This window comes from Hyaena hyaena, unplaced genomic scaffold (genome assembly GCF_003009895.1).
Source record: "Hyaena hyaena isolate Hyena2069 unplaced genomic scaffold, ASM300989v1 scaffold_84, whole genome shotgun sequence".
Classification (NCBI taxonomy): Eukaryota; Metazoa; Chordata; class Mammalia; order Carnivora; family Hyaenidae; genus Hyaena; species Hyaena hyaena.
Window position 1 is genome coordinate 3820604 of NW_024080716.1, and position 144179 is coordinate 3964782.

General features: G+C 38.9%; 1 protein-coding gene across 2 annotated transcripts; it reads left to right on the plus strand.

Moving 5' to 3' along the window:
* Positions 1-20414: 20414 nt before the first annotated feature.
* CCDC50 (coiled-coil domain containing 50) lies at positions 20415-81026 on the plus strand. Of its 2 annotated transcripts, XM_039234217.1 has the most exons (12): positions 20415-20559; positions 47603-47665; positions 48447-48573; positions 52824-52914; positions 59003-59120; positions 63662-64189; positions 70962-71077; positions 71476-71520; positions 71629-71733; positions 73592-73671; positions 79134-79240; positions 80603-81026. In XM_039234217.1, exons 1-12 carry the CDS (start codon positions 20511-20513, stop codon positions 80620-80622), a joined length of 1449 nt encoding a protein of 482 aa, XP_039090148.1. In that variant the 5' UTR covers positions 20415-20510; the 3' UTR covers positions 80623-81026. The 2 variants fall into 2 exon arrangements, with proteins under 2 accessions (XP_039090148.1, XP_039090149.1); XM_039234218.1 differs by lacking the exon at positions 63662-64189.
* Positions 81027-144179: the final 63153 nt, after the last annotated feature.

Genomic DNA, 144179 nt, shown 5'->3' on the forward strand with positions numbered 1-144179 from the left:
TTTTTTGTTCATTTGCACACCCAACATAGTATATAGCACAACAGTAGATCTCACAAAAAATTCATTGATGAATTATGGAAAAGTCACTCCTTTAGCTCAGAATGACTATTCTTTTTCCTCAGTAAATCTATTTTTTGTGTGCATTCGAGTTTATCATTTCCTTTCCTTTCATTTATGGTAGTGACTTCCTGCTGTCCAACAATATACAACCTTTCTCTCTTTGATTGAGCCATCTCTCTTTTTTTTCTTAGGTGAATTCCAGCAAGTCATTTTGGGTTGCCAAACATATTTATGAATTTACATAAGCCTTAGTCAAACCTTAGCAGGAGAATTTGTCTCATTCTAGCTGATGGCCTAAACATTTGAATGGAAAACAACAAAGTAATTCAAACATCCTTAGCTTTACATAATCCATGTTGCTCAGTCTTAGATGATTCACAATGCTACCTTACCATCCACAAATTTCTTTCATTTCTCACCACAATATATTTCAAGATATTACTCTGAGAAAACTTCTATGTTACTAATACATTAAATAATGAATGAAGATAGATATTGAGCAATTCAGTTTTATTAACTAAATTCTTGGTGATATTAATACATTTATAGAACTTCAGTCCAAAGTGCAGTGCTTTAGGGAGAAGATGCCATTATCATAATGAGCTTTCTGCCTCTGACACAAACCATTAGGTGGAGTCAATATTTATGAAGCTTTTATCCTGACTTGTGTAATTTGTAACTCTTGCCTGGGTATGATTTTCAGCTCAGTTGTTCTTAAGTCCATTAACTACTATAACAGGATGAACTCAGATTTATTGCCACTACTAGGAGCTTTGCGAAGAGGTGTGGGTTGAGAGGAACAAAAGAGTCCTTGGAAATCAGAGGACACAGAAACAATCAATTTTGTTGGCTGCTAAGATTCAGCTCCATAGATAGTTTTAGTATAAGATACCTCCATTAGGCATGACTTACATCCCTTGAACAGGTATCCATTCCCTGGAATTTAAGAGGGAAGAATTTAAGACAAGATTTGGATAGTAGTATCTAGGAACATATTCCCTTAAAGAAAAAAAAAACCTCACAGTTAATAACCAAGTACCTATTTATCCCAAACATTATTACCATCAGTGAGCTAAGTGATATAAGGGATACAGTCATTCAAGAAGCTGTGTTCCATAATGGAAAGGGCCTATCAATAAGATTCATGATGCCTAAATCCAGTCTATGATGCACTATTCATGAATGTCATGACAATTGATGAGGCCCAATTTCTTTTTCTTTTTCCACATCCAGCATCTTCTTAGTACTTCAGGCTGATGGTGCAGTGAGAAGTTCCCTATGGAATATTATATACATGATCTTGACCCACACCCAAGCCATTTATAGTTCTAATTTTCACTGTATCAAGACATAGACTAGGATGCACACACTTGTTTACATGCAGGTTGGTACCAGATCCTTCACTGGAAAAGGATGTATTGAAGAAGAAAGACATAGTTGATGGCTTTAAAAGTAAATCTAGGAGAGCTACCTGAAACAGCCTTCATCCAGAGAAAGACAAGGATTTGAGAAATAAATATGCTGGCCAACTTGAACTTGAATGGGACAACTCTGAAGTATGTTATGGTGGATTATACTCTAGTTGCCCACAGTGGTAACTTGTTTGATAACATATTCTTTTGATTTCCTTTCTTTCCCAGCCTCACTTCTCCTCTCCCCATCAGATCTCTTCTGATATTTCCTACCCAATAAACTACTTGCATTTGAAAACTTATCTCAGGGCTCCTGGGTGGCTCAGTTGGTTAAGTGTCCAACTTCAGCTCAGGTCATGATCTCACAGTCTGTAGGTTTGAGCCCCACATCGGGCTGTGTGCTGACAGCTAGCTCAGAGCCTGGAGCCTGCTTCAGATTCTGTGTCTCCCTCTCTCTCTGACCCTCCCCGACTCACTCTCTGTCTCTCTCTCAAAATAAAATAAAGACAAAAAAATTAAAAAAAAAAAAAAAAGAAACCTTGTCTCAAGATATACTTCTGCAGAAATTAAATTAAGAAAACCACTCATACAATGTGAATATAATATTTCACATTTTATTTTAACCTCAATTTAGGAATTCCCCAAACATAAGATACGTTTATATTGTTTATCTTTTCCATCACTTACCTTATAAGAAAAAGAAAGACTACATTGCTTTACAAACGTAAAGAGTACAAGTTAACTTCAGAGATAAAATCACTGATTTCATTGTCTGTAAATAAGACGTAATGATGATGAAACCTCAGCACATTTTACATTTTGCAAACCATCTATTTGTCACATGTTTTGTTAGTTTATATATATTCTTGATTTACCCCCAAAAAACTTAAGTCAAAAGTATCAATAGCAACCAGTTTCCATATTAGCTTCAGAAATTGCCCAAAGCATCATAGAGACACTGATCATAGTACAGAAGTCGTGCCTGGGAGTTCTTCAGTGGCTTGAGCACTAAATAGTCTCTGGTAAGGAGGGGACATTTTCATGCTTGAGGCTGCTGCAGATTTCCTATTAACTAATTCCCTAAAGAAGCTCCAGTTCACCTCTGGCAGACCTTTCCTCCTCAGCACATGAGGGATGGGCTGCTGACAGGAAGCAGAGTGCACCCCACATAATTAAACCAAGGAGAGATTCCTAGGAATTACGTGACTGGAAAGAATCAGCAAGCTCTGCTCCCCAGTTTAATCAGCTAATGAATGCCTGGACAGGCACTAAGTCACTTTACTGATGCAGAATTCTGTTCCTATCACTCTGTGTGAATACAGAATTAAATTCTTGGAAACTGAGCTTCCTTTGGATCCTTCGCTTGACTTTGAAGGTGCTCCATGGACTGGTCTCAACCTGCCTCTACAGTCCCCTCACTGACCACAGTTCTATATTCCCTCTATATTTCTTTTTTTTTTTTTTAAGTTTATTTCTTTATTTTGAGAGAGAGCATCAGCAGTGAAGGGGCAGAGAGAGAGGGAGAAAGAGAATCACAAGCAGGCTTCATGCTCAGCATGGAGCTTGATTTGGGCCCACTCTCATGAACTGTAAGATCATGACCTGAGCTGAGATCAAGGGTGGAACGCTCAACCAACGGGGCCACCCAGGCATCACATTCCCTCCATATTTCTAATACATGGTGTTATTGCTCAAGTTTTTTCAAGAAGAAACCTTGAGACAAAATTAGACGCTGATGCTCTACTGGAGGTCTAAAGGGTGGCAGTATATGCCACATCACAATATGAAGCTTTCACATAAGGATTATTTAGAGCTAAAGACACTTGAAAAACAACAGGTGCAAGAGGGATGCTGTGACTCCTCTTCCTACCTGAAAGCAGGAGATAAAACCTGAATGGAAGCTATCCTTTGGCTATCAGGAGAAAACCAACATTCTTTTCACTGAGAGAAATCTATAAAAATAAACCTTGTTAAACTAACAATTATCTTTCTAGTCACTTCTCTACCCAATTAACTACCCTAGCCCAAGCCCATCTGTGTTGTCACATTTTCACAATGTACTACTCTTTGTCCAATTCAGTGTAGAGAAGCATTAAAATCTAACTGCTTCTTTGGGTCTTCATTTACTTATGAGGTCTGTCTGTCATGAAAAACGTGTCAAATACATTTTTTGCTTTCCTCCTCTTAATCAGTCGATGCTGAATAAATCTCAGTCACAGTCAAAGACCGTGAGAAAGTTAGAGGTACCATTTTGCCTCCCCTACAGTACAAAGAAACACAAGATGAAAAAAAAAAGCAAGGCTTGGAAAGAAGGAAACCAAACACAGGGTGATGTGTCTCACCTGAAAACATCGCTGAATCCTGCTGGATAAATCTGGTCTGACATCAGGGAATCACTGCACCTTAAAATGATCCATAGTGAATTGGAAGGGCAAGGAGATTCTCTGCTGCCTCCATCTCATCTCTTGTATTGTTGGTCTATCCCACGGAGTGTTAACACCCCTGCACTTATTCTCAGGCTCTATTATTCCCCTATCTACCCCTCCCCCTCCCAAGGCATCTAGTTGGGAAGCTAGAACCTCCTCAACTTCATTTTACCAATAGCCATTGCAGTTGTGTCTCCTTATCCATCAGTACCTTTTGTAGGTCCTTATGTTATTTGTCTATGGTTGGATGAGCAGAAAGAGTTGGGCCCCCATCACCATGGTAATATCACGAAATGTCTATGGCTTAGAAGGAAACCAAGGGCCCTAGTCCAGGGATAAAAGTAGAGCTGAGCCACATGAGTACATTCCAAGGGGAAAGACAGCTTGCAAAACAATACGGACCTAACTGGAGAACCCCATCTTGTACAGGGCTACACTAAAAATGTACCGCCTCTAAGTCACTTAATTAAAGGATCTCAGTGTGTACCAGTTGCTGTAAACATTATCTCTAGAATTCAGGGGGACCGACATGTACAATATTGTTTTCTCTTATGTAGAAATTGCAAAGGGCAACATAATATTTAGTACTTTAAAGCAGAGTTTCTCAATCTTGGCATTACTGAAATTTGGGGTTAGAGAATTCCTTAATTGTGACGAGACTTTCCTGTGCTTTGTAGGATGTTTAATTGCTTCTTTGGCCTCTCCCCACATCTGTTGTCACCCTGGCTTCAACCCTCGTTTACAGCCCTTTTGATGCCACCCTCTCTCACCGATTTTTGAATGCCAAAAATGTCTCCAGACATTGCCGAATGTCTTTTGAAGGCAAAATCATTCCCAGTTAATATTCATCCTTTTAGGCATGATTCAGTATGCCCCAGATCACCAGACTCCAAGAACATTCCTTAATTTTTTGTGATTTTTCTTTCCATTCTCTGACACATATGTCTTACTAGAGTATTGAGGACACTCGTCACCTCTTGCTTATCAAACCAATAGAATATTGCCATCTATAGAACTGACCACTGAGATATTCTGCAGAATGTGAGAATGATCACCACGGTCAGGATACCTGAGGATTGAGGTACAGCCCTGAGGGCGATATTGCAAAATATGGCCATGAAAAGGCAAGCTGTATTTGGTCCTCTGTGGTAAATGTATCCCTAATTTGTAATAGCACACCAAATGTCAGAATCTGGTTAATATGCTTCAATAAGGATAATGTATCTGCTATTGGGAGTCAATTCTCGGTGGGCATACCAAATTTTTGCATACTGTGGGAGCAGAGGCACTGACTTCTTTTGTTCTAGACTATCTTTCAAAGTATGTTTTATAGCAAACAGCTTTGGAGGAGGAAAACAGATAAAGCATCTCCTTTCAGAGCAACTGGTAGGTTCTAGTGTAAGAAAAATAGTATTTTCCATCAAGACAAATAAAGGATAAGCAAGCTTACCTCTCATTATAAAAGATTAAGGATCACAAAGTTTGAGATTCCTCTCTTGTAACACACCCCACCGAGTGTGGAAAAAAAAAAAAAAACCCCAGCCGGCGCTCTTTGCATCATCCTATGTGAGTTAGGGCCTAAGGAACTGGTGTTAAGTGTTAATGTTCTGCCTACTGCTATTTCTGTGAGTAATAAACTTCACTTGTCTCCAACTCAGGAACCTCATGTTTTCTGCCAGCATCCATGAAACTGTGGCAGGCTAACTTATTAGCTTGCTTGTGGAGTAAAATCTTAGACTTTTTCACAGTTCTTGACATCCAGCAAAAAGCAGTGATTGGAGTTATAATTTGGTTAAGGCTGCAGTAGTCTCCATCATCCGCTATGATCCAGGTGGGTTTTACAGAGGTCAGAGAGAAATCGATGAGGAACATGCTCATGACTAACTTTGCTGCTTACGTCTTGATGGAAGCTCCAATCTCTTCAATCACTTTTGACTGTCCTATTGCTGCTTATTTTCCATTTTGAGGTAGGGGGAGGGCAGTTGCAAAAGCTTCCAGTTGAGACCTCCAGTTGGCTTTTATTCCAAAAATCAGAGAATCAGCATAAGGGTTCTGTCACCTATTAAGTATATCCATCCTTAGAATACATTTGTTGACTCTGGAAATAACCATAGGGTTAGTCTACAGACCCAGCTGGCCCGCTGAGAGACGGACTTGTGTCAGAACTGCACTTTAAATATGTATGAGTAAAGTTAAAAAAAAAAATAAAAGCTGCACTAACACCTGTCCTCTAGAAGATCTCTCTTTCATTAGGGGTCTAATATCAGATTTCAGGCTTCCTAGCAGTCAGTTCAAATTGCATATATGTCTTTTAAAAATCACCCAGGATGAGGTGGGTCAGTCAGTTAAGCATCCGACTCTTTTTTTTTTTTAATTATTTTTATTTATTTCTAGGAGAGAGAGAGAGAGAGACAGCGTGAGCAGGGGAGGGTCAGAGAGAGAGGGAGACACAGTCTCTGAAATGGGCTCCAGGCTCCGAGCTGGCAGTCAGCACAGAGCCCGACGTGGGGCTCGAACCCACAAACCGCGAGATCATGACCTAAGCGAAAGTCGGACCCTTAACCGACTAAGCCACCCAGGCACCCCAAGCATCCGACTCTTGATTTCCACTCAGGTCATGATCTCACAGTTTGTAAGATAAAGCTGTGAGTCCGACTCTGTGCTGACAGTGTAGAGACTGCTTGGGATTCTCTCTCGCACTCTCTCTGCCTCTCTCTCCTTCTAAAAATAAATAAACATTAAAAAATCACCCTGGACAAGTTATCTTGTCAAATAGCTGCAGGTTCGTCTGGAGAAGGTTGGGGGACATTTACCACATATGGTTAGAGGGATCCAGTCTCTCATTCAGTAGGACCTAGCTCTGTGAGTAGATTTAGATATGGAAACTGAGAGACTGTGACTTTCCAATGGGGCATTGGATGTCAGACCTCCCCCACCCACTTTCTATCTCTCTGTTATCAAAAAGAACAGTCCAACTTTGTTACCCCTAGGAAATCCATAATCAAGAACTGTCATCACCATTTTTCTTTGATGGTCAAGTTCCTCTGACTGCCGTTCCAGAATTATTAACTTTGTATTCAGCCATTCCAGAATTCCATTTTCTTCATGGGTATTTAATTAGACTAATTTCATAGTATTCTCTCCCACTGACAAAGGAAGTTACCACTGAGCTTTTTAAAGATGTCAGTGCCTTTGCACCTTTCTCAACTGTGCCTTTGTTATTACCTTAGCAAAGGCAGTCTTCTTCGGGCTTTAGGTGGTAATTTTCAAGTGTTGTCATTCCAACATTTCCACTTTTTGAGCTACTGAAAAATTCCTCAGTAATAAAGCATGGATGTTTTAGTATCTTCATTCACCATAGGCAGTATCATTGCCAGGCTTCAAGAGACCACACATACAAACTCCTACACTTGTACTACAACTAGTACTAGTTGTACTAGTTCAACTTCAGGTTGAACTAAAACCTGATTCTGGGTTTCAGCCCTGGAAACCATGAGGAATGATAAGCATGAATCCTGACGACACCAGTGGTCTTATTAAAGGTCATTGTTTTGTGTAGTTTATTACATGGTCTTTAGGTAATGCTGTTTTCTTCTGGCAAGTAGGAAGGAGTGATTCTGCTGGCCCTGAGAGATCAGAGAATTTAGGAGTTCAGATTTCCAAATATCCTAATTTCTGGTCTCAGAGGCCACCATTTCTTACACTTGTCTTAAGAGACCTATCAAGTCTGCATTTACTTCTTTTTTTGCAGCTCTTGCAACTTTATAATTACAAATGCCTCTGTACCAATGAAGTGTAATAGCCACTTGACCTCTTAATGCCTTTACTCATACCTACACTTCATTCCACTTAACCAAAGGTGAAAGCTTGAGTAACTCTAATTCCATTCTATGGCAGAATGTTCTGCCACCCCACTTAACAATAGCAACAAGAGTGAGTTGCTTTGGCCCTGGAACTTGAGTGATCTAACCCCAAAATCTCATCTTTAGGAACGGCTTTTCTTTTTCTTTCTTTTCTTTTCTTTCTTTCTTTCTTTCTTTCTTTCTTTCTTTCTTTCTTTCTTTCTTTCTTTCTTTCTTCCTTCCTTCCTTCCTTCCTTCCTTCCTTCCTTCCTTCCTTCCTTCCTTCCTTCCTTCCTTCCTTCCTTCCTTCCTTCCTTCCTTCCTCCCTCCCTTCCTCCCTCCCTCCCTTCCTCCCTCCCTCCCTTCCTTCCTTCCTTCCTCTCTCTCCCTCCCTTTCTTCCTTCCTCCCTCTCTCTCTGTCTCTTTCTCTTTCTTTCTTTCTCTCTCTCTTTCTTTTGAGAGAAAGACAGAGGCAGAAAGAAAGGGAGAGAGAGAGTATCCCAGGCAGGCTCTGCCTATCAGTATAGAGCCTGATGCAGGGCTTGATCTCACAAACAGTGAGATCATGACCTGAGCCGAAATCAAGAATCCGATGCTCAACTGACTGAGCCACCCAGGTATCCCAGTGGATTGGCTTTTGAAGTCCATTTTTTGTATCAGTTATGTTTACTTGGGACCATTAGGAAACATAACTTTGACAAAACTTACTATACAACACTTTTTTCAGGAAGTGTGAGGGCATCAAGAGTAAAGGGAAAAGGAAAATGAAGCAGAAATAAGATAAAACAAATACCAGCTGTTTTCTCTGCAGGTCACACATTAACAGAAAGTGAAGGGGCATAGATTACCTGTGCATTTAACATTAAAAACTGTCAGTATTCGAAAATGCTTGTAAAATTTCATACTCACACAGCTAATGTATGAGTTCCAGTTTCTTCAGTTGTTGAGAAGACTGAATTATTTTTTATGGAAAAATCAATTAAATGCCTATACAGTATATATAGGTTTCTTCCTGGATTCTCTACTCCACTGAATTATTTCCTGATGTCAATACTATACTGTCTTGGTTCCTGTGATTTTATACTAAGAGTTTAAAAGTGTAAGTCCATGAATGTTGCTCAGTTTCAAAACTGTTTTGACGATTGTAATCATTTGCATTTCTATATTAGATTTAGAAACAGCTTGTCAATTTCTACCAAAAAAGTTGGGATGTTAGATAGAATTCCATTACATCTATACATCAATTTTGAGAAAAATGGCCTCTTAAAAATATGAATTCTTCTAATCCATGAACACAGACTGATTCTCTACTCTAGATTATCCTCAATCTCTATGAGCAATAGTTTGTAGTGTTCAGACTGGAAGTCTCGCATATATTTGTCAAACTCATTTCTAAGAATTTTATATGTCTTGATGTTATAGTAAATGGATTTTAAAAATTTGTATTCTCTGATTGTTGCTAGTATATAGAGATGTAATTGATTTTTATGTATTGACCTTGTACTCTGTACCTTTGCTAATTTTATAATTTCAAACAGTGGCTTTGCAGATTTCTTAGGGTTTTCTATTTAGAAAATCATATAATGTATAAAATTACTTCTTTTCCAATCTAAGTGCACTTTATTTCCTTTCCTTTTTATTGCCTGTGGAATATTACACAGTAAGATGTTAAATAAAAGTAAAGAGATGATATCCTATCATTGTTTCCAATCTTAGAAGGAAACAGTGCAGTATTTCACCAACCTATGATTTTTATAGAAAGCTTTTATGATATTGAGGAAGATTCCTTCAAGTTCTGGTCTTCTGAGAGTTTTTTTTTTATTATAAATCAATGTTTCATTTTGTCAGAATTGTTTTTGATAATATCTATTGAGATGATTAAGATGTTGAATCTACTGACTGTTGAATGCTAAATTGATTTTGCATTCACAGTCCTAAGAGTAACTTCAATTGGTTTTCATCTGTTGTTCTTTTTGTATATTTCTGAATTTGATTTACTAATATCTTGTGGGGGAATTTTGCATTCATCTTCATAAGGGATATTGGTCTATACTGTTCTTTCCTTTTTTCTTTTTTAATGTTTTATTTCTAGGAGAGAGAGAGAGAGAGAGAGAGAGAGCATGAGCAGGGGAGGGTCAGAGAGAGAGGGAGTGACAGACTCTGAAACAGGCTCCAGGCTCTGAGCTGGCAGTCAGCACAGAGCCCGACGCAGGGCTCGAACCCACGAACCGCGAGATCATGACCCAAGAAAGTCGGACGCTTAACCGACTAAGCCACCCAGGCGCGCCTATACTGTTCTTTTCATATCTCTGCCAGGTTTTATATTCGGTCCTGCATTGTACACATAAATAAATTGGGTCATGTTCTCTCTTAATTTATCTGTGTCTTTCACTCCTCAATTTCACAGCAATTTAATTTCATTTATGCACACATTACTTTGTATTTTTGTTGTCATGAATTTTACTTCTGCTACTTTATAAACACTAACTTACAATAATTTTATTTATTTATTTATTTATTTTTAATGTTTATTTTTGAGAGAGAGACAGAGTATGAGTGGGGGAGGGACAGAGAAAGGGAGATGCAGAATCCAAAGCAGTCTCCTGATGCAGGGCTTGAACTCACAAACTGTGAGATCATGACTTGAGCTGAAGTTGGATGCTCAACCGACTGAGCCACCCAGGCGCCCCTATTTTATTTCATTTCTGCTTTAAACAAATTATCTTTTAGGAAAATAAAGTGAAGAGATAAAAAGAAGCTAGACATTTGAAAACTAATCCTTATATTTAGACCTTTCTGTCTTTAAATCTGAAATTCCTTTTGCTATCCTTTCCTTCAGCCTCTTGAACTTCTTTTCCTATTTCTCATAATTCAGGTATGGTGGTTACAAATTTTCTGAGTGTTCGTTTATTAGAAAATTATTTTATTCTTATTTTTGAAGGACTACTTGGTTACATATTGAATACTGATTTGATTGATTACTTTCTCAAGTATTTCTGCCTCGTTGCTTCTCTTCTCCTGTATCTCTAAGTACATGTATAATAAACAAAATGATATTATACCCAAGATCTTTTTTTTTTTATGTTTTTGTTTATTATTGAGACAGAAGGAAACAGAGCATGAGCGGGGGCGGGTCAGACAGAGAGAGACACACAGAATCCCAAGACAGGCTCCAGGCTCTGAGCTGTCAGCATAGAGCCCGACGCTGGGCTCAAACCCAAGAACGCGAGATCGTGACCTGAGCCCCGAAGTCGGACGCTTAACCAACTGAGCCACCCAGGCACCCTGGATCTTCTTTTAAAAATCTGTTTTCTGGGGTGCCTGAGTGGCTCAGTTGGTTCAGCATCTGACTATGGCTCAGGTCATGGTCTCACCTTTCATGGTTTACGAGTCCGCTTGCCCCCAGGAAATCTCTGTGCTGACAGCTCAGAGCCTGGAGCCTGTTTGGGATTCTGTGTCTCCCTCTCTCTCTTCCCATTTCCGGCTTGTACTCTGTCTCTATCTCTCTCAGAAATAAATATTTAAAAACTTTTTAAAAATAAATAAAAACCTATTTTCTGGGGCAATTAAGCATCATTAAAATTAAGCTCAATTAAGCATCTGATTCTTGATCTCAGCTCAGGTCATGATCTCACAAACTGTGAGATGGAGCCCTGAGTGGGGCTCTGTGCTGACAGCATGGACCCTGCTTGAAATTCTCTTTTCCCCTCTCTCTCTCTCTCTCTGCCCCTCCCCATTTCGTGCTCTCTCTGGCTCTCAAGATAAATTATTAAACTTAAAAAAAAATCTATTTTGTTTTTTTCCCAGATTAAATCATTTCTATCGATCGGTCCTCAAGTTCAGAATCTTTATTCTACCATCCCCATTCTATTAGTAAGTCTATCCAGTATTTTCTTTTTCATTTCAGATATTATATATTTTACTTTTAGAATTTCCACTTATTTTCAGGTCTTATCTGCTAAATTTCTACATTTGTTCACTGATTTTTGTATAGTTTCTATTATCTACTGAGATTCCTCAGCTATTCATTCCTTATGACCATACATTATGCTTTAAGTCCTTGAAAATGCTTATAATAATTGATAATAAGAGCTTCATTGTATCTTTGCCTATTCCAATATCTGGGCCTGGTGCCTGTGACCACTGATGGCTTTTGTTCTTAATTATTCACCATATGTTCCTACACCCTGTGGGTCTAGTAATTTTTGGCAGATAATTTTTTTTTCTGGACATTTTTAAGGACACATTTTAAATCTAATTTGGTTTAGATGGCTTTTGGTTTTTTTAAATCGATTGTAGTCTTTTGTCCTGGCAGACAGTTATTTACTACAAGTTCTCTTTTCTTCTGTTGAGGCTTGGTTTTAGACTTTGTTAGGTAAGCCTAAAAGTAGCCTTTGTCGGGGCGCCTGGGTGACTTCAGCTCAGGTCTTGATCTCACGGTTTGTGAATTTGAGCTCGGCGTTGGGCTCTGTGTTGACAGCCTGGAACCTGCTTTGGATTCTGTCTCCCCCTCTCTCTGCCCCTCCCCAGCTCATGCGCTGTCTCTCCCTGTTTCTCAATAATAAATAACTGTTAAAAACTTTTTTTTAAAGAGTAGCCTTTGCAAGTAGGCTATCCATGTAAATTATGGCCTTTTCAGTATCTGAACACCAGATGTGTTAATGAGACCTCACTCTAAGTGGGTCTTTAATTAGACTTTTCCAGGATCTAGTGACCTCTTGAATTGCCACTCCATTCTCTATTCTATGGATGCTGCTGTTAGGTCTCATAGAGTTTGATCTTGCATATGCGTGGGCTCTGGCCAAGCACGTGGGGACTCCTATGTCTCATATGTGCAGCAATCTTTTCAGTGCCCTACCTCACAAATTCTAAATGTGTTAGCAGCCCTGCACTCAGTTCTGTGCCTTCCCAGAGAGTCTCTGCTTGGATTATACCTCCTTTATACATGTTAGAGAATTGTACCGAAATACAGAGTTGGCTAGAGTTGGCCTCACTTCATGTGTCCATCTTTCCTGAGGAATCATGCTGCCTATTGCCCAGTACTTGACAAGTTGCTACATGTTTTCTTCAGCTGTACAGTTGTTTATGGAAGGAGGTGTGTTTAGAACTATTTACTCTTTCCTAACCAGAAATGCAAGCCCAAATAGGTTTTATATTTTGAGTTATAAAATACATAATATTTCCTATGTAAAGAAAAAAGGGAAAATAATAATACTGTCACCACTGTACCATACCCAGATCCAAGGTTAAAATTGTTCCATATTTGTCTCAGATATGTGGCCTTTTCTCAAAAAATTGAATCTTCACAGATATAGTTGAAGCATATTCTTTTGGCTATCTTTGAATACATAATATACTACTCTATAGCTTATTAGCTTTAAAGAGTAACTTTCATTTGTTTAATATTCTTTTTTTTATGTTTATTTATTTTGAGGAAGAGAGGCAGACTGTGAACGGGAGAGGGGCAGAGAGAGAGGGACACAGAATCCAAAGCAGGCTCCAGGCTCCAGGCTCTGAGCTGTCAGCGCTGAGCCTGCCACAAGCTCAAACTCACGAACTGCAAGATCATGACCTGAGCCGAAGTTGGACACTAAACTGACTGAGCCACCCAGCTGCTCCACATTTAATATCCTAAAAACTGGGCAAGATCAGTAAGGACATAGTCCCACGTAGCTTTAACTGAAATGTCTCCACCGGGTTTTGAAGAAAACTCTTGGCTATCATCTTGTTGTTAGCTGTCCATTGGGCACTCCACTAGAGATGTTGGCTGAAAGTTCCTGCTCCCTTTCACATAGCCTCTCCATGTCGAGCAGTCTGAACATGAGTTGAGTATTTCACAACATAGAGATATTAACATAGTCAGATTTCTTACAAGTCCGCTGGCCTCTTTCAGAGCATTAGAGCAGAAGTTGCCTCATCTATAGTGCCTGGACCTACAAGTCTCACAATGTTACTCCTGTTGCATTTTTATTGATCAGTCTCATCACAAGTTCAGCCCAGATTCAATAGGAGGAGAATTAGACTCCACACTTTGACGGCAGGTTACAGTGTCATTTTGCAGGAGGGTATATTTGGTAGGAAAGGATGTTGTGGTCAGTCTTGCAGATATAACCTGTGGCACATTTTCCTCACATCCCCTGCTTCTTTCCTTCAGAGGTAGCCATTGTAATTGATATGTATTCTTCTCATTCATATTTTTTTAAATTTTTTTTTACACTTATTTATTTCTTGAGAGACAGAGAGAGACAGAGCATGAGTGGGGAAAGGGCAGAGAGAGGGAGACACAGAATCCAAACAGGCTCCAGGCTCTGAGCTGTCAGCTCAGAGCCCGACACGGGGCTCGAACCCACAACTGTGAGATCATGACCTGAGCCGAAGTGAGACACTCAACTCACTAAGCCACCCAGGCGCCCCTCTCATTCATATTTTTACTGTTCTTACAGCTCTCTAGCACTGAATGCCCTTCATACATCTCCACATACAGCCAAGAAAAATATTGAGTAACTTTCACAAATGTGTTAGAGGACAGGGATTCCCTAGATGTGTTTACCTAAGAATCCACTAAGGCCATCATGTTGCTGACAACTTGAGCTGGACAGATTCAGATTTTTCTTCTCCTCCCAATTAGAATTTATAGCCTTGCCCTTCTAGTTACAGGTATCATTGGAAAAATCACATGTAGAAAAAGTTTCCTAAATTGTGGGTCTCCTACAGAAAAACTGATGTATGGTTCATCCTATCGAGGTAGATTCCAGGTCATTCCAGGTTATAGCTCTCCTTTTAAGTAAGACCTTTCTCTATACATAATTTTTGTTGTTGTTGTTAACCTTTGGTTGAAAACAAAATATCCAGTCAAAAAAAGATGACATTGGTGATAACTTCGTTAACTTTAAAAATAAAATAGCCAGTTATGTTATCAGGAAAATGGGTTTACTCAGGAATTGCAGAGAATTTCATTTTGGGACATGCAAGCTACGGTAAAAGTTTTGTGGCAAATCCCACAAACAAAAGTGGGATGTTATTTTGTGGAGAAGGAAGAATTGGGAGGGGTTGTTTCAAGTGAAAGTCTATTCGAGAAAAGCAGGAGTTCAGGGTGATGATGGTTTCTCGTTGACCAAGTTGCAAAGGTAGTTAATTTCTTGTAGGAGATGCAAAGCACATCTTTCTCTGTCAGGGCCTATAACTGATGATTCTTTCTTGTTGACTACGCTTCTGTTGGGGTCTGTAGATGACAGTTCTTCCTATAATTGACATTTGAATGATGGGGCTTCCCTTTTTGTGCTCCCCCTTTGGACCTTCCTATGGCATTTTAGTGAGATGTCTCTTTATTAATTTTCACAACTTGTAAATACATTGGTTAATCACAACTGTACTTGTGTTCATTTAAAAAATAGAAGTATGCTTTATGAGGGTTATAATTTATGCAGTTTGTACTTAATTCATGATGTATATGAATTTGTGCCACTTAGCATAAAACCTTCAACATACTAAGCCCAGAGGTTAGATACATTTTACCATAGCTCCTACTAACAAATTTTGCTTTCTTGCTGTTAGCCCAGGCTTCTCCTTATGTTATGTTCCTTGAGTTAATCAGTTCTTGGGCCAGGATGCTTAATATCCCTGCACATGAAAATTGCTGACATCCTAGTCCCTGCCAAGTCTCCTGGGTGAGATTCTCTTGCCCTGGATCCATATAGACTCACCGTCATCATTGTTGCTTGCCTGCACTCTCAAGGAAGCCGTGGAAACATCTCCTGAATGACAGTCACGTTTTCTTTTTCACATTAGAAATATATTTATCTGTAATAAATGAATGACCTTTAAACAAAAAATAGGCTTTGGAACATGATGGTATAAGCTAAAGCTTCCTCTTGGCAAAGTAAGATTTCTGTCTTTTAAACCCGGTTGTTTCTCTAAAAAGATTTTAATTATGTGTACGATGTATTAAGGTCTAGGATTTTTCTTAAAATTTATTTCTGAAAAACATGTTTTTCTTAAAAAATTTACTTTTTTAAAGATTTTGTTTGATCAGCATAGCCATGATTTGCTTTAATAATTCTTTACCCATTGCTTTATCCAACAATTTATTCAACACACATTTTATGAGGAGACACTGTGTGCCAACACTATTCTATGTACTAAGGATGCAGTAATGATTCATATAGACAAAGTTCCGATTCTCTTGGTAGATTGGACAGACACAATAAGCAAACATTTAAACATGTAATATCTGCAGAAAGTACTGACTTGGCGAGAGGAAAAGAAGAAAAGAGTGGGCAACATATGGAATGGCAGGCATTAGATGACTATTTTAGATAAAGTCGGGGGGGGTTCTCTCTGAGAAAATGGCATTTGAGCAGATACCTGAATAAAAATGGAGCAGCACAACATGCAATTATTTGTCAGGGGGTGGGGCAAGGGTAGGGGGCTTTCCAGGAAAAGAGATCGGTTAAGTGAGAAGGCCCTTGGGAGATAATGAAATAAGCAAAAAACAAAAATGAAAATAAAACAAATCAGGGGCGCCTGGGTGGCTTAGTCAGTTTAGCGTCCGACTTTCGCTTAGGTCATGATCTCGCGGTTTGTGGGTTCGAGCCCCGCGTCGGGCTCTGTGCTGGCTGCCAGCTCAGAGCCTGGAGCCTGTTTCAGAGTCTGTGTCTCCCTCTCTCTCTGACTCTCCCCTGCTCACGCTGTCTCTCTCTCTCTCTCTCTCTCCTAGAAATAAATAAAAATATTAAAAAAATAAAACAAAACAAAAAACAAAACAAAACAAAACAAAAAAAACCTCCCAAAACAAAACAGAACAAAAACATTTCAAGAAGCAGGGTATGATCATATCCATTAAATAGTAATGATTGGTTAATTAGAGAAGCGCTGAAAACTGAGTTCAGGATTTGGCAACATAAAGGTCACTGTTAATGTGATAAAAAAATTTGTTTTTGGAGTGATAGGCCTAAAATGTATGATTGGAATGGGTTCAAGAAAGTATGGGAAGTAGCAAGAGGAGATCATTGGAATAGATAAGTATTTCAGAGGTTAGCTGTAAACAGGTAAGGGAAAACCGTATGTCATAGATGAGGGGGAATTTTAGGTCAAAGTGTATGGGGTTGTTCTGATAATGTCCATCGTTTGATAAATTCCATCTTTTTAAAAAATTGTTATTTTTTTTGAGAGAGAGAGAGAATCTCCACTGACAGTGCAGAGCCAGACATGGGGCTTGAACCCAGGAACCCTGAGATCAAGATCTGAGCCAAAACCAAGAGTTGGACACTTAACCGACTGAGCCACCCAGGCACCCTTCCTTTAGCCTTCCTTTGAGATCCTTGTTCATAATACAATTGGATAACTATATTCATTATTTGTTTAATAAATATTTATGGAGTGCCTCTTATGTGCCAGGCACTACTCTAAGTATTAGGGAAAGTAGTGAATAAAACAGATGAAAAATCCCTGCCCTCATAAAGCTCATCATCTAGTACCGCTTAAGTTGTCTTTTGAATGTTTGAGTTTTCCAACTTGACTTCATAGGACCAAACTCTCCCCAGTCCAATCTACCTGTTTTGCTATTCCCAGGTTAATCCTCTTCACATAGAAAACATATCACATGACTCTCCATTTACAATAATCTACTCAATTTGTGGTTTGAAATTATCTTATAAATAAATCCTTATTTCTCCCTGTGGCATTTGAGTTGCAATTTAGCCCTAAATTGCTTGTTTGAGATCTGCTTACAATTAAGGATTTGCTGGGGCACCTGGGTGGCTCAGTTGGTTAAACATCAGACTTCGGGTCAGGTCATGATCTCACAGTCTGTGAGTTCAAGCTCTGTGTCAGGCTCTGTGCTGACAGTTCAGAGGCTAGAGCCTGCTTCGGATTCAGTGTTTCCCTCTCTGCTCTTCCCCTGCTCACACTGTGTCTCTCTGCCTCTCAAAAATAAACAAACACTAAAAAATTTTTTAAAATACATCATAAAAAAATTAGGGATTTGTACCTGCTCTGGGAAGCCAATCTTTTGATTCTTTTTTACTGCAAAATTGACATTTCGGGACATTAAAATACATGAACTAGTTACACAAATTCACTATACATTCCATTCCTTTTAAATAGTCAAAAGATATTTAGACATTTCAGTCCTGTGTTGGAAGGGGCTTATCCTGTAACCCTGAGCTCTAATTGCTCAGGATGGGGGTAGACACAGAATAATGGTGGAGATGGGAAAGGATAGCCCAACTTTTAGGGGATATGCAGGTCATCTGGTCCAGCACCTAAAAGGGATTTCTGGTCACTTTTTTTTTTTGCTGAAAAATCAGGCAGCTGATTTCCTAAACAATAGGCATGACTTTGTGTATATGTATAAGTTTTTTCTCTAGGGCAGAAACATGGATATTTTCAAGGAAAACAAAGCAGTGACCCTTTGGCATATCTTACCGTATTATATGGAGTCTACGCAGAAAACAGAAGCCCCACTCAAAATGGTTTAACTGAAAAGAATATAATGAAGGGACTATGATAGAGGTGTGGGTATGGTTAAAGGAACTAGTAATGCGGGAAGCCTTTACAACCCTAGGCACTTGAAGAAAATGGTATTATTAGAGACCCAGGAGAGCTGGAGCCATGGAAAAGAGGCTTTGAGAATGGGCATTGTAGTCAGAAGGTTAGGGTATGGCCAAAACTTTGGCCTAGTACAAGGGGGAGGAGAGTGTAATTCATAGGCTGAATTACCCATAGGCTGGTATTTCTCTCTTCCCTTCTTTTGATCTTCTGCCAGTGCTTCCCATTGGTCCGGCTCAACAGGAAGCACAAGCACAGGGAGGTCCTGGTGATGTTTCCATAAATGTCAGCTCCCAAGGCAGAGCATGAAAGAGAAGTAGAGACAATGGATTTGGAGACGGAAACCAAAAATATCTCCTATAAATATTATCTATGACCACAAGAACTAAAAAAAAAAAAAAAAGTAAAAGGCAGGGAACTTAAAAATCACCATAGAACTACCTAATATGACCTCTTTCCTATTCAAACATTTAACTTACTAAGTGTTCTTTCTGCCTAGTACCCAGTTAGCAAAACTTTTCTGGAAAGGATCCAATAATAGTAAATATTTTAGACTTTGAGACCTAAGGGGCAAAATTTAAAGTATTATATTGTTTTTATGTACCCACTTAAAATATAATTATTTAAGGATCTAAAATGCAGTCATTAAAATCCAGTGGGCTGGATTTGGCTTGTGAGGCATAGTTCCCCACCCTCTGGCCTAAAAAGTCTTCTAAATTTTTGCTAGCCTAAATCTGCCTATTTTCCAAATGTTGAGTCCAAATAAAACCTCCATATGGCTTGTCATACTGGGACTCTTTGAATTATGAATGACAGGAGATCAATTTTTATGAGCTTCAGGGAGTAAAATTACTAGCTTAAATTTGGGAGAATGCTGGAGGTGGATCCCAGAATCCAGGAGCTGCCTGAACCCCAGCTACTCCAGGGACCTGGTTTGCTATTGTGGTTATCAGAACATGCCCTCTTTATCTCTTTTATCTTTGCTCTGCCTACAGTTTGGTTTCATTGTTTATTAGGGCAAAGCTTCCCCAGAGGAAACAGAAAGTACCTGTCCCTCTTCCGGCAATAATCCCAGGGAAGTATTCTGCTTGGCCTGTCCTGGTCACACACCCATCCCTAGAAGAACGTGTGTGGGTGGGTGGGGCGGGAAGGGTGGGGGTGGCAGAGATTGCACAGGCTTGGGAGAGGAGCCCACTGCAGAGGAGGGTTTCCCAAAGGGAGGGAGAATTCTGTTCCCTAGAGATACAGATGTCTATTTGGGGGAAATAAGAAAGTCACAATTATAGTCCAATATGTGACATTCCCTAAGAAACATCATGTGTGAAATACACTTCATCACACCCAGTACCTAACATTACATTTGGTAGACATTCATGCGTTTTTGATGAATGAATGACTCAGTACCCCCAGCTGGTTGTGAACGCCCTCTTCTCTAAACTGGCCCAGATATCAGCTGTCTAGTTAGCTGTAGGTTGTATTAGAGGGTTTCCGGCTCCATATGTTATTTTCCCTCTAATCCTGAGAGGCAAAGCATGCCTGCCACAGAGCCAGGCAACAGGAAATCTCAGCCCAGGAACCGGAGCACAGAATGCTGTAGACGCCGGTGACAATACCGATTACGTTCTGGGTGACCCGGGGGGCCCTTTGGTTGAGGCCTTCAGGACACAAAGGCCCCACCGACAGACGCGACCCTCCCGTGGGGAGGGAGGCAAGGCCCGGGGGCGGGGGCACAGCGGGGGCCCCAGCCTCGGGGGCGTCACAAGGCACAAAGGAGACGGCAGGGAGGCGGCCGCGGGCGCCTATCTACGCTCACCAGCCACTAGCAGTTGCGGTTACAGACCTGCAGCTCCCCCTCCCCCTCCCCCTCCCCACCCAGGCCCGTCCGCCCGCCCGCCTTTCTGTCTCCTCCCTCCCTCCGTACTGGACCGCCCGGGTCCGTTTCCGGGCTCCGGAGCCTCGGTGTCGGGCTGGGCCGGGGGCGCGGGAGCAGGTGGCTGCGGCGGGGCGGCTGGGACGCCAGCCTGGGACGCCGGGACCGGCCTCCCGCCGCCTTTGTCGCCGGCCCTTCCGCGGCGGCCGCTCCTCCCCCAGGTCGGCGCGCGCTGCCGGCCGGACTTTGCGCCGCGTCGGGCGCTGCTGCTGCGCGCGGGGCCGCGCTCGGGGCCGGCGGCGGCGGCGGCGGGGACGCGGGCGGCGAGGGGCTGCCGGGACCCCGGCCCAACATGGCTGAGGTCGGCATCGATCAGTCGAAGCTGCCGGGAGTCAAGGAAGGTAGGGGCCGGGGCGCGAGGCGCGTGGGGCCCCTCCGCTCTCCCAGCCCCGCTCTCTCCGGGTGGGGACGTCGTCCTTTGGGTCTCCGCGGCTCTCGCGCGGGCGCCCCCGGGTGCCCCGGCCCTGGTGCCCTGGCCGGGGCCAGAACTGGATTGAGGCTCTACTACGGCACCTGGGGCGAGTCGTGACGTCCTGAGCCCGGCTTCTCCTCTGCGAGGAGATGGGGGCAAAGGGGACAGCACCCCCCTCAGCAAGTGGTTGTGCGAATTGGTGAACGCTCGAGAGCTGGGTCAGTCGGACTTATTTGTGTCCTTAAAAAAACCAAGGCCCAGCCTCGCTGGCGTGAAGGGTAGGAAGTGGGGAGGGGTTGACATTCAGTTCCTTGCGGAGCCTTTGTTTTGAAACTTGACTCTTTCCCTCCTTCTCTCCACTTTTCCTAGGCCGGCGTCTGGCTGGCTGACTTTCCCACCTCCCTCAAGGTTTAAAAGTTTAGTCTGGGCGCTGCCCCGCGCGGGCGGACGGGTGGGAAGGCCCTGTAAGCGTTCTCCTACAAAAAGCAGGGGAAGAGCAGGCATAGGGGACCGACTGGAGACCTTGATTTTTAAAGACCCTTTATACTGATGCCCTGGAAAATTATGGCTGATGGTGGCTGGCCTGGTTTGGCTACCAATAGGTAGCCTTTTGACTTCCCTCCCCTCCTCCTGATCATCCCCTCCTCCAAGACCTAGAATTTCTTGTTGACATTTTGGGTGCTGGATCACCTTAATCTTTCTTTAGTTATCTGTAGCTATTCTTTTGCCCTAGGAAGCATGGAAATCCCAGAGTGTTATCCGGGCTTGCAAAGGTTATCTTTGTTGTGAATGTCATCTCAGCTGAGCCTTGTGGCTTGGGGTGACTTGGGAATGTGGAATTGAAAATAAGAATTTTTGCTTTCTTGGAACTTCGTGTTTCATTGACAACTTGATTCGACTCTGATGGTCTTGTGATTGTCCAGGCCCACCCCCAAAATACTCAGGAAGCTTGGCTGCATTCTTCCCTGGAGTTCCAAACACTGGGAGGTAGTCACTGGTTTTATAAAGAATTTTTAATGAGGCCTAGCCTGTCCTTTTGTTCCTGAAGGGTATTAGAGTTTAGGCCTGGGATCTTTCAACCTTTCAGTGTTCTGCAAGGCTTTGGTGAAGATTCAGGCATTCACATGTAAATGTCACTTTCACTGCACTGTCCACACTGGGGCCTGAGTGATAGGGAAGGCAGACCTATAGTTTGAAAGTCTTAGTCTCTGAGATTGTCTGGTTATCTAGAGTCTTTTGAGGATGAGTTTTGTGGGTGTGTATGTGTATATATGTCTGTGTTGGACGTTTCTTAAGAAAAAGTGACCCTGTGTAGTGTGCAGTGCTTCCTTGGGGATGGGTGATAAGTAGAGTAAGCACTGGAGTTCAAACCCAACTCCACGTAAAGTATTAATCGTACTGTGCTGTGACTTTACCCAGCCCCTTGTATATGTTGGTGACCTGGAACAAAGTTGAAACTCACTTTCTGTATATGCATTTATATGACTCTTAGGTTTTCCAGTTTCTAACCAAGACATGAATGATTTAATACATTCTTTCTCAGGGGGGTTCAACAAACACTTTCCATTTAAAAATGCAAGATGTTTCCATTCTTAACCCCTGGAATTTTAACACATTCGAACTGGCTTTCATTTTGCATAATGTGATGTTTGGCAGTCCAGTTTCATGTGACCCGGTAAAGTGGTAAGGATATTTGGTGTGGCTCCTTGACTAAGTTAGGATTAAATATTGATTGATTTTGAAAGTGGTCAGAAAATGTTGAGAAGATCGTTGACTTTGTAAGCATGTGACTTTTCTGGTTCCAAGATCCTCAAAGGAAATGATGTATTAGGCTAGGAACGTCCTAATGGTGCTGTAGTTTTTTTTCTGGGAAGTGTTAAAGTCTAATGAAATATATTTTTCTCTAATATAACTCTTCATTATGACCCAATAACTCCCTAACAATGTCTTTGAACCCTAATTTAAAGAGAATAAAGCTGGTGCCCATGTTTTGGTAAAACATACATTGAGATGTTCTTAGTACTGAAACTCGCAACTCAGTTTGAAAAAGAAGTTTAGTGGTAAATTGCTTAATGTTCTGGCATAGATTTTTAACCTTTTTTTTTTTTAAACCTGTCTCTTCTGCTTCGTTTCTCAGCCCAAATTCTGGTAGGTTTATGTGCAATTACAATTTGAGGTCATGGGGTAGATTCCAATAATGCAGTGGGTGTCTGTCGCTTCCCACTGCCTTTTCTTTTGGAGGGGTTTGTGACCCTTGTTGTGAACATCTCAGCATGGGTAACAACTGACATCAGGGAACATTTTAGTATTTAACAATTTTCTTTTCTAGATTAAAATCCAATGCTTGCTAAGGTGGTCAGAGATAATCCATCATTTGGACAGACCTTTACAAAATAAAAAAACAAGGCTACAGAAGTCTTTCACCTGGGGATTCTCTTAAATGGGGACAAAGGGACACATTTGAGTTCATATGTGGGAGAAAAGAATTAAGTCTAGCTAAATGTCAACACACATCATTATTTCTGGTTTAAAAGCATATTTGGAACATACACACACTCTTTGTAGTGGAAATACTGTTGCCAGTGTTTAGGAATAGTCCCTTCTTTCTTCTGAAACATTCGAACTTCTGCTTAACAATATTTGAAATAATTCCCAGCCATTGTTTTTTAAATCAGATGTGTGACTCAAATTCATCATGCAATTTGTGGATGTTAGATATAAGTTTGGTCAGGTTCCAACAGTATTCTGTAAGTCTCTTAGGTTAGATCAGAACTGGGGATTTTTTTTTTTTTCTAAAAATAAAAGTTCATCAGTTGACAAACTTTGATTTTTGGTCAATTTTTGGGTCAGTTTTCACTTTGTCGAATTTTCTTTCTGAAACAGCACTTTCTTCTTTGCTCTCTCCACTTTCTTTTTCGCTGTCTCCAGTTAGATTCCCATATCACTACTTAATTGGAGTTACTCACATATCATCATAGTCTTGCCCTTTCTCCCATCTAACAAACTTTTGACACTTAAAATGTTAATCTGAGAGCTAATATTCAAAGCCATTTCTAGGCCCTTTTAAACTTTTACCAACTCCTTTGTAATTTTATAGGCATCAGAGTTTTCCCATTTTTAGCCATTAGCACTCGTACACCAACCTCCCATCAATTCCCAGTGCCAACCTTCTTTTTTCTTCTCTTACAGCAGTAAGAAACGTATGATGTGTTAGGTGTTTGTACTGGTCTTCAGATGGAAATGGAAAGTCCTGCCATCTCCAGAGTGGGTTAACTCTGCGTGTGTGCGCGCACATCTGAAATCAGAGCACCTAGTGACTTACTTCTTGAACTAAAGGTAGCCGCCTATTCTGAGAGAAAATCTCCTTTTGTGAAAGATAAAATTTAATACATTTTCAGAAATATGTCTGGAAAGCACTGATTCATTTTTCATTTTAGGCCCAGGACACCCCAGTAGCATAATGAGGTGAATTAAATTAATGGCACAAATCCAGAGTATTTAAGGAGAAAAACACAAACTTAGGCCTGGGGCATTAAGTTAACCAGGTTTTCCCAGGGACCTAAAGCATATCACATGCACACTAGGCAGTAATATGAAGGCCATGTCTGTGAGATGTTCAGCATATGGCTCCAGGGCAAACTGGTTTTCACTTTTCTTCAAAGTTCTACAGCACATTTTTTTGTTACTGTTTTTTAATGAGACAGTGGCTGGATCTCCTTGAGTTGGGAGGTTTATGTTGTATTTATCTTTCTTTTTCCTCTTCTGGCTTCTGGTCTTTGACATAGCCAGCAAATATTCAGCACATATTAGCAGATGTGAGTGAATGAGTGCATGTATTCTTAAATGCTCCCTGTTGGTTCAGGAATCATATCTCTGGCATAGTAATTCTTTAATATTCCTCCTCAGAGTACTTACAGGGCAGGTACCACGCCTTTTAACCATGAGAATCACAGATTACAGTGTCAGAATTAAATTTATAAAAATGTTTAATCTTTTTATTTAAAAAATTTTTTTAATGTTTATTCATTTTTGAGAGACAGAGACAGTGTGTGAGTGGGGGAGGGGCAGAGAGCAAGGGAGACACAAAACCCAGAGCAGGCTCTAGGCTCTGAGCTGTCAGCAGAGAGCCCATTGTGGGGCTTGAACTCATGGACTGTGAGATCATGACCTGAGCCAAGGTCAGGTGCTTAACTGACTGAGCCACCCAGGTGCCCCTCTTTGTTTCTAACAAACTTTCTTTTTTAAGTTTATTTATTTTGAGAGAGAGAGAGAGATGATGCATACACACAAGCGGGGGAGGTGCAGAGAGGGGGGAGACTGAGAACCCCAAGCAGACTCTTTGGTGTCATCACAGAGCTCAGTGAGGGGCCTGAACTCACCAACTGTGATACTGTGACCTAAGGTGAAATCAGGAGTTGGACCCTTAACCGACTGAGCCACCCAGGCGCCCCTAATCTTTATTTTTCTAATGTTTATTTTCTCATAGGTGCATCTTAAAAACAGAAGTCATCCCAAACAGATAAGTATAACCTAAAAAGTTAAAAAAAAAGAAAAAAAGGAATTCTATGTTCTTTTTTTTATCCTTGGAGATAATCATTATGAAGAATAAAATTTTAGTGAAAACCCCTAACGAACGCTCTTTTGTGGGTTTGATTTTTATTTGAGTAATGGGTTTATTTTTTCCTTAAGCGCAAAGCAACGTCGCACGATTTGGAAGCTGGAAAGAATCTTTGACACGTATTTAAAAAAAATGATTATCTGCTATGTACTACCTATTGTGCAAGGGCATTTTCACAATAAAACATGCCCTGTAGTGCTGGACATGGTTTTCACTGTGGTGAAGAGGCAGTTGTATAGAGTTCAGGGCATTGTGTAACGAACCCTCTAAATGCATACTGCACCCAAAATGCATCTTACATGAAGGGAAAAACATTTTTTTCAAGTTTATTGCCATACGCAAAAATGCAAACCTTTCTTAAGAGAATGGCTTTTAAAAAATGGATACAGCTGTGTCATTTGTAAAATAAAGATTTTTTTTAGTTAAGCTGTTTTTAAATCACTAACTGTTTTTTAAGTATTGGGTACTGAAAGGATGGCTTCTTCCATGTGTGACACTGTAAAGTTAATTGATATTTAATCAGAGGATCTCAGAGAAGAAAGCATTAGAAACCACTGATCTAAGCCACCCTCCTCATTTTCCAGATGAAAATCTGAGGGCCAGGATGGGGAAGTGAATTGTACCAAACTGCTGAGGTTAAGTAGGAATTGGCACACTGGAGACTAGAATTGAAACATTTCATGCTGCGAATATTTTCTCCTTCCCCACCCTCTCCTTCTCCCGTTTTCTCCTTTCTCTCCCACCTTCTCCCTGACTTTCTCTTCGTTTGCCCTTCCCCACTGTCACCTCTTTCTTTTATTCTGTAGATACATACAGTTATTTTCTAATGGGTTTCTTTAATGCTAGCTTACGTTTAAAACAGTAAAAAGAAAACAATGATCAGAGATGTTTCGAAATTATTTTAGGGATAATGTTTGATATGGATGTTGTTGGGTTAACATAGGCTTTATTTTTTAATTAAAACCTTTTTTTTTTTCTTTTAAGTTTTATCTTTTACTCATCAAATGAATTACTGAGGGAACTATTGGAGGCCACAGTCCTGCCTCAGTATTCTATCTAAAAAAATGCATGTCTTCTCTGCTATATTCAGCCTCACAGGGCTAACATTTAGAGGCTTGGATACCTTAAACATATTAGGGAAATAAACTCAAAGAAAGCCCTAGGCCACGGTTTTTCTGCAGTTCTTGTCATGGGTACAGGAGTTTTTATTGAGATAAATGAATTTCCCTCAGTGACAAAAAGCTATGTGATATTCTGTTCATAAAGAAAACATTTATACATACCACAAAACCTTGTTAAGCTCTGTTTGAAATCCCAGTGTTCTCCGTACAGGAGCATATTCGTAAAGCAAACCACTCTGACCTATGAGGGGAAAAACAAACTTGTCATAGCTGTATTTGCAGTTCCAGAAGTAGCTAGGGGACGGGCCACTGAATTAATATTTTTAACTGATGACCCATTTAAAGGTGTCCTGTGCTTCAAAATGTGAAATTAGGATACCCTAGATCTTGCATAAGACCTACACAGGATAATTGGTTTTTATATTCGGAAGGACCTTGGAGGGTTATTTACACCATTTATTCCTAGATGTTTGAATTTAGAAACCAGTGCGAAAGGGTTCCCAGATATTACCTTTAGAAGACATGACAGGGGTGCCTGGGTGACTCAGTCGGTTAAGCGTCTGACACTTGATTTCGGCTCAGGTCATGGTCTCATGGTTCCTAAGTTTGAGCCCCGCATCAGACTCTGCACTAATGGCATGGAGCCTGCTTGGAGTTTTCTCTCTTCCTCTTTGTCTGCCCCCTGCTTGCACTGTCTCTCTCAAAATAAATCAGTAAACTTAAGAAAAAGAAAAAGGATAAACACACAAAAAACCCCAAACATTTTGCCATCATTTCATTTCCAAAAAACCCGCACATATGTTAATGTATGTATACAGATGATAGCTGGGAGCCATACACCGTCGAAGTTTCTTCTAGACCCGACCGGGTGTAATCGTTGCTTGTATATCAGTATTTTTTTCTTTTTAGTCAAATCCATTGAGGTATAGTTTATATACAGTAAAAATTCATCCTTAATTTATGGTTCTGAATTTTGACCAATATGGTCTTATATTACTGCAACAATTAAGATCAGAACAGTTACATAACCCCCCAACTTCTCTACCCGTTTTCCTGGAGTAAACTAGCCATCAATTTATTTTCTGCCGCTGTAGTTTTGCCTTTGCAAAAATATCATATAATTTAGATCATACAGTAAGTAGTCTTTTGAGTTTGCCTTCTTTCACTTGGCATCATATATCTGATACTATATAGTATGTATTAGTAATTCCGTTTCTTTTTATTGCTGAGTTCCAGTGTTTGTTTACCCATTCACTTGTTGCACATTTGGGTTGTTTCCACTTTTGGTGGTTATAAATAAAGGCACTCTAAATATTTGCATATAGGATTTCTTTGGGAAAGCACCTACGATGGGATTGCTGGGTCATGTGATGAGTGTGTGTTTAGTTTTATAAGAAATCACCAACGTCTTCTTCGAAGTGGCTGTACCATTTTGTGTTGCCACCAGCAGTGTACGTGGCCTCCAGTAATTCTTCACCCTTCCCCACAATTTCTATTGTCAGGGTCTTCTTTTGTTATTTTTGATTTATTTTTACTTTTAGCTATTTTGATAAGTGTATCATACCGCATAAGTGTTTGCTTTTCTCTAATGACTAATAACGTTACACCTCTTTTATTATGCTTATTTGCTATTCTTATATGTTTGTGGAAGTATGTGTTCTAAGCTTTTGCTCCTTTAAACAAAAACCAGTTTTCTTTTAATTGAATTTTGAGAATTCTTTATAAATTGTAGAGTTGTGTCTTATGTCAGATAGATATTTTGCAAATGTTGATGGTTTTTAAATGTTGCCGCAACATTAGATGTTCTTGTTGGGAGCTTTCCTATAAACACATTCCTGATCCTCCTAGATATCAACTGAATTTCTTGGTGATGGTTCCAGGAATTTGTAGTTTTTATGCCCAGATTATGTTATACACATGGACTTATATAATGGACATTTGTACTTACACACATGGATATATATAATGGACGTTTGTAATATACTGACTGAGAATACTCTGGCCACCCTACTGAAAGAATCCTCCCTACTCTAACTTCTCACATTTTTATAGTGGCAGCTCATTTTTCTGTCAGTGTTCAAGAATGAGCATCATCTTTACCCCCTTCTAGTAATTGAAATTTGTACCTGTAAGGCAGGAGTCTGCACACTGTGGCCCATGGGCCCAATCCACCCTACTCGCCACTTGATTTCATACAGCAGGTGAATTGAGAATGGGTGTTAAATTTTTTAATGATTGAAAAAAAAAGAGGAAGAAAGATTGGTGAAATATGAAAATGATACGAAATTCCTATTTCAGTTTCTATAGGTAAAGTTTTGTTGGAACAAAACCGTGTTCATTGTTTACGTATTGTCTGTGGCTGCTTTCACACAATAAAGGTGAGATGAGTAATTGTGGCAGAGACCATATGACCAGCAAAGCTTTACTATCAGGTACTTTATAGGAAAAAATAGTGGTTTCTTTTGGACCATTTTTGATTAAACTTTAGAAAACTTCCTTATTTAACCTTTTCTTGGTATTCCACTTATCACCATGAGCATCAGTGATAACTTACTATGTTAGTGCTGTTGGAGACTATGGCTGATGGAACTTTCATGATAGTGTATCTTAGATTTGTAGTGACTTTTAAAAACTTAGACTTCTATCCTGATGTTTTGGTTTTTTTCTTTTAGGAAGAAAAACATTTACACTCTATATATACTTCTATGTATTTCAAAATTGATTGTATAGATAGAAGCCTTGTGTAAAATAAGAGTATGTGATATCCCAGCTCTGAGGAAGGGTCTGTGGGCTTTCATGAGCAGAGGGCACGAGTAAACAGATTGAACTTTTTTAAAAAGTTGGCTTATGATTTTTAGCTTACTACTGGCTCTCTTCAAAGTATGTTAGCTGACATTTGCATGAAGGAAGTATTACTTTGTCTTCTTAGAAACCGGTATCAGAAGTACCAGGGTTCATGTACCACTAAACTTTGAAGGCTTAGTGTGTGATGAGCATTTCTAGTCTCGATACTGATTCTCAGTTACCAAATAGTAGGGGAGTCTCCACCGGACTTTTTTGGCTTTCATTTTTCTAATGAGTCATAAAGGCTGAGTCACTTTCCATTAACTTTACTCTAGAGCTTTTAACTGTATATAGTAAAAGTGCGAGTGGTTTATAAGGGTGTCTGTCTTACCCTCTTCACTGCCTCCCCATCAACATTTATTTTTTAATTGGACTATATTGAGAAGTCCATGATTTACTTTATTACATTTGCTAACATTTGAGTAGCACCTTTCCATCAAATGCTTTAAAACGTTAGTTGTGGGGTGCCTATGTGGCTCCATCAGTGAAGCGTCTGACTTTGGCTCAGGTCATGATCTCACGTCTGTGGGTTTGAGCCCCGCATGGGGCTCTGTGCTGACAGCTAGCTCGGAGCCTGGAGCCTGCTTCAGGTTCTGTGTTTCCCTCTCTCTCTGACCCTCCCCTGCTCACGCTGTCTCTCTCTCTGTCAGAAATAAAAAAAAACAAAAACAAAAACACCCCATTAAAATGTTAGTTGTTTCTCTTTAGGGCTTTGCAATATAGAATGTTAGGGTTGGCATATACTGTTAAAAAGTCCTTATTGTCTGGATGGGAAACCTGAGGTAGACAGAGAAAGAGACTCGATTAAGATCTTTCCCCCCCATCTTCACTTGTTGAGTTTGCTCTAACATTTGGGCCAACAGCTATTTGGAAAGAACTGTTCATTCTCAATGTTTGTATTTACAGATCACCTCCTGGCTTTGCCTACAAAAGTTCCCTTGTCCTATCATTCATTGATTGGTGAATTCTAACTTGACATGTTTGCCTCTATTGTTTTGCCGGGTTTCCATGGTCAGACCTTATTATTTCAAATTGGGCTTTAGCGTACCCACGAAGCATTTCTTCTTTTCTAAGATTTTTATAGTTACCCGATTAAAGCCCCACAGAGCTTATCTTTGAAAGATCATTTTGGCTATGTGTATGTTGGAGGGGAGAGACTGGAGGTTTAGAAAATAGTTAGGGAGCTATAGATAGATGGGAGTTTACCGTACTTTTAACATCCCTGAAGCCCAGGAAGTTGGTTTCAGTAGTTTCTCAAGCTCCCCAAACTAGGATAATTACTAAACTTAAAGACAGGATTCACAAATAATTTATAGGCCTAACCCAAATGCTTTGTGAGTAAAAAGGGCAAGTCTAATAATTTTACTGGAATAGATCTATACTAGAGATCACATAACTAAAGGAGACATTGCTGAAATGCCCTGAGCAGTTGGATGTGATTCCTGAGTGAGGTCCTTGTCACAAAATGTCTTCTGAGTATGTAAAGTTTTCATTGGCACTTAAAACCTGAAGGGTACCTTTCTGTCCTAGATTGCCTTATTCTTAATTTGTTTTGTGTTTTCTAATTGATTACTAAGTAAAACATGAAATCAGCTCTATAGATTATAGAATAGAAATCAGGAGGCTGTCATTTAGCTATTCATATTTGGGTTTATTGAAATTTTATTTTTATTTATTTATTTTTCTTTGTGTTCCCTGTTTATTATGGTTTCTTTCCATATATTCCTCCCAAAATATGGAACAGATGTTGAAAAGATTTGTGCCAGTTGAAAGGAGGTAAGAAATACAGACATTTCTGACTCCTTTTTTATTTGGCAATATGTAATATACCTATCATTTTCTTTTTTATTTTAAGTGGAGTGAAGGAGGCTACATTTTTTATTCTATACACTTCTGCTATGCATCTTTTTAGTAGTTGAGCTCCTCCTAGAATTATTTTGCAGTATTTGCTCTAGTTTACTGATACATTAATTCATCCCAATTGAAATCAGACTTGTAGTATAAAATTTAATTTTAACGTCAGTAGACTGACTTCTTTCTAAAGGGAAATACCTTGAACCTAGACTTGTAAGACCTGATTTCACATCTCCTCTTTACCACCTATTAGGTATAAGGACTCAGAGATAACATTGTGACTCCAAGCTTTAGTTGCCTTATCTGTTTATTGGAGGTAATATTTACTGTCCTGGGCTTGTGATGACAGTTAACTGAAGAAATGAATATGAAAACATTCTGTAAAATGCAGTGGTATACATTCAAGTTCTTGATAATATTACCGTTCAAGTTGCCGTTGAACTTTTACTTTTAACCTTTGTCCAGACCATTGTTCTTGTGAGTCTTACCCTTTGCCTGGAGTTTCCTTCTACGCTCTCCAAATGCAGTCTCTTCTTACACCCCCCATCCCCATCAGGCCTAGGTCAAGTGCTCGTGTTCTCTTGAGTCTACCCTACTTCTTGTCTGTGATTTCTTCAACCCACTTTGAACTACTTATTTCCTTAAGCAACGTGTTTCATTCTCTGTATTAATTTACTCATGTTCTCTCAGCAAAAGACTGGCAGCTGACTGATCTCAGTATTTTTGGGGGATCCTTACACACAGATATTCCAGAAAACTTGCTGGACTGTCTTGACAGGGGGCGAACTGACCTGAGCTAGCTGGACTAATGACACTCGAGTAAGAGCTATGATCATTTTCATGAATTCACTGAGGTAAGATTCGAGGGCTAGGAATAATAAGTCACTTTTACTTTTTGTTGTGTGATTTCCCCGCCCCCCCCCCCCCCATTTCTCAAATTTCTGTAGGTTGATTGGTGTTGAGGTTAAATCAAGGCCTGAAAGTACAATAGTCTCCTTCGGAGGCAGTTATCTTACCTGTTTATGGATTAATTTTAGTTATGTAAGACTATGCTAATATGTGCACATTTTCCAGAAATGTTATTTTGTGTCATTTTGTCACTGTTACTAGAAATATTGGGTTCTGTTCAGAATTTTTATGGTTACTATTTTCTCCCTAGATTTATTTTCACATAAAGGGAACAAGGTTCTTGCGAAACTTTAAACAGATCAAACGTAGCATGTATTTTTAAAGTTCTTGATTGTAAGGGGAGGTAATCGCGAAGAATCTGCACGTTTTGAGTTGGAGACTAAGAGATGGATGTACAGATTGCAGACTTGAAATGCTTTATGGTCAAAAGAGGGTGGAAAAGGATGAGAAGAGTCAACTCAAGAATTTCTGCTTTGGGCATGGATATACTGGATTGTACTTATTTTTGGAATGTTTTTCTAACTTAGGGCACACTGTTTAGTCTCTTTCAGCTTCATATGGTTCCTTAGGAGTTAACGCTGCTTTAAAAATAGGCAGTGGCGCGAAAAATAAATTTATACTTGAGGCAGCTATTATTTCAAATTAAAAAAAAATCGCCCAAATAATTTTGACTTCCTAAAAAACCAGTGAGGCAAGTCAATCCTCCAGAACAGAAAGGACTTGGATAACTTGTCTTCCTGTTCACAGATGCAGGCTGTCCCTGATTTTCTTTCAGTTCTTCTGCAGGGGAATTGCATGCAGAACATACTGAAGCTAGTTTCAGTAGCATTGCCAAGAGGAATCCAAGGCATTTAAGAACACATTCTAGTTGAACCTAAAACATTTGGTGATCTTTAAGAAGCCTTCTGAATATGGAAGGGTGCTCACTTTTCCAGGCTGTACTGTGATCATCTGGTCTTACTTAAGCCTTTTAGTAAATGACACAGTTCACATTTGTATTCATTGGACAGTTAGTGACTGATAACATGGTCTCATTTTACCCCCTGATACTGAAGGCTCTGTGAGAACTACTAGTTGAAACAGGAAAAGACTACTTTTTTTTTTTTTATAAGGCACTAGATAGAATGAAAGGTTATTTTAAGATTTATTGGTGGTTGAAGCTACTATACAGATGAACAGAAGTAGATGTTTGCCATTTTGTATGGTAGAAATAGTTAAAGCATCAGCGCCATTGAAGAAAGCAGTATCTGGTGCAGGCGAGAGCACAGGAGTCATCCTATATGGTAGTGTTTTCTACAGGCTGTGATTTTTCACATATTAGATGATGTGCTCACGTCCCAGATACAAATGTGTATCACTTACCCTGAATCAACTACATTTCATGCAGCCCTATGTCTTAAGTTGGATGAATTCTTAAAGATAATTTGTACTGTTTCCTTACAGGTCAGGACAGTGAGGTTCTGATTTGGAAAGTGACTTGTCAGAGGTCACTTGGTGAGCTGGTGACAGATCAGAACTAAAATTCTGACAGGCATCTGGAATTAAGAACAAGGCTCTTTGTACTTTAACTTGCATGTTTCTTATACGCTGCAGTAAAGCCCTATTTCTATAAATTGGACAACAAATATCCACATTTCTTATAGGGAAGACACCAAAATGGCATGTGGATTTGACAGAAAACTTTCACTAGAGCAACTCAAAGAATAGAAATGAGGAAAATCCATCTAGTTTTAGGCATGCACTGTTTTTAATCTACATGTGAAGGTGTTTATATTTTGACTGGCTATACTTCTACTCATCGGTCTACCCTCCTTTCATTCTTGATGTTGGTTAAACTATAATCATGACTTTCTCATAGAAAGTCTGCTTTCTACTTTGCTTTCTAACTCTGGACATTCAGTTGAGAAAAAAAGTTTGAAGTGATAGAGCTTATTAAACATTTTACACATACTGATTTTCTTTTAACTTAGGCCCTCAATATGTATAGGAAACATATTCTCCCTCAGTTAGACATAAGAGGTTAGAAAGAGCTATAGATGTGTAGTAACTGTTGATTACATTTTAATTCTTTGGTAGGAGAATTAGAAATGAGGAAGTAGTGATTGCATATTCTGTTATAGATTCTATACTAGCCAAGTGACTAGGTAAGTGTTAATCACTGATGTAGTTAAGAGACCTGACTAGAAGAAATACTTAGAACATAACTAATTGCAAGAATTCGTTAATTCTGATGATGCCAGTAATAATAGGTTCCACTTCTTGAATTGCCTTTTACTGAGTGACAGATGTGTCCTTGGCCCTTCACTTACCTAATTTACTTCTCAAGAGATTTATTCTCATTTTATGGAGGAGGAGCCTGAGCCTCAGAGATGAAATAACTTGCCCAAAGTCTTGTAGCTGTTAAGTAAGCAATATTTGAATCCTGATGTATACATAGGTCCAAAGTTCCCCCTCCCCCCATCCCCGAAACACTTTTTAAATAGTAGGAAAAATCCAAAACCAGATAATGTTGTCACTTCGTATATTCTGTTTATTTTTGTATTATTGAAGAAACCACCACTTCCTCCTTATTGGAATTTACCTGCAAGCTTTGGTTTGTGCTTCTTTCGTCCCACACCACTAGCTGAGTTTCCAGCTTTCTTTGGGAATAGAAAACCATCAAAAGTTCACATCTAACTTAACTACCACTAAGAATACAAATTTTTCTCAAAAATAAAAAAAAAAAAATAGGGGTGCCCTAGTGGCTCAGTTAAGCACCAGACTTCGGCTCAGGTCATGATCTCACAGTTGTGGGTTCGAACCCTGCACCAGGCCTGGTGCTGACATCTCAGAGGCTGGAGCCTGCTTTGGTTTCTGTGTCTCCCTCTCTCTTTGCTTCCCCTGCTCACGCTCTGTCTGTCTGTCTGTCTGTCTCTCAAATATAAACGTTAAATTTTTTTTTAAATAATAAAAATAAATAAATAAATAAATAACCAACCCCTCTGATGAACTTCATAGAGAGCCAAGTTGTTGACAGCATCACTTCTTAAACTCCCTGCTGTCAGCTTAGGAATTCTCCGCGTGTGCTTTGAAATATAGGCTAGCTGCTTCTAGTTTACTGGTAGATTGCTTCCTTCTTCTCTATAGACTGTATTCTAGGAAATCTGATTTTAATGTAAGCCTACTTACATTATAATTAGGAAGATAAATCTCTTGAATAAATCTCCCCTTCTGGGGAGGCATTCCCCTAGATTCTAAGAATGTACCCATGATCTCAAGATCTCTTGTAGAAAAACACATTTTAGACAGTAAACGACCAATTATTGAGCATATGGCAGCATATCAGAGTAGCATTCCAAAAATCTCAAGATTTACCCATTTGTGTTTCGTTCATACTTTTAGATTTATATAATCCAAGATTACTGGAAGTTTTGTAGAGTTCTGGCAGATGGTTACTGGAGTGGAGGTGTGAGTAGCAGTTTGCTTTAATGGTGCAAGATTCTAAGAGAATGTATTTACCACATCTACTTACCCCATGACCACTACTTTAAATAAAGTTTTGGGGAGCCGTTTTGAGTATTGCTCTTTATTTCTTGAAATTGAAACATATTTACCAATCCTAATAGGAAAAAAATGCTCAAGTATCTACTTGCAGAAGAGAAGTTGAAAGTGGAAATATCTGACTCAAGGGTAAATAGAATGCGCAGCAGCTAGTACTTAAGGAAACTCTCTTGTCATATGAAGCCAATAAACCAAAATGGTTTTCTTTCCTTGCTGTAAACTTGTACTTAAGCTGGGTTGGATGTGATCTTTTGGGTTTTAATGGGCATGACTGGGTTTATCCTACAGGGGTTTAAGGAGATGGGTGGCTTTTCTTTCTAGGCTAAGGCAAACAGAGAAACCCACACCATTTGAGGGCTGCCAAACCATCTGAGGTCTTGTTTAAGTGCCAGGAAAAGTGCCATTCAAATAGTGGAACAACAGAAGGTCGGAGTTTCTTTAAGGATACATGCAGTCAAAATAAAAGCAATAAATTCTTACCGTCAGGATATTCTTACTGGAAAATAGCTTTGAAAAAAATCCTGTCTGCTACTGTTTATCTAAGGGTATTTAAGTTTTTGGGGTATTTTGAGGACTGTTTGTAGTTATCAAGGGTTTATTGTTTTCTACATAGAAAGTCTATCTCCATCAGAATAATTTGCGAATTTTTTTAAATATATACATTTCCTGCAGTGCTCACGTCCTTAACAGTGGTCATTATCACTCTCATATTTGAGGTGAGCAAACATTGATTGGTTCAGGATTATTCATCTAGTGAGTGTTAGAGCCAGGACTGTAATCAAAGTGAGAGTACTCTTGGTTACACCATACAGTATCCTTGTGCAGTGAGTATTCACTGAATACCAGTGCTCTGTGTAACGTATTACAGAAAACACTGTATAAAGAGTTTCATCATTTTCTGAGTGTAATTTTGATAGTCATTTTGTGTTCAAATATGAAATTTTATAAATCCATTTAAAAAGTAAATAATCATTTTAAAGCAGGAGTGATTTAAATCATTTTTATGATATTACAAGTAATTACTTACATAGCTGCTGTGTAGATTCGCACATTCCTGAATTGTTCTGAAGTGGAGTGCCCATGTAAAATGTAATTGTTCTTTAAGGAGTGCACCAAAGACCGTAAACGTAGGAGAATCTTATCCACTTTGGATCAGTTTAATTTTCAAAGTCATTCGAGATTCACAGGTGCACATTTGCTAATCAGAATGCAGAGTTTTTCAGTAAGTGCTTGGCAAGTAAGTATTCGCGATCTGGTGGGTTTACTTAGTAGCAGGTGTGTTTCCCAGAATTGAATTGGTTTAACTGTATTGAAAATCAGTTCACTTCCCTTTCCGAGTGGAGATTTGCTCACTTTGTTTCTGTGACTATATCTGCACAGTTGTTGTTTGGTAAATGTAGAACAACTTAAAGTTCTTCCACTCCGGTGAAGTTAGCAAAACTACCATCGCTTTAGGGCTAGAGAAAAAGAAACAGGTGAAATACTATATAAGAATTCTGAAGATAATTCAGTGGCTAAAACAAAACCAATGATATATATATTCAAAACCATTGGTTGTCCATACCGGTAAAGTGAGTTACATCTGTTGGTTAAAATATTATGTGTGTGTGTGTGTGTGTGTGTAAACACACACACACATATACACAAATAATTAAAATGGTTTCAAATGTTACTGAGTGGTCTAGTTGTCAAAATTAGCAGTAACCTGTCTATCACTCTGTGATTATTGTTTAGGGCAGTGCTTGTCTAATAGAACTTTTCTGATGGTGGAAATGTTCTATATTCCACACTGTCCAAAATGGTAGGCATCAGCCCCATATGGCTATTTAGCTCTGAAAATGTGGCTAGTGAGATTGAGGAGCTGAATTTTCAAAATTTAATTTTGGTTACTTTGAAGAAGTAGCTACATGTGAGTAGTGGCTGCCATTTGCATGGGGGTTGGGGGGGACAACTTGTGACCCTAGTGGATAGAATAATAATGATGGATCAATAGAACATACGGATTTGGTTTAGTTTAAAGCAATCTTTTCTAACATCTGTTCCAACATTGAATGATGTAGATGGATATCATAGGGTTTTGAAGAGAGTCTTATTCATGGTCACCTGGTAGGATTGCAAGGACAGAAGGAACCCAAGCACCAATTTGTTGGGAGCTCAGACTAAGTGACCTCTAGGTTGAGCTCATTTTGAGATTATTAAGGGATGCTTCTTGAGAAGAAAGGAAGCACAATTTCAGGAATTTGCATTAGTATATAGATCTGCATTTTCTGAAAATAGACAAGGTCTGAGTTGTTACTTTTCTTGAGTAGCTTTTTTTTTTTTTTTTTTTTTTTGTTACTGCCAACACAAAAAAGTTTGGTTTCAGAGTACCAATCCATAAAGTTGATGCCTGCAAACATAGGAAGCTTGTGAGGTTGTTTGTGTTTGTGGGGCTTTTATCCTTTATGGTAACTTGAGTCATCACATACTTCCTTATGGAAAGCTTTATCTGACAGTTCTACCAGGATGAGTAAATACTGCTGTTTCCATCCTGCTCAACCTTCCCTCCCCCTCCACATTTTCACTGTTCCTCTCACCCTCAATCTTTTGCTCTGTCAAATGGAAATTCCTGACTCAGCCATTTTCACTTTTCCAATAAGTTACCCAGTTACTTTGTGGTCTCTGATAATGATGTAGATGGTTTGTGATATTAAAGTAGTACTTCTGATTTGGGGACTTACATTATCTCAGCATTTTCAGAACCCACTTGCCTGCAATCTAGTGTGTCTGTGGTTCGCTATAATATATCTACTTGCCAAACTAGTGGTTTGGGTTACTGGGGTTTTCATTTAACTTTGAATTTGGGGGATTAGGGAAAAAACCCAACAACTCAGGAACCTATTTTAATAAATTGCATCAGAGTGAAATGTTGGGATTAAATCAATTGGGTTTTTTTTTTTTTTTAACGTCTCCTTTCTGTGCTCAGTCTTACGCTTTTGTTGGAGATGTGTGTGCGTGTAGGCACACATTGCAAACTCACGCTTGAACTGTTGATGATGTCCATTATGTAATTTAGTGCTTCCTATTTCAGTTCCAGCATGATAACAGCTTAGTTGCGTATTTGCTGCTAGTAAAACATTTCTATCTAGTGAAGAACGAGTGTTATTTCTTTTTTAGGTCATGAAAACTGAGCAACATTTCATATTTCCCTGCTTGCTTCGATACAAATTTGGGGCCTCATGTAGACTTTATATTTGCTAGCATACTTTTTCCCTTAATAAAAACAACAAAACTTTTATTCCATTACCTTGAGGAAACAGTATAATTAAACTGAATCAGTAAAACATTGCTAGTGCAACTAATTTTTTCTGAGTAAATATTTGTTTCATTGTTTAGGTGTGAAAATTAGAATAAAAATATTTTATTCTAAACTATTAAAAGGATTATAAATAATAAGATCCCCCTTCATGGTAGAGACATTGGAAAATACAGAAATGCTTAAAAAGGAAAATAAATGTCATTGTAATCCTATAGTCCATAATTATTATTAGGATTTTGATGTTTATCCTTTCTAATATTTTATGAAGTTGAAAAGTCAGGTATGTCGACAGCCTGTAGTCAGAGTATGCTATAGAAAGGATCATAAGATGAGCCCACATAATGGAGAGTACCTTTACTCTATTATCCTTACTTGAGCCTAGCTCATATGATAAGCCACATGGATAGTTATCTGTAGGGTGTATAAAGCAACAGTTTTCAGAGTGCCATTGTTTATACAAAACACCCCCCACCTACCCAAGGCTGGAGGTAGGATCAGTGGATAATCTCTATAGATTGGAAGGTTTGGGCCTTCTGAAGACATTTTACCTATAGTTGTTTACAAGGGGGCTGTGTTGAAAGGAAGTGAGCTTTCTGGGGCTGGAATATTTTAAAAGCATGGTTATTTTGACAGGATAAGGCTTGACTTGACAACTCCTAAAAACTCTTTGTGAAAATCAGTTTTTATAATTTTAAGAAAGTGATGAATCAGCACCTTTTTATGAACAGTGGTTGAAGTTTAGAAATATTTGAAGAAACGAGGGTATGTATCATCCAGGGCCTTTATTTTAGAGATAGTTCTTTGGGATTAAGGATTCTCAATACTCTACAACAGTTTGGTGCTCACACCAAAGTGGTGACTTTAGCAGAACAGATATTTGGTAGAACTTTGCTGAAGATCCTCAGTTATACTCTTCTGGTCCTTGTAGAGCTTTTTATGAAAGGGTAGCTTTGTATCTTTCAGTAATGTTTATGGCAGAATAATTAGCCCAGAAAATGTTTTCCTGTTACAAAATCCCTCAAGAGTCTTTCCCCAGTTACCCCTCCTGCCACTGGTTTTATTTTTTATTTTTTATTTTTTTTCATTCTTCCAACCTTGACCTGTTCTTCATTCACTTAATTTACTAACATTTTCTAATTTTCAGTATTGTTTGGCAGCCTGCTACTATAGATGATTTTCCAAGATATGAGAAAATTTTCTTGGATGACTCCGGACCCTAGCTCCAAGATTCTGAAAATTCCCGTCGGTAACTTAGCACACACTACATTCTCTGCTTCAGAATGCCACATGCATCTCATGCATTCTGTCGGGTTATTCAGCTTAACACACATAACCTCATGTATGTATACATTTTTCATAGCCTTGGAGTCTCATCTTGGAAATATCACTTCTTTGACTATGTGATTCTTAGCATTGTTATTCCAACTCTCTGAGCCATTGTGTCATCAGAAATTGAGTGATATGTTTAATTGTGGTCTAAAGGGACCAACAGTTGACCACCTGCCTGAATGACCTTTATAGATATTCTAGGATTCTGTCAGCTTCTATCCATTATAATGCATGTTATAATATATCCAAAATTTGGGTGATGGAAGCAGAAACCCTTTACTGTCATTTTAGATAATGTAGGTAGACATGTAACTCCTTAGCCTTTTCTTCAGGTGAGCTGGAAGGTAAGAATGGCTCACACCTGCAAAAAAAATGCAGTATTTCATGGTACATCATCTGTATTAATCAACATTTTTCTTAGGAACCCTCATTTCCACATTTATTTGAAAATCATTATCTCAGGCACTGGGATAAATGTTGAAAGCAAAATGATCCATAATATTTTTCCTGCCTTTCAGGATCTTGAATGTATGCTGGGGAAAGGGGTAAGTTAAGTATAATACGATTAGTGCTACTGTACTCTATTTACTATATGCTGTGAAATCCCTGGGGGAAATAAAGCATAGGTAAATCAGCTGGGTGTGTGAGAGTCCATTGTGACGGGTTTGGTTTTATTCTGTAAGATTGGATTAGCAGAGAAATGACATTAGAATGAAGGTTTTGAAGGTTGATTATGATTTTTTAGACAGTGGAGAGGTGCCTCAGGCAGGCGCAACAGGTTTGTGTCGCCCCCCCCCCGCACCCCTCCTTCCCTCCCCCCCCCCCCGGCCCTCAATGTGTGTAACGGTGACTACGGTGACTAAGCTTCCTTCAGACTTGCAGGATGCTCCCATTCTCTGTGTTCCATACCCACACCGACCAATTAAAACATAAAACCCAATAACCACAAAAATTCCCAAACAGTTGAACCATTGGTTAATGATGCTTGACTCAATCATTTGTACAAAGTGTGGATAAAAGTGTTTGTCTTTCAAAGGAATTGTAGAAGTCTGTGTGCATTTTGTGGGTACTTAGTTAGGATGGGTGGTAATTCTACTAAAGATAAATATTACAGAAAAGTGGATCTGATTTAATTATATTATGGGTCTCTTCTCAGAAGGATCTTCTATCTTCCAGAAAGATGGAATTACCATAGTATACGGGGTAGAACAGGGGATTTGGAGACTTAATCAGAAACGTAGCCCCGCCATTGGCTACTTTGACTAGGAACAAAGTAAATGAGGATAGAAGGCCTGTGTCATTTACCAGTTTTTTGTCAGCCCAAATTAGGTGCCACTCTCCTTCTGTCATACTATACTTGGATTTTGTTAATTTCAACAGGATGGTCATCTAGGGCATTAAAAGAGAAGGAGTAAAAGTTTCAGTTTCCCTGTATTCCCTAGTAAATTAATTGTTTGAGACATTACTGAGATCTTATTCCCATTGTTTTAACTTTCTGCCTGAATGGCAAGTTTCTTGGCGCCTGGGTGGCTCGGTCGGTTGAGCGTCTGGCTTCAGCTCGGGTCATGATCTGGGTTCGTGGTTCGAGCCCTGCGTCGGGCTCTGTGCTGACAGCTCAGAGCCTGAAGCCTGTCTTCGGATTCTGTGTCTCCCTCTCTCTCTGACCTTCCCCTGCTCACGCTGTCTCTCCCTCTCCCACAAAAATAAATGAAAACATAAAAAAAAATTTGAATGGGAAGTTTCAGTTGTCAGAGTGGTCAGTGACTCAAAACTGTGTATGCTATTTTGGGACTCCTAATTGGGGCAGATGGTTAAGAGAGTGTCCACAGTCCATAACTGAGCATCCCTAAGAGGCTCCCACGCTGACGGTGGTGGTAATAGGGGTGACGGTTGGCTTTGGTGTTGGTATTAGTGGTGGTGATGTTGATAGCCTCTTGGTCCCTATATACGTAAACTTTGTTAGGGATGAAAATGTCAAGGACTTGACATTGGGGTGATGGCTGTTCATAGTTTTTCCTATATCCTATTTTTCTTTTACTCAGGCAGTTTTTATTAGAGCTTTAAAGAAAGAAAAGAGGCTCTTCTTTTAATAAATTAGGGAGACATTCCTTTTGAACGGCAACAAGCAAAGGCATAGGGGTTTAAATATGTTATTTCTTCATTCGAATTGTCTTTAACATCTCTTGGACACATTATTCTGAAATTCATTAATACTCTCTTTGCAAAGGGAGAAAAACTCATTGATCTTGGATGGAGAGTAGGGGAGATGGGGTGAGCTGGTTAGATCCCAAGGAAAATTCCTTGTAATTTTCCACCATAGTCACACACAGCCTAGGGTTTTTCTTATAGATCACCCAGGAAACACTGAAATGAAAAGAACTTTTTACTGCCCTTGTTTTTCAGAATTGGACACAGGCTGACTTTGACAGAGACTTATTCTTGGGAGATCATGAGACAAAATAAACAGTGTCCCCCATTTTATTGCTCTATTTTGGGACCTGGAACCCACCTTCAGAGCACATGTACCATCCTTACCTAAATTCTGTGGTATTCACAATTTCATATAACCTAATGCATATTTGTCTTCTTTTATTTACTATTTAATAATATCACTCTTTTCTAGTGTACTGAAATATAGACTCATTACTTCTTCCAGGTTTGGTTTCCAGTTCATTTGTTCATTTATTGGGCAATCTTGGTCAAGTCACTTTATTTATCTGAGCCTTCGTTTCCTCATAACTAAAATGAGAATACTGATAAAAGCTTTACCTTCAGGCAATTAGAAGGAATGTATATGAAAGTACATTGTAATCAACACAGTGCTATCTCAGTGGCAACTGTGGCTGCCTGTCATTTCCAAACTTTTCAACATAGAATGTGTGTCTGGAACATCATCCTCATTCATAGAGGCTGTTTTCATGTGTACGGAACAAAAGAAAGCAAGTATTATCCCTGCCCTCAAAGCAATGAGTATGTATTCCATCTGTTGCTTATAGCACTTACACAAAAATAGAATAATTCACAAATTATACTAGGACGTAAAAGGCAGTACAGACACAGTTGAAAGAAATAGTTGCTAGTGAATGTGTTATTAATCCAGGCATTTGTACGTGGGTGGAAGCTTGTAAAGACTGAGTCATAGGAATGGTATTTTCAGAAAGATTTGGGATGTGACTACAAGAAGGACAGAAGGGGAACGACTTCTTCACTCTTCTGGTTTGTGAGAGTCAATTGGTCTCTCCAGTCGAGAATGTACCACTCTGCCCCTAGGAATTTTAACCTTCCTTTGAAATTTGTTTGGTATGTTAGCTACTCTAGGGTTTCTTGAGACCTCTGAGTCACTGCTATTACTTACACCTACCTCCAGTTCATAGCAAGCACATCTCCATTATTTATGCCTTCAAAGAGTTTTCTGTAACTGTAGCATTTATCAAATTATATTATGTTTATATACCTTTCTGTCATCTGTACCTTCATGCTGGCTTGGAATGACTTATTTATCATAAAAGAGAGGTCAGCAAATGTTTGTTGAATGAATGTGTTTACTCGGTACATACTATGTCAGTTGGGTATTTAGGGGGATCCACAAATGAATGAAAATCACCTGTTTCTTGATGGAGGAGAATATATACATATATATATGTGTGTGTTCATAATATATATAAAAATACAAATAAATATATATAAGTATAAATAAATATGTATTATATATAAATATATATTTCAAATATGTGTGTGTGTGTATATATAAATCCTACTTCCTATTTCTGAGATTTGTTTGGTTTAGTGTAAACTAAATCATTGTATACTTATATGTATATATTTGGATTAAAACAACACTAAAACTATTTCACTTAATGGGAATGGAGAAGGTTTCTAGTTTTTATTTAAGTGATATCTGAAAATTTTACAAGTCTCTGTAATACTGTCATAACAACAGAGTTTAATTCTGTTTATAAAATTGTTTCCTTCTTATGGCTGTGGAACTTTTACTGTTTTTTTGTTTTTACTTTATTGGCCAGTGTTCCTTCAGTTTCTTCATTTTTTTCAATTAATGAATGTCTCTTAAAGTCTTATTCCATGCTACATACAGTGCATGTAGAATTGTGTGGAAGGTACAGAGATTAGTCCCACAAGGTCCCTGCCCTGAAGAGTTTGCCAACTGGTCGGGGAGGCAGCTGTGTATTGGAGTTGGAGGATAAAATGCATTTCTTTTTGTTGATGCTCTTCAAAAGCAAGGAGGTAGAGTTGCATGGTTAGTTTTCAAAAGAGACTTAGCTACCATGCCCTAATTTTGGGGGAGATGTTAGGGGTCAGAGGGAGGAAGCTTACAGGACCATTGAAGTGTGGATGGGAATGGAGGGGAATGATGGAGTTGCCCTAATGGCAAGATCAGCCTGAAATTCGAGTGAGTGAAAGTGAACATAGGAGGGAAGAAGTTTGAGAAGTGGGAGGGTAGGAGCTCAGGGTCCAAAGATGCAGCTTAAGTGTGCCTTCAGGGAAAGGTGGTGAGATGAATGTATGCTGTTTATCCCTGGTACCGCTGACACTGTTTACTTCCAAGTAGAGTAGATTAGGGAAGACACAAAGATCCCGGCTCTGAATTTGGCCTGGCTGTGAAATGTTTCCTGTAATTCCCAGTCTGGTCACTGATGGACAAAGGTGGCTGGGTATGTGGTTGTTTTCCAGCTTGTATTAAGAGTCATGATGCAGAGAGCACAGAGGCACATCTCGAAAGGAACTAGCGTGGTTGCAGAAGAATCTGGAGTGAGCACACAGTAGTTGGCATAAATGAGATCATATGTTTGGAAGTTGTTAGTTAACTCTGAAATGCTGACTCCGTGTAGTGACAGTACAACCCTGTCTATGAGTGTGTGCTCTTCTTTAGTCATTGAAGATCTTCTGGATTCTCTTCTAGCTCAAGCCCTAACCCATATGTGCTGTAAGAAGATTTAGGATCAAATAACAATGATTTAATATACTTCATTCTTGCTGTTTAAATACTAAGAAGTCATTGAGAAGACTCATTGTTATGGTAACCAGTAATTCATAAACTCCTTGCACCTGTTATGATATGGAAACTATGTCTTTATGCGTATGGTTTAACATTGATGGAATTAAAGATGTGGGATTAAAAAAAGTTTATATTTAATTATAGAATTTTAAAAGATAATATATAAAAAATTACCAAAAGCAAAAGAAATACAGAAACCCGTGATCCTACCACCCAAATTTAATAGATGTTAATATTTGCCTTACTTGCTTTCGTCTTCTGTATTATGTTTGTAAAGCAATAGAACACCCTATATAGCGAAGGCAATCTTGTTCTTTGACTCTCTTTTGCTCTCTTTGTAGGTGAGCACAATTCTGTGTCAGGGCTGTATATTAAAAACATATATTTTTATTACAGGTGTATGCATCCATAAACATCCATGTTTTTAATGTTGCACTCACTAAAACAAAAATATAAAACTATTGCAGTTCTTCACATGGTTATCCACATGGAAACCTGCAGTAATTTTATTATCTTTTATTTTATTCAGTATGACATAAAACATATATAAAATATATTGTTTGGCATAACTTTCTGCCTGAGTAACATAAATTGAAGTGGGTTTTAAGTGTTTTTGACTGTAATCTTCAGGATGTTATATGTTTTACATTGTGACCTAATGCATATATACAACTGTGTGTGTGTGTGTGTGTGTGTGTGTGTGTGTGTCTGTATGTGTGAGTTTTGTGTGAGTAATATCTCCTTTCACTCTGTTCTGACGTTCTGGTTTGCCTGGAGTCCCAGAAGGCCGTCATGGTGTCAGGCAAGGAAGGAGCTCTTGCTGGCTCAGACACTGACTTCCAACCTTGTCACCAATAAACTATACATAGCCTTGATATCTCTTTTCTTCTTCTGGCCCTCATTTTCCTCACCTGTGAATTGCAAGAGTTAATTAGCTCATCTTGAAAGCACTTTCATTCTGTGAAAAGTAGGGTAACTAGGAGCTGGGCCACAAGTTGTTAGAACTTGCTGAGGATATATCAGATGTACAACAACAGGACTTTACTGGAATTGCAAGGAGTAAGCAGGCCATATATTGTTTAAATGGTTCTTGGGCAGAAACGATTCCTCCAGTTGTAAACCCATTTCAGAGTAACCTTAATGTCTCTAAGATCTACCTACTTTTTTATTGAGTTATTTTTCAGGGCTATATGAATGTATATGTGAGCATATGTAAGTGCTAAGAATGACAGAGGAGTGTTTCTTTATTCCCTTTCAGTTAAATGTCTTCATAGGCAAATTCAAAGCTGCAGAAAGACATCTATAACCTCTGGTAACCTTATGGCATAGTTTCATGAGTCCTACAGGTTATAGTAGTTTGTGGCTTTGGGGAATTTTCCTTTTAAATGTGAGTTACATGTTTGAAATAGAGTAAGACTATATCACCTAAATTACATGTCCTTCAAACAAACAAAAGGCACGTTTCATGATAAGAGCCATTCAGGAGTAGGTGGACCTTGGAGACCATCTCTTTCCATTTGTTCCTAAAAAGACAGGCCAGCGAATGTTCTTGCCTAGACTGCAAATCCAGGGGACAGTAGGGGGAGATTCCTGTATCCTCAAGGTTCCCGTTTTCTTTTGGTATGCAGATTCTTTTTAGGAAGCTCTACATTTACAGAGACCTAGAGGAGCCAGTTCAAACGTATGTCTGAGGGTGCGGACCCATTAAAGAAATGATTATCTTGAAGTAGAGATCTGTTCCTACCTGAGGGACTAATAAAGGTGTGTTTTTCCATAGAGACAGCTGGATAGATGTAAGTCTCTGGGAGAGGATCCCCTCAACCCTAGATGGTTGAGGCAAAGGCTAGATTTCTTTTAACTCCTCTCTCCATGCGAGAACTCAGCTTTTTCTTAGCTACAGTATGCAGAACGTTCTTGTCTCTTGTTTTATGGCAACAATACTTACCCTCTGTTTACAGATGTGGATTAGAATTTCTGGACCTGTAGGGCACCTGGGTGGCTCAGTTACTTGAGTGTCCGATTTTGGCTCAGGTCACGATCTCGCAGTTTGTAAATTCGAGCCCCACATCAGGCTTGCTGCTGTCAGCCTGTCAGCACAGAGCCCACTTTGGACCCTCTACTTGCACTCTCCCATTAATAAATTAAAAAAATAAAAGAATTTCTGGACTTATGGGTTCTGATTCTGTGGTTAATATCCTTAGGCCAGAGACCAGAGCTAACCATTACTGTGTGATATACCCTGTGCTTGGCACTGAGCAGGTATTGTGGATTTTTGTGAATGAAGACTTTATACTAACTAGTCACTGTTTTACATTGCATGTTATAAAACTGATTGTCCTGAAATAGTCGAATTGATTTTTGAAGCAAACAAAATTCTTTTTGTAACCTATTAAAATACTGCCGTTGAACCTTCTTGTCTGCTTTTCCTCCCTTCATCCTCTGCAGTGTGCCGAGATTTTGCTGTGCTGGAGGACCACACCCTGGCCCACAGCCTGCAGGAACAAGAGAGTGAGTAATGGCCCTCCCTGTGTTCCGCCTGCTGTCTTTTTTAGTGGTAGCTTGAGGCAGGTTTCTTAGGGTGAGGCAGGGAGAGAACCCAGTCACCAGGCCTCACCTTCCATCGGCCCCGAGGGATTTATCGAGCAAATGCCACCTGGGTGGAGGGTGAAGTTCTGGGTGTTTTGAGGTATGACAGCTGCCAGGGATTAGGAGACTTTGGGTCTATGGGGAAAAGTGAGCTTTAGTGTTATAGGAGGGAGACACTGTCTGGCCTCCATTCCCTCCCCTAGAAGAGGGGCTGAATGTCTTTGCAGGCATTGGAGGTATCTGGAGTGTAGCTTTTTCTCAATATTTATGTATGTAATTATGGAAACTAAACCCAAGTTATATGTGTTACACAGAGGCACGTATTTACGAATATGTAATTTGTGAATCATTAATTCATGTGTCAGTATAAAAATTAAGTATTGAAAATGTTTATAAATAGAGTGACAGCTTGTGGAGCAGAAGGAGCCCTGGCCTTGACTTTTAGAGTATTGGTGTAGAAATCCTGTCACTGCCTCTGTTTTGCCTTGTGACCAAGGGCAAGTTACTTCACTTTTCTGAGTCTCATTTTACTTAATGGAAAGAAGAAGAATCCCTTTGCTGCCTGTTATATAGCATTATTGAGAGCATAAAATGAAGTCATGGACCTGAAGTTTTTAATGGAAAAACTCTCCTTAAGTTATCCTGAGATGTATTATAAACAAGATGAAACATTGCGATTCCTCCCTTCAATCTCTCTGTCCAGTTGAGCATCATTTGGCATCGAATATTCAGCGGAACCGTTTGGTCCAGCATGATCTCCAGGTGGCTAAGCAGCTTCAGGAGGAAGATCTGAAAGCTCAGGCTCAGCTCCAGAAGCGCTACAAAGACCTGTGAGGATTTGGGGGGCAAGGGTGGGGGGAGGCATGCGGGGCTGGTTTTCTCAGCAGCCAGGCAAGGGAGAAGACTGTGTGTCTGTCCCTCTTATGCCTGTCACTGTTAGATTACAAATCCTGTAGTGGCTAGACTACAGTTTTCTTTGTGTTGAAATTTTTATTGTTGTTGGAATACTTTATAGGTTTGGGGACATGTAGATTCTGGAATGAATTCTAAACATGTTTAACTGTAGGACTTTAACCATTTCGATCCACCTCTCTGAGTCTGTATTCCTTCCCTATAGCACATGGGAAATAATCTCTGTTCCCTTTGCCTCATAGGTTGCTTGGGGGACCCAGGAAAATACTGGATATCAGAGAAAGTTATGAGCTGCATTGGGTTCCTTTACTCTTTTGTGGTTGGTGTTTGCTGCTCCTATTTTCCTTGAACCTCTTTGCTTTCCAGGGAGAGGCAGAATCTTCTGGAAAGCTCTGAAGTATACACTGTTCTCTTTCTAACTTCAGCATCTGACAAATGTTCCTTCCTCAGTCTCCTCCTTTAATAGTTCGGTAAATGGAAGGATCATATCCAGGATCTCTTCCAGCACAATGACTTACTTTTTTCCACTGTTTTAAAAGCTCACAGGGTGCATTTCTTATTTGAGAGTGACCCCTGTGCCTGAATCTCAAATGGTAGATTTAATAACAAGGTATAATTTTGAGGGGAAAGGGTAAAGGAAGTAGTAAAAGGTCCCCACAGTTACTCTGGTTCTTGTTCAGATAAACAGGAAAGCCTGTTATTTTTGCTGTCTTTGTGGAAGGGTTTGCCCTTCTGTTTTATTATTTGTAGAGAACTTTAGTCATCATTTTGTTCAGCTTCCTTATTTTGTAAATAAACACTCTTATTAAGACGCTTACTATACCTGTCACCATGGAAGGCACTGGAGACCACAGATAGGATTAAAATATAGCCGTTGCCTTTAAGGGCCTCAGAATAAAACTGAGCATTTTAAATCTACAGATACATGTGTAAGCCACAGATAATTAATACATTTAATGCCTATGAAGAAAGGAGAGACTGAGAAAACCATTCCAACACACGTGATATATTTAATCTGAACCTTGATGGTTCATTAGAAGTTCCTAGTGACAACAGGAGGAAACTGTTCTAGCCAGAGTAGCAGGGAAGGTAAGAGGTTGACGTACCTGGAATTTCATGGTAGCTACAAGGTACTCAGTATTGCTGGAGTGTAGGGTGTGATTACGGGCATGGGCTGGGGATGAGGCCAGAAAAGTAGTCAAAAACTAGACCAAAAGTTATGTTTTTAGGAGTTTAGATTTTATAGATATTATAAACAACAGAGAACCATTGAAAGAGTTTTGGATTTTCAGTTTGGGCCCTACTCTAGGGGCTGGATAGGTAAAGGATTGTAGGGGGCACGACTGAAGACAGCTTTGGGCAGTGGTCAAATTAAGAGATGACAAAGTTTGATTTGATGGTAATGCTAATGGAGTAAGAAGAGAGAGACATTTGAGATGTGTGGAGGTTCTCTGGTTAATGCAACTCTGGTTAAGATGAGAGCCAGAGAGGTGCCTGGGTGGCTCAGTCAGTTAATCCTCCAGCTCTTGATTTCAGTTCAAGTAGGTCATGATCTCACAGGTTTGTAAATTTGAGCCCCAGGTCAGCCTCTGCACTGACAATGTGGAGCCTGCTTGGGATTCTCTCTCCCTTGCCCCCCCTCCCCCGCCTCCTCTGTCCCTCCTCTGTTCTCTCTGTCTCTCTCAAAATAAAGAAATAAGTTTAAACAAAACAAAACAAAAAGATAAGAGTCAGAGCTAGAATATTCTAGAGTTCTAAATCATTGCCTATTACGTGAATCACAGTACTTTGCTATGAAGGGCAGTTCTGAGGCTGGTGCAGAAGCTTAAGACCCTGAATTAGGGTAATGAGAGTATAATGAGATTATTCAGAGATTATTGAGATAAAACACTAAATATAAATGAGGATTTGGAGAGTAAGGAATTATAGATCTTAGAGGAGAGCCAGGTATTCTCTTTCTGCCTGGGACTCCAGGCTTTTGGAGGTATTCTTAGCTGAAATAGGTCGTTAGAAGGGAAGTTTCTGATTGTCACACCCGAGCAGTTTTGACAGTTGCACCTCACTGGTTGGATGAAATGCTGTGAATATTAATGAACTGGAAGCTCTCACTCACTCTGCATCCTGGGGCCGCTGTCCAGTGTCAGGCTTACCAATTGTTGACTACGCCTTTCTCATGTGATTTTGCTTCCTTGGGATTTTGTGTAACTGGGGGAGTGAACTCGATCTGGTCTTTCATGAATATATGTTTGGAAGTGATTAAGCTCAGCTTAAACCTCACGTCTTTATTTTCTATACTAGGGAGGACATGTGTCACTTGTGACCTTTAACATCTCATTTGGATTTGCCTTTTCTGCTGGGCTTCTGCTTTTTCCCATCTATTATTATCTTGCATGTAATTAATAGTTGCTAACTCTTGTACAGATTTTACCTGAGTTTGGGAGATCCAATTAGAGAAGCCTTTGAAAACTAGGAATATGGTTTTGCATATGACTCTTAATTATTAGAAGTAAGTGAATAAAAAGAGGATCTATAAATAAAAATTGTTCTAAGTAGGTATTTGTTTGTTTTCAGTTCTTTGGCTTGAGTGGTTAAGAGTTCTAAAATATTAGACCTAAAGGATGAAGTCATTGAGTCCAAATACTTTTACAGCTGATAGGTTGACACGAGAGGGCACGGCTCACTGACTGTCAGTGGCAGGACCAGAAATCAGGTCTGCAGCCACCGTATCCAGTGCTTTTCCTGCTGATTGTAAGAGAGCCTTGCCGTCCCTTACCTGTGCTGTCTTACTTTCTCTTCCTTACTTTCTGTCTTGTACCTGCATAACCCATGCGTACATGACCGCATCTGTGCGCACCTCTCCTTCCACCTACATCTGCCTGTCTCCAAGCGTGTTGAAAGTGACCATTTCTGTCCCAGAAATTAGGATAATTTCTGTCCTCTCTGTTTTGTTGGAGTAGAGTGTATGGGCTTTAATTCCTTCATCGCAGCTCGGACCGTTGCCCTCCCCAACACTTTCCGGTTACAAAATGCTGTTTGTTAAACATGGAGTAGCCAACCCCGAATGAGATTGACTGAGAATTTTAAGTTCGCTTGGCAGGGAGAGAATGAGAGGGAGAGTGAGAACGTTTAGCAAGCAAATTGCCCCTGTAAGTCACAGCTGTAATTTCATTCCAACCTCTTCTTAAATCGTATGTGTATGGTCCTCCTTCCTAGCTGACGGTTGTGTCTCAAGGTTGGCTCTCCAGAGCTCTCGGGTTCTGGACTGTGAAGCTGCCCATTGACTTTTCTTGAAACCTGAATCTAGAGGACGTGCACTTGTACCCATCTCTGAGAGATCCAAATCCTCTTTTCTGTTTAAACTGCTGTTTAGAGGTGCTCTTCTAGAGGATCTATTTCTCCCACCAAAATCATTCTCTTGGTTCTTCTCCCAAAAAAGGACTGTGAGCCTTGAGTGCAGAGTGAAGATTTACCCATGTTTGTATCCTCAGTGTCTGAGTGTCGTGCTGGGACCATAGCAGGTGTTAAACTTAAGTCCCTGTTCAGTGCGTGAGTGCCAAAACAAAGCACACTATGATAGCAGCAGTACTGTAGCCTTTGGTTTTCTCAGGAACCTGAGTTTTAAGAAAACTGGCACCAGCCAGAGAGGTTTCTACTGGGAACTGAAGCTGTGGAGTATTTTAAGTATAAGTGAAACTGAAAGATACATTTAATTTAAACACTCACAAAAATAATTTTAAAGTCATACCACCACTTCTGGGAGACCACGGTGACATTTAGTGATCTGGATATTTGTGGATATTAATCTCATAGTTTACGTCTCCTTTGCACACTCTTGAGAAAGCATTCCTGTCTGTAGAGTGGCCCCAGTATGGCGAGGTGATAAGGGAACGTAGAAAAGGCGCAGGACTTCCCACTGTAGTGTCTGCGGATCAGATTCTGGTTCTGCCACTCATGTTCTCTGTGATCTTAGGGAAATGCTGTCACTACTCTGGGCCCCAGCTTTTTAATCTGTGACATGTCATAATATCAACCTCTTTGCATCATTATCGTGAGGACTAAGTAGATAAAGATGTGCACAGGCTCATAGTGTGCAGTAAATTGTATTACTCTTTAGGAAGATTCATTACTTATTTCCTTTATTCATACTACTTTCACCTTTGTTTTTTAGTGAACAACAAGACTGTGAAATTGCTCAGGAAATCCAGGAGAAGCTGGCTATTGAGGCTGAGAGACGACGCATTCAGGAGAAGAAAGATGAGGTACAACTGAGCTGATGTTCCTCCGCCCTAGGCCTGAGAAAGAGCTGCCTGATGTATTCACGGGCTCCGTGCAGGGTTGCTGGATGGGCAGCAGACCTCTCCTCTTTCGGGGTTAAGCATTGCCCTCCGTGGGCCACTGTTTATTGCCCCTTGATGACCTAAGTGAACTCTTAAAAGATTATGGTAATTCAACATAAGAGGTGAATTAGGTTCCTAGGGCTGCTTTAACAATTACTACAAACTTGGTGGTCTAGAACAACAGGAGTAGATTCTCTCACAGTTCGGGAGGCCAGGAATCCGAATTCCAGGTTTTGGTGGGCCCCTGCTGCCTGTTGGGAAAGATGCTTCTTTGTCTCTCCCTAGCTTCTGCTGGCTCCTGACCATCATTGGCATTTCTCAGAGTGTCACTGCATCACTTCAGTCTCTGCCTCTGTTGTCTGATGGCCTTTTTCCCGTGTCTTTGTGTTTCTTCTCTTCTTAAAAGGGAACTAGTCATTGGATCGGGGACCCACCCTAGTCTAGTATGATTTTCTCTTAACTCATTACATCTGTAAAGACCCTATTCCTGAATAAGGTCATATTCTGAGGTTCTTGGGAGAAGTTACTTTTTAGGGGACACTGTTCAAACCAGTACAGGGTGTTTGTCTGGGGGTTATTCCTGCAGTCTTGAGAGAGGGAGAGCAGACCTGCATGTAGTCTGAACACGAGTCCGGGGTATTGTCGTGAGAGGCCGGGGGCCACCATTGTTCCCACTCTGCTGTCCGTGGCTTCACTCTCCTGTGACGCGCTGCCTCCAGGAACTAATCAGTCTAATTCTGTATATGTTTTTAAATTGTATTGTTTTTAAAGTTCAAAATGACTAAAAGTAGCAGTAGTGTTTAGTTGGTGAGAAGACTTGAATTTGCATCTATTACCTGCCTTTGTTTTACACTTTCAGCCTTTCTTACAAACAGTTCCTTTTCAGCGTGTGTTGATTCTTTGCCTTCTTTCAAACCAGCTGTGCTGTTCTTGGCCATAGACTGAAGAAAACGGTTAGAATTTTAACAGTAGGATGACCATACGATTTGTTGTATGTATACTCAAATACTCTTCTAGGTTCAAGGGGGTGACTGCTAATAATGATGTGAGCCGGGCCTATCTTGGGTAAGCCAGCACACGTGATCACCCTGTTAGACAGATGGGGTGCAGGCCGTCAGCCAACAGCCTGCGTGCACTGCTGCTCCCACGGAACCATTCCTGTCCCTCTAAGACTCCTTGTTCAGTGCCAGGTGAGCGGGAGACACCTGCCGTGTGTGTGTGTGTTCAGCTGTTTCCTTAAGAAACAAACCATGATCCTATGATCATCAGAACTGCAAGTCAGAGTTAGGAATTGCTCTCTGTCCTTCCTGTTAGCAACACAGGAACTCTTTCTTACTGCAGGATGTGTTGCCCTGTGTAGTCAAGACTTTGCTTTGGGGATGAAACTGGGAACTGAAAGAAGTGATTATATTTTCTAAACAGGAAAGCTTCTATTTAAAAAAATAACAGAGTAATGAAGTTGGCTTCTTATAAATGCTAGTGGTGTCCTGTGATTTATTCCCCCCCCCCCCCAATTTGGGGAAAACAGGATAGAAAGAGAAACCAAAACACTTTATTTAGGCGTGTAGAATCTAAACAGTAATCACAGTAAATAGTCTCGTGGTAATACTGTATAAAGTAAGCAGTGTAGTGATTGACTCTTTTTCAGATGAAGAAATTAGGACTTAAGGAAGTCAGTGACTGGTCCCCTGCTATAATAAGATGCCTAAGAAATGTCTGTACGGTTCAGGTCCCCTGACTGACTGCTCCTGACACGGATGTCCTGTGTCACAACAGAAAGCATGGAGATTTTCCAGTTAGGCTTCCTTTGAGTTTGAATCTTAGCTCTTTAACTTCTAGCTGGGACTTGCAGCATCTTACTTAACCACATAGAACTTTAGGTTCCAAGATGGACAAGTCACGATAATTGCACATACCCTAGAGGGCTGTCGTGAGGTTTAAATGCCTTTGGTACATACTAACTTCTTACATATTAAGTTAATTTCTTTCCTTTTGGCTTTCTTGCCAAGTGTTTCCCAACGATTCTGCCCTTTATAAGAGCTCTGATTTCTGTTATAGAAGGAGATGTGTACTAAATTAGAAAGGGAGGAAAAAAAACTGGCTTAAAGTGTATTCCAGTCCTGTGTGATCTGAGCCGTCTTCAAGTGTTTCCTTGCATTTATGCATCTCCCTACCTTGCCCTCTGCTCTTGTTTGACCTACAAAAATGGTCCCATTCCCTAGTGCCGTGAGAGATTGAATCAGAAATCCAGTTGCGGAGATTTAGTGAAACCAGCCTTAAAAACTCTATTCAGACTCTGACTTTTCAGCTGATGCCTTAGATCAGAATATGCCTACCATGTGGAGAGGTTTTCTTATCAAAAAATACTGCTCTCAGCTGACTTGTATGTTATTAATATTAAATGCACATAATTTGCATGAGTAAAGTTTGTCATTGAAGAATGTATGATAATACATATTGTTTATTTTAGTCCATGGTGCCTCACAGAGGACACTGAGATGAGATAATAGTGGGAATTTTTCTGGCCAACTTTTAAAAAATGAAAAAAATTTTTTTTAACATTCATTTTTGAGGGGCAGAGAGACAGAGGGAGACACAGAATCCAAAGCAGGCTCCAGGCTCTGAGCTGTCAGCACAGACCAAGAACCGTGAGATGATGACCTGAGCTGGAGTCAGATCCTTAACCTACTGAGCCACCCGGGCACCCCTTCTGGCCAACTTCTGAAAAAAACATTGCCTGTTACTCATAAACTGTCCTAATTCTTTTTTTTTTTTTTCCCCTCCTCATTCTATGCTCTTCTATTTCCTTATGGAGTCTGCTTAGCTAGTATGTTCTTATTGGACAGCAGGGCTGTGGAAAGTTCCTCTCTGGATTTTCACCCAGATTTCTTTCAGAGATTTTTGGGGTCAACTCTTCTTTGGTTGTTTCTAACTCTCCAAACAACAGAATCCAAGGCTTCTTTCCTATTGGGGCAGAGTATTTTTCCTGAACAACATTGTACATGAGGAGTAGAGTTATACAACTCTGTGTGGGTGAAATAGGATTTCTAACTTTGTTATGGAATAATTTTATTGTGCTTTTTAACAGAGCACAGATGTAAGGAAAGTAATATTTCCATGTGGGAAGACAGATGTAGAAAAGTTAATAACAACAACAAGAAAGTTTAAAGAAAGAGAGAAAGATCTTTAAGAGTCTTACCAGCATTGTAGCCTTTCCCCTCCCACCCCTTCCCATTCCTCTCGCCCTCCTTCTCCTTTCTTCTTCTTTGTTCTTTTATTCTTCTATTCTCCCTTCCTCCTTCCCTCCCTTCATTCCTTTCTTCCTTTTTAAAAACAAATTTTTTATATAGTGTGACTAGAGTAGTTGCATTTCTCTCTAGGCCTCTGTTGAAGAAAGGGTTGTAGCCTTTGGAAATTACTGGACTGTGTGAGTTTGCAACTAATTAAAGTGGGCTAATTCCATTGGAATCATTTTCTTTGGCCATAACATAAGCATTTGTCAGTGTTATTTAATAAGGCTAAGGAATGTGTGCTTAGTTGATTTAACTTGTTTTTAAATTAAATTCTTAAGTGTGTGTGTGTATGTGAATATCTATAGATATATGTGTGTCTTTGAACTTAGGTCCAAATATATGTGAATGTGTAACTATGTTAGGGCAAAACTTCTTATTTTTTTCCTCTTAAGTAAACATTAGCCTGACCATGTTATGAAAAGTCTGTGGCACTAGTTCAACAGTTTGAAGCCATTTATAATATGAGCTGTTTAGGGATAAACTTAGTAACATTTACATTAAAACTTAATCTGTGAACCATGGTACTTTTTCATAACATTCTTAAAGTGATTAGAATTTCACCTTCTAAAAGAGTATTTATATAAGTTGGTAATATTTAGAGCATAGCTCAAACAGCAGTACATTTAGCTACTAAAAAATTTCCTGTGTTTTGGCATTTTAAAAATAAGATTATGCATGTGCGACCAGAAAGGGGGAATGAGTGGAAGGTTCCTGGTTGAGAAAATTCTTCTTCTTATGTTAATCATATTGATTTTTTTTTTTGCATCTATAGAATTGATATGTTGTTTTCTGGTCTTATATTCCTCTGGAGATTGTACCTGTTGAGAGTTCCCTACTGAATTAGACGTTAATTGCTAGCTGAGAAAGAAGTGGAGTAGTCTAATGGAATGGAAAAAAAGTAGTCTTCTTTTTTTCCTCTCTGATAGTCATCTGACAGTCACATTTTTAGATTTCCTTGAATTTATGCCGAAGATTTCCTCATTTTGAAACCAACTACCATTGAGGAATAGAAGTGGAAACCTTAAGGGAGAAGGAATCCTGATATAAAATCATAGAAACCAAAAAAGTAGCATAAGGAATTCAACATAATAGTTTAATAATTCGTCATGTGCTTGGGAAAGATGTGCTAAGCTCCTCTGGGCTGCATTGCACCTTGTTTGTGACAGTGCCTCTCTTAGAGCACTTGCCTTTCAAAGGATCTTAAATTATGCTAATCATTTTGCTCCTAAACTTAATAGGTCAGACTTTGAGGATATGGGTCATATATCCTGTCTCTCTGCAGGTCTCTAGGAGAATGTTTGGTCCCTCGAAGACAATCAGTAAATCTATTTTTATTAAAATTACTTTTCTCTAGAGATCTAGAGATCTTTAACTGTGTTTTGTCTTATGCTCATTGTTTCGGATTTTCAGGAGGTGGGTAGGCTTTAATGACAGAAAAGAGATGAAATATAATGGTGAATTTTCATTCAAATGTATTTAGCAGAAAGTCTTCTAATTATGGAAGGTTTTTTTTTTTACATATTAATCCAAAGTAAGCCTACCTGATTAATATGATTAATTAAAAAATAATTGAAAACGACTTCAGAAGGGCTTATGAGTTATTTTAGATTTGCTTTCTCAAATTATACTTTATGAAACAGTAATTCCAAATGCAAAGAGTGGTACTAATTCATTTAAGCAGAAATAAGATTTGCCTCCTTCATACTCATTGACATTTTTACTCTTTTATTGAGGCATTTATGATTTGATTATATTTTAGTTATTTGCATAAACCTTTGTTGTCAGAGGCTCATGGTAATCTTTTAGGGGACAGGGTCAGAATGTTATCCTTCACTCAGTAACTGGGGAAACTTGCCTGGCTATGAAGCAAGGGGGAGATAGGTGGGAGACTGTTGTGTCTTTGGCAGTGGTGTTCTAATAATGCAGAGGGAAATCAGGATCAGCCGAAGAATTCTTTTACAAAGTTTCAAAATTATGTATACAATTTTAATGTTTTATAGACTACTCCACTCTTCTCCATTCAGGCTTACTGAATCATCATCTTGGAAAAAGGGCCTACAAATAACGAATTTTAAAAATTCTGTTGTATAACTAGCTGTAGGAATACTACTAGGTTTGTAGGTCCCAGATTAAGTTAGATTTAAATTTAATTTAACAAAAACGTCTTTCTTTTTTTTTTTTTTTAAAAATGTTTTATTTCTTTTAGGAGAGAGAGAGAGAGACAGCGTGAGGAGGGGAGGGTCAGAGAGAGAGGGAGTCACAGACTGAAACAGGCTCCAGGCTCTGAGCTGGCAGTCAGCACAGAGNGAGAGAGAGAGACAGCGTGAGGAGGGGAGGGTCAGAGAGAGAGGGAGTCACAGACTGAAACAGGCTCCAGGCTCTGAGCTGGCAGTCAGCACAGAGCCCGACGCAGGGCTCGAACCCACGAACCGCGAGATCATGACCTAAGGGAAAGTCGGACGTTCAACCAACTAAGCCACCCAGGCGCCCCCAAAAACGTCTTTCTTATTCATCTGGATCATGTGCTACTCCATTGAGCATTTGAATAGCATGAACTTAATGTCATGAAGTCTGGAAAGCTGTGGACGGAGCCCACAGAAGCTTAGCAGTAGAGTGTCAAACCATTGACATTAGGGCCACTGGATGGAGTTTGTTTCATTGTAAAAGGTTTATTTGTTCTCTGGTGATATTTATTAGCATTCTCTCTTTATGTGCAGGACATAGCTCGCCTTTTGCAAGAAAAGGAGTTACAGGAAGAGAAAAAGCGAAAGAAACACTTTCCAGAGTCCTCTGGATCCAGTGCTTATGGAGATAGTTACTACTATGAAAATGGAGGTAACAATGGCTACATTATGACTTCCTTTATCCTTAGACTCAGCCATAAGACACCCCTTTAAATTTGTCTGTAAAGTGACCTCAGGATCCATATGGATTTGTGACCAAATTCTCTGTGAATGTAATGAATTTATCTGGTCCTTAGTTGGATGACCAGAGCCATATTCATGGCTGTTAAAACAGCTGTCGTTTTGTAAGATTTGGCATGCATTCTTGCGTGCTGCAGCCACTTGGAATGCTGTACTACATTCTAAGCACATAAGCTGAGGTGTAGAAAATGGGGGGTGATCTTTCTCAAGCAAGTTTGGGCAGGATGTCCAGAGCCGCAAAGTGCCATAAACAGTGAAGATGGTACACCACACCTCAGCGGGGTAACAAAGCTCTTGCATTTTAAACACAGGCCGATGAGTATGTATGCTGATGACAAAATTAAATTTTAAGATTGTGTGTTCATTATTTGTCCTTGCTATTTTGCCATCTTGCTATTTTATTACCATAAAGAAAAATTCCTGAGGGTGAGAAGTCCCTTCAGAATTTCTCTTCTCTAGTGCCTGCCTTTGCAGTGCGGTGCTGGTGATGGCTTTGTGGTGGCGGTGGTGCTGCTGGTGATTCTTTATCTTACTAGTGTGTTGGGAAACGAGTATTTGCAAGTATTGTCCCGTCCTGTTTAAAGATCTGTCCAAGGAAAGACATTTCCTCTAATTCTAGCATCAGTATTGATTGTAGTTCAGCTGATAGACCATACTTAGGATAATAAGTTAGGAAAACCTAAAGCAGATTCTAGAGAGTAAAGATATTAAGGTCCATGTTCCCAAAGGCTCTTGTGAATTATCAATTACTTCTCTGTAATTTCATTATAAAAGGTAAGTAAGTGTTTGTGTTTGATGAGTGGAATGAAAGGAACACATGTGTAGATGTTAGGATTATTACAGTGAGTATGGTCTTGCCCAGTCACGTTGTTCTAATTTTGTTATCAATAGAGCTCAGCTCTGTGGTGTAGTTAGTAGGCACGTTGATTCTCTCTCCATTGCATGATATGCTCTTCTTCCATAAGTAAAGTGCTCAGCTCTTTTTTGATAACCATTTTCATTATGCTTGTTTTTCTAATGAAATCATGTATCACATCATTTAAAAAGAAAAAAAAACCCCAGCATTGCTATGTTCTGTGCTGGAGGCCAGAATGTAAAGAGTTTATTCTTCAGATTCAATTTTAAACCTTGTAAGTGTGCTCTGGTGTTTTTTTCTTTGTCTTTATTTTTAAATCTGCTCTGGAATCCTGTTCACTGCAAATAAAAGTCACTATTTAACTATTAAGTCAAGAAAAACATTAGGATGGCAAGTAATTAAGTATACTAAAGTATTAAATTTAGCCTCTTTCTGTTAAAACCTTACACTAATTTGAATTGAGACTCAAATCTGGTTGTTTTGACCAGAGTGCTGTCATCTTTGAGGGCAGGAGACTGTCTGTGTTAAGAATTCAGTGGTTTTTCAGGAACATCTACAAGTTAAAAAAAATCATAAAATTGTGACTTCCTGAGCCATATGTTTGTAAATATTGGAATTCCTTTATAGTTGTTTTGTTGTTGAAAGTTTATATGTTGCTGAACATGTGTGATCCTCATTCATTTGAGATAGACCGAGTGGAGTTCCACAGAAACCACATCATAAGTCAGCTCATATGCTCAAAGTAATTCTTAGGTTCTTTGCAGTTGTCTTTTCCCAACACATAAGGATATTCTTTAAGTGTACTTCTCAGTCTTTATGTGTGCTTTGATTTTTGCCTTACTTATGTAATAATTACAGTAGATCATTATGGAAGGGGTCTTCTTTTCAGCTTTGATTTTGCTTAAGCGTAAATCTTAAAAATGATCTTTTATAGATTTCCTACAAACCTGAAATTATCTAAAACATCTGTCAGATTATTATCAGCTGAAATCGTATGTCTTATTCATTTATGAATCCATGTTTTTCTTTCAAAGCCACTGACCTGTATTACAGGCATATTAGTCTTTTTTTTTTTTAAGTCATAGTCTTTGGAGTCATAAGACCTTGATTCAAGTTCCATTCCTTCCTTAGAACATTTGTAATGTTGAGAAATTATCTACTGTAATCATGTTAAAGCCTTTCTCTCATCTAGAAAATGGAGATTTTAAAAATACATCCTTCACATGGTTGTTGAAAAGATCAAGTAATGTAATTTTGGTGAGGACCTAAACTCCAAAGTATTGTTGTTCATACATATATCAGTGTTATGTGTGTATGACAGGATCTTGAATATCCAAACAGAAATCATCTTATTTTGAAAGACAAACATGGAAGCACACAAATAAAATGTGTGCATATATATATACACACATAGGTGTGTGTGTATATCTACATACATGTGTGTGTGTATATACATATATATGTGTGTGTATATATAAATGCATATGCATTGGCTGTAGGTAAGTTAATTATATTTGCCAAATAACTTGTTCACAAGAAAAATACAAGTCTCAGTCCCCATTGCAGTTTTTTTCTTTCCCAGGTTTGAAGATAACACAAGTGAAGTAGACAATAGATACTTTTTCCTGTCAGCTCTATGAAAATATAGTGACAGCTCTATTCTAACCCCTGCAACACACTTAACTAAAGTAAAACTGATTATCAGCTAACTTTTTAGAAATAATTAAAATCACCACAGACAGAACAATCATAGCCTCACATCCTTGTCAGATACAGAACCCTTCTTGTTTTTTGTGGGCTAGAAGGCAGACTTCATTCATGCACCTCTTTATGAGGACATTGGTATTAACACTAAGCCATTGTTCCTTGGATGCAGTTATCATTTAAGTAGCTAGCTAATATTATATTAATAATTCATAGCAGTAGTCAATTGATTCTCAGTTGTCAAGACACACTTAAAATAATAGTTTGGTAACATAATAGAGACTTTTTTTTTTATCATAGAGAGTAATTGTTCTATTTCACTTTTGCTTTTATGTAAAAAGTAAAAAATTCTTCATATGATTTTAGAAAACAGACCTTAATTTAGATATCACCTTTTAAGCAAATTTCCTTTTTGTCTGGAAAGCTCAAGAGGAAACAATTTGAAGTTTTTGAGAAGCTTTATGGCATCAGTGGTACATTTAGCACAGATGTCCTCTTTCTCAGTTCCTTTATTAGATTAACAATAACAAACCTAACAAAAACATGAAACAAAAACTCTAAAAACTGAGAAAATGTATAGTCCTTTATTTCCTCTACATCCCATCACATTGGGGTAGCTGTTTCAGGTGCAATTCAGCACATGAGTAATTTCAGTAGGGAGCAAACGTTAGATAACTTAATAGTTTTCTTAGAATTAGGATTTTTTTTTCTTTATTTATTTTGAGAGAGCACAAGAGGAAGAGAGAGAGACAGAGAAAGAGAGAGAGAGAGAGAGGGAGAGAATTCCAAGCAGGCTCCACACTGTCAGTGAAGAGCTCAATTTAGGATTTGAATTCACAAACCATGAGATCATGACCTAAGCCAAAATCAAGAGTTGGATGCCTAACTGACCAAGCCACTCAGGCGCCCCATGATTTCTTTTTAATACAGAATGTACTAAGGGTCTTAGAAAATGTTAAATATGCCCTGCAAGGAGCTTCCTTCATTTTCACAGTAGTCTTGTGCCTGAATGAGACTATACAAAGCACTCCTCTATATGCTGTTACTGAAATTTATGTTGCATTTGGGACTTATATATTTAGCACATTCTGTATTTTTATACAAAGGATACAGCATCGGAAAGTTTTTTGAAATGAATGTAGGGCTGGAAGGGGCTCCTTTTCCTGTAATCTTTTATGGCATCTCTTTTTAATTTTTCACTCTGCAAAATTTAAGTAAGTTTGGGCGCAGAGTTATACCTGAAGATAACAGGGTCATTTATTCACTTAAAATTCTCTACTCCTTCCCCTTCCACATTGAACTGCATGGCTGGGAATGCTTGTTTTGGCCATCTCAGGAGAGAGAGTAGGGGAATACTAAAACCTGGGTCATTTCTCAGACCCTAAAGGAAACTAGCAACATTCTGATAGAGATTTATTGTCATTTCCAATAAGAATATTTGAAAGCCTCTTCCTGGAAAGCTTAGTTATCACAAAGCTTACTTGTTTTCTGTTTTGTGAGACTCCCTCAACCCCTACTTTCCCTCCATAGTACTTCCAAATTGATTTTATACATAGAATTTAACATGTAACAGCCTTGGTTTTTGTTATTGGCAAATATTAAAGTACTATATTAAATCTCCCTAATCATAATCAAACTCGTCTTTCAGATTTAAGATATTTCACATAAGTTTAGCCTTTTACCTTCTTGACCATTTCCCAGAATCCTTCATCTATGCATGGACCATTCCAGTAAATGCCCATTCCCTCTTTACAGTTTGTTAAGTTGAAAAAGTAATCTCCTCCATTTTAAAATACATTAAACGTGGGCCCTGTCTTTCCTGTGTGGTGAGTTCATACTCTCATTACGTTAACCTACATTTCTATTTTTCACATCCCTCCACTTCCACTCAGACCAGCCGCAGTCAAGGAGGGCAAGGGAACTGGGTTCTGGAGTCTCAAGGTCTTGTAGACTCCAAAGTGATGGAAACGCTGTGAAGCAAAGGAAACAGAAACCCCTACATCCAGCGGAGAACTCGGAAGAGCTGGAAGATTATTGTTCATCAGGGAAATGTATGTCCTCCTATAGCTCGGGCAAAGTGAGGGGCAGTCCCCAAGTTGACTCTGAGCAGCATGAAAGGAAACGGGCTGATCATGAGAGACTTTGGAGACCTCCGCTTCCCAAGATCAGTGGTGAGGTGTTTCTGAGCACTGGATTTGATGACCGGGAGGCTAAGAGTAGCCATCGAACTCGGAATTGGGAAAAATTGTCCAGACACCAAGACCGACTGTCACCCAAGTCTTCACAGAAAACAGGGCTTCCTTGCAAGGAAGCTGTGTATGGGAGGGACCATGGGCAAGGTGAGCACAGAGAAAGGAAACACAGGCCCAGGACTCCTCCCTTCTCAGAGAGTGAGAAACGGCTCCAACTCCATGACACAGGTAATAAAGGACAGTTGTGCTGAAAATCCTGGTATCACGTATATACATACAAGCAAATGTACTTAATAAGCATCTTCACCAACCCATTCTTTTACTCTCTAGTTTGTATTCATGGCTTTGAAACAAATCCTGGAGCCAAATATTGTAAAAGGTATCTACTTAGTATCAAGTGTATAGGAAGAAGAAACATATTTGTACATTTCTACTACTGCCTTCTAAGAAAAACACACCAATTCCTTACAAAGTCCTTCCAGCCCCACGCTGCAGTGGACGTGCCCATCCCAGATATAGTTCTTCATTTGCCAAGACCATACACCAGAGAGTAAGATACCAAATCACAGCTCCTATATTTCTGGGTGTAAGTCAGATCTTTTGACACCGTCTTCGTATTATTTGCCTAACTAGAAAATCAGCAAGGCTGGAATTCCTAGCTTCTCTTGATCTCCTCTTTCCCATATGTAAAGTGAGAGATCAGATAGGCATTCTCTTATAACAGCATATTTCAAATTGTGGGCTTCGGTCTACTTTTGTCAGAATCAGCCAGGCTGCTTCCTAATGATGCAGCTTTCTGGATCTCACACATATTATCATGTCTGTAGTTTCTCCTGGCAATTTGGACTCGTTTTAGACCTGAGGTGATTTTTCTGTACTTAAAGTTTGAAGATCATTTCCTTAAATTACTTTCTAGGCTCTAACCATCAACAACTCTAATGTTATAGTTGGTGTTCTGAAATGCCAGTATTGGGTAAGTTCTTGGCATTTGTTTGGGAGTAAGGTGAATATTCTGGCATGTCGGAAGCTTACCTCTGTAGTCCTTCATTGACCCAGTAATGGTTCTCTCTTTTCTTATCTGGAAACTGCTGTGTGGTGATGTTTGCCTTGTATTCTACCACTGTAAGTCATAATTAGACCATACTCCTCTCCTGGCTCTACTATACTCTCATTGAAGTTTTATGGAGATGCAAGGGTTATTGGAGAGTACCAAGGAGGTATCCCTTCTTATTTTCCTCCTCCTTGTTGCCCAGCCAACCTCTGCTTCTGGGTCTGGAAACTGGTTTCTAGGTTGCATATTCAGATTGATTTAGTTGGTTTCTCCTGTCGTGTTATCTCTTTCTATCATGTTAGTCATTTAAGTTATTAAAAGACTTGGTCATAAAGAAAATGAAAATTCAGTTCAGCAACCATATTGAGTATCTGCTGAAAATATTCTTGCCTCAGGCTTTATGTTTGTGGATATATGCTTGGATCTGAGCCTCAAAGGTTAATAAGTCAAGCCATAAAGATGGAGTGAAAGTAAACAAAGTCATAAATTAGATATACTTTGGGAGAAGAGGAGAAGAGATAGGATCTGTCTAGAGTAAGTTATACTATATTCGAACGTAGAAAGACTCGTTGGAGTCCTAACATGGGGGAGAGTTGCCCTAGCCTCTGCATTTCTGATTCTGTGATTCTGACCTTTTCAGAGTGCTCTGAGGACTGGTTAATCTTTAACGGCTTTTAGTTATTCTTGAGGGTTTCTTAAACAGGCTTAGGACGAGTAAAACTAATGTGTAATGAAACACTGACTCACAACCCTACTACTGGAATTGTGGGTAAGCCCCCCAGTGACCCAGCACAGTGGTTTAAAAAAACAAGGTGGCTGGGCAGGTACTCAGATGGCTACAACATAGCTGCTGGTCTGTCATTTTATATTCAGCTTTAGAAATTCTATCTTCCTAGCCATGGTAGGCATTGATTTTGTGACCCTATAAGTAGAAGGTTACATTAAAATGCAATTACTAAATACTGGTGTCTATTCTTGTTTTTGTAAAAGCACAGTTCTTAAAGTTGTTGGCATACACCAAAGTTTTATTTAACTTAATGATTAAGAAACTAGCAGAATGACAAAGAGCTAGTGAGAGAATTCAAGGGCAGGCTTTTTTAGGCAGTTGAAAAAAGAATGCAAAATACAGTTATTAAACTAAATATAAGATTGTCTAACTTTCTAAAAGACAGTAAAACCATAACATCTTTGAGGGTAACTTCTCTAATAAGCTACTAAATCATAATAGTGAATTGATTTTTCTACAGGTTAACTTCCAGCCTCTCAGGGACATAAAACACGTGTACATTTCTGCTAGGACATCCCTTAAGTTTCAGACTGGCTTATTAAAACATATTCTTGCATAATAACCAATAATCTGTCAGCCATCATTTTACCTTATCTCAAGCTTGCAATAGGTTTGTCTTAACCACTAGTACTTTTAACAGTTTCATTCCGTGAGAATTTAAAGGTAAGTTTTATTTGTGTTTGTTGGGGAAGACCATTTTTGGGGAAGGTCTTTGTGTCCTTAATCTGGATAACGATGAACAGGAGACAAGCGAGGATTAGATTAAGAATTGAATGTGAAGCTGTTAAGTATGGCTCACCTGATCTTTTGAAAGCAAGTTTTTGGATTGTTAAGGCTACCAAGATGAAAGCAGCCATTTAATTAATTTCCTTCAACTAATTGCGTTGTAAAAAAATTTTAAAGCATCTCTGTTTTCTATAATGAAGTGTACAGCCTTACGTTGTACTATCTGACATTGTAGTATCTGAAGTTCTTTCTTCATACTTACATAAGCTCTTTTTACCTCTGATACAAGGCGTACTACATTTAGTGGGCAGTCCTGGCAGTCCAGAAATCTAGTATTTTATGGAGATTTTCTGCTTATGAGACATGTGAATTCCAGTGATATATCAGTAGTTCACATAAAGTCCTTATGCGCTAGATATTTGGGACTGAGAGAGAGGTTATCTCAGATACTTACTAATTAACCATTCATTCATTCATTCATGAATTCATTGATTTATGTTGAGGTATAGTTAATGTACATTATATTAGTTGAAGCTCTACAACATAATGATTCCATATTTGTGTATATTACAAAATGTTCACAGAAGTCTAGTTAACATTCATCACCATATGTAGGCACAAGGTTTTTTTTTTCTTATAATGAGAACTTTTAAGATGTACTCTCTTAGCAACTTTCAGATATGCAGTACAATATTAATTATTAACAATAACTGATATACAGTGAATGCAATTAACTGTCGTCATCATGCCCCTTTATTTTAAACTGGAAGTGTGTACCTTTCGGCCCCTTTCACCTATCTTCCCCACTCCCTGCCCTCTTCCCCTGGCAACTCCCAGTCAGTTCTCTGTATCTATAAGCATTTGTTTTGTTTTGTTTTTTAATGATTCTGTATATAATTGAGATCATAAGGTATTTGTCTTTCTCTGACTCATTTCACTTAGCATAATGCCATCAAATTCTGTCCATGTTGTTGCAGATGGCAGGATGTCCTTTTTTATGGCTAGATAATATTAATTGCATGTATACCACAGTTTTCTCTCTCCATTCATATGTTGAATGACACTTAGATTGTTTCCACGTCTTAGCTTTTGTACATAATGCTGCAGTGAACATGGGGATGCAGATATCTTTTTGAGTTAGTGCTTTTTGTTTCTTTCAGATAAAAACCCAAATGTGGAATTGCTGGCTCACATGGTAGTCCTATTTTTAATTTTTTGCGGAACCCCCATACTGTTTTCCATAGGGGCTCTTCCAGTTTACATTCTCACCAGCAGTGCATGGGGGTCCTTTTCTCCACATCCTCACCAACAGTTACTATGTCTTGTCTTTTTGATAATAGTCATTCTAACAGGTATAAAATGATATTTTGTCATGGTTTTGATTTGCATTTTTCTGATGATTAGTGATGTTGAGCACCTTTTCATGTTACTGTCAGCCATCTGTATGCCTTCTTTAGAAAAATGTGTATTCAGTTCCTCTGCCCATTTTTTTTTTTGAAGTTTATTTATTTTTGAGAGAGAGAGTGAGAGAGAGAGACAGAGTAAGCATGAGTTGGGGAGGGGCAGAGAGAGGTGGGGGTCAAAGCATCCAAAGTGGATGCTGTGCTGAGAGTAGTGAGAGCAGTGAGTCTGATGTGGGTCTTGACCTCTCGAACCATGAGATCACGACCTGAGCCAAAGTCAGACACACTTAACTGACTGAGCCACTCAGGCATTCTGCCCATTTTTAAATCAAATTGTATTTTGCTATTGCATTGTATGGGTTCTTTATATATTTTGGGTAGTAACCTCATATCGTATTTGCAAATATTTTCTCTTCATAGGTTACTTTTTCATTTTGTGGATGGCTTCCTTTGCTGAGCAGAAGCATCTTAGTTTGATGTGGTCCCACTTGTTTATTTTTACTTGTGTCACCTTTACTTTTGTGTCAAATAAAAGAAATCGTCCCTAAGCGCTTATGTTTTCTTCTAGGAATTTTATGGCTTCAGGTCTTATGTTCAAGTCTATAAGCCATTTGAGTTAGTTTCTGTATATGGTATAAGAAAATGGTCTAGTTTCACTCTTTTGCATGTATCTGTCCAGTTTTCCAGCACCATTTGTGAAGAGACCATCATTTCCCCATTATATATTCTTGATTTCTTTGTCATAGATTAATTGCGCATGTATGCACAGATTTATTTCTGGGTGCTCTCTTCTATTCCATTGACCTATGTTTCATTCTCTTTAAACTGCCTGGAGGTGACCATCTTATCACCCTGTCAAACCAAATAAGTCTTTTCATTTGACTGTTTGATTTGAATGTCTTCCAAGTGTCTTTGATAGGAATAAAAATATTTTCTCAGTGAATTCAGTGTAGAGGAAAAGGCATAAGAAGGGAGAAGGTTTAGTGAACACATCCCACTCTGTTGTTTCTTTCACTGGGGGCAAAATGGAAGGAGTTAGGCATAAGTGTGTCAGACTCAACAAGGCCTTTAGGTGTTTGTTGAAGTGCCCTTTTTCTATAGGTAGGAGCATAGTATCACAACCTCTTTCCACAGACTTTATCCAGTGCCAACTTTCCTCTCTAATTCCATTTCTTTTCCCTGAAATATTGGTTTCTAGTTATGAACAAACTAATCATAACTCAGGGAGGTTTATATTTCATTTAAATATGATCTGCTCTATGAGTATCCCTCTGTTTCCTGACTGTCCCAAACCACTCAGAAATCTGGGCAGCCCAGCCCAGCAATATAAGATTCAGTAGCTCTAGAGATGATGGGAAGTGGAAGTGGATTTGGTATTCTGGGTACACAGGAGCTAAATGCCTGAAGCTAAGAAAGCGAGGTTTAATAGTCTATATTTGTGGGAGGGACAGATGAGTCTGTGGCTTTTGGATTTACCACAGAGCTAAGTTCAAAGCTCTACAAAGAGAGGCTTCACCAGATAATTTAAATTTCTTCATGTGCCCAGAATTTAGCTGTATTCTTTTTACTTTGTGTTTAAAGCAAGAGAATCAAGTGTATGAGGCATTTTGATGAAAATTAATGTATGGTTATTTTGATGGACATAATACAGTAAACTAATAGTTTCAGTGCCAATTTCAAGTAAGAATCAATTGTTAAGATTTAAAACAATTAACCTGAACTACCAAAGGCCAGATCTCATTCAGGTTACTTAAAGAGTCCTTCAGGTTTGAGTCAAATATTTATATATTTATTTAAAGTGCCTCAGGTGGTTTTAATATATAGCTAGGGCTGAGAATCACTGATACAAAGAAGTAGGTAATTAGGAGTACATTTTCTTTTTTCCTTCAATAATCCATTTATTGAAAGTCACTATTCCAGATGGTTAATCTTGTCCATGTCATTAAAATGTTTTATTACTTCTGAATATAATACATTCACATCATTGCATAATTATTTTTTTTATTGTTTGTTTATTTTAGAGAGAGAGAGATGCAGTGTGCGACTTGGGGAGGGGCAGAGAGAGAGAGGATAGACACAGAATCGGAAGCAGGCCCCAGGCTCTGAACTGTCAGCACAGAGCCCGACGCGGGGCTTGAACTCAGAAGCCATGAGATCATGACCTGAGCCAAAGTTGGACGCTTAACTGACTGAGCCACCCAGGAGCCCCAATAATTCTAATTTATAAAGAATACCTAGGGGGAAATATCTGCAGTGTTGGAATAAACATTAGCAAATCCCACTTGATTAAAAGTTATGAAAAGAATACATGCTGCTTATAAAATTTCATAGTAAAAGGCCAAAATTCCCCACCAGTACCCCATGTTCCTTTTTTCTCAGAGGAATAGACATGTAAGGTCATTATGTTCTCTGGTATTTCCCTTATGTTATATCTTCCCTAAAATTTAGCAACAGCATTGAGCTGACCGAAGCTATAGGAGAGATCCAGAGCAGGTGGGTTTGCTGACTGTCATAGCAGAAGCCATGATAGGGCCACCGGTTGGCGAACAGGGACTGTCATGTAACTCTCAGGTGATGCTGTTTCTGAAGTAAAGTATGCCAGGCTGAGTTTAGAAGACTCACTTCCTCCAGTCTTGACAGCCTAGCCTCTTTAAAACTCTGACTCTAGCTTTCTTGATTTTTTTTTTTTAATTTCAGTAACCAAACCTTTTTTTTTTTTTTCACTTGCTGTTTTGCAAAACCCTCACTTACAGTTCACTGTATGATTTCCTGCTATTGAAGATATGAAAGGGGAGTTTTTGCTGGGCATTTTTGGGTGGGTAACTTTGTTTAAATGTGTGGATAATCTGCACTGCCACTTCTGTGCCTAGGGGAAGAAATTATTTCAGGTGCACCCTACACTGAACTCTGTAGTGGTGGCAATATTGTCAATATTAGATACCAAAGAAACAAAGAAACAAACAAAAAAACAACAACCACTTTGCAACTTTTCAGAAAACAAATGCAGTCGCCTTATTACATTGAGTTTTCCAGGAATGAAGCCAAGAGGGATGAAAGAGGCCGCCTCTACCCCGTCACGAGTGGCCCACAGGGATCAGGAGTGGTATGATGCAGAAATTGCCAGAAAACTGCAAGAAGAAGAACTTTTGGTGAGCAAATTTTCATGCAGAAGTTTAGGTGATCATCACTAGATTTTCTTAAATAAAATTTGAGATTCTGTAATAAGCATTGTGATCCTCTGTGAGTTGAGAAACTGATAGCTTCTTTGTGGGTGGAAAATCAAGGCAATGGGAATAGAGTGTCTAGTTTTACTTACTGAGTAAGCATTAGCAACAGAATTCCATATCCCTGTCTGCTGTGGAATTTGATAAAAACAGGCCTGCTCTGGCTGGTGGCTGGTGAAAATATACCAGTTAAACTTCAAGGATGTTACTTGCAACTGCTTTGAAATGCTGGCTTATCTTTAGGTATGATTTTTAAAAATGGACAACACAGATTCTAATTAAATTTTTTTTATTTATTTATTTTTTTATTTTTTGTACCATAGGCTACCCAGGTGGACATGAGAGCGGCTCAAGTAGCCCAGGATGAGGTGAGTTCTTATTAGTTAATGAGTTTTTTAACAGTACTCTTTAGAAGTAGCCCAGTAATTTTCTGCCCACAACTCTGCAATCAGTGGTACTGACTGAGTTTTGTTTAGGAAATTGCTAGACTCCTCATGGCTGAAGAAAAGAAAGCTTACAAGAAAGCCAAGGAGAGGGAGAAATCATCTTTGGACAAAAAAAAGCATGACCCTGATTGGAAGGTAAATTCCTTTTATTATATTTTATTTTTTATTTTAAAATTTTTTAATTTTTTAATTAATTAATTTATTTAATTTTTGTAAAGGGGACTCTGCTTTTAGGGTAAGTTTTCCCAGTGTATTTGGGGTGTACAAGTTACCTGTATTGCATATGTGAATCCGACTTGTGAAAGTTATTTCATTATGAAAAAATCCTAATTCTTCAAAGTAACCATGAAAAGTAACCGCTAAGACTGAAAAATTCATTCCACTCATTTTAATACCAGTTAAGTTGCACGTGCCACTGGTTGTGAGTAATCTAAGTTTTACTAATATTTACCTTTCAGGAGAATGTAGTATTTTCACATGGTTTCATATTTCCCCAGTGGCCTTTTCTTTCTCTCTCTGCTTTCTCTCTGTGCTTTTGGTGTCCATCCGTGATCGAGTACCCACTGTTTGTCTTTCCTCTACATAACTTGATCCATGGCAGGCTGACGGCTACCACAGCACCCATCTCATGTCAGAGTGTAGGAACTGTCTAGCATGAGCTTGGACTGTTGTTTTCCCCTCATTAATCAGCAACACTAGACAAAATGGTTAGTGACTGCCGTTCATTCTGCTGCGAAGGAATCTAATTGTTGCACGAGGTGGGTGCAAGTTCAGTTTAACAGACTTCACTCATTAGTTACTGTGTGTACTGCGCCACTCAGGACTTCCAGGGAGAGACAAAGATATATTTTCCTCATAATAATATATAATGTAGGACAAAGACAAACTTGGCAGCTAACAAATACAGGGTCGACTTGACTGAAGAAAGCACAGAAGAACAGTGGAGTTGTGGGGGCCAAGAATTCCCCAGTAGAGGCTTTTCAGGGAGGGAGTTGGTCCTCATCCTGGGAGGATGCAGCTGGGGTGTGTACCCGTGACACAGTTCCTGTTGAGCTCTGTCTGTTCTCTCTTTCTCTCTCTTGTACTCTCTCTCCAGTTCCTCCCTCGGATCTCTGGTTCGGTCAGTCTCAGCTTGATCAGGAGGAAAAAAAGGACGTAGAAAACATGATCGTAGTATTGCTCTGCTATTTCCTGTTGCTCAGTTATTCAGTTGTCAGTCGAAAAACAAATGAAAGTATTATTTCCATGTTAATTATTTATAGGTATCATCTTCTTTCACCCTCTTAGTAATTCAGGATTTTTCCTGATGTATTTCATTTTAGTAGAAGGGCTCCCAAATGCTTCTGCTGTATAAACGTAAGCTACAATGATTGCCCGGAAGTTACTCATATTCTTTGTTAATGCAGCTATGAAGGAGTAGGTATTTTTGAGGATTGCACATCAGGCAAGTAAAGGGGGAAAGGCCACATTTCTAGCAAGTGTTCCAGCAAATTAGAGCCTAATTTCTAGATTCTGTAATTGGTGCTAGTATAGTTCTTCTCTTAAAAAGACTGATTGAATGTTCCTTAGTTTCCTAGTTTGAAAATCACCATCCCCAAGTCAGATGTTCAGAAATAAGTTTAAGGACACAGACCTACATTCCACAGACTGGAAGTTCTGGTCCGCCGCTGTGCAGCTGTTGTGTTAATAATGGGTGGCTGGGTATCCTCCTGTGGGGGAGCATGTTCATGCGTATTTAGCTCATTCATCTGGCCGCACTGACAGCTTCCAGCATACTTTTGTGACTGGATTGTTTTTTTTTTTTTAATCTTTGAGTGGCCACATATAAAAATATCGTATGTTGTTCAACTGAATGTAAGTAACTTGAAATTACTAGAGTTTGGCATCAATTAGATATTTTCTAAATCCAATAATCTTACTCTTTGTTTTCTGTTTTCTACATGTGTGTTTTTCTTTTTCTTTTCATTTTTTTCCTTTTTTTTTCTGTTGATAGCCAAAAACAACTAAATCGGCACATTCAAAGTCAAAAGAGAGTGATGACCCTCACCGTTCTAAGAATGACAGGCCAGCACGGTAAGATGATACCTGAAGAGGGGAGTGAGGAACTTGACTTTGGGGCGAGTAAGGAGATGTGGATTGTCTGAGAAGAGTGTTCTTGGGAGAGGAGATCCAGAAATTGGTAGCTGTGAGATGGTATCAAGTCTTGTAGGATTATTCTCAAACTTTGTTTGCATTCTTAAATTGGGTTGAACAAGTCAAATCAGGAAAACGATCATTTTACCAGAAACTAGGGTATATAAAGAATGATATGCTTTTTTGGTCAGACCAGTTTCTGTCTGTCGGCTGAGAAGGGATGAGATTAACGTTTTTCCTGTAAAATCTCAGGTTATAAAGTGGTACCATGGTCACAGTGGTATGTGCATGATATGTACACATGCTTAAATTCGTTTCTGTAGGAGTCTCGAAGGCTTGGCAAACACTTAATTTGAGTCATGATGGACTATTCTAAACCCCACTAGGTCACATTGCTGCGGCTGCGGTTGGACGTACTTTCTGACCACTCTCAAACAGCCTCGGGGTTTTGCTAATGGACCGGTTGCTGTCTTTCTACCTAAGTGTAGACAACATTTAAGTCGCTGGCGAAGTGGAAAGCAATCTTTTTTTTTGGTCTTTTATTGATTTTTGTTGCTTTTCAAAACAATACATGATTCGAATAGAGAGAATATTTTATGCAAAAAGACAAAAGTAACACGAAATCTAACAATTTAAAAATTTACTCTATTAAAACCTTAAATTTTGGTCGTAATTATTAATATCTGTTTTAATTCGAACGCATGAATTTTTTCACACTGAACAACATATAATGTTGTTGCCACTTAGTGCCCACATGTAAGCTGCTAGACTTGTTTTCTTAAAGTGAATATATTTAGTGTCTTTTAAAAAGCCATAGTCTATTTTTAAACTCACGGACTTTCAGAAAGTATCTTTCGGAAAATTACATCAGGTTTGTAAAGCTCTTAGGGCAGCACTAGTATGTTCTATCAATTGTATAAAGTTGGTTCTTCTTGTCTTTTAGTTAAGCACATGCCAGAGGTTTTTTTTAAGGCAAACTTTATAATTATTTAGTTTTATTTTCATCCCTGCAATATTCAAGTTAAATAAAAAGTAACTCCTCTGTTCTCAGTAGGTTAATAGGTGTGGTTTATTATGCTTCCTTTAGTCAGCTGAATTAAAATCTTTAGGTTTACTCTGCAATCTTCAGAATTGTGAGGCTCTTTAAAACACTAATAATTTTGACGTCAGATATGATAGAACAATCTGGAATGGCTATTTAAAAAGATGTATTAAAGTTAAAAACAGGTTTCTGAAATATAGCACGTACTTTTATTTATCTATCTATTTATCATTCTATCTATTTATCTATTTTTTATTTGTTTAATGTTTTTTCTTTATTTCTGAGAAGGAGCGAGACAGTGTGAGCAGGGGCGGGCCAGAGAGAGAGGGAGACACTGAATCTGAAGCAGGCTCCAGGCTCTGAGCTAGCTGTCAGCACAGAGCCCGACGTGGGGCTCGAACCCATGAACCATGAGATCATGACCTGAGCCAAAGTCAGATGCTTAACCGACTAAGCCCCTAGGCGCCCCTAACATATACTTTTAAAAATATTTGGCATACTGAAAGAATGAATAATCAAATGATCCTGTATTAAAAATGGCTATTATAAAGGAAAAAAAGTGACCTATGACTGATAGAACTGACTTGAGGGGAACATTTGTCTTTAAATACCAGTTACAGAAAGATATTATGTGTAGATACAGATATAAATATAGGTGACAAAACAAAAATGAAAATTTTATGAACTCTGTATTTTCATAGTTAAAAATCAAGCCTATTATTATGGATGCCTTAGACAACTAATACTGGAATATATGCTTTCTGATTAGCCTATGATTTCCTCTCTCACGCTTTCTTCCTTTTTTTTTCCCTCCTTCACATTTAATTATGGTGGGTTTGGTTCTAGCTATTTCACAGAAAGAGATGGTTTCAAGGCTGGAAACACATGAAGCTTCCTGTGCCTGGAAGTTTACTTCAGTGTGGTGGTAGTAGTAGAGGGAAAACAGTTATCGTGAGGAGCTTGCGACATTCATGGTCAAGAGTCAGTTTCTTTATCCGTTACAAGATTTTCTACTCTCTCTAAAGAAATGGAGAATCAGCTGGTGATCTGAATTAACTTCAACTCTTATCATAGAGTAAGCAGCAGTTAGCAAGAAAGTACCGTTTCCTCTTTGCATGAAATTTATCATCTACACAAGTATACAAACAGCTATTATCATGTTGAATGCTTTGGATGAAAAGTGCATGGTATTGTAAGAGAATAAGGAGACAGCCTAGTCTGGGCATCTAGGAGGGCCTCTTAAATGACTTCTGAGTAAATTCTGAAAGGTATTTTGCCTCTGTTGCTAACTTAAACATTTAAATCATTTCATGAGAACAACGGGAAACAGGTGTCCCTAATACATCCAAAACTATGACACAAACTGTTGGTTAACAAGATTTTTCTAATTTTGGATGTGAATACCCTTCACTTTAAAACAACTGTCTCCAGTGCAGTGAATCTGTTCAGTAGGGACCACTAAATACCATGAGCCAACATTTGTTCTCAGTGTAATCAGAAACTAAGCAGAGCAGCATGTGAAGAGACCGAGGGCATATTCTAGATTGACTCGTTTTGTCCTTGTGTGGAGACCCTAGTGGAGGTGTGGGAGTTTTGCGCGATGTTGCACATGTTGGCGTCCTTTTCCTTGATGAGGAATTGATGGTGAGGCAGTAACCATTGTTTGTTTATTTTTGAGAGTCCTCCCCATTATTTTTCTGGGTTTTGATCACTTAATATAAGAGTTATATAAAAAAGTAGAGACAAGGCTCTACTCCCTGATTCCCATTCCTTTTTTCTTGGGCCTAAGTTACTACTTTAACCACCTGTTTTTTGAAATTGAGTTTCTTAAGTCTAGATTCAGATTGTTTGTCTCAACTCCTCCTGCCAACTCATAGCACTACTTTTAAAGTAAATGTTATATCAGTTGACAATGAAAGAAAAACACTCTTTAATGTCTAATATTTGTTAAACACATAGTTCAAAGTGAAAAACAAGAAAAATGAAGAATACCGTATCATTTGTTATGCTCACATTAATTATATGTGTATAATAAATGCATGAAAGTATTAACACAAGCCAAATACCATTTGAAAGTTTAATATATAGACTGTGTGTGTGTGTGTGTGTAGTCTTGAATGCAGATACTGCTGCTAATAAAAATGCACATCTACGTAGCACAGCATAGTAAACAGCACAGATTTGAAGTCCGGGTGAGTTTGAACCCCAGCCTTGCCACTTAACAACTGTGTGAGCTTGAACAGATAACTTACTTCATCCCACCTAATTTAACTCTGAAATATCTTTATGACAGCTACTATGCAGACTTATCCTGCAAGTTAATAGAGATTATCTGAGTAGACCCCATGCCGCAGTCGTCAATATATACACAAGTTTGGATCCTATTATGACCTGTTGGAGACTCTGAATACCCAGGGAGAGACCTATTGCTTAGGGACAGAGGGAGAAATTTGAAATCACTTGTCTTTATTCTTCTATGACAGAGCCTTTGGACCAAGCTGATCATAACTTTCTAAATGGCAGTATACATTTAATGTGTGCCCGATTGCGTATATGGTTACAAAAAATATCCTAGGACATGGTTAGGTGTGTTTGGCACATTATGTTTCCGTGTCTGGTTCCATGCTGTTTGTAATGCAACATTTAAGTGTACCTTTGAGAAGCAACAACCAAAAAAAGGAGAGATTTTGTTCTTCTTCAGCTCCAAATATTTGCAAAAGGTCTATTTAACATAATTTTAGAAAAATAAAAATTTTGGAGTTGTAGAAATTTCCCAATGTTTGTTTTTTTATATTTTGTCTTCTTTTGACATGAAAAGTTGCCAATGTGTGACTGTCCTTTCCTTCTCTAAGCTCTGCTTTGCCACCTAGTGGAGTTGGGAGCTTTGCTCTAAATTTTATATGCTGACCCATGTCCTCTCCCTCGCCTCTCCTACTTCCCTCTCCTCTCTCCTTACCTGACACCTGCCTTCCCTTTATTTTCTTCTTTCCTTAACTTTATTACTTCCCTTCTGTTCTTTCCTTTCTTCCTCTTTTTCTTCATAAAGCTTGCCAAAAGAAAGTAAATTTCTCCTTAACAGCAGAGGTCACATATCTCATTAATCTTTGTTTCCCTAGCCCTTAGTACAGTGCCCCACGTGTATTAGGTGTTAAGTAAATATTTGTTTTTACTGAGTTATGTGCATCAAAGCAAAGGAACAGTAAAGTAAAATAATTTACTCCAAATGTTATGCAATAGGCCAAGAACTAAGAAGAAAATTCTGCTACATTGTGGCTTTGCATTTCTACCAAAAAAAAATAAAAAGTGTTTACCTTGCAGTCCAATGAGAAGTGGCTCTGTAGTCACCACTACTTAGACTATCTCTTTAAATTCGTCTTCCCTTATAGATAGTTGCAAATGACATATCAGATAAAGGGTTAATATCCAGAATCTATAAGGAACTCAACCAAACTCCACACCCGAAAAACAAACAACCCAGTGAAGAAATGGGCAGAAGATATGAACAGACACTTCTCCAAAGAGGACATCCAGATGGCCAACAGACACATGAAACAATGCTCAGCATCCCTCCTCATCAGGGAAATACAAATCAGAACCACACTGAGATACCACCTCACGCCAGTCAGAGTGGCTAAAATGAGCAAATCCAAGAACTCTAGATGCTGGCGAGGATGTGGAGAAACGGGCCCCCTCCTACAGTGTTGGTGGGAATGTAAACTGGTACAGCCCCTCTGGAAAACAGTGTGGAGGTTCCTCAAAAAATTAACAGTAGAACTCCCCTATAACCCAGCAATAGCACTGCTAGGAATTTACCCAAGGGATACAGGATTGCTGATGCATAGGGGCACATGTACCCCAATGTTCATAGCAGCACTCTCCACAATAGCCAAATCATGGAAGGAGCCTAAGTGTCCATCAGCGGATGAATGGATCAAGAAGATGTGGTTTATCTATACGATGCAGTACTCCATGGCAATGAGAAAGAAGGAAACCTGGCCATGTGTAGCAACAGGGATGGAACTTGAGGGTGTTATGCTGAGCGACATAAGTCAGGCAGAGAAGGACAAATACCATATGTTTGCACGTATAGGAGGATTAGGAGGAACTTAACGGAGGACCGTGGGGGAGAAGAAGGGGGGAAATAGTAGGGGAGAGGGAGGGAGGCAAATCATAAGAGACTCTTGAATGCTGAGAACAAACTGAGGACTGATGGGTGTGGGGGGGAGGGGGGATGATGGGTATGGAGGAGGGCATTTGTGGGGATGAGCACTGGGTGTTATATGGAAACCAACTTGACAATAAACTATTTGTAAAAAATTAAAAAATAAAATAAAAAAAAATAAATTTGTCTTCCCTTCAGGCCACCACCGCCTGCCATGACAGAAGCTGAGGATTTGGATTACACTCATGTTACAAACCAGCATAATTCCACACGTCATTTCTCAAAATCAGAATCTTCTCATAAAGGTAGGAAAAATAGGTATGGTAGAATTTTTTTTTAATATAATGCTCATGCTATGGTAGAAAAATCAGATTGTGTCTTATATATATCACTAGAGTGATGAAGTAAGTTATCCTTCCTTTTGGAAGATCATTATAGTATTCTTCATTTGTTAAAAAACAAAACAGGTAAAACAGAAAACACCTTACAGTGAATACAAGATTGTCTATATATGTGCATTTTCCTCCAGAGAGAATTTGTAGCTTTTATTATGTTGTTAAAGGGTGCCTGTAAACAAAACAAATGAGCAAAGGCAAAATAAAAAAGAGAGAGAGACAGGCAGCCAGACAAGCCAAGAAAACAGACTATTAACTGTAGAGAACACCCTGATGGTTACCGTAAGAGAGATGATGGTGGTAGGTTAAATCGTGATGGCGATTAACGAGGACACTTGTGATGCGCACTGTGTGATGTAGGGAAATGCTGCATCACTGGGTTGTATACCTGCTAATATCACAGTGTTAACTAACTGAAATTAAATAAAAACTTAAAAAAAGAAAATAAATAAAATTAAAAAGATAAAAAATAAAGTACACACGTACATTTACTCATCACAGAAAACTTCTGTCACATATAAGAAAAAGATGCAAAGGAAATGAAGAAAGAATATGAGGGCTAAGTTAGACCAAATCTTTGTTTATTTTTTTAGATCAAATCTTTTAATTTTTTAGAAAGTTTTATATTTTTTAAAAAGTTCTCCTTACCCCAACTCTTTCCACTCTGACATCCAGCGTTGATAATAAGACAAAAGATATTATTTAAAAGATGAAATTGGGGGCGCCTGGGTGGCTTAGTTGGTTAAGCATCCAACTCTTGGTTTTAGGTCAGGTCATGATTTCACGGTTTTTAAGATTGAGTTCAATGTCAGGCTTTGTGCTGACAGCACAGATTGGGATTCTGTCTCTTCTTTCTCTCTGCCCCTCCTTGCTCGTACTCTCTCTCTCAAGATAAATAATCTTTCTTTTTTTAAAAAAGATGGAATTGTTTGGACATTATCAAAACAACCCCATACACTACAATTTCTGTTAGTTGGAGGCTTTTTCACCATCACTGAACTAAATGGAAGTAGCTCATCATCTTTTTTCCCCAGATTATATACATGCATTACGTTTTAGGGGATGCCTTCCTGTCTTTGACATACATTTGATACATAATTGAAAATAACACATTGATTCTGTATATATTTTATAATCAAGAACAAAGAAAACAACCATTTGAAATGCATAGAAATAAAGATAAATTATTTTGCTTGAGCAGGCAGAAAACAGTTTTAGAGGTTTTCCCTTAATGGTGTTTCTTCTTTTTTTTTTTTTTTTCTCTTTTCTAAGGTTTCCATTATAAGCAGTAAAAACCGGAATCTGCCTTGAAAACGGACTCACTGTAGCAAATATTACTGGATGATACAGAATGCATTCCACACTCATTTTTTTCTTCCTCTGTTTGTATTCCTGGGATATACCTTCAAGTGTTTTCTGGACCATAAATAATCTTAATTCATTCAGAATGTTTTGGTTATTCCTGATCACTTGGGCAGTACAAGAAAATCTAGCTTCTGGATGTTGGCCATCTCTATGCTGCAAATGCTTCCTGGGATATAGTATCTAAAAGCTCTGTAAAATGCCAGTGTGTTAGATATGGAGTACTGGTATCTAGAGATTAGGCTTGATTTAGCAATTAGAACTTTGTGGAGATAATGATCAGAGTAAAACACAATGTTTGGATGCAATGCAGAATAAAAGAATATAACAAATAGCTTTTTTTTTGTGCATTAGTGTATGGTATATTGAAGAAGGAATCTTTTGGCTTTTGTATTCTCCAGGAATATATAAACCATCAGAACCATAAAGTATTAAATCAAACAAACAAACTTGGAACAGTTGAAACGTGTTATTGTGACCACCAGGACTGTAGCAGTTTTGCACACCCTTCTACGCCCTCCTGGGAGACATGGCCCAGACGGCATTCTCAGATACTTCCTCTTGTAATTGCTTCTGTAGCAAGGCTTTCTGAGGCCTCGGGGTATTGGGCTATTTATTAGTATTTATTGGCAAAGTTTAATTCTATGAAATTTTAACTCAGGTCTGTGCAAAGTCCATTGAAAGTGAAAAAGTGAAAAAAAATTTTGTATCCTTGTTTTACGTGTACATAGAGAGCCAAGGGCAGTGGCTGGCGTTGGGGAGATGTTCATATGAGCAATGATGCCATCTTTCTGGACATAGATTGAAGTTTTCCTCTTCCTTAAAAAAAACGACAGTTTTTGTTGGCAGCCACTCAAAAACTAATTTGTGTATCACTCAATAATCATATTAATTCAACATGAAGTTGAAGTAGATAAAATGGTTTTTTATTCAGGTATTTGGTTCTACACATTTGTTAGTGATACATGGCATTGGATTCTGTTGTACAGGACCTTTAAATCCCGCGTTGAGAATCTAGTCTCTGTCTAGTTCCTCACCTTGTGGAAATACTTATCGTCCCATTCTAGTTGGTTAACATAAGTGGCAATCACGGACATATAGAAATAATTTTCTTTCAGCTTGATTTTGTGTTATTTTTCATTATATGAATCTGATGTTTTGACATTCAAGTATGGTGTTTGCTTAGGAAAGAGATACATAGGTGACTGGAGGAAAGGTTGTTAATCCATTCTTTTCCTACTTGGAACTGCCTTTTTTGCCTTCTTTTTCCAGATAGTCTTTCAAGTCAGGCAGAATTCAGGAAGCTATTTAGAATAGTTTCTGAGTGGGTCTGAGTCCTTCTATTTTGAGAAAGATGTTTATTGGTTCATAAAGTTTTTGATTGTAGAAACTTGGGGAAAAGAGCCAAGTTTTAGAAAAATGATATCTAGAAAGAAACAAACCCTAAGAGATGTAGTCATTTTCGAGAAATGGGGAAAGAGGAAAAAAATAGGACTTTGAATGACCATGATGAAATGAATGAGGCAGAATCTTCATTCACATAGGCAAGGGCAGACAAAATGGAGGTCTGAGGCTTAGCCAAATTCTAGAGGGTGGTTTCAGTATCCAAAGCTGAGGCCTTGTTGGCTTAAAGTAATGCTATATTTTTCTTTGTCTGCCCTGTGGTTTTGCTTCATGTTTAAAAAGTTTTCTGTGGTAACTGTAAAGAAAAAAAACACAATGTATTTTTATTTGATAGTTAAGCAAATTATTTTTATTTTATAAATGTTTATTTTTCTATCTCATAAGATGGTCAATTTTACTTTAAAAATCTGCACTGATCTTACCTCTCATGAACTTTATCCAATCACATTTATTATTGTAAAATGCTGTCTGGAGACATTTTCATTCAAAAACTGAGGCCGCTTAACCCCTGGATATTAGTGTTGTAGCTGTCTTAGTGCCAGAGGTCATAGATCCCTGTGACACCCAGTTCAACATCTATATTGAAAATGTGTTCCTTTTTTTCCCTAGGTTTTTAAAAATTAGAATTTTAAAATATTTTATTTTATTTTTTAAAGCAGTTTTAGCGAGTATCAGAGTAATTCCTTTCCTTTTATTAAATTCTCTTATTCAAATATTATGATTATTATCTTTAAGACTATAAAAGTTAACAACTGTGTTTAAAGGAAGTGCCAAACATTCCTCATTCTGTTTTCTGCTTTTCACTTTTTTATTTTTATATAAATGTGGAAACATTTATTTTGTTCCTCTTTGTACTGCTGGAGCACAGACAATTCAAATTTTAGGCCCACAATGTATTATGCTTAAATGTTGTGATGTAAACTAATACTCTGGCCTTGGAAAATCTTTCTGGTTCTATACCTCTTTTCTCTGGAGGCGCCATTAACACTAGTATTGCTGAATGAGCACAGCATGGAGCCTTATTATAAGGCTACTGGATTTGTATACCTTCTGCCCCCCAACCTAGCTTTTTGTAACTCATTGCCTGAAAGCAAGGTCAGATAAGGGTCAGATTAAATGTTTGGAGTTAAAAAATGTTTAGAGTGTGAAACCGTTGTTAGATATGATTATTTTATGGGAGACTGGACAGTTGCTCCATATGCTTTAAAAGAACATTGAGATTTTTAGAAAATGACTTTGCATAACTTTGAACTACTTCTTCTCCAGTGACTTTACAACAACCAGCAACAGACTAATGGACTGCAAAAAAGACTTAACGGTTTTTGATCATAGAGAAACATCTAAATTAGAAAAGAAAGATATGGATAGATGTTTCCCAGGAGGAAAACCTTTTCAGATTTGCAATGGCCAGTTGGATCTAGATCAACGTATTCCAAGGTGTGTGACCTTGGGCCTTGTGCTGCACTGAACTCCCTCTAGAAAATTGTGACCTGGACCCATTTTCCCCTTCTCTTCTGTGGTCGCAGCCAAGCTGGATGATGAATAAATTCATTGTTAACTTTGTCCACACTTTTCCATCCATGTCAGGACTCTTTGTTATAAAAATAATTAACTTTTAATGAAGAATTATTTTTCTTCAGCACTGTCAGATATTCTCTAGTTTTTGTCTTGTGCCAGATTGTTCTTTGGGAACACCCGCTATCTAATATGGTGCATTCAGTTTACCACATCAGTGGTTAACATTTTAGGGCCTTGATTTTTAATGAGCGTTGCCTTTGTATAAACATCACTTTGGGGAATATCAGGATTTATTCCTTTATTCAATGATGATTTTCTTGAAAGATAACTATGGTGACTGGCTGTAAGATCTTCCTTCTAAGTAAAGGAATGAGACCCCTGTGTAGGCAGCTTTCTGAGGGACTGAGAACAGAAGAGAACTTGCACTAAAAGGCTTTTTTCCCCTCTTAGGAAAACAATATTTGTGTAGGGAACGTTAACACGGAAGGGAACGTGGTTCAGGTAGATTTCACCAGACACATTGTGCCATATTCTTAGAACACCGGCTTTTTAGAAACAATCATAAATTAACCAAAACCTGTTTTTTCAGCCAAAAAGAAAAAAAAGATTTTTAATGTACTTTGTCCTTTACTTACTGCTCGTAGTCAGAGAAGCGACTAGATAAAGTGGTCCCATTTTCTCCTCCTTTCTGGTGGTGCCTGTGTGTCTTAAAGCCATAACTGCTTATCTTACTGTTGATAGAATGCAGTTTTTCTCCTTAGCTTATAATAGGTAATATGATCAGCAAGGAGCAAACTGGGGGCTGTCCAGATACTGCTGCATGGGGCACAGTGTCATCCAAATTCCTCGTCAGAGAATCTCTTTTATCCCTGTTGATGACGATTATGAAAGGGAAGGATCCAGGCTGTTGTTGCTCCTGCCGTTTAATTGCTGTTAGAAATACTGAAATTTAATTCCAGAGAAGTCAAAAAGGAAGGGGTAAACTGGTAGATTTCTTGTCTTACAGAATTAGTTTTCGGATGAGACTTGCACGTTTTGCCAGCAAAGTATTGCTGCTGGAGCAGTATTGCCTTAAATTAGTTTGATTCTCACTGAGGTCAGCGTACTGTGCTTCCTATATGTGAATGACTGTCAACTCTCCACTGAGACATAAAATTCACAGGTGATCCCAAAACATCCCTGCCATCAGAACCTTTGGACTTCCTCCCGCTGAGCTATGGCTGATGTACACACTGGTAGATCTGTCCCTTCACTGAGTTGCCTCTCCATCTGTGAGTAGTGGCGTGACCACAGAGGCTGGTGGAAGGAGACAGAACTTCCTAGCCAGATTCTTCAGGTTGTCACTTCCTGAAAACTGAGAGTTGACTGTCTTTTGTATAGTGACTATGTAGAAGATATTTCCAAAGGTTGTATCATGTGTAGTGAAGTCACTTATTGTCTTGTAAAAATTAAACCCAACACTCTTGTGTTTTTAATACCATCGACAAAAAAAAAAAAAAAAAAAAAAAAGGGAGAAAACCAAACAGAACATTTACTTGAAATGAGAGAACTGTTGATGTGAAGAGTATTTCTGTTTTACTACTTTCAGGAGAAAATTAACCACGAAAACTTTTGCTGTGGTAAGGAAGACACCAGAGTGTTTTTATAAGGGTTGTATTTGACGGGATAAACTAACAGAATCATCTAAGCAATCATGTTGATTTGTGGAAATATCTAGTCCTGAAGACCATCTTCTTCCCTTACATATTTGTAAACACTGCCTAGGAACACGTTCCTAATACATTTAATATGTTGTGGTGTATTCTCAGCAAGTTAGAAAATATTTCTCTCTCTTTGAGTAACTTCATAGCCTAGTGAGTGAACACTGTGCTGATTTCTGCATTTCAGATTAAGGACAAAATTAGTTGTGCATCTTAGTGAGAGCCCCATTGTTCATTGTTGAGGTTCATGTACAGAGAATAGGAGAATTGAAAGACAGGGTTTTTAGAGACGTGTCCTTCACAAAAAAGCAAGGATTAAGAGCAGTAAGAAGACAGTTAAGAAATATACTATTACACATTGCATACTTAGGGCATGTTTTTGTTGCACTAAATTTCGTATCATAATTGCTAAGGTAGTTTCTAGCTATTAAATTTAGTAAGAGGGTTTTTGATGTCAGAACTTTTTTTTTTTTCCTGATTGAATTAGCCCTTGAAATCACTGTAGGCTATAACTTCAGCTCTTGCTATAAACTGAAAGCCAAATGCCCCTTTTTCAGAAATAACTATATTTTTCACCTGCCTCTTAAAGGCAGCCCAGTATTTATTTCATGAAGTGTTATAAATAATGAGGAGATAGAGTGGGGAGATACCATATAAAAATGGTGTTCCACAATGAGAATTCTCTATAATGGGGTTTCTCTTAAAAAGAATCCATCCCAGCACAATATTATATTTTCAAAAGGTGCTGAATTATAAAGTACAAGAGTATGCTCATATAAGTCAAGTTGCTCAGGAAATTAGAGGTGGTGCTGTCATTTGTCGTATATAATTTGGAAAAGTGCTTTCCTGAGGGAGACACTGCACAATGCCCAGACAGTCTCAGAGTTTTTGGTAAGAAGCCCTTTGGCATCTGGAATGTAGATATGTTTAAAAACTGACTGAGATCGTAACGCAAAGTGATCGCCAATTTGTAGCCAGGCCCCAGAAGGAAATAGCTAATTCTTGGAAATGCGCAGAACCTTAATGGAATACAGTTGTCTGTCTGAGGACAGAAAGCAAAGAGGCCACCTCAAACCACATGCCTATTTAGAGATTAAATGAAACTGTGAGGGACACTCTGGATGCCTTAAAGGTGACTGGTGTTGAGTACTGGTGGGTGTGTATGCACCCATCTGGACTAGGCTGATGGAAGCAGTCTATTTCAGTTCACCTTCATACAGCACAGGCTGCTCCTGCTCATGACCTCATTGAGGACAATGAGAAACGTGGTGCTGGTGACTTTGATGTGTCTTGGGAGGTTGAGGTGGTGATGTCATTCAGCACTCCAGTGCTCAGGCCTCCCTTAAATGCCAGTTACACATCTACATTAATTCATCTATGCAAGCTTGTGTTTTTATGGTTTATTTTCCACACTTCTGTCACATTTGATTCTTTAAATATCAGGTTTAACATTATGAATAATTTTTAAGCCAAAGTATGTATATGTCTTTGTGCTTGTTTTCCTGGATGGTTTGAAGCAAACACCAATCTTGTCCTTCTCTCTTAATAAAATCATCCATTTGTTAAGTCACTGGTCTCATGTTTTCTTTACTGCATTCAAGGACTTGGGAAGTTCTGGGGGAAGCAGTAGTATTACTGTTTTTTCTTTATGCAGTAATTCTCATATATCTTTGTTTAATAACAGGAATTTCCCATTATTCCAATTCCATCCACTGTAGCCATGTATAGCGGTGATGATACCCAATACATCGAAATTTCCAAAAAATGCTCCCAGATCTGATACTAATACCTAGTGCATTGAAGTCCTCCACAGATACTCCCAAATCTAAATTTGCAAAATGGCTTTGTTGTGTGTGGTGTTGATAGCTTAGTTTGAGGTCTTTGGGAGAAAAACAGGTAAGTGGGTGTTCACACAGTAATCCGAATGATGCAAGACTCCATGAGTGAAACAGCTCCATCTGCAGTATACCTGGGACTCCATGGACTTTGAGAAAATAGATTTAATAACAACTACCATTTAACATTTTATCTTTATAAGGTTGGTCTCCTTTGGTAGAAAAACCATGCTATGGAAACTGATGCCACAGAAATTAGGCGGTATCTTAAAAATAAGATACTATGTTTCATGACTACTAAAGGATTTGTAAAGAAGTACCTAGCTTCCCTGGAATGCATTCCCTAGGCCTTAGTTTCTTCTTTGGCAAATAAAGGAAATCTACTTGCTCTGTAATAGATCTGTACTGCATAACACTACCACATAAAGAACACCCTAAGGAACACCAGTGATGTGCACGTGTGATTAAAGAAAGTTGGTTGTTGATTCCAGCCCTTTCTGAAGAATTAATGAAAGTTGACACTGAAAAAAGTTGACATATCTAGAGGCCAATTAAAAAAATTAAATATGTGATTAAAGTAGCTCCCTTTAATTTGTGGTAGGAGGTACCCGGTATGATTGGGTGGATTTTGTGTACTGTGGCTGAGTGAGTGTTAAGCTGTGGCCATGCCGTGTGGAGAGGTGCAGCACACTACAAATCCCCTTAAAGGCAGCCAGGAGAACATTCACTTCCCACATCTTGGAAATCGGGTGAAATCTTTATGAAAGTTTTGGATTACTACAAGTCACAGGGCAGGGGTAGGGGTTTGAAGACATTATTGGCTCTCCATTATATTTGGGTTCCATGCTTAAACAAAGCCTCCAATACAATGTATTAAATCAACAGGAATGAGACCTGGGTGCTAGTCCTGGCTTTGAACTTGCTCCAGGACCTTGGGACACCACGTAGCCTCTGTAACTTTGTTCTTTAACATACAGTAATAAGCACGTTGCAGTGAGAGTTCGTGATCTCTAAGTGCTCCTTTGGGTCTAGCATTCTAGAATTCCTACTGTCAGTGGCTGCTAGGTTCCTTCAAGATGCCCCAGAAAATGGATAGCTTCATACAGTACTGGGGACCTGGAAAGTCACAAAGACTTCCTAGACACTCCGCTGAAAGGCCTTATTCCTGATCGTGTGTTCTGTTTAAATTTTTTTATGTTTGACAAAATTTGCATTGTGTACGATGTGATGTTTTGATGTATACATACCTTGTGAAATGATTACCGCAGTGAAACTAATTAACACAGCTGTCAGCTCTCACAGTTATCTTTCGTGGGTCTGTGTGTGTGATGAGAATGCTTGATATCGCTCAGCACATTTCAAGTATACAGGACATTATTATTTACCATAGTCATCATGCTGTATATTGGATCCCCAAAACTTGCAACTGAAAGTTTATACCCTTTGGCTGCTCATGTGTTCTTGGTTGTACTCTCCCACTGCTCCTAACTCCATACCCAGTAGATGGCCATTAATTGTGTGTGGTTCTCTAACCAAAATCTGTCTCTCCTCTCTTTTTATTACTCCCGAGCTTCATGAGCCTCCTTTACCAAGTAGTCTTTGGATGCTCATGTGAACTTTTGTACGTCCGATTGTTATAACTTGTTTTTCATACTCTCAAAACAGACTTTCGTTACCAGTTCCTGAACCTAATTAGGCAGATTTGGTTTTGGTCATGTTAATTATGACGTGCCCTTAATTACACCTGCCACACTTAATTATCTGCTGTCATTACTTACCTATTCTGTGCCCTAAGGAGCAGTGCTGTCACTGCCTGCCTGACCTCAGGAAGCCTCTTCAACTGACCTGCCAAGCTCTACCCTCTTACCCTTCACCCGGCCTCCGGCTCATAGAGAACTGGAGGCGTGTGTGTGTGTGTGTGTGTGTGTGTGTGTGTGTGTGTGTGTGTGTGTCCCCACAGGTATAGCTGACAGTAGCTCTAAACGGTGCATGTATAAATGACAATGAATTTTTCTAGCCCAGAGAGATGAGTACCAAGTGGTGTACGTAAATTTTCCTTTAATGGGTTATGCTTTGGTGTTATGTCTTTACAACTTTTTGCCTAGCCCTACATCCTCAGGATTTTCTTCTGTATATATATATTTTTCTCTTTCATAGTTTTAAGTTTCACATTAGAGTCCTTGACTCATTTTTGAGTTAGTTTTTTTTTTAATGTTTTATTTATATTTTGAGGGAGAGCGCGCAAGTAGGGGAAAGGCAGGGAGAGGGGGACAGAGGATCCAAAGAGGTCTCTGTGTTGACACGCAGACAGCAGCAAGCCCGATGCGGGGCTCAAACTCAAAAACAGGGAGATCAGAGCTAAAGTCGGATGCTCAACTGACTGAGCCACCCAGGTGCCCCTTTAGTTTTTACAGAAAGTGTGAAATTTAGGTCAAGATTTATTAATTATTTTTGTGTAGATATCCAATTGCTCCAGCACCATTTGTTGAAGGCCATCGAACTTCCACTGAATTGCTTTTACACTTTTGTCAAAAATCATTTGAGTATATTTTGTGTATGTCTATTTCTGAGTTCTCTATTCTGCTCATTGATCTGTGCCCCTCCCTTTGCTAGTAACACAAGTGTTAATTATTGTAGCTACACAGTAAGCCTTGAAATTGGGTAGACTGATTCTTTACACTCTATTTTTCCAAATTGTTTTAGCTATTCTAGTTCTTTTGTCTCAGCATTAAGGCAAGAACAATCATCTTAAACATCTTAGCATCTTAAACAAGAATAATCTTGCTTATCTCTATGAGAAATGTTGCTGGGATTTTGAAAGGAATTACATGAAACTTCCGGGGAGAAATGGCATCTTTACTGTGTTGAGTCTTTCAAAAAAGACTACAAGTATGTCTCTTCAATTATTTAAATCTTTGATTTTTTTAACCAGCATTTCAGCATATATGCTCTGTATATGTTTTGTTAGATTTACTTCAGAGTATTTATTTTTGTGCAGTTATTGATGTTATTTTTGTGTCCACATATTCCTTGCTAGCATATGGAAATACGTTGAATTGCATAATCCTTTTTATATATTGTTGAATTGCTAATATTTTTAAGGTTTTGCAATTATTTTGAGGAATATTGATCTATATCTGTACTGTCGTGATTGGATTTTATATTAGTGCAATGCTAAAAGTACAGATTTTTGTCTTTTCCAGTTTCTGAATGAGATTGTATACAATTGCTAATCTTTTAATACAAGCTTTATAAAAATTCTCCAGTGGAAAAAACCATGTGTGCCTGGATGTATCATTTTTGGAAGTTTTTAAATGAAAAATTCAAATTCATTAATAGTTACAGCTTTATTCAACTTATGTATTTCCTACTGAGTTAGTCTTTTTCAAGGAATTGGGCTATTTTATCCAACGTATTGAAATTCATGCGTGTAGAATTTTTGTTGTATTCCCTTGTCTTGTTGATGACTGCTGGGTTTTTTTTTTTTAATTTTTTTTAATGTTTTATTTATTTCTAGGAGAGTGAGAGAGACAGCGTGAACAGGGTAGGGTCAGAGAGAGAGGGAGTGACAGACTCTGAAACAGGCTCCAGGCTCTGAGCTGGCAGCCAGCACAGAGCCCAACGCGGGGCTCGAACCCACGAACCGTGAGATCATGACCTAAGCGAAAGTCGGACTCTTAACCGACTAAGCCACCCAGGCGCCCCGATGACTGCTGGGTTTGTAGCTCTTATTTCATTCTGAAAAAAAAATTGTTCCTAAATAAGCATTTAGTGATATAAATTTTCCTCTTTTATTAGATTGCATTGCTTTAGCTGTGTCACAAATTATGATATGTTGTATTTTCATTTTGTTTTGTTCAAGGTATTAAAAAAAATCTCCCTGGAGCCTTGTTCCTTGATCCATGCAGTATTTAGAAATGTTATGTTTTGTTTTTGTTTTTGGAGATTTTCCTTCTATATTTAATTACTAGTTAGGTTCTCTTGTGGTTAGAGGACACACAGTGCATGATTTCAATTCTGTTGAATCTGTTGACGTTTGTTTTAGGTCCCTGGATATTATTTTGAGTATATGTTCGATGAAAAGAATGTGTATTTTGATTTTGAGTGGAGACTTCTATAAATGTTGATTAGATCTTGTTGGTCAATGGTGGTCTTGAGTTCTACAACAAGATTGTAGATTGTAGTTGTTTTATAAGTTATTAAAAGGGGGTGGGATTTCCCCAACTATACTAGAACTATCAGTTCTATTAATATTGTTCCTTCATGTGTTTTGCAGTCTTTTTGTTTGATACATACACATTTAGGATTGCTGTGGCTCCTTTGTGGAGTGACCATTTTATCATATGATGACTTTCTCTACCTCTGGTAATTTTCTTTGCTTTGAAATATACTTTCTTGTGCCTCTTTTTGATAAATGTTTACACAGTATGTCTTTTTCTGTCTTAAATTTCAACCTACCTATTCCATTATATTTGAAGTGAATCTCTTGTAGAAAGTATATAGTTGGATATTTTTAAATTCATTCTGCCGTATCTGTCTTGTAATTGGTGTATTTAGACCGATTAAGACAGAGGCTCAGGGAGGTCAGTTTTTGTTGTTGTTGTTTTGTTTTTCGAGTTTTTTTTCTTTTGGTGGTGTATAGAAACACAGTTGATTTTCATATGTTGATCTGCAATTTTTCTGACTTTATTTTTAAACTCTAGTAGCTGTCTTGTGGATTCTCTGGGATTTTTAATACACAGGATCATGTCATAAGAAAAAAAAAGATAGTTTTACTTCTTTTTTTTTTCCAACTTAGGTACTTTTTTATTTCTTTTCATGTCTAATTGTTCTGGCTAGAACTTCCAGCACAATGTTGAATAACAGCAGTGAAAGTGAACATCCTTGTTTTGTTTTTATCTTAGGTGAAAAGTGTTCAGTCTTTTACCATTGAGTATATGTTTGTTGTCGAATTTTTATAAATACCTTTTATTCTGTCATGGAAATTCCTTTATATTCCTACAGTTTTTAATGTTTATCATAAAAGGGTATTGGACTTTGTCAGATGTTTTTTCTGTGTCAGCTGACATAATTGTGTGCAGAAATAGGTGGGTATCTGTTTATGTGTGTTTACTTTATTAATGTGGCATATTATACTGATTGATTTTCTTAAGTTGAACTAGTCTTACATTCCTGGGATAAGTTCCACTTGGTTATGGTGTACAATCCTTATAACATCCTACTGAATTCTTTTTTCTAGTATTTTGTTGATGGATGTATGTCTATATTCATAAGACATATTGGTCTGTAATTTTATTTTCTTGTGATATCATTATCTAGGTTTGATATCAGATTAATGCTGACTTCATATAATGAGGTAGAAACTGTTCATTACTATTTTGTTTTTTGAGAAAGTTGAGAATGATTAGTGTTAATTCTTGAAATATTTGGTAGAATTTAATAGTGATGCCATCTGGTGATGGGCTTTTCTTTTTTGCAAATCTATTTACTCATTCAGTCTTGTAGGTCTGCTGAGGTGATCAATTTCTTCTTGATTGGGTAATTTGTGTGTTTCTAAGAACTTGTTCTTTTCATTTAGGCTACCTAATCTTTTCATGTAGCTCATAGTATTCTGTAATACTACTTTTTATTTCTGGAAGGTTGGTAGTAATGTCCACACTCATTTTTGGTTAATGTTTTTACTTATTTTTTAGAGAGAAAGACAGAAAGTGAGCAGGGGAGAGGCAGAGAGAGAGGGAGACACAGAATCTGAAACAGGCTGCAGGCTCTGAGCTGTCAGCACAGAGCCCAGTGCAGGGCTCGAACTGGTGAACCACAAAATTATGACCTGGGCTGAGGTTGGATGCTCGACCAACTGAGTCACGCAGGCACTCCTCCACACTTTTATTTCTGATTCTAGTTATTTGCTTCTTTCTTTTTTTCTTTGCCAGTCTAGCTAAAGGTTTGTCAATTTTGTTGATCTTTTCCAAAAACCAGTTTTTGTTTTGTTGATTCTATTGTCTTTCTGTTTCATTTATCTTTATTCTAATCTTTATTATTTCATTTTCTTCTTGCTAATAATCTTCAGTTTAGTCCTTCCTTCCTCCTACCCTTCCTCCCTCCCTCCCTCCCTCTCCCTCTCTCTCTTTCTTCTAGTTCTACAAGATGTAAAGTTAGGTTATTGGTTTGAGATCTTTCTTTTTAATAGTGCAATTACGGTTATAAATTTTCCGCTGATTATGGCCTTTGTTGTTTATCGTAAGTTTTGATATGTTGTGTTTTTGCTATTTTATTTCTTTTCTAAGTATATTCTAATTTCCCTTTTGAGTTTTGTTTTGACTCATCTGTTATTGGTGGTCTAAAATTGTATTGTTTAATTTTCACGTATTTGTAAACATTTTCACTCCTCTTGATATTCAGCTTTATTACATTGTGATCAGAGAAAACACTTTGCATGATTTCAATCTTTTAAAGTTTATTTAGACTGTGAGGTCTAACATATGGTCTCTCTCGGACAACATTCCATATGCACTTGAGAAGAATGTGTATTTGATTGGTGTTGGATTGAGTATTCTATGTGTTTTGTTAGGTCTGATTGGTTTACAGTGTTGTGCAAGTGCACTATTTCTTTATTGATCTTCTAGCTAGATGTTGTATTCATTATTAAAAGTGGTGCACAGAAGTTTCCTGACTACGATTGTACAACCGTTTCTCCAACTCTCCTTCAAATAATGTTCCTTTGTTTATTTTGAGGCCCTGTTTGGTGCATATGTGTTTATAATTGTTATGTTTTCTTGATGAAATTGACCCACTTCTATAAGGTCCTTCTAACAGTTTTGACATAAAGTATAAATCTGGTATTAGTGTAGCTGCTCAGCTCACTTTTTCTCATACTTTCACTCTATTTATGCATTATATTTGCATTGAATTTCCTGTAGATAGCATACAGTTTCCTGTGAGTTTGTATGTCTTATGAAAACTGAACATTTGAATTTTATAATTTGATAACCATGGATGTCAAGTTCTTCCTTTTCCCCAGGGTTTTTTGTTTTTATTCTTCATTTTAATTGACGAAGTTTGTAGTGGGTAATTTGTCTAGTGACCTTTCCAAATTTTTTTTTTTTTTTTTTTTTGCAGAGATTGTATTCCTTTCATTTGAGATCTTTACAGTGTCTGTTCCTTAGCTTTTGTTCATCTTATATTTGAAGGAGATTTTTTTGAACACTAGAGGTAAGGACAAAAAAAAATCTCTTTTAGTGTTTACAGATTGGCTCTGTCCTGAAGCTTTCCTCTTACACTTAGCTGGGTTTTCACTGAGCCTAAGATCCCTCTGAGTTCAAAGTCTCAGGTCTTTGGAGTTATTTTCTGAGCATTCATTTTGCTGTGGACATATGTATGACTTTCTAAATTTCCCTATAAAAATCGATGTCTTTGATTGCTCCCATTTCACAAAGAACCTTTCTCCAGCTTTCCCTCCTAAGACTTAAGCTGTCTATGTCTCAACTGTAATCTCTTTCCTTGGGTGTGTCTGCAAATAATCCATCTACTTTTGTAATATTTTCAAATAGTACTCCCTGCTTTTCTGGCCTCAGTGGATGGTTAGGGAAAACAGCGATGAGCACTTTGCATCACCCCTTCAGCTAGTTCCCAGTTGAGTTAGAACAGACATACCTGATAATTTGCAAATAAGTTCTGCGCTGCTTCCTCTAGAACCTGGAAGAGGCTCTCCCGTTGGGAACGCAGCCTGCTGTTCTCTGGACTGCTGCCTTCAAGGCTGCCAGAGACATGGTGGGGCGAAGGCAAGTGAAACACCGAACACTCTTCTACTCTTTTTAAGTTAAATTTTCTTGAAATCTATGTTCACTTGGTTACTGTAAGCCTTTGATTAATTTCTGGAGTTCTTTTTTTTTTTTTTAATGTTTTTTATTTATTTCTAGGAGAGAGAGAGAGAGAGACAGCGTGAGCAGGGGAGGGTCAGAGAGAGAGGGGGTCACAGACTGAAACAGGCTCCAGGCTCTGAGCTGGCAGTCAGCACAGGGCCCGACGCGGGGCTCGAACCCACGAACCGCGAGATCATGACCTGAGCGAAAGTCAGACGCTTAATCGACTAAGCCACCCAGGCGCCCCAAGAGAATCTGACTCTTGATTTCAGCTCAGGTCGTGACCTCAAGGTTTAGTGAGATCAGGCCCCACCTCTGGCTCCATAATGACAGATGGCGACTGCTAGNGGTCACAGACTGAAACAGGCTCCAGGCTCTGAGCTGGCAGTCAGCACAGAGCCCAATGCGGGGCTCAAACCCACGAACCGCGAGATCATGACCTAAGTGAAAGTCGGACGCTTAACCGACTAAGCCACCCAGGCGCCCCTAATTTCTGGAGTTCTGATAATGTTGCTTCTGAAAGTTTCTGCTTTATTTGTTTGCTTGTTTTTTTTTTTTTTTGTTTTTTTTTTTTTGAGATTTTGTGGGGATATGGGAGATTGGAGCTGTCTACTCGGTCACTTGGCTGATGTTGCTCTAGGCAAATTTCTTAAATTGAATCATTTTATAGATTAACGTTGGAGAGTTTATCTCATTTTACTTTTCATAAGTAACGAGGGACCAATGAACCATGGGGTACTACTAGTTAGCTGTCAGAAGGAATGAGGGAAATCTCCGTCATAGACTGATCTCCAGGATATATTTTTAAATGAGAAAAGCAGAGTAGAGAAACCATCAAGGTTTCTGGAAAGGGGTGGGGTGGGGGGCTGGGGAAATGATGCTACTATGTATGCCTTTTTATAATGACTATAAAAATGGAATGTCAACATTTTTTGAAGTTAGCTATAGGGAGTGGGGAGAAATACATGTATAGGGGAGATGTAGAAGCCAGACATAATGGTATATACCCTATTTTGTAGATCTGATGCTGGAATTAGATACTTACTTTATGTAATTTTGAAACAAAATTTTGTAAATAGAAACTTCCAAAGTCAGTAAAATGAAGCAATGGACTTAATTAACTCTACTCAGCTGGTACATAATCACACAGAAGGGAACTATTTTCAATGATTTTATCTATATATGAATTTATATCCCCCTCCCTCTCTTTTACCATACATACATACATATTTGTAAAAGTATTTTCCACCATTTTTGTTCACCAAAAAGACCTAAAAACAATGGGCAAGTAGCAACATTTTTCATACTCAAATGGTGGTTTTTGAAATAGTATTTCCTACCAAAAGAAAACAAGCATAGAGATATGGCTAGTTTCAGGTATGGGTTTAAATTTACAAGATAAAACTGAAATATCTTTGTATTACTAGATAGCAAAGAAGCTAGCAAAGACTACTGGAGTTATATCAACTGTCTCCAACCAGCCACAGATAAGAGGCTGTGCATCAATGAAGACAGTAATGGAAATGAATAGAAACACATCAAATATGTTTTAATCCATGTCTTTATAAGCATCTTTATCCTCTTAAAATAACCCTTACTGCTTACCTATAGCAGATGCTGTGGGCCAACTTATTGTGTTTGAAAGCTGGTGAATAAGGGGAATAACAACATTTATTCTGCCTCTTATTTTAATAAGATCTGTACCTTATTGACGAATAAATGAGTAGTTGATGAGAATACATTTCCCTTTATAGAGCATTTTAACTGGTAGTCAAATAAAAAATGGTAGAATGAGATTTTGATCATTTTGCAGCCCTCAAAGAAATTAATAGATCTAGGTAATGATCACCAACATTTGGTACCACAAAAGGAGGGACAATTTGTTATTATAAATGCCTTCAAATGGAAGGAGCAATACAACAAAATTACCAAGTTTCTAGATTTATCTACTAATCTATAGGAAGTATAGGGCACTGAAGAACATTTTAAATAGCAAATACGGTTGAAATCTACAAAACAGACTGTGAGAAACTTGATAAAACAACAAAAATTCTTCCAAATGAAATACATTTGTGAGGAAACTGGACAGAGGGAGGGGTTTAAGGTGCAAGCAACATTTTAACTAATTGCAAATAGACTGAAAACACAGTTCATAAGGTAATGGGGGAGATGTGAATACAGCTAGATATCTGATGATATAGGAAAAGAGGAGTGTTCTGTAAATGTCAACATTTGATGTCACCAGGATGATTTAGACAAAGTGGACAAATGACCTTTTCTGCCAGCCGAAGCCATCTAGGCTGGACCACCATAAGGAGTAGCAAGTTTTCCACCACCCTGGGCTCCAACCAGTCTAAACCCACCTTCTCCAAACATTAGGCTATTTTATAATTCTATGGGTAGATATAAACCAATTTTTCTAATATGAGAATTTTCTCCAAGTGGAGTTGACTGCACTGGGAAATGGTGATTTCTCACCAAATTCAGCCTTGGCCAAAGCTGTAGCTTATTCTTCTTATTTTTTTTTTTAAATATTTTTGTTTATTTCTAGGAGAGAGAGAGGGAGACAGCGTGAGCAGGGGAGGTTCAGAGAGAGAGGGAGTGACAGACTCTGAAACAGGCTCCAGGCTCTGAGCTGGCAGTCAGCACAGAGCCCGACACGGGGCCCGAACCCACGAACCGCGAGATCATGCCCTAAGCGAAAGTCGGACGCTCAACCGACTAAGCCACCCAGGCGCCCCTGTATCTTATTCTTATTGACTAGCATAGTCCCTGACACATAACAGGAGTTGAATGTAGACTTTTCTATATTGAATAAATTAATGGATGGAAAGAAAAAAGGGCTCCTAAAGCCTTCTCTAACCTTGACTTTCTTGGGATCTCCCTTTACTACTCCCTTTACTTCATTAAAAAACAATTAAGGAAGACAATTTCGGTGGTATAAACAAGCTGTGAAGCAGACAGCCTTCTTGTGGAAAACTGCAAAGTGGGAAGGAATGGGGCGCCTGGGCGGCTCCGTTGGTTACGCGGCCGACTTCAGCTCAGGCCATGATCGCGCAGCTCCTGAGTTAGAATCCTACGTCAGGCCCCGTGCTGACAGCTCAGAGCCTGGTTCCTGCTTCGGATTCTTTGTCTCCCCCTCTCCCTGCCCCTCCCCAGCTCGCACTCTGTCGCTGTCTCAAAAATAAATAAAAAAAATTTAATAAACAAACAACAATGGGGAAGAAGGCAGGGGGATTTATAGGATTAAGAATAAAGAAGAACAAGGAAATGAAAAATAGAAAGTATCTGTTTGGCTGGGGCCACACAGTCAACGTTGTTTGTGGTGAGAAGGAACAAGTAAATGAGTATCGTGTGTGTGCACAGCGGGCTGGGTGTTTGGGGCCTGGCATTGTGGATATACTGTGATTCTGCTCAAGTGGAGCATTTACAGGGACACGAAAGTCATCTACGTTTTGGTTTGCCAGTGTGGCACCCCAGGCAGGAACAGCTGCATTTAGGGCCTAGAAAGTTATTTCAGCAAGTGTCCTACTTAAGAGCTAATAAATGAGCTAATATTACGAAGGCTCTAAATAAGGATCCGAGAGGCCACCTGGAAACAGGTAGTGTGTTTTTGATTTATCAGTTGTGTATAGATTACGTTTGCAGAAATGAATGTTTCGAGTGAGGGCCACACAGCTCAGGTTCACAGATTTGTGAAAGACGCCTGATTTTTTTTTTTTTTTTCAGGTTTGGCTAAGGCAGCGAGTTCGGGAGGCTGACCCCCTCGGAAGGGCAGTGAGGGTCACAGGGCACGTGTGCTCCCCTCTTCCTTCACCCCCATCACTGCCCTCCACTCAGACTGAATTCCCAGCATTCAGAAGCCCACCTCCAACTCCCTCCCTCCTGGGGAGGCTTAAATCACACACTCTGGTTGTGACCCACACGTCCACATCTGTCCTGGGGGAAGAGGCATTTTCAGCTCTGACCCCAGACTTCCTCCGCTTCGCTGCCGGCCTGCGGCCAGCACCTAGGTAGCCACTGACACCCCCCAGTAGGCTTGAAATGGGTCACAGGCTCTGCCAACCGTCTCCCCTATCTGAGGGAGGGGAGCTGGCTGATGGGCCTCAGTACTCAACACAGCAATAGCTCTCCCCAAATTGATAAAACACTCAGCAAACCCTTCTCCCATCCTTATTTTCATGAGGATTTCATGAGTCATGAACCAGTTTTTAGGCACCTACTTTGAGGTTCGTGCATGTACTTTAACTTTGGAATGAAGCATCGATGGCAGGTTGTAAAGTAGAAGTGCAATGCAAACCATATACATGATTTTAAAATTTCTAGTAACCATATATAAAAAGATGAAAAATGAAGAGATGAAATGAGTTTCTGGAAGATATTTAACCCATTATATCCAAAATATTGTTTCAACACATAATTAATATAATTAATTAGATTTTTAAAATTATTTTTCCTGTAATAACACTTGAACTATAGTGTGTATTTTACATTTACAAGGCCTGTCCTCTCAAACAAGGTATATTTACAGTGCCCAGGAGTCACCTGTAACTAATGGCTGCTGTTTTAAGTAGCACAGAATTATTATACACAGCTCAAATGGAGACAGCGAGAGTCCTACTTGTAACATGTTAACTAGCCCTTATACAATATTGGAAATGAAAACATAGAGCTGCAGAGTGATGGACAAAGTGTGTAACAGTCACCAAACTCAACGGTTTCTTTGAATGTTGTACCCACTTCTGCCAGCAGAGGGCGCTCAGAGCTGGCCAGACAGCCTAGATTTTGCAGTAGTCACAGACTCGGCACTCTCTCAGCTAGACTGGCTGGATATAGAAAACAACACATTGTTTCAAGTTAGGAAAAATTACACTTTTACAAAATAACACTTTACCTATAAAACTATTAGATGATAACTATAGAAACTTTTAGAATATTGGTAAGCACAGTCAAAATCAGTTAATGCATCACCCATAGACCCACTGAAACCCAAATTACAAAGCCTTTCCACCACATTCTGTTCCACGCCCTTTACTGGACATAGGATTTAATTCCATGTAATTGCAGTCATACGAAAGGGTTCAGGGGTCTTTGAGCATGCTTAAGAGCTGATGGGAAGCTTGAAGAACACGGGACAAATTGACTACTGATAAAGTTCCTGAGGAAGAGAGGGGCCAGCGACTGCAACAGGCGTACCTAGAGAAGGGGTGGGCCTTGTAGATCGCACCACACAATGGCCTATTCTACATGACCTGTTCATACATGACCACGTATGATACGATGGCGGGCGGAAAGTGTGGACAGAAAGCCTAGATCTGGAGGTGGGAAGTGGATGGGGCTTCTCTAGTTTCTCCCTTCTGTGTAGTAGAGGGGGATGGGTTCTCTGTGCTGAGAACGGGGGAGCAAGGTTGGAAACTTGAGCATGTGAAATAAGATGTAAGGTCTGTTCTATACCAGACACTGGGATTTAGAAGTTTGTGGAAAATGTGAGGTTCTGGAAAAATGCCTGATGAGGGACAAGATGGAGGGGCTGACTAGGAATTGCTGAACAGCTGCGACTGGGTTCGACCCATTCATGGTGGCGTCAGTCTTCACCAGCCACTTGGTTTGTGGCAGCTGCGGCAGCGGCCCACGTGTGGAAGCAGCAGAGGGGGCTGCCTGGAGGTGGAGGTGCACACGGGCAGCAGCGTCAAAGGACCGGAAGGAAAGAAAGATCCCGAGATCTTGATAAGCCTGGGGCAGGGAAGGGACAGTCTTCACCAAGAGGAGAGTGCCCCAAGACACCCCGAGGACCAGAGAGCCGGGGCCAGAACATGAGGGCGTGTAAAGGATGAACAGTTCTGGTCAGATGCAGGACAGCTTAGGCACACCTGCGTGGTGCAGACGGCTAAGTGTGTGACTCTTGATTTCTGCTCAGGTCATGATCTCGCGGTCCATGAGTTTGAGCCCCTGATGGGCTCAACACTGACAGCAGGTAGCCTGCTTGAGATTCTCTCTTTCCCTCTGTCTCTGCCCCTTCCCCCCTTCTCTCTGTCTCTTAAAAAGAAACAAAAAAGGAGACTAGCTTAGATCTAGAAAAGGACTTAAGCCCAAGGAGTAAATGATTGCAGTGGGGTACAAAGAAAGATGACTATAGTTTGAGGTCAAGGACATGGGGCCCTAGGTTGTCTAAAGTGTTATTAATGTAGGTACTGAGTCCCAGAATGTGAAAGTGGGCACCATCATGAAGGCTTGCATTAATAGCAGGAAAAAAAAAATCGAGCTGGGATAAACAATCTCCTGATGATCTCTAAGGTAATCCTTGGGTAACCAGGAATTTGTGTCAGTTTCTAGGCATGGGACTTGGCAATGAAGTGAAGGCTGCTAGAGCAAAATGAGAATACTTTCGAGATAGTAAATTTGGACGTTTTCAGGCCATGCACTGTGGGGCTTAAAAGCAGCAGACAATTTGGGTTAGAAATAGGTTTATGAGCCTTGCTAGCTGTGTGGCTTGGCCAAAGTACATATCAGCTCTGAAACTTAATTTACCATTTATAAAATGTGGATAATGATGTAATCTACTTCAAAATTTTATAGTGCCCTTTTCATAGAAAATATCAATAAATGATAGTTATCATAATCAAAACTAAAAATAACCAGGTCTGTTTCTTGATAGAGCACAGAACGTATTCAAACTAGAAGAATGCTCTGAGTTTATAACATATAAAGCTTCAGTTGTGGGTGAAGACAGAGAGAAAGAAACCAGGGAATGTTCAAGATCACCTGGCAGAAATGTCAGGATCTTTAGATCCTAGCCAGAACCTACAGCATCATCGCCTTCCCTTTTGTTAGGTATCTGGCCTAAGTCCGTCTCACGTGCTGAAAAACATTTACTTCTCTTGAATATTTCTCAATATATGGAAATCACCACTGCTCATAAAACAAAGCAAAACAAAAAAAGCTGCTTTTCTTTTCTTCCCTTTAGTCTCTTTTTGTTGTTGTTTTGTTGTTTTTCTTTTCTCTTGGCACCTTTATGTAGCACGTCTGTTTTTCTTTGTTTCCAATCTTTTGACTTTCTTACGCCCTCTGGCAATTCTATTTTTCTCTTCTATGTGACAGCTCTTTAGACATTAGAAGACAGTGACTGTCTCCCTGATGTTCCACTCCTCTAACATAGACACCCCTAGTCTGTTAGGGTCCTTTTACAGCATGCCCCAGGGCCTTTGCACTTCTTATTGCCTCTTTGACTGTTTTCATCTGTCTCTGCCCCTACTGGCCCCTCACCTCCAGGCATGGTCTAAATTCCACAAAACTGAGTAGGGCCATCACCATCCTAGGTTTGGACATTTAGTTCATGCAATCAGAGCCCACACAGACCTTCTGTTAAGCCCTCCATCTGTTTTCTCATGCACCACTTTTAGGGGCTTTCCCAGAAATGGGGATGAGCTTTGCAACAAGGGGCAGGGCTTGCTCTTGTGTCCAGGTTCCGTTTCATTCTGTAGATTTGCCCCTTGCCTACCTTTGATGATTCTGGGGGGATCCTGATTCTGGAAAATTGGATTTATGTGCAGATTTGAAGAACACTGGCTAAGGCTTGGGTGCCTGGCATTTGCTTCATTTAGGAACTTGGAAATTATCTTCCCAGTTTAGGGCCCCAGGGGCCTTACCGCTCCCCGGCTCACAGTGCACGGGGGAAGGCGGTCACATACAGCCTCCAGGAGCGTGCTTCCTCCTTGGAGAGGATGAGTTGGAGACAGAGGGCTTGCGCACTGCAGGGTTTGCCCTGACACTGGCCCATGACAACACTGTGTTCGTCAGAAGCAAAACTATTATTCCCTTTGGAGGAGGATTCATTTTTACTTCTCAAATTATACCCTTTCTACTGTTAACTTTAGTGTTCTTTAGTGTACAAGATAGATGTGCTAGTACGCGGATGTTTGTTTTTATTTGCTTAGTTGGAAAATAAAATTTGCCAATCTGCTGATCTACCAAATTAGGGACCATTGTTCTGTAACTTCTATAGCTACGTTACATAAATCTCATGAACAATACATGTTTTACTTTTTAAGGAAGGAACAGTTATCCTTGGCCTTCTTAGGATCCCTTGCTGAGTCTGAAATGATACATTTAGCAGGAGAAAAGCATACAAATTTTACTGAATTTTTACCTGGGAGCCCTCACAAAAGTATAAAGACCTTAAGAAATGACCAGAGCAGGGAGCTTTTATGCCTGTCAGACAAAGAAAGAGTAAATCTGTGAAGAATTGATGAGACAGAGGAGGTTGGGTTAGGAATAATAAATGGTGAAGAGGTAACTAGGAAGATAAGGGTTACTTTAACAAGGGTTGTTTGTACAGATTTCTTGACCCCAAACTCCCATGATGCATGGTAAGAGCCCCCCCCCCGCCGATGTAGAGAGAGCATCTTTCACATGGTAGTCTCATGACTTGTCTCATGGAAGAAAGGCAAGAGGGGAGGTCAGAGACAACTTCCTAATTTTGCCATTTTCTCAAACTCCTATAGCCTAAGACATTCAATATGCCAAGCCGCCATATTTGGAGGTAGTGGTGTTTCCTGAGCCCCTGAGCTTTTTTGAACACTTAAGAAGCAGTCCATAAACTAGACTCACTATATTGAGGACACGAGAGCTTTGCCAACACTAGCAATCTCAATGCTCACAGCGATTCCATGTTGACTTGAGGGGAGGAAGCCAGTAAGTGGCAGAGGCGATGTGGCATAGTAGGCTTGGCTTCCAACCAGCATGGTGCCTGGTGATTGCCTTGCCTGGTCTTAGATGGGGTTCTTGAAATATGGCCAGTGTAGCAACATAGCTGTGAAATGGAAGCGGACATCAACCAGAAAGTGAGTTAGTAAGTAGAGCTTCTGTGTAGCCTTGGGCGAGTCAGTTCTCTGGGCCTCACTTTACTTATCTCTCAGACTATGTACTGAAACCCTGTTCTAGATCTAAAGATTATGTTTTTAGCCATAAATTGATGTAATATAATAGGACAGTACAAAGGACTGATAATAAGTCAATGAAAAGAAATGAGGCTACTTCCTTCACATCTGTGTGCGTGTGGCTTGAAGGGATTCTCTTCTAATGGAAATAGGTGGTAGTTCTAGGGACAAACCCTTTTGCTATAGAACAGAATGGATTATAGGAAAGAAAAAAGTCAGAGAGTAAGGTAAATAAGACAGACCCTGAAATCGATTGCTGTGTTTGTGGTGTTGGTGGAGAAATGATCTGCCCATTAATCAGGTAGAACCATGAGGCATAAAGGAAGCCATCAGCCCAGCAGGCAGTGGGTTATCTTGGTAAATGCCAGATCTTTCCTATCTTCGTCTGCCCTCTTCCACTCTATTTTAATGGACATGCTCAACACTTTTTGATGTACAGCAATTAAGAGACAGCTTCTGCTGATGGAGGCTGGTCAGGACTTTGACTCTGACACCAGGACCAGAGGGAGCGTTTCATCTGTGGGGAAGCTGGGCTATCAGGAGGTGAGGGGCCCGCCCTTCTAAGGGGAGTTGGCCTTTGGCAGGTCTAAGAGCTCTTGCTGAGAGGCAGTCCTGCTAGCGAGATGAGAGCGGTGTGTGCCGAGTTAGCAGACTCAGAGGAATGAGCTGGCAAAAAGAATCACATCACGTCTGTCAGAGCGAGTGATCAAAAGCAACAGGACTCAGGCAGCTGGCAAATGTGACCTCTGGAAACGCAGCTTCTCCAAAAGCACAGCTGATCCCAAAGACTGGGAGTGAACGGATGAGACTCTGGAGAGTTAAATGCCCTGTCACTCACTCACTCTCTTTTTAAAAAAATCTGTCTTTTTCAGCTTACCACTTGCAGATTATTAAGAAATAATATTCTGTACAATGTCTCTATGTATTGGTTTTGGGGCATTCCAGTTGGATCCCATTTATTTCTTGGGGAACGCTTCTTCAAGCAAGAGATGATGCAATGTTTCTTTGCCTCCCCTCATTTCAGAGCCAGATGTTGAAAGGAAGTGAAAAACTGCTTCATTCCAAATTCAAAGAGTATATTTTTTTGAAAGTTGTGCCTGAGGCAGAAAAGTAGTGTATCCATTGCTATCTGAGAAGGGATATTTTAATCTTCTGAATCATGATTCTTTGGCCACATTCTCTGTTTACTGTCTCATTCAGCCTGTGACTTCATAAAGAGAAAGGGTCACTTTCTCAGTAAGGTAATTTTGTTTTTCATTTTCTTTAAAATCACATGGTAGCTATTTGGGATTGCACTCTCAGCAGGAAAACATTTAACATTTTTTTTTAAATATTTTTATTTATTTCTAGGATAGAGAGAGACAGCGTGAACAGGGGAGGGTCAGAGAGAGAGGGAGATACAGACTCTGAAACAGGCTCCAGGCTCTGAGCTGGCAGTCAGCACAGAGCCCGACGCGGGGCTCGAACCCACGAACCGCGAGATCATGACCTAAGCGAAAGTCGGACGCTTAACCGACTAAGCCACTCAGGTGCCCCAAACACTTAACATTTTTAAATAAATATACTTACTGCAATTAAACCAACTCAAACTTGTTCATTCTGAAAGTTGGACTTTTATTAAATTTTTATTAAAAGTGTACCTTGTGTCTTAGAAAAACAACTCTCTTTTCTGTTGCAGATGTCCACATTGTGGAAACTGAGGCCCACATTGATCACAGGATCTGCCCTGAGTCACCTTGGTTGGTTGATGGCAAACAGGTCTTAGATTTCTAATCTTGACTCCAACCTTGTGTTGTTTTTACTGCAGGTCCAACCTCTGTTTTCAAGAAATAGCCTACCATGAAGTGATAAGCAGTAGATGATTTCTACACTCTTCCATTCTGAGAATGAGCAGAATGGATACCCCCTGCAGAATGTTAAGAATAAGAATCTTAGACATTATCCCAAACCCATGGAATCAGAATCTGCATTTTAAATTAGTTCCCACAAGATTCAGGCACAAATTGAAATGTGTAGTATAGTAAGTGTTCAGGCAAGACTTCAAAATTTATTTCATGGATATATTTTGTTAGGGTAAGCCTTTCAAACTTAATGGGATTGTAAGATGATATATTGTGCATATGTTTTTTTTTTCCAACTCAGTAGGCTGTTGATTATTCTTTAAAAAATCTTTTTTTAACATTTATCAATTTTGAAGTGACAGCTCATGAATAGGAGAGGCAGAGAGAGAGGAAGACACAGAATCTGAAGCAGGCTCCAGGCTCCAAGCTGTCAGCACAGAGCCCGATTTGGGGCTTGAACTCATGGACCAGGAGATCATGACCTGAGCCAAAGTCAGATGCTTAACTGACTGAGCCACCCAGGCGCCCCTGTTGATTCTTCTTTAATTTAGCTTGTTAAATGACAAAAGTTTAGCACTGTAGATGACTAAAGACACAGTTACTTGAATCAAGTACAAGTCTAGGAATGACCTCTAACATGACACTAATTATTAAAGTAAAGCCTTTTGGGCTGACACTCAAGGCCTGTCTTAATTTGATGTATAGCACTAGGGGACTGTGGCAGAATAAAAGACTTTTAGAAATGAAATGGGAAGACATGAGACTTGGCTATCATCTTCTACTGAGAAATAAGACTCAATGAAAGCATTCTTTGCAAACTTTAGTTCAAGGCAGGGAACATTTTATGTCCTCTCTCTTATATACGAATTTTCATATTAGTGGTTAGAGGTCTGGCATCACAACTTAAACCATTCTATTCCTACTGTGGAGTTTTGGAGCAGGGGCTACTTTGCATACTGGACTTTGATCTTTTCTCTCCTTCCCATCCCCAGTTTCTGCCTTGTCTTCTCACCTCCCACTATTCTGAGTACTTATTAAAGCACCTTCAAACCCATTTTCTGTAATGCCAGGGAAATGACTTTTAAAACAAAACAAAACAGGGGCGCCTGGGTGGCTTAGTCGGTTAAGCGTCCGACTTTCGCTTAGGTCATGATCTCGCGGTTTGTGGGTTCGAGCCCCGCGTCGGGCTCTGTGCTGACTGCCAGCTCAGAGCCTGGAGCCTGTTTCAGAGTCTGTCACTCCCTCTCTCTCTGACCCTCCCCTGCTCATGCTGCCTCTCTCTCTCTCTCCTAGAAATAAATAAAAAACATTAAAAAAAATAAAACAAAACAAAACAAAATCTGAGAACCTTACCTCTGGCTTTTGCCCCAGTATCATCTTTTTTTTTTTTTTTTTTTAGGATTAGGTCAGAAATTCTTAATTGACCTACACCTTTTTTTTTTTTTTTAAAGAGAAGTACTGATATTTATTTACTTATTTTGGAGAGACAGAGAGAAAACGTTTAGTGGGGCAGGGGCAGAGGGAAAAAGAGAACCTTAATCAGCCTCCACACTCAGTACAGAACCTTATATGGAGCTTGATCCCACAACCCTGGGATCATGACCTAAGTCAAAATCAAGAGTTGGACATCCAACCAACCAAGCCTCCCAGGTACCCCGAGAAATACTGATTTTGATTTGACATAAGGCAGACTCTAGGCAACTGTTATCGTTATGCCTAAAAATTTGCAAACTTGTTGAAACAAGGCAAACATTTCCCCTATACATGTTACATGGCTCCAGTTACAAAAAATTAACTAAAAAATTATGAAAGTATTAAAACATAAAAATGTAGGTCTGAAATTTTTTTAAAAAGTGTATAATAAAAACCTACCACAGGCCCTGTCAATGTTCTTCCTTATTCTACAAAATAGCACCGGTAAGAACAGTAAGAGGTGTTATAAACCATTATGACAAGCATTTCTGAAATGCAGCTTACAGACCTCCCCATTGTCCCAAAAAATGAATAGAAAAGGAATTTAAAATTTCTGGAGGGAGAATAAACCTACATTTGAATATCCACAGTGATTTTAATTCCCCAATTTACCAATGCAATGTGTGATCCTTGATTGGGTCTTGGATAGAAACAGAAAATTCCTATAAAGGACATTAATGGGATAATTGGAAAAATTTGAAAAAGTATACAGTCTGTATCAGGAGAGGTAGCCATCAATGTTAATTTCTTGATTTTAAGAACTGTACTGTGTTTATGTAAAAATGTCCTTTGTTCAAAACCACACTGAGATACCACCTCACGCCAGTCAGAGTGGCTAAAATGAGCAAATCAGAGAACTCTAGATGCTGACGAGGATGTGGAGAAACGGGCACCCTCCTACACTGTTGGTGGGAGTGTAAACTGGTACAGCCCCTCTGGAAAACAGTGTGGAGGTTCCTAAGGAAACTAACAGTAGAACTCCCCTATGACCCAGCAATAGCACTGCTAGGAATTTACCCAAGGGATACAGAAATGCTGAGGCATAGGAGCACATGGACCCCAATGTTCATAGCAGCACTCTCCACAATAGCTAAAACATGGAAAGAGCCTAAGTGTCCATCAACGGACGAATGGATCAAGAAGATGTGGTTTATCTATACCATGGAATACTACATGGCAATGAGGAACAATGAAATCTGGCCATGTGTAGCAACATGGATGGACCTTGAGGGTGTTCTGCTGAGCGAAATAAGTCAGGCAGAGAAGGACAAATATCATATGTTTGCACGTATAGGAGGATTAGGAGGAACTTGACGGAGGAACAAGGGGGAGAAGAAGGGGGGAAATGGTGGGGGAAAGGGAGAGAGGCAAACCATGAGAGACTCTTGAATGCTGACAAAAACTGAGGACTGATGGATGTGGGGGGAGGGGGGATGGGCATGGAGGAGGGCACTTGTGGGGATGAGCACTGAGTGTTATGTGGAAACTAATTTGACAATAAACTATTTGTAAAAAAATAAAAAAATAAAATAAAATCCTCACCCAATTACCCCTATTATTCAGCAAAAAAAAAAAAAAATGTCCTTTGTTTTAGAAAATTGTAGTCAATTTAGAGGTAAAGGGGGCCTTGTCCTATCTGCAGCCTACTTTTAAATGGTTTAAGAAATAAAAATATAAAACACACACACATAGACAGAGAAAGGATGAAAGAGAAACACACAAACAGATAGACTCATGCAGTAAAATGTTAACATTTACAGAATTTAGGTGAAAGGATTTTAGGCTTTCTTTGTACTATTACTGCAGCCATTCTGTGAGTCTAAATTTTCAAAATAAAACACACAAAAAAATTTTGGTCAGCTTGTCACATAGATCATCCTGCTGCCATTACATTTATGGTATAGGATAGTAATCCATGAAAGGTCTTCATGACTCACTTTTGAATAAGATGAAGGCTCATCAAAGAACAGCACACTGTGACTCTAGTTACAGAAGCTATGTGTACATGCCTATTTTAGAATAAATAGACTGGAACAATAAGCTTATAAATGTTAAGGATAGTTGTTTCTTAGCAATGGGATTATAGGTAATTTTAGTTTATTTTCCTTTTGCTTGTCTATTTTTTCTTAATTTATTCAAATGTGTTATTTATTTATTAAAATGAGAAATGAATTATTATACTTGCAAATTCAAGTGGTTTTCCTTGTACTTGGTTTTTCTCGGTTGTTGACATGGAGGAAAAAAAAGGAAAAAAAATCCCTCTTCTTTTTCAAATTGTGGCCAATAGTGCTCACCTACTTTAACACTTGAATTTTAACTGCAGTTGTTAAAAATGGACAAACTGAGTGGTCTGGATAAATGATATATACGGCTGCCTTAAACCCACTGATGATGAAAGGTGTATAACGTGCCAGAAGGAACAAGTCAGGCACAGGGAAACTCTAAGGAAACAAATGCCCTGTATTCTGTCTTTATGTAAGGGACATGAGTAGTTACATATTTGTTTATGAATAGTCAGTTCCCAAATAACTGAGCTTGCTCACAACAGGACAGCCATTATGCATGAAATGGCAATTTGCTAACGTGGAGTTTTCATCTAAAAACAACAGAAAATATAGAACTGAAAAAGGCAAGGTGACTTTTTCCTTAGGCTTTACCTCTCTCTCTTCTATCACCCACCCTGGGACAAAGATCCTGTCTTTTTGAAAGATAACAACACTTTTTAATTTTTCTAGTTAAAAGCCACAAAAATATAGATAAATTAGAAAATACAGGAAAGAAAACAAAAGAAGAGGAAAATGTCTTGTAATTCCAGAGTAAAATGACAAGTCATCTACATTCTTCTCAAACCATGCACACACCTAACTGCACATATTTATTTCACTAAAATGTGATCAGATTCTTTTCTAACACATCCTTTAAAATTAAATTTTGTGAATATCTTTCCATGTACATGTTTCATTATATGTTTTTCCCATAGGCGATTTAAGCTAGTTCATAGTTATTTGATATTTAGGGCATTTCGAGTTTTTTTCCCCCCTCTCTCCTAATTAGAGACACCATTTTGATGACTAACCCTGTAGCTAAGTCTCTGTGTACATTATTAAATATTTTCTTAGGACAAACTCCTGGAAATATAATTACTGTGCATTTTTAAAAGAATTTCGGTAAATATTTCTTCCTCCAGAATGGGATAATGCTGTATACTCCCACTTTGAGAGACACCTTTATCTTGCATAACCCTGGTAATTATTTTTAATCTTGTCAACTTGATAGCTGAAAAATACTACCAGTTCTAAGTCACAATTCCTTGATTTCCAGAGAGAGTAACTCTTTTTCCTATGCTTATTTCTTATGTATATCAACTTACATTTTCTAACTAATACTAAAATAGGAGAATGCCACAGATGAATGAGCTCTTGTTTTCTTTGTTGTTGTTTTAGAGAGAGAGGGAGAGAGTTTGCCTGCAATTGGAGGGGCAGAGGGAGAGAGAATCTCAAGCAGGCTCCATGTACATGGTGGAGCCTGACATGGGGCTCCTCATGGTTCTCCATCTCCTCACTGCAAGATCATGATCTGAGCCAAAATCCAGAGTCAGATGCTTAACCTCCTGGGCCACCCAGATGCTGCATTCTTTTTCTTTTTTAAACAGGGAACCTATTTTCAAATAAAGTCTTAGAAGTTAAGGCTATATAAATTAGAGTGTGACTCTACAGGTTTGAGCAAGGTTGTGGGAGCAGTACAAGAAGCAGCTCAAGAGCTTTGAGTGTGGGAGTAGAAATTTGTAGAAAGAGAGGAAAGGAGAAAGGACTGGAAGCAGGAAGACCAGGCAGAAGACATATAATTGAAGAGCCAAAAATTAAGTCCTCCATTAAGAGAAACCTCGGGCTGCACGTAGCCCCAGTCCCAGTCCCAATGTCAGACTGTTCAAGGCTAAAGCCATCCTCGGACGGCCCTCAGTTCAGCTAATCAAAAAACACTCCTATGGTCTGAGTCAAGGCTGGGAACTGCAGATACAAACTAGCCAATTTCTCACCGCTTGCCTGAACCCCACGTGGGCCCTTTGAACTCACCTCAGGACTGGGTCCCCAAAAGTACTGAACACCTCACAGATACTGAATGGTCAAAGCTGTAATTGTAACTGGTGCTTATGTGATGATGCTGCATGTACTGTAACACCCCCATCCCTTACTCCTTAAAAACCCTGTTCGCTATTGTTCTTTGCTTCATCTTGCTGCCACGACACCGGTAGGCTGGTGAGTCCCTGCTCGAGCTTGTAATAAAGACCCTTTTGGGGGCGCCTGGGTGGCTTAGTCGGTTAAGCGTCCGACTTCTGCTTAGGTCGTGACCTCGAGGTTCGTGGGTTCGAGCCCCGCGTCGGGCTCTGTGCTGACTGCCAGCTCAGAGCCTGGAGCCTGTTTCAGTCTGTGACTCCCTCTCTCTCTGACCCTCCCCTGCTCACGCTGTCTCTCTCTCTCCTAGAAATAAACAAAACATTTAAAAAGTAAAATAAAATAAAATAAAGACCCTTTTGTATTTGCATCGGTGTCGGCTCCTTGGAGGTCTCTGGGAACTCGCGAATCGGGCACAACATAGTCATGCAACTGAGATGGACCATCTATATTTACCATGGACCAAGAAAATTACAAGACCTCGTGATCACCGTTTTTCGCCTTCTCTCTTACTAATTGCTTTAGCAAAATCTTAAACCTTGGAGAATGTTCCCAGATTTAACTCAGCCAGATACACAGGGAAAATCGGGAAAACCAGGATTATAACTTAATTATTGACTTCTGTAATGCTCGAGTCGCAGGGATATAAGACAACACCTCGTTCCTCGCTTCTCAAACTGCTATGTGCAAATCAGTCGCCTAAAAGTCTGGTGGGGACCTAGATGCTGCACGTATAATCCTCTCCCGAGGGCTGCCCCCGCTGCTGCTCCAGGCAGCACGCTAAGAGGCAAACATCTGGCTCAAGCCCTGTACTCACTACACACTTAGTGGTGCGAGGACTTCTGCTCGACTTCCGGCCTCACCCACTGGAGGACCAGAATCCTCGGACCACAGCACGCACGCGCGCATGCACTCACTAACCCGCATGCGCGGGTACGCACGCACGCACACCCACACCCACGCACGCGCACAGCTACCTGGGATACTGGATGCCGTAGAATAGCTTCTCTTGTTGAAAGCACAGCTGAAGTTTCGAGAGGACGTCAGTTATGGAGTAGGAAATCTCCAGGAACGCTAAGAAGGCTGGGAAGGAGAATGTAAGTACACGAACTGCCGTAGAACATAGAGAGCATCTGATTTTCTGACTGAGTTGCAGAGACGGAAAATGACTTGCTCAAAATTATATGCTTCATCAATAGATAGAAACATATAGGGATAGTTATGCTACATCTACAAAATGTCGGTATCAAGGAGAGTAAACCCTGTATAAGCGCTTGCTTGCATCACTATCCAAAAGAAACTGAAGACCTGCATACCAGATAGTCAAACTTAATATAATGCTATTATTAGTTTAAAAAGAAACAACGGGAGCAGATATATCAGTAGATCAGCGTAAAGAGTGGGAACTGAATTAAATGTGAATGTAAATGTATATTTTCTTAGTCTCTGAATAGGCTGCGTTTTAGTCAGGGGGAAAGGCAAAAGATGGATTATGTAATAAATGGAAACGGGATAACCAGCTTTGCTTTGAAATACATCAAGGTAGGTACACAGGATATGTTGCAGTCTAAATGAAAAAAAAAAACCTAATACATTTGTAATAAATGTAAAAACTGTGAGAAGAAAGTAAACTTGTTTTTGTATAAATTAGATATGATATTTAATATGTAAAGTCTTCCAACAAAGCAGTAAGGAAAACACAACCCACAGAAAAAGTGTAAACAATTTAAACATTGTTCAGAGAAAATATGCAGATGAGGAACCTAATGGTAGTCAGGAAAATACAAATTAATACTGCAGGGTCCACTTTGCTTGACCAGTGGCATTGATCTTAGGTTTGGCTTGATAAACTCATGAGGGAAAAAATAGGCTTTACCCAGCACCAGGTTAATTTCATTTAATGACAACAGCAAATCATGTACAACTATATATATATATATATATATATATATATATATATAATAGCAAACATGTATTACTTTTGAGTTTTATTTTAAAAACAGTTGGTTTCAAGAACTTTGTTAGGGAAATAACATTATCAGTTAATACTAAGTCTGACCCAAAGGTAATGAGCTGTGAAACTGACCACAGGATGGCTCATCAGAGTCCCAGGTTATTAGAGGACATTTGGGGCTCACTTTATGAAGCCATTGGTACTGTTATGGGGTTTCTTTGCCTTGCAGAATTCTTTCTTCAGGGATTGTCCCATTTCCAGGAGAATGAGATTTTCCATTAACTGTCATTCTTCCCCAGCAACTGAACCCCCTAAACACTTGGAGTAGCTGGAATTTTTTTTTTTTTTTTTTTTTTTTTTAGTAGTAAAAACTTCTAACACCAGGTTCCTGAGGCTGAGATAAATACAGTCATATCATGTCTCTTCAACATGAAATTGACATTCCCCAAGGATCTGGTTAAGTTTGCCTGGAAGACTTCTCTGGTCCAGTAATATTAATTATCCAAACCTAGGATAAGTTTCAGGGGTCTCAGAATTGAGGTTCTTTGGCTGTAGCAGGAGTGTGATCTCTGATCATAGATTTAAGCCCAGTTCTTGCTGACATCATCCTCATCAGAATCGGCTGGTGGCTCCTGATGCTCACTTTGAGACCTTGACAGTCAGCTTGGATGGGTTTTCAACTGGCTGCATCTAGAACTTCCACAGGAATACTCACTAGTGACTGCTGGCTTTTGCTCTAAGTTGAAAGGATAAGTGACATCCCCAGCATGCTCCAGAAAATCTAGGAGAGTCTTCGAGCTCTTTATCTTGGATTCCAAAGCTCCCGGTGGCCTTTAGGGCCATGTTCCTACTGGGAGTCTTCTTCATGAGAAGGTCAGGAAAAAGATTTCTGAGGATTAAGAAGGCATAGCTCAAGGGGCAGCCTGGGCATCTCTACGGGACCTGGAAGTGCTTTATGTGCTAAGATCTGCCTCCAGAGGAACATAGACTATTGTGGAATCAGGGAGGGAATTCCTGGAGTTCTTGGCTAAGCTGGCTTCCACAGAAGGGTCTAGGGTAGTCATTGGGTGTTCTTACACCTCCTCTGAGCTACGGAAACAGTTCTTGTCTCACTCAGGGTGACACATTATCTGAAATTCCATAACATTGGAGCTTTTTAGACATAGTCTGAGAAGCTTGCAAGTAGATATTCAGATTCTGGAGCCTTTGGGAACACTACAGCTAGGTTCTGTAGCCCCAAGTGCTTTTAAGGTCAGAGAGGGCCGTCTTAGGGTTAGAAAATTCTAAATGAAAAAGTGTTTATAATTGAGAAACCCACTGGAATCTTCTTAGAAGAAGAGAAGACCCCTTCTCTTGGGAGACTTCAGGCCAGGAGGTCCCCAGTCTAGACAAAGTATCTGTGTTCCCTATCCCCACTGTGATAAGAAAAAAAAAACCACTTAACCCCAACCCTGGGGGTTCAGGGTGACTAGTTGAACTTGTATGCATGAAGTTCTGAAAAGTTAGATTTGTAAAGCTAGACACTACCTACATTAAATCTATTCTGGAAGCAATTAGGAAGACCCATGGTGAAGTTCAAGGTTCTCTAGATGCAGTGGGAAGAGAATAGTCCTGGAATGCCTACCATTCCATTACTGGCTCTCACTAAAGAACAGCTTTTGCTGCTGGGCATTGCTGTGTTTCTTTGGCAAATTATCACAGGGTTTGGCCTATTTAAAAGGACAACCCTAATACGTGGAAGATCCATGGGTATTTAGGTAAATTATTTATGGCCTGAAATCTTGTACATTCACCTTTCAAAAGAGTAATGCAATATGGATGAGGACTGAGTTCTGCCTCAATGCATAAACCATGCTCAGCATTCTTGCAGAATGGTCTTCTCCATGTGGAGTCTTTGGCAACCTCTGTGGTTTTTAAACTTTTATGACCCAAGCATTGCTCAAGGTGAAGCAGGTATCCATGGAATTTTATTTTAGAGTAACTTCCTGATGGAATGGTTGTTTGGTTCTGTTCTCTTATTAGGGTATATGAGGGCTGATTTTCAGCATGAGAGCACTGACTATTATTTCAAACTCTAAAATAATATAGCAAGGAGGTGTTAGTTTCATTTTGTTGGAAACTACATTTAGGAATTTGTTGGAAAAGACTGTTTCTACACAGTAGACAGATGAATCTGTTTACAAGGTCAAATCTGACCTTAAATTTAACTCTGCCATTAGCTCTGAGGTTCTGGGGCTTCAGCATGCATCAGAATTACCTGGAGGCATTTGTAAAAGGCAGATTTCTGGATGCCACCCTAGATTTTATGAGCCACTGGGTCCCAGGACTTTGCTATTCTAACAAATTCTCAGGTGATATTGACACGATTGGTCCAGGGACCATATTTTGAGAACTATTGCTGTAGACTATGCTGAAGTTTTGGAAACTTTTGGAAACTCATTTACTATAGTTATGTGCTGGAAGTTTATATAGCTTTTTAGCTTGTGGAGTGCCATCAGACTTATCTTTTGCATTCTTATACACACACTAGTAATCTAAGGATGGTTCTAGGTCATGTTAGATAGAAGTCTTCATTTTTTAGACTTTGTCTTTCAAAACCCAGACTTTAGCCCCAAAGGAATGGATGTAACTCAATAACTTGGTTTTATTTTCCGGTGGATACAGGACAAAATCTTGCTTGGCCGAAATAATTTATCTCCTGACATCTCTGGAACAAATCTGAAACAAAACAACTTACTTTCTTTTTCCTTTGAAAAGAATGGAATTTAAACCCTGAGTATGCCCTCTGTGTTTGGGAATATTGAGGCCCACATTTCTCAGCTTTCTGATCTTTCTGACCGCTTAGTTCTGGCTCCTTGCTCACTACCTGCACCCGACCAGGCCTACGGCCCCATCCCCGCATGAGCATTCACGTTTTTCATTGGTCCAGTCAGAGTGGTGCTCCTGTGTGGATCAGATCAGAGAAGAGATGTGAAGGATTAGATTCTTTGGGAACTATGAAATGGCATTATTGTATTTTTAGAACACTGGAATGAGAAGGGGCAAAACTATTTTGCTGGGATAATCCTCCTCTAGAAACTTCAATATAATGAATTACTAGTTGTAGTAGAACACTCACAGGTGAGTGAGGAAGCCCTGCGAAGGTTCTTAACACCTATGGGGCTACACATGTGCCCCCTTGTCAGAGGTCTTGAGGATACATACTTACTTTTAATGGGTTATGTGTTACTTCCCCTGGTGGGGTTTCAATGTGACTGTGCTGATTGGAATCCTTAGAGCAATTCTTTTAGGATTCACATATCAGAGGGTTAAACTGAGTATAGCCATAAAATTATGTCTCAAGTATACCTTACTGGGTGGCCTATTAGTACTATTTATTTCCTTCTTTCAAAAAGGCATTTAAGCATCATGCTGTTTTCTGGAACTAAAATATTTAACATTTAAAATAGCATTACCTTCATCCTTAAGGTAACATTAAAATAATGGTGTTCAGTTTTCATTTAATTATTCGCTAAATGAGAGTGTGAGTAGCTTTTGAAAGAGACCAGCATTTCTGGGAGGCCTTTTGCGAGGAATCAGAAATTGGCTGCTAATGGAGAAAACCCCTGAACTCAGAAACTCATTGCATATTCTGTTTCTTTGTGCAGAAAATATCTAAATTACTCATAAAACTTTAATGACAAGGCGATTGTTGAAGCTGAAAAGCATAAACTAATGTTGAGGCTCTCCAAGTGAAGATAAAATTATTCCTCAATGCCCCCATCTTTTTTTTTTTTTTTTTTTTGTCCCAGTTTCTCATGGAAAGCTCTTATAAAATTGCTGCCCTTTCACTTCCTCTCTCTGAGTGACTGATGTGTAGGGAATATTTTTTTTCCCTGTATAGCTTCAGAGAATATACCCTTTTGCTCACTAGATTCGGCACATGTTTGTGTCTGTACTGTTTTCGTGCTCCAAAGGGCAGGACACTGTCATTGGGCTTTGTTTGACTTTTTAAGTCATGTCCATTCTGTGGTCATTTTAGGAGAGGGCCAAGCATATACAGACTGGCATTCCATTGGCAGTCCTCTATAGCCGCAGTCAGAATCCTGATGGGAAAGGGAAACCACGTTAGTCATTTAAAATGGAATAGATTTGGGGCGCCTGGGTGGCTTAGTCGGTTAAGCATTCGACTTTCGCTTAGGTCATGATCTCACGGTTCGTGGGTTCGAGCCCCGCGTCGGGCTATGTGCTGACTGCCAGCTCAGAGCCTGGAGCCTGTTTCAGTCTGTGACTCCCTCTCTCTCTGACCCTCCCCTGCTCACGCTGTCTCTCTCTCTCTCTCCTAGAAATAAATAAAAAATATTAAAAAAAAATGGAATAGATTTGATTCGTGATATCATTATCAGTCATTGAAGAGCTGAGAGAGCAAAAAGGGAGCCCTGGTGACCTTGGAACCTAGCGACAGCAAGAATCTGGGATACAGAGCAAACAGTGGAGATAAGGGCCGTAGTGTGCGGAATGCAGAGAGAAGCTGCAGACTTGACCAGGTGTCACCGCTACACAGCTCATGGGACCAGCTTTGGAGTTGAGGCAGGAAGTTCCGTCTCCTCTTGCTTCCACCCCCTTCCAGTACTGCATCCAGCTGGCCTGGGGTTCTGGAAAATATTGTTTGCGCATTTTGAACCTCAGCATCTAAGCGCAGAGTATAGAATCAGTTTGGAGTAGGAGCAGATGGATAACTGATCAGTGTGATCACAATACATTTTAATACAAAGAAAGTAATTTCTCATCACAATACATTTTAATACAAAGAAAGTAATTTCTCAGTGTACTATCTTCCTATTAATATACTCCCATCACTGCAAGGCCCTGTAATTAAATATATTACAAAGTTTCATCAAATGACATTTTAAATTACTAATTTTGTTTTAGTGTATGTTTTTAAGTTTATTAAGAGACAGAGAGTGGAAGAGAGGCAGAGAGGGAGAGAATCCCAAGGAGGCTCCGCACTGTGAATGTTAAACTTGATGCAGGGCTCAAACTCATGAACTGTGAGATCATGCATGACCTGAGATGAAATCAAGAGTTGGATGCTTAACCAAATGAGCTACCCAGGTGCCCCTAAATTACTAATTTTAAACTCTAATTCTAAAAATGGAAATGTTTTTCCATTCCATAATTCATGAATTTCTGTCTGTCACTCTGTTTCTTTGGTAGGCACTATTTTAAATTACTATAATATGACAAATACATATATGCACATACAGGGTGATTTGGGATTTGAGATTTTTACCTTAAAAAGTTTTTTTTAAATGTTTATTTATTTACCGAGAGAGAGAGAGAGCGAGAGAGTGAGCAGGGGAGGGGCAGAGAGAAAAGGAGAGAGAGAATACCAAGCAGGCTCTCTGCTATCAGCACAGAGCTCAAGTTGGGGCTCTATCTCAAGAACCTTCAGATCATGACCTAAACCAAAATCCTGAGTCAGAGATTTAACTGACCAAACCCCGCAGGTGCCCTGGGGTTTTTACCTTCTGTGCTCATTTCAGGATTTAGTTAATCCCTTTAGAGGGTGAAACTGTGTAGTATCTAATAATCTAGGATGTAGTTACAAACATATTAAGGCAATTTTAAAAGAACCAAAATACACAATTTATTTTCCTCTACAGAAAAATGAGAACATAAAATAGAGTTCTTACAGAAGAACGTCAGACCACATCTAGTCAATGAACCTTAAGTTTCTAAAGTTATTTCTACACAATAGTCAATTATTTCCTTAAAAATTTTAGTGCTGGACTAAGACACTGGTGGAAAAAAATAAAATAAATTTACTTTTCACACAAGTGACTTCATCGACTCACTTTTCTTGAACTGCATGCATTGAAAATGTTTCAGGAATGAATGAATAAAAGACACTCCGAGAGAAATGTTGACCTGGTCAAAGAGTTATAATTAGAACCCAGACTAAACAAAAAACAAATATTGTTTGAAGTATGCTCTATCTATATATTTAGGAGATAGTATTGAATTTCTTCAGTGGAAGAAATAACCAGATCATGTATAACAGTGAGGCGGGAAGCATATGGTATCAGTATTTACTGAGGATATCTATGGTAGACTAGAACTGTGGCCCAGCCTTTTTGTCTAAGAACTGAGAGAAAGCCCAGAATTGGAAACCAGGTTTAGGGCTTAAGTTTCTCCTGTGTAAAATAAAGATGGGAAAACAAATGATCTTTTATAGCTCACACATTCTGGTGTTGGCTCTTCTTACTGAAGATAACAAAAACTGCTTTCAGAAGGAGAAAATGGATTTGCTTTCTGCTCAGTGCTCCCTCATTTAGCACTTGGATACCCCTGAACCCTCACGTACAATCATTCTACGTATGTGGCAGCATCTGCTTTCTCCCAAACACGTGCATTTGTGTGTGCGTGTATGTGTGGCTTTGCTCCCATGTTCTCGTAGCAGGAAATGCCCTCTCTTCTTTCCCCTTCCTGTCAAACAAAATTCAACCTAACTTTCAAGACCCAGTGCAGATTTCATGAGTTCCATAAACTCCTCCAAGATTCCTTTTGCTTTATTCAGTGCATCTTCTTACTCCTAGAACATTTTTCCCTTTTATTTTCTGTCTTTTACACAAATAGTTTCTTATTTAAGAGGATATACTCATCTGATGATTCTACAGTGGGCTGAATGGATGAAAGCCTTAAATTCTTTCCCCAGAAAATCATGCATATTTACATACAAAATCTTACCTGGAATTTGCCAAGAAGAGCAAAAGGTTTTTAAAGGTAGGTTGTTTTGGGGGCACCTGGGTGACTCAGTCGGTTGAACGTCCTACTTTGCCTCAGGTCAGGATCTCACGATTCGTGGGTTCAAGCCTCATGTTGGGCTCTGTGCTGACAGCTCAGAGCCTGGAGCCTGTTTCAGATTCTGTATCTCCCTCTCTCTCTGACCCTCCCCTGCTCATGCTGTCTCTCTCTCTCTCTCAGAAATAAAAAAATGAAGAAAAATAAAGGTAGATTGTTTTAGATAGCTAGTGCACCATTTCTTTTCTTGAAAATGAAATACCCAGTCTTCCCTTCCTCCCTCCTTCCTTCCCTCCCTTACCCCTCCTTTCCTTCCTCCCTCCCTCCTTCTCTCCTCTTTCTCTCTCTCTTTCTTTCCTTCTTTCTTCCCTCATCTCTTCAGCTTATTTATCATTTAATAGTGGTTTCTACTTTTTATTTAAAGAACCAAAAGTTTGAGTACTCTTCTTGGAATGGAAGCATATCTTGACAAGGCAAATTAAAGTGAAACCCTAAATTGGTATAGTTACTGAGAATGACTTTGTTGAACGGAAAAAAAATACATTACTCTCTTTCTAATACTGTGTCTTCAACAACTTCGCACAATTAAGTAGTGGGTAGAACACTGGACTTGGTGCCCCAGGTCATGGAATCAATTTTAGGGTCTACCAGTTAGTTTTTATGTGAATTTTCAAATTAACGTGATAGCCCTTACCCTAGTAAAACTCTAAAAAATAAAACAAAAACCCTGATGTGACCATGGAGATCAGTGACACATATAGGAGAGCACTTTATGAACTGTATATTGCTTTAGTTAAGTTGTGGAAGTTGTTTTTATTATCATAAATAATATGAATCCTTAGAATGTAAAATCATATCTATACATGAGCACCAAATTTCTCTTGGAGTATGAAACATTTCTGAGAAATAAAGAAGCACACTTAGTGACCTGAGTCGGGGAACTTAATCTAGAATATTTTATAGATGGCTATTTGTAGACTGTCTCATTTTTTATGAAAAGCAAGATCTGAAATTAATGCATGCATTGGATTGATACAGGTGGATGAAGCTATAATGCAGTATAGTGTGGTAGGGGTCAGTAGGCTTACTATAGACACATAAGTGTCATCTTCTTACCATCTCTTGGCCTATCTCCTGTGTGTCAGATGTGGTGTTACCAGGTTACTGGGAGTAAAGATTCCTGATAGTGATGGGGATGAACACAGAAGGGGAGCCTTTGCTTTTCTGAGTACTTCTTGTGAACTGGTGAGTTCGTTCTCCTTAGAGTGGCTAAGCTGTGGCTCACATTATCTCACTATAGGCTTCTACTTTATTAAGGGACCCTGATGGTTTAATGGCACATAAGTTGAATTCCCTGGGATTCTGCTTGACAAGAGTTTAAAGCCAGAAGCAGATGAAGTATAAATTGCCCCTGTCGTGACTATTAGGCTAACATAAAAAAGTCTCATTGTGAGTGGGTACCACATAGAATCCTTATTCTTTTTATTTTGTCTTACAAGTCTAAGTGAGGCTTTAAAATTATTGAAAAGACCCTAGAGGCTACAATATATTAAGTTAAACCTATCATTCCCAATAAAGGAATGAGATATACTTAATTTTAAATATATTAAATTTTAAAATTCTTATGATCTTTTCCACTTACAAGCTGTACAATTTTATTCAAGATATTTTTCACTGAGTCTCAGTATTCTATGCCCTTTGAAGCCTCAAAGATGCATTTGGTTTTTTTAAATAATGTTTTAAATAGACCTATATGTAATGTTTTTCTTTATAAGAATATTATTTAAAAAGGAATTGTAATCTCAAAAATGTCAGTAGAACACCTTTTACTTACATAAGATTTTTTTATCTGCATGTTCCAGTTACGTGTGCCTAGTTACAATAGTTGTCTTTCCCATTCATGAAGCATTTTAATAATTTTGCTTGTCACAGGCAGAGAAGGACAAATATATGTTTGCACGTATAGGAGGATTAGGAGGAACTTAACTGAGGAACAAGGGGGAGAAGAAGGGGGGAAATGGTGGGGGAAAGGGAGAGACAAACCATGAGAGACTCTTGAATGCTGACAAAAACTGAGGACTGATGGATGTGGGGGGGGAGGGGGAATGGGCATGGAGGAGGGCACTTGTGGGGATGAGCACTGGGTGTTACGTGGAAACTAATTTGACAATAAACTATTTGTAAAAAAAAAAATAATTTTGCTTGTCAGTGCTTCCTAAAATAATATTTAGTATTTCTACACAATAAGAAGCTTTTCTGCATGTGTGTCTGTGTAGGGGCACACATAAAGTTATGGACAAAGATGTTAATGTCTACAGTAGGAAAGACCAGTCTACACATACCTGATTTATTTTTTATTTATATATCTATCTATATACATCTGTATGAAATAAAATATTTGTATGGTTAGTTAGATCATATATATTTATCATATGACTAACTAGAAAGGATTATTAGCAAGTAGTGCTCATATTCATTCATTCACAGTGATGGATATATAGCATATGCCAGTCATTGAGAAAGACAATGGGGACATGAATAAGACAGGATCTATACTCTCAAGCTACACTGGACCCACCCATCTAGAGAACACCCTGGTAAATACATCTGGCAGAGACAATCTTGCAGCCGAGACTGGTTCAGTGAGCTATGAGAATACCCAATAGGAGAATTTCCCCAGTCCTTTAGGAGAGAATAAAGCTTCACTTCCTGGGTGATGCTCAAGCTGAGTCAGGAGAGAAGGATGTGCAGAGGAGCAAATGTTTGAAAGAACTTTTTTTTTTTTTTTTTTCAGGGATTCATTCAGAGCATTTATTTCAATACAATTGAAATGTTAGTATTTGGTATATACATTTCAGCAGGACTAAAACATAGGCTACAAGGCAAATGTGGTAAAAGACAAGGCTACAGAGACTGGCAGTGACAGACTGTGGAGGGCCATACCTGGGATATGCTATTTTATTTCAAAGACTCTAGGAAGCTAATGAGCTGTTCTGTTAAGGAGTATTTTTTTTTTTTTTTACTTTTTTCTTTTTCCTTTTCTTTTTAATATAATTTATTGTCAAATTGGTTTACATACAACACCCTGTGTTTATCCCAACAAGTGCCCTCCTCAATGCTCGTCACCCTCTTTCCCCTCTCCCCCACTCCCCATCGACCCTGTTTGCTCTCTGTATTTAAGAGTCTCTTATGTTTTGCCTCCCTCCCTCTCTGTTTATGACTATTTTTTCCCCCTTCCTCCATGGCCTTCTGTTAAGTTTCTCGAGATCCACATATGAGTGAAAACATGATGTCTGTCTTTCTCTGCCTGATTTCACTCAGCGTAGCACCCTCCAGTTCCATCCACGTTGCTGCAAATGGCAGGATTTCATTCTTTCTCATGCCAAGTAGTAGCCAATTGTATAGATAAACTACATCTTCTTGATCCATCCATCAGTTGATGGATTAGGCTCTTGCCATGATTTGGCTATTGTTGAGAGTGCTGCTATGAACATTGGGGTCCATGTGCCCTTAAGCATCAGCACTCCTGTGTCCCTTGGGTAAATTCCTAGCAGTGCTATTGCTGGGTCATAGGGGAGTTCTAGTGTTAATTTTTTGAGAAACCTTCACACTGTTTTCCAGAGCGGCTGCACCAGTTGCATTTCCACCAACAGTACAAGAGGGTTCCTGTTTCACCACATCCTCATCAGTATCTATAGTTTGCTGATTTGTTCATTTTAGCCACTCTGACTGGTCTGAGGTGGTATTTCAGTGCTGTAAGCAATAAGAAATGAGAAGTAGCTTGATCAGCTCTGCATTTTGGAGAGATCATCCGGCATCTGTCATCCTGGAAGTCTTGTGGTAGAAATAGTAAAAAATGAGATGGGGGCAGGGAGAAGAGGTAGACAGTTAATATAACTGGCAAGGTTCTGAAGCATCCGGAACTGCACCAGGGAATAGCATGTGAGAGGACTGGGAGACCTTTTGTGGAGACACTCAACAGGACTTGGTGACCAATTATATGTGGTGAGTAGGGAAGAGGGAAGTATCAAGTGTAATTCTTGTGTTTTGGATTAGGCAAGGGGTTGGTTGTATTGTTGGAAAAAGAGAAAGGGTTTGGAGAAATGATAAAAAGTAATGAGTGACTCTGCGGGGCCTCACATGGTCCCTGAATGAGTAGATAGAGATGTACGTAGGACATCTGGTGTGGCCAGGTACCTTGCAGAGACATAGATCAGAGGTTTATCAACACAGTGTCAGCTAAAATCGAAAAGAGTAGATGGGGCCACCCAGGAGGGTCAAATACTGTAAGAGGAAAAGAAGAACAAAGATGGAACTCTGAGAAACACTGTCTTTTAAGCGGCAGCTGAGAGAAATCAATCCTGGCAGGAGGTTGAGAAGCCACAGATGTGGCTGGAAAAATAGGCAAGACAATTTCCAGAAAAATTTTGGCCCAACTTCTGCATACCTCAGAGAAATAAAGTAAGGTCAAGGTTGAGATGTGTTCTTTTTATTAGGAATAATGGGGTAACTGATCACCCCTGTGAGAGAGAGAAGGATGGGCTCATATAGCAGTGGGTAAGGGCAGCATGGGAAGGAGAAAATGTCAGCTACTTAATAAGAAGTTGGTTATGGAGGAAATCAGGGTTATCAGAGGATGGCTAGAAAACCCTGAAACTTAGACATAACATTTATTTTTGAATAATAGGAGAGAGAGATTTATATTTATTTATGTAGGAAGAGAAAGGAAGTAGCAGAGGGAACTGTTGAGGGTGCAGAAAGGAAAGAAGATGTGAGGCTTCTAAGGAAGGAGAGTAAGATTTAAGGCACAGTTTGAGGATTATTAGATTTGATATAAGATAAACTTTCTGGTGAGGCTGAAGAGAGATGATAAGAGCAAGTAGGGATCAACTATTTATAGATGGACGAGGATGGGCTGAACGCAGGAAATTGAAGCATGACCTATAGCTTGTGAAGTAGGAGACATTTCTTTTTGTGAATAAAAAAAATGATGAAATGTCAATATTTCTACAGATTTTCAAACTCTAGTTTATTTTCCCATGAATTCTGATGGTCTCCACAAAATAGAAATGGTATACTAAAGACATAAAATTATTTGTCTTACCAAATGTTGTGTGGAACAAGATACTGATGCAAACATTTCAATGATTTTTTAATTCCCTTGGATATTATTATGTTTGGAACTTCACAACGGTGCATGTTTACATAAAATTGACAAAAGAGTTATATACAGTAAGTAGCTGAGAACAGTTTATACAGGAGGTGAAGATGATAGGGGAATCAAAAGTGTGTATTTAATGAAGTGAATGTGTGTCTGACAGGACTTTGGAGACAACTGGCAGTTGAAGAGTGAGTGTAGAGTCCATGGTCCTATGTAGTGATGGGCTCAAAAACATAATTTTTTATGCTGTCTGCGAGACATCACATGTATAATGATTGAATTTTCTAGAGAATAAACATGATTAATTTGATAAATGTAAAACTTTAACATAAATCAGCTTAGTAGCTGTATTTTGGCATTTCTTTATTCTGCAACCTAGAACCTCAAAAAAATAGAAATGGCCTTGACTTTATTTGCCCACTGAGCTGTCTGGGCGCTTATGTAGTAAGAATGGCTCTGAGAGGCATCATTGAAGAAGCTTCCACTCCAGGATCACATATTTGAATTTTTTAATTATTATTTTGGGAGCAAAGTAGAAGCAGAAGAAAACGGAACGTTTGTTGATGGAATTTATCCATTTATTTAATAACATATCAATTGAATTGTGAAACTAACATAGTAAATTTGTATAATAGTCTAGTAGAGGCATTATGCTAAGTCAATGTTTAGACATCACTGCCTGTTCCACCTTTCTGGGTTAGCATATTTTTTATTATCAGCTGAATAAGGAATACGTTTTATATGCAGAAAAACTCTACTCACAGTTCTACTGTCTAGATGTCTTATGGAAAACCCTACTGAGAACTAGAAGCAGACAGAAATATTCATTCCAACAACTTAAAATAGAAATCTACAACTTGGGGTACTTGAGTGGCTAAGTCAGTTAAGCATTGCACTCTTGGTTTGGCTCAGGTCATGATCTCATGGCTTCGTCTGTTTGAGCCCTACATCGGTCTCTGCACTGGCAGGGTAGAGCCTGCTTGGGATTCTCTCTCTTTCTCCCCCACCCCCCGTCTGCTGCTCCCCAACTTGTACTGTTTCTGTCTCTCTCAAAATGAATGGATAGACTTAAAAAAATAAATATACAACTGGTGTGAGGTGATATTTCATTGTGGTTTTTGATTTGCCTTTCTCTTATGATGAGTGATGTTGAACATCTTTTCATAATGGCCATCCAGTGTCTTCTTTGGAAGTCTACTCAACATGCTTTTAGCACTACTGTTGCCAGATAGTTGTAGTTAAATATTTTGGCACACTTGATAGAAAATTATTTAGCCAATAGTAAATAGCATGGTGAATTTGATCATCCCCACTGTACTTTAGATTCAGTATTAGATTATGTGGCTTTTGGTTGCATTACCCATTCTCATTTTTTTTTTTTGCTTCAATATAAATGAAAGCATAATAACAAATGTACCATACTCATTTCCTACTATTATAAACATTCAGTTTGTTTTGTTCTTTAGTCTCTATACTTCACCCAATTCTTTATTCACTTTTTCATTATGAGCACTAAATCATTTTATACAGTAACAGAAAGAGCAAGTTCTTTGGAGAAAAAAAAATCATCAAGAAATGCTGTTTTACCAAAATGTGAATATCATGTTTAGTGTACCAATTTCTCTCTATAGAAAATTCGAAGGGAGTTGTTTTCACTGTGGCAAGAAGATGGGAATATTTTGTCAAAATAAGGAGGTTACACCATTAGATAAAGTTAAATCACTCATGGAACATTCCACTGAATGTTTGAAAGGCAGTGTCTCTGCAAGTATCTGGAAGTTCTGGTGCGTGCGTGTATTGCTCCAGAGAGCAATTTAGTTAGTTCCTTAACAGCAGCCTTGTTTTCCTCTAATTCAGAAGTTAGGTTCAGCATTGACCTTCTATTTATTCTTACCTCTAACAGATTGAGAAACTCAGTAAAAAAAAAATATTATAGATTCCAGGTAGGCAAGTTTTTTCATAAGACTTCTAAGTCGGGGCCCCTGGGTGGCTCAGTCAGTTAAGCATCCGACTTTGGCTCAGGTCATGATCGTGGGTTCATGGGTTCGTGGGTTCGAGCCCCGCATCGGGCTCTGTGCTGACAGCTAGCTCAGAGTCTGGAGACTGTTTCTGATTCTATGTCTCCCTCTCTCTCTTACCCTCCCCTGCTCACGCTGAGTATCTCTCTCTCTCTCTCAGAAATAAATAAAATATTAAAAAAATTAAAAAAATATTTCTAAGCCTTTCATATCTTCAAGGAGCCCCATAAGTTAAAAACAGGATGGAACAAAATGAGCAGCGATGTCTTAAAAGATGCAGGGTGAGGATGGGGTTAAAACACATTAAATGTGTCCCTAGTTAGTAGTTGGTACACAGTGCTAATAATAAGAATAATTTTAGTCAAATGCAAGACATGGCATTTGATTGAATGATGGTTTAAAAAAACAATATGGCATTATTGGACAGTTGGGGAAGTTTGAATATGCACTAGATTTTAGATGGCATTTGGAAGTATTGATCATTTTCTGAGATGTAGTAATAGTGCTACAATTTTATAAGAGAACATTCTTATTCCTAAGAGAGCATGCTGAAGTATTCAGACTAACAGAAGAATGAAAACAAAAACAAAGTCATAACAATGGGATATTCACCTGACTTCATTGTATCCAGATACCATTGATTATAAGATGCACCATTATCATTTAATAACAGAGAAAAGTACTGCCAATAAAAATAATAAATGCCTTCATACCACATGCATTTTATTTTATACTTATTGAGGGAGTTTTTAACTTTTTTCTGGTAGTTTATAAAATTATATATCCCTTTGTACATATCTAAAAAATGAAAACGTAGACAGGATAATTGGTTAAGTTTTCCTGAATCTTCTCCATATTCGGAGTCTGACTTGTCTGGATCCTGTTTGGATTCACAGTCATCCACATCCGTGACATTTCTCACAGTATCAACTTCTGTACCATTAGGGATGCTGCTGCTACATTTCTTCAAGGTGCTTCACCCTTTAGGACTTTTCTTCAGAGCTGCAAACACCAGTTTCGTGAGGGTTGAGTACAGTGCTTTTGATGCTTGCACTTGGGCAGACAGTGAGACATTCCCAGTGCTTCCTGGTGGCAGTATCCAAAGTCCCATTAGTTTAGGACACACCTCAGATTTAGAAATGTTGACTGTGGAAAAACATGTATCTCTTTGAATAGATGCAACTTAATGTCTCTAGTTCAATTCAGAACCCTGGTAACACTAAAGCTCATTTACTAGATTTTATTTTCATCCTTTATGTTTAGTATATTTATCTGATTTTTAAAGCCATAGCTTATTAAAAGGAACAACTTTATAATTGAAAAGAATAGAATCATTTGCATATTGTTTCATAGTTTGAAAACTGTGTTCCCATATCCTAAGTAATTTAATTTTCCAACACACCAAATACTTGCTGGGTACTCTTCTTGTTGGGGACCGTTGGATACAATATAGTACTTGGATTATTGGGTACTTTCTTTGTCCCCAGGCTCACTTTACAGATAAACTGAAGTTTTGACATGTTAAAAGGCTAGACCATGAACACTAGTAAATGCCCAAATGTGAACTCAAGTGCACTGCCAACAAGGAGGGAAGAGGAGCAAGAAAAAGCTCTGTCACATTGTTGAGCAAGGGACACAGCCACACAGAGCAGCAGACAATATGCAGTGAAAAGAGTCTAGAGACATTACGTGTGGTGGGAAACCGTGTAAGGCCTCTTCTTCATAATAGTGGGTATTCAGGATGTTGAGTTGAGGCTTTGAGTTACCTAGTGTTTCTTAGTCTTGCTAGGTCTTTGTCTTTTTAAATTTATCTTTAAATTTATCTTTAATGTTTAAAATCTCTCTCTCTCTCTCTCTCTCTCTCTCTCTCTCTCTCTGTCTCGACAGAGAGCATGTACACAAGTGGGGGTGGGATGCAGAGAGAGAAGGAGACACAGAATCTGAAGCAGGCTCCAGGCTCTGAGCTGTCAGCACAGAGCCCAATATGGGGCTTGAATCCACAAACCGTGAGATCATGACCTGAGCTGAAGTCTGACACTTAATCGACTGAGTCACCAGGCACCCTGTTAGGTCTTTTTCAAGAAGGAAGCAGGACAGTTTAGAAAGTCCAGCTTCCCAGAGAGTTAATTAAAATATTATTTAGAAAATAAGTTTTTGGGAACTACAGATATTCAAGACATTTATAAATTATCATGTATTTTATATTGCACTCAAGCAGCTGTGACTTTAACACCCTAAGCTAAGCCTTCACTATTACTTTTCTGATTACCAATGTAATATATATGCATCATAGATGATTTAGAACATCCAGGATGGTATAAAGAAACAGATAGTAAAAATCAAATAAAAAATTCCAAACACTTGGGGTGCCAGTGTGGTTCATTCATTAGGTGTCCAACTTTGGCTCACGGCACGATCTTGTGGTTTGTGAGCTTGAGCCCACACTGGGCGCTGTGCTGACAGCCTGAAGCCTGGAGCCTGCTTTGGATTCTGTATCTCCCTCTCTCACTGTCCCTCCCCTGCTCACACTCTGTCTCTGTTTCTTTCTCTAAAAAATAAATAAACATTAAAAAATTAAAAAAAATATTCCAAACACTTTAAACACAATCATTGTTAAAATTTGGCATATCATTTCCTATGCATTAAAAAATATAACTGATACATTAAAGATATTTAGTATCCTACATTTCTTCATAGATACTACATAATATTAATTTTATTTATTTATGTACTTACTTTTAAAAGATTTTATTTTTAAGGAATTGTTACACCCAGCATGGAGCTCAAACTCATAACCTCAACACCAAGAGTTGCATGCTCTCCTGACTGAGCCATCCAGGTGCCCCATATAGTATTCATTTTAAGTAATTGTATTTAAATATTGATATTTACATTACTTATGTTAAATATCCATTCACATTTAAATACTTTAAAAATAATCATTACATAATATCCCATTTTAAATAATAATACCTGATATTCTTGGGGTGCCTGGGTGGCTCAGTTGGTTTCTGCTCAGGTCATGATCTCACAGTTCATGGGTTCGAGCCCCATGTCAGGCTCTGCGCTGTGAGCACAGAGTCTGCTTGGGGTTCTCTCTGTGTCCCTCTCTCTCTGCCCCTTCTCCACTCACTCTGTCTCACTCTCAAAAATAAATAAACTTAAAAAGATTTATTAAATTTTTTTAAATGTTTTTTATTTATTTCTGAGAGAGAGAGAGACAGCATGAGCAGGGGACGGTCAGAGAGAGAGGGAGATACAGAATCTGAGACAGGCTCCAGGCTCTGAGATAGCTGTCAGCAAAGAGCCCAACGTGGGGCTTGAACCCACGAACTGTGAGCCGAAGCCAGATGCTTAACCAACTGAGCCACCCAGGCGCCCCTTAAAAAGATTTATTAAAAAATAATACCTGATATTCTTTTTAACTGAATACATTTCAGGAAATAACAGAATAATCATGTAAATAAATATGTGTGTTTAATATGCAAAGAGCAAGAGTATGGTCTGTTTTCCTATTGTCTCTTTTAAACCCACTATATAGAAGTTTAAATGCACTAGGAACAGGCTGGGTGAATAGTGTACCTGGAAGTTAATCATTCCTTTGGGAAGGCACAGGCCAGACTGTTAGTGAGCACTGCTCGGGTATTGTGTCCTGTGGCCCAGTGTCATACACCTCCCCAGTGGACATTGTAATCATTAAACCAGCCTCTCCTTTGGTAGAATCTGACTCTTCTGTAATGCTCTACTTGCCATGTGTTTCAAGCAGGGATGAAAGCTTTCTTTAGAGCCAGCTTTATGCCAGCTCAGGGCTTTTGTGATCCAGTACTTTGGGGATCCCTTTAAACCGTGGATCTGCATGTCTCATCATTAGACTTTTAGATGTTAATCTTAACATTTTGGAATTTTTGTTTTATACATTTACCAAGCTATTTCAGTATACCTGGCTTCAACCTAGAATTTGACATCTAGGAGTCTGATGTTTGAGACCAAGGTGGGACAATTTACATTTTAGTATTATTGTCTCCACCAGACTAACTTGAAAGCTTCTAAAATCTTTGGTGCACAATTACTTTGTCTGAAATATACAAGGAGTAGGGCACAAATGGATACACAAACCTTTTGTGAAGTGATTAGAATAATTAGGGGGCTGGGGCACACCTTGCTGCCTAATCTCTGCCCCCAGTCCAGTGTTTCGCAAAGTCATTGCCCTTGAGCCTTTCTGTTACTTTTTCCATAAGAAAAATCTTTCCTGTAAATCATGATGTAATATTTCAGGCTAAAAAAATCCCCTTTGTATTTCCTCTACTCTATTTTTTTTTTTTTAATGTTTTATTTATTTCTAGGAGAGAGAGAGAGACAGCGTGAGCAGGGGAGGGTCAGAGAGAGAGGGAGTCACAGACTGAAACAGGCTCCAGGCTCTGAGCTGGCAGTCAGCACAGAGCCCGACGCGGGGCTCGAACCCACGAACTGCGAGATCATCACCTAAGTGAAAGTCGGACGCTTAACCGACTAAGCCACCCAGGCGCCCCATCCTCTAATCTATTTTGTAGACATGTCTATGCTTAGAAAATGTCAGGGGCCCTTAATATCCTTCCCACATTTCAGGAATTTCCCTCAACTTAATTGTGTGTCACTATTCTCAATTCAGGATCCAGAAATCTGTCCTTCAAGTGCTCTTCACAGCAGGGAAATAGGCATGTGGTCTAGACTCTCCCAGCCAGACACTTCCCTTCAAGACAGCAATACAATAAAGCAGTTACCCCCATGGGAGTTGTTTTCAGGCAAGCGTAGTGGCCAAGCCTTTGGAGACAGCAGTGTTTGAGGTTCTGGCATCTGGTGTCTGGGATGGCTGCGGTAGGTGTCCCCGTGGGTAATGTTAGTGGGGTCTGCACAAGCGGTCCCCAGACTTGCTATTAGTTGTACACATTTAGCTCTGACTCTGTCTCCATCTCAGATACATTTTGAGCCACCTAATGTGCAAAGCAGGTTTTTTTTTCTTCCTAAACAGAAGGAATTTTGTCCTTGCATTTCTTTTTAAATATTTTTTAAAAATTTATTTCTAGGAGAGAGAGAGAGAGACAGACAGCATGAGAAGGGGAGGGTCAGAGAGAGAGGGAGATACAGACTTTGAAATAGGCTCCAGGCTCTGAGCTGGCAGTCAGCACACAGCCCGACACGGGGCTCGAACCCACGAACCGTGAGATCATGACCTAAGTGAAAGTCGGACGCTTAACCGACTAAGCTACCCAGGCGCCCCTGTGCTTTGCATTTCTAAATCCTGACCAATACACCCTATCCCCTTACCCCCTATTCTTTACCCTTTGTCACCCCAGTGTAGTGGCTTTATCGTACTCATCTTGAACCATTTTTCTCATCTTTATCCACCATAACAACATAGTACCAGTTTCTAGTGTTTATAAGTGCATCCACTCTGTAAGTGGCTTTTGAGTCAAATTAAATCATGTTAAAGCAGCCCCAGGCAGCTCTGTAAGAATTGTTTATGAACCGAAGAGGTTTTCCCCTACACTCTTCATAAATAATACTTTAAAAATTATTTCTTTTAAATTGATGAGAAAAATCAATATCTCTATATAATGTGAACACAGGTTTTCTGAACAGGGCTGTTAGAGGAAAAATGGAACAGAACGATTTATTGCTTTGCAAATGTACAAGGAAATCCTTATGATTTCCAGAACCCACGGGAAAATGAAGTTACAATTTAGATTAAATCCCTCAATTTTACAGTCAGATTTTGTGGGTCTTTATCTAAGTCAATGCAGTATGTTAGACATACAGAGAACAAATTGGGATCCTTGTGTTCAGTGCCTGCTCCCTTCCTTATCTCTGTGATTTTGGGTAAATGATGATTTTAGGAACTTTTGTCCTCTTCGCTTTCAAAATGAGATTGTTAACAGACTGTCCATCTTAAAAGCTTGTTATAGGGACAGGAGGATGAAGTTGTTAACATTATGACATTGCTTTATAGCGTGTAAGAAAGATTTAAAGAATTGTTATCCATTATGTTTATTTTTTTCTCTCTAGAATATTGCTCTTCTATCAAAAAATGTCTAAGTGCTCCATAGAATTTGGGATTAAAGTAGGAGACATATCAAGTTGAATATCTTCTTCCTTAAGCATAATCTTTTAATTTTCATGGAGATTATGTTAGAAAGAATAAATAATACATCCTCTACTTTGGAGAGCATTAAAACTAAGAAAATGTATCTATATTCCATAATTAATACAATTTCTATGTTAGGATTTTTGTGCTGCAAGAAGTAGATACCCAAGTCTAGCCTATATGACCACCAAAACAGCATCTTTTTTTTTTTTTTTTTTTTTCCCTTTTCATAGAACTGTGAAGTTCAGTGGATGAATTTTCAGGCATAGTTGGATTTGGTACTTAGACACTGTTTTTAGGAGTCTTTCAGATTCTAGTTTCTCTGTGTTGGTTTGCATTTGGACTTCTTTGGTGTGAGAGTAAAATTGACTAAGGGAAGCTCTAGACTTAATATTCTTTCAGTTTAGCAGCCCCAAGAGAAAGGTGGGGCTTTTCTTGATAGTCCAGCAAAGTCCACATGTAGTCTTTAGCTTAGGCTGTTAGGTGCCTATTGCGAATCCAAGCACTGTGGTAGGGGATAGGGGATTCTACTTGGTCACGTCTACATCACGTGCCCACTCCTATAGCTGGTGTAGTCAGCAATAATTGGACTTGAGAGACTGAGAATAGGTGGGAGGATCCTTTTTTACCCCCCAAGATAGCATGTATTTATTTATTTATCTATCTATCTATTTATTTATTTTTTAGATGTTTATTTTTGAGAGAGAAAGAGCACAAGCAGCGGACAGGCAGAGAGAGAGGAAGACACAATTCAAAGCAGGCTCCAGGTTCCAAACTGTTAGTGCGGTGCACAATGCAGGGTTTGAATGCACGAACCATGAGATCATGACCTGAACCAAAGTCAGAAGCTCAACCCACTGACCCTCCCAGAGAAATTCTTAAGGAGAGACTATGCAGAGAAAAATTATGCCATTTCAGCATTTTAGAAGTAGCCAGGACCAATGTATTAAGAGATATTCGTAGAAAGTTCTTAAATCTGCCTCAGTGGTGTCTTGTTCTCTCTAGCTTTCATCTCTGATTTATTAATCAATAATGTAGACACCATTCCTATTATATCTAGAATAGGTTGTTTTGCAGTGTTACCAAGGATACAGATGAAGTTAGGGTGTCCACTCTATCAACAAAGTGGACAGATGTATAGAGAATATTTCAAAATGGCCTTTTGAAAAACAATACAAGCAATAAAGTGGTTGCAAGAGGAATGTGCTGCAGAATGTAGCCATTTGAGGCCTGCTTTTGTGATTTTTTTAATAAAGGACTCCCAGCACATAGAGCTCTCATGCCTTCCCTTAGGGGTGATGTGGAGGCTGCTGCCAAGGCTTCACGTTCCAGGTGGCCCTAGGGTACCACAGATCAGGAAGGGCTGTTTTCAGTATGAGACTTCCTCCCCGTAATACATACTAAAGTCAAATGCAGAATCTCCTAATTTCAAAAGTGGGTATGCATAAGTGGGCAGAGACCTGATTTAGAATTGGAACATTTTAGTTCTAACATCAGTGTTAGAACTATCAGTGTTCATTCTGCAAAAACTTGCCCTGTATCTTAGAGCAAGTCCCTTTTTGTTAAGAGTTTATTTAAATCCCATTTAGATAACATACAGAGTAATATTAGTTTCAGGTATAGAATTTAGTGATTCATCACTTACATACAACACCCAATACTCATCAGAGAGGCAAACCATAAAAAAGACTATTGGGGCACCTGGGGGGCTCACCTGGTTAAGCATCTGACTTCGGCTAAGGTCCTGATCTCACGGTTCGTGGCTTCAAGCCCTGCGTCGGGCTCTGTGCTGACAGCTCAGAGTCTGGAGCCTGCTTCAGATTCTGTGTCTCCCTCTCTCTCTGCCTCTACCTTGTTCACACTCCGTTTCTCTCTGTCAAAAATAAATAAACATTAAAAACATTAAAAAAAAAAGACTCTTAACTATAGAGAATAAACCAAGGATTGCTGGAAGGGTGGGGGGATGGGCCAAATGGGTGCTGGTATTAAGGAGGGCTCTGTTGTAGCAAGTCCCTTCTCCTTGGGGACTTGACCTTTACTTCTTCATCTATAAATTCAAGGATTTTAATATGATGATAAGTAAAGGCCACTTCCTGCCCAGTAACTTTATCCCACTAGATATGGTACATTTTGGTTATTTTTAAAATGCAATTTTTTACTATAAAGAATATATTTGCTTGGTTCAAAGTGCAAAATAGTGTCAAAGGAACACTGTGAAATCTCATTATTACCCCTGCTCATATCTACCTTGTTCTGTACTGATCTCCACTTTCATTTGTTACTCTGATTTATTTCCATAGTTTATTAGGATTTAAATAAATATATAGTCATCCTCCCAATTTCTCACATAGAAGTTAGTGTAAACCTTTGTTTTTCACTGAATATATTGTGGAGCTCTTTTCATATCACTATATAAATCATTTCCTCATTCTTTATTTAACCTCTTGTGTTCCATTATTTCTAATATTTTGCTCTTAGAAATAATGAAATGCAAGATAAACTCAAGAAGTAGAACTGCTGGATCAAAGGGTAAAGCTTCTGTAGTTTGTATTTTTCGGGACTGCCTTATCTACAGATCATCCAAATTTATACTTAACCTGAATTTGGCAGGAGGGCCCACTTCTTCACAGTGTCGCCAACAGAGTACGTTGAAACACACTTAGATTTTGCTAATCTGATGAAAAATGGTATCTTGGCACAGTTTCCCATTTTAATTTTCTAACTGAGAGTAAATGTTTAGCAGATTGACTTCTGTCATGTCAGTGTGAGGAACCCTGTTTCCCAGCGAGACTGTAAAAATTATAAAAAGCCACCATTCAGAGCCTTTGGAAATGGTCTTAAGGACAAGCAACACATGAAAAATCTGTTCAAGAAAATCTACAAAAATAAATAAGAACTGCTAGATTCTGTGGTATTTGAACTCCGTCTCTCTACCCTCCTAGCTTAGTGAGGTAGAGACCTTACTTCAGACTGCTACAGCCAAGAACACACGGCTCCCCCTCGCCACTGCCCCTAGTAAGACAACTTCTTCCTAGAAGGAGCGGGACTTCAGCAGTTCTCATTCTGCCTAGATACCTATTGCTGAAGCTAAACCCTGGGCAAGTGCAGTTGAGAGGTAGGGATTCTCATTTTATATTTGGTCCCCACTTGTGAAAAGGAGCCTGTGCCCTGGGCACATTGTGCTAATGTTAGAGCCCTTGATCACCCTTGTCCTGGCTAATGGGGCAGTGGTTATGTGACAGAAGAGGCAAGCCAAGAGATTTCAGGCTGCTGGCTGCCCCCTCGCTTACACACCAGGGACTCAGTTCCTATTGTGGGCTTTTCTTTCAGAGAGCAGCTGCCTACCTCCAGCTCAAGAGCCCTGGCATTGAGATTATGCCTGGGAGGAGAAGCAGCTCATAAAACAGATAGTTTCTAGTCAGTTCCCAAAGGAACTGACTCCATTTGCAATAGAGCATGGAGAAGTTCAAGCCTAAGGGCGCTCTCAAGAATAGTAGAGGCTGTGGTAAAAGGCAGCTGGGGGGACATATGTGGATTTAATGAAGATACAACCTAGACTGGAAGCTGGCTACTTTGTAGGAGAGTCAAGAGAATCAAGGGAGAAGACAGAGGGGAGGAGAGCTCCTGGGGTCAGAACAAACAACAAGCACTAACCTCAGAAACTGTTCCTTCAAAGGAGACATTTTCATTGGATTAGTTTGCACAGCAATTTATGCAACAGGACATTGTTGGAAACAGTAGGCAGTAGGTGGGCATTGATGGAGTGTCACGGCTGGGGCTGGTCAGGGAGATAAGAGAATCCTACTAATACCACTGTAGTCCCAGGATGACCATGGGCATACACAAAGCTGTGCCTCCCTGAGGAGCAACATCAAGGGCTTAATGCTCAATGCTGTGAGGGAGGGGAATGGGATTAGGCCTCGTCAAAATAACCCAGTCAGTTGCTTATCACATAAATCTCAGAAAAGAGGGATCAGTATTCAGAGTTGCTATAATATATATTTAAAATGTTCAGTTTCTGATTAAAAAATTATGTGGCATGCAAAGAACAGGAAAGTTCTAACCTGCAGCCCTGGAAAATTCAAATTCAATATTGGAACATCAGCGCTTAGCTAAGTTTCTTCACTGAGAGTCTGCTCTATGGATTTTAAACATGCCAGCCCCCACAATCACATGAGCCAATCCTTTAAAATAAATTCCTCTTTGCCTCTGTATTCTTTCTTTCTCTCTCTCTTTCTCCCTCCAGAGAAACTTTGCTGATATAAGGGCAAAAAAGAAATCTAAAGGGGATTTAGACAGTAATTTGAAATAAATGAAAATAAAGATACACATACAAAAACTTAGGGCCTTAGAGGATACAGGTAAAACATTGTTTAGAAGGATATTTGTAGCAGTTAATGCTTACATAAAAAAAGAAGATGTTTCAAATCAATAACTTTCAATTTGAAGACACTGGAAAAAGAAGAGCAAACTAAATCTAATGCAAGCACAAGGAAGATAATAATCGATATTAGAGTGGAAATTAATGAAATAGAGAATAGGAAAATAATATAGGAAATCAGTGAAATCAAATGCAGATTCTTTGAAAAAAATCAATAAAATATAGAAACCTTTAGCTAGATTTAACAGGGAAAAGGAGAGAGGATTCAAGTTACTAGAGTCAGAAATGAAGGAGAAGGCATTACTGTAGGCCTTACAAAAATAAAACGGATAATAAAATAATACTATGAATAATTCTATGTCTATAAGTTGGATAAACTTAGACGAAATGAACAAATTTATAAAATGATACAAGCTATTGAAACTGATTCAAGAAGAAATAGAGAATCTCTGTAGATGCATAAAAACAAAGATTGAATTGGTAACTTAAAAAACTACTCACAAAGAAAGGTTGAAGTCTTGATGGCTTTATTGCTGAACTCTACCAAACTTTAAAGAATTCATAGCAGTTTTTCAAAAACTCTTCTCAAAAACTCAAAGGGAGCCACTTTCCAACCCCTTTTATGAGGTCAGTATTATCCTGATATCAAAACCAAACAAAGATTTCACAAGAGAGTTACAGATTGATACCTCTTTTGCTCTACAGATGAAAGATCCTCCAAAATATAGTAGCAAACTGAACCTAGTAACTATATGTATATATAGTAAAAAAAAATATATATATATAGTAACTATATATATATATGTATATAGTAACTATATATATGTATATAGTTACTATATATATATAAACACACACATACATACATATACACACATTTATATGTATATATGTGTATATATACATAGATATGTATGTATACATATACACACATGACCAACTAGATTTATTCCAGGAATACAAGGTTGATTTAACATCTGAAGGTCAGTTAATGTAATTTATCATGTCAATAGGATGATATTATCATCTCAGTAAACACAGAAAGATCATTTGACAAAAATACAGCATCCTTTCATGATTAAAAACACACCCAACAAACTAGGAGTGAAAGGGAATTTCCTAAATCTGATAAACCCTGTATCTAACATCATAGTTAATAGTGAAAGATTGGTTCTTTTTTTCTTAAGGTAAGAACCATGGCAAGGATGTCTTCTCTTACCACTTCCATACAACATTGTGCTAAAGGTTTTAACTAGGGCAGTTAGGCCAAAAAAAAAAAAAAAAAAAAAGAAAGAAAGAAATGAATGGCATTCAGATTGAAATGGAAGAAGTAAATCTATCTCCATTTGCAGATGACATGATATTATACATAGGAAATCCTAAGGAAATCTACTAAAAAGCTGTTAGAACTAATAAATGATAGCAGCAAAGTTTCAGGACAAAAAAATCAGTACATAAAAATCAATTTTATTTCTATGTATTTGCAATGAGTAGTCCAAAATGAAATTAAGAAAATGATTCCATTCACAATGACATCAAAAGGAATAAAATACTGAGGAATAACAGAAGTACAAAAATCACACTCCAAAAACTATAGAACATTATTGAGAGAAATTAAAGATGTGAAAAATGGAAAAATTCTTATGTTCATGCATTGGAAGGCTTAACATTGTTAAGATGGAATAGAATTGAAAATCAAGAAATGAGGGGCACCTGGGTGGCTCAGTCGGTTAAGCGTCTGACTTCGGCTCAGGTCATGATCTCACAGTTTATGGGTTTGAGCTGTGCGTAGGGCTCTGTGCTGACAGCTAGCTCAGAGCCTGGACCCTGCTCTTAGAAGAAAACATACAGATATATCTTCATGACCTTGGATTTGTCAAAGGATTCTTTGATATGATACCAGAAACTAAAGCAACAAAAAAAAAATAATCTGGATTTTACCAAAATTAAAATCTTTTATTTTTTACTTAAAAAGATGCTTCAAAGGACACCATCAATAAAACGAAAAGACAACCCATAGAATGGGAAAAAAATTATGTCCAAATCATCTACATGATAAGGGACTTGTATCTTTAATATATAAGGAACTCTTAACAACAAGTCAAAAAGGCAAGTTAACCCAGTTACAAAATGGACAGGTATTCTGAAGACATTTCTTCAACGAAGCTATACATTTATGTACTTCTTAGTACATGAAAATATGCTCAACAGCATTAGTCATCAAGGAAATGTAAATCAAAACCACAGTGATACACTACTTCTTACTTACTAGGATAGTTAGTATCAAAAAGTCACATAATAACAATACTGGCAGAGATGTGGAAAAATTGGACATTTACATGCTGCTTGTGGGAATGTGAAATAGTGCAGCCACTTTGGAAAACAGAGTGACTGTTCCTCAGATGATTAATCATAATGTTATCATATGACCCAGTATTCTACTTTTAGGTACATACTCAAGGGAAGAAAAATCTACAAATGCAAATGTTCATACCACAATTAGTCATAATAGGTAGAACATAGAAACAACCCAGTGTCCGTCAGTGAACAGAAGATAAACAAAGAATTATATATCTATACAAAGGAATATTATTTAGTCATAAAAATGAAATATATGTTACAACATGGATAAACCTTGAAGATATTATGCTAAGAAAAGGAAGCCAGTCACAAAAGACTTCTTACGGTATAGTATAACACATATTATGTGATTCCATTCATATGAAAGTCCAGAATGGATAAATTTACAGAGTCCAAAAGTAGACTAGTGGTTGCTTAGGGCTAGGGAGGGTGTTGGCAGATTGGGGAATAGAGGGTGATAGCTAAAGCATATGGAGTTCCTCTTTGAGATGATGAAAATATTCTAAAATTAACTGAAGTGATGGTTGTCATATCTGTGAATATGTTAAAAACTATTGAATCATATGCTTTAAATGGCTGAATTATGTGTTGTATCAATTATATCTCAATAAAACTGTTAAAATGCAAAACAAAAAAAAAGAATGAGCATTTAACATCTTTTCGTATGTTTGAGGACCATTAATAACCCTATTCAGTGAACTGTTGATGTGTATCCATGACCATTTTTTGCTGTTGCTTTCCCCATTCTAGAGCTCCTTTTATCTCTGGGAGATTAGCCCTATGTGGATATGTGCTGCAAAATTTGTTTTCTGTTTGTCATGCCTTTTGACTTTGCTTATGTTTTCCCCTCCAGGCAAGAGCCTGTAATTTTATGTAGGTGTATTAATCTGTTGCTACTTTTATGTCTTCTAGATTAAAGTGATAGAAAGGCCTTTTCCACTCCTAGGCAATAAAATAATTCTCCTATGTTTATTCTGGGTTCATTTGCGGGTACGCTTCAAATTTTACTTTTAAATCTTTAATCTATTTAGTACTTTCTTAACTAAAGAAGATATACTAAAGTATGGATCCAGCTTTCTTTTTCTTTTTTTCTTTTAAGCAGCCAGCCAGTGGGACCAGATATCATAAATTTCAACTTTTCTCCACTGACTTGAAATGTTATTTTCATTATATAGCAAACTTCCTAATATTTTTGGCTTTTTTTCTTGACTTTCGATTCTATACTGTTAGTCTGTTTCATTATGCACCAAAGCATACTATTTTAAATATAGAAGCTCTATGATGTATTTTAAGACAGATGTATATCTGTCAACAGAGACACACTTTCTTACATTTTTTAAAGAGTTCTTTCTGTTTCCTGCTTATTTATAAACTTTAAAATTAGCTTTGTAGTTCCAGCAACACAAACAAAAACATACAAACAGTAAATGTAAGATACCATCATCACAAAAACACAAACAACAAAAGCCTGTTACTTTTGAAATATCACACTACAGTATAAATAAACTTAGGGGAATTGACATCTTTCTTTTTAATTTTTTTAATGTTTATTTTTGAGAGAGAGAGAAGACAGAGTCTGAGCAGGGAGGGGCAGAGAGAGAGGGAGACACAGAATCCAAAGCAGGCTCCAGGCTCTGAGCTGTCAGCGCAGAGCCCAGTGCAGAGCTCAGACTCACAAACTGTGAGGTCATGACCTGAGTCGAAGTCAGAGTCTTATCCAACTGAGCCACTCAAGTACCCTGCGAATTGGCATCTTTCTGATGTGGTTTTTCCTATTTAAGAAAAAACGTCTTTTAGTTAGTTCAGCTCTTTTGAAACCTTCAGTAGCCTTCTAAAGTTTTCCTTGTGTAAGATATGAAAACTTCTTAAGTTTTTCACAAGAATTGTATTATTTATTTATTTGCTGCTATTATAAATGTGTTTTTCCTCCGTTTAAAACTTTAGCTTATTTTCTGTGTCTGTGGATTCTTTTGATTTCTGATTTATAGCTTGGTAACTTGCTACATTACTGAATTCTCTGACTTTAGCTACCGGGGTCAAGGAATATAATCATATCATTTATGCATATCAAATATTATGTATGTAGGTGGAGGAAGTCATTGAAAGGGCATAAGCACTGGCTGACCCTCAAGCTGGCCCCAGGGAACTGGAGACTTCCCTCACTCCTCTGCCCTTGGGATGTATGGTCTGACCCCCATTCTCACAGTGGAAGCTGTTTGAAGGCCACAGCCATGAGAGAGGGAGGTGTTGTTGAGAGCCTCTGAACTGTGTATGTGATTGAACCCCATTAAGGCCTCTTTGTCAACGTTTAAGATTCTGACTGTGGGTGTGGAGATCTATGTCACGTGGCTTGGAGGACAAGACTGGTATGTACCTCGCTTGTTAAACCCGTCACTACCAATCTGAAGTAGCTTTCCTCTTTCTTCAGGCTCTTCTTGCCCTGTGAGTGTGGGGCTGGTTTACAAACCAACATGTGTTCTCATTTCCAATTTTCAGCTTTATAATTTATTTTTATTTTCTGTGTTATTATAATGTTAAGTGAATATGCCACTAGCTGGAATGTTTGTTTTGCGAGTTTAATGCAGATCCCTTTTATGTATCACTCTTAAGCATGATGCTGGCTTTTGTTCGCATCCCTCATAACTATGGTTATATGATGTTATCTTGCCTTATGACACCTGACGTTATATTACATTGCAGTATATTATATCAGTATCCCTCAGTTTACGTTTTTTAAATGAACTTGTTCAAATGTTTAACTGAATATCATCAATTGGTATTTTAGATCTGTTGACGTGATATGATAATTGTTGATAATTAAACATCTTTGCATTTCTGGAATAAACCCTATTTGATAGTGACATGTTATATTTTTAATATACAAGTAATTTAAAGAAGCTTCTTTTTTGCAGCTATTGTCTACAATTACTGTGTTGAAATTAGAAAACACGTTTTGTATTATTTCCACTTTGAAGAATTACTGAGATTTTCTATATGTTTTCTTACTTATTTTAATAACCTGAACAATTAAAGATGAAGTTTATTCTTTATTTTTTGGGAACAGAATTTCACATATATTACTTGGATACCTTTTTGATTGTGTTATTTAGGTATTCATATTGATCTGTCTTGGATTAAAAGAAGTAAATTAAAGCCTCCTACTTTTAGTATTTGTTAGTCCAATTCTATATTATCTGCAATTTCCACTTCATGAAAGCTACTGTAATATTATTTGGCATACGGATATTCATAACTGAATTCATAGTAATTTTCACTGTTAAGTGTCACAAACTGTTCTTCTTTGACAAGTTTTTTACTCTTTGACCTAAAGTCACCTTTGTCTGATGAAAACCCATGTGTTTCTGCTCTGCTTATGTTTAATAAACCTTTGTCCAGTCATTAACTTTATACTTCTGAATCATTTTCTTTAGGTGTGACTTTGTATGTTTATGTGCTCATACTGCAATGTGAAATCTTTTTTCTTTAAGTTTATTTACTTATTTTCAGAGAGGGAGAGAGAGAGAGCATGCAAGTGGGGCAGGGGAAGAGAGAGGGAGAGAGAGAATCTTAAGCAGGCCCTATGTTATCAGTGCAGAATTCAACACACAGGTCGAACTCACAAACCATGAGCTCATGACCTGAGCCAAAATCAAGAGCTCAACCAATTGAGCCATCCAGGTACTCCTAAATCTTTTTATTTAAATATATAAATAAGTTTGTATGTATTCATCGGTATTGCAGATATATTTGGTTTTAGTTCTGTAATAATTTTATATTACATTTTCTGTTACATATTTTTAAGTATTCTGAACTGTTTTGTGTCGTTATTTGTAATTCTTAAGATGGTTGTGATTACTTTTCTCATAATTACCTTTATCACTGTATATACTTTTAGTTCTCTAAGCCTCTACAAAATATCTTATAGTTTGTCTTCTCTTTGTCCCAACTGTAGTCAATACTGTTAACTTTC

What these genes read in the sequence shown, in the direction of transcription:
- CCDC50 (XM_039234217.1), top strand. Translation starts at nt 20,511, where the DNA reads ATGGCTGAGGTCGGCATCGATCAGTCGAAGCTGCCGGGAGTCAAGGAA. An exon ending in CAGCCTGCAGGAACAAGAGA is followed by an intron (nt 47,666 to 48,446) that starts GTGAGTAATGGC and finishes CTCTCTGTCCAG; the next exon opens with TTGAGCATCATTTGGCATCG. An exon ending in TTACTACTATGAAAATGGAG is followed by an intron (nt 59,121 to 63,661) that starts GTAACAATGGCT and finishes ACTTCCACTCAG; the next exon opens with ACCAGCCGCAGTCAAGGAGG.